Source organism: Poecile atricapillus, chromosome Z, assembly GCF_030490865.1.
Source record: "Poecile atricapillus isolate bPoeAtr1 chromosome Z, bPoeAtr1.hap1, whole genome shotgun sequence".
Classification (NCBI taxonomy): domain Eukaryota; kingdom Metazoa; phylum Chordata; class Aves; order Passeriformes; family Paridae; genus Poecile; species Poecile atricapillus.
The window spans coordinates 113,445,964-113,590,142 of record NC_081289.1 but is presented as its reverse complement, the minus strand read 5'-3'; positions in this window follow the sequence as shown (position 1 = coordinate 113,590,142).

Here is a 144,179-nt window from a genome sequence, read left to right as displayed (position 1 = left end):
AAAAAAAAGAAAACCTCATGGTTCAATGGAAGTCCTAAGCCAGGTAGTTATAATCACTGAAGACTGTAGGTTATGAGCACACATGTATGTTTATATATATATAGGTAGGGGAAATTTATTCTATATTGTTCTGCTGAGTATGAGCCTGTAAGAGAGAAAACTCTCCTGTTGTGATGAATATTTGTGTGTGGCCTAGCATCAGCTGAGCAAAGACATAAGAGGTGTGTGGAGAGGAACAACTGGGACTGAAAGAGAGAACTGAGGAAGGAGCATCTGGGGACCCTCAAACAACCCAATAATTTCAAGGGATATAACTTCACAGCATGTATTAAAATTAAATCAAGCGAATGAGTTGACTGTTGAAGAGGGAAGCTTTAATGCTCATAAAATACAATGAACTCATTTAAATTGTCAGGGGATATGTAAGCGGACTGACTTCAAACCAAACAACCGTTTGTCTCCTTGTTTGGTAATTACTAAGTTTTAGTATTATTAATGTTTGTTAAATCTTAGGGTGGGCAGAGCCAACATCTGCTTCCATGGCTGTGTTCATTGAAGTTGGTTCAGGAACAGAAAGTCACTGGGATCTATTGAGATATTCTAATCATCTGCAAAATTTTAAAAGTAACAAAAATGAGTTTAGGCATAAAATGAAGGGAGAGATCCAAGGGAGCAGCTAGATTCTTGAAGTTCTCACTCATTTTCCCTAGACCAAATTTTGAACTTTCTCAGTTCAGAGGATGCTTTTCTACTGTGAATTCAAGTTTATCTAAAACATACTGAAAAACAAGTTGCATTACATCACATTTCAGTCAGGTGTTTGCTGAAGCTGTGTATTGCTCAACTTTGCAGAAAAGGACTTGGTTATCCTGGGGGACAACAAGCTGAGCATGAAACAACAACATGCCTTTACTGCAAAGAAAGCTTATGATATCCTGGGCTGTGCTAGATGGACTGCTGCCAGAAGGTGGAGGGAGGTCATCCTTTCCCTCTCCTCAGGGCTAGGGAGGCCACACCTGGAGCACTGTGGCCACTTCTGGACTCCCTAGTACAAAAGAGTCATGGACATACTGGAGAGTCCAGCAAAGGGCCACAAAGGTGATGAAGGGAGTGGAGCATCTCTCCTGTAAGGGGAGGCTGAAAGAGCTGGCACTGTTCAGCCTGAAGAAGGCAGGCTCAGGGGTATCTTATCCTTAAAAAGAAGATGCAGACAGGCACCTTGTTTTTCAGTGTTATCCAGAGGCAGGACCAGAGGCAGTAGGTGTGACCTGAAACACAGGAGGTTCTGTCCAAACATCAGGAAACAAAATTTTGCTGATCCCTGATACAGGTGGCCTGGAGAAGTTGTCCAGAGTTTGCATCCTTGGGATGTTCAAAAGCTGTCTGGGTATGGTCCTGGGTAACCGGCTCTGGGTGGCTGCATGGGAGACTGCACCAGTTGACCTTTAGACACCCCTTCCAGCCTCATTCAGTCTGTAATTCTGACACATGTGAGAGATTCCTGGGAGGCTATTTATTCCTTGCACAATAGAAAATCTAGTTCAGCTGCCTCAAATCATTTAGTATCTTCATAAGAAAGATCAGTTGGACTGTGACTGATACTTTGTCTTTTCGATGGACTTCTGAACACGGAGTACTTTATTTTGCATTCTCCAATATGATTTTATTCTTAGACAGTTTATAAAGGGTGGGTAAATGCTTACTAGGGGGGAAAAAGAAGTATAAGCTTTGCAGTAACAAGTGATATCAAATCTTATAAGCATGTCAAGATGAGGTGTAATGCACAGTTTCTAATAGTGGTTAGCCACCTAATTGACTGACTTTAAAACTATTTTAATTGACTGATTTTAAACTATTTTACGGATTGGTTTTAAAACTATTGATTATTTATTACGACTTCTATTAATCATTCATTTTTACTAACCACGTAATATCTTCCCATTTTTTGGTTTTAAACTGAAATGTGATACAAAATCATACCTCCAATGAAAAAAACAAGGTAAATGAAGAATATTAGAGTCTTGCTAATGTATGAAAATATTGAGTTTTAATTACTCTTTGTTTGTGTCTTGTCACTCTTGCTATGCCAGGATGTGTAGGCCTGATTAATTTTGACTCACACAAATATTTATTAGGTATACAAGCACATTTCAGTCTTTGAATTTATAAAATTTAAATTTTCCCCGTAAATTTTTCAAGAACCGCATTTTATAAGGGCATTAAGGAGTTCTTCCCAGCAATAAAAACTTGGCTAAGAATTTAGGGCATGATCCTTTTCTTTAAATGCTGAGAGAGATATTTCTTGAAGTTAGGGGAAAAAAAAAAGCTTTAAAAAGCTTTGCTATTTAATCAAGTATGTTTGATTCCTGTTCCAAGAGGAGCTGTTTATAAGCACACTAAAAGCACAAACTGATGCTGGGCCTGATTTAATGGGAAGCTGCTGTACAATCCTTTTGTTAACTTTATAAAAAAATTTGTTAAGAAGGACATCTAGTGGGTCATCTGGTTCAGCAGCCACAGTGTAGCTATTTGTGTTGAATTCCTACTGGGTTGAAGGGAGGAAGGGTTGAAGGACAAAAGGCACAGAGGTGAGGCTGAACTGCTTGTCCAGCATACCTCTTCTCCCTCTCCAGCTCTGCTGTTATGGACATAAAGGTTTGCCTGCAAACTTCTCAGTCCTGAAGCTCTTCTCTGTTCAGAGTGTTTTGGATGACATTGGTTGAGTCTCAGAAGTAGAGACATAGACTCAGTAGCAGTTTGCTTTCCATTTGATGCTATTCAGGTAGCAATAGTACAAAGTGAAAAATCTTTAACTCATTCTGCTTTCCTACTAAAATAAACAGAATTATAGAAATATCTTCAGTTGGCCAGACTAAGGCTTGGATGAATGTTTGGAGAAGGTCTTTCTGCTGTTGTCAAGAGCTGTCCTCCCATGGTGGGAGTTTGACTGTGTGAGGTTGTCATCCCATGTCCTGGCTGCTCGGGTCTGTTCTGGAATGCAGGAAAGGTCTATTCCATCCTGAGTGTCTCCCACTGGCTCCCCTTCAGGGCTTGATTTTCAGGCCTTGTAGGAAGGAGACCTTTTCCATGTGGATGAAGTGCACCATGGACTGTTTGTAATGATATATGTGGGAAGAGTTCTCTCCCTTGCAGCTCCTACTGCTCATAGTGGTGGTTTCATGTCTTTCTCTGCCAGCACGTTGCTAGAATCCTCACCAGGCTTTGTAGGCATGTGGGATATTTCTTTCCTACTTCTTAGCACTCATGTGGAAGATGAGTGTGCACTCCACAGCCAGTGAGCTGTTCTGCCACTGAAGGCTAAATAAATAGCTCTATATCATGTTTCCTTTGACAGTAAATTCTGCAGTATATAAGCATGTTGCTCAGGAGTCATAGTTTAGGTCATAGAAACCCCTCATTGGGTACTCGCTAGTGGGGCTGTGTGAGGAGAAGAAAAGCTCTTGACTCTCTGTAAGCGCTATTCAGCAATAACAAAAACATCCCTGTGTTATCAACACTGCTGCCAGCACAAATCCAAAACACAGTCCAATACCAGCCACTGTGAAAAAAAATTAACTCTACCCTAGCCAATACCAGCACACCATTGTCGTTTGAGATCCTGGACTTAGAAAAATGTCTGGACTCTTTCACTTTCCTTTTCATTACAATTTCCAGGAACTTAAGACTCCAAGTCCACTATTTTGCCAAGTCAAGAAGGAAGACTAATGTTGTTTTCATTAATAGTTCTTCCAACGTCATGCTTGCTGAAGAGAATATCCATGTAACAGACAGCTTTAATGCATGATACTTTTAATCCAATACTAGTCTTTGACCAGAAAGGAGTTATGGAATAATTTCCCCATGATGTACTTATCCCTCTGTAAATCTCAATTTGCAAAGAAATCTTGAAGTGTGGAATTCTCTTAGTGGACTTTATTTGAGCTAAACTTTAGAGATTTGGTTCTTTAGCTTATGGGAGAATACAGCCTGCAGGGTCAGAGAGAGACACAATTAACTATATTGATGAAAAATGGTAGTGAAGAGAGGTGGCTTCCTGAAAAGGATGACTCTGACAGTGTAACAGTAAAACAAAACCCCACTGCTTCCATGCTCTTACTAGGTTATGGTTCAGCTGCTTTGGCCTTAGCATCAGTCTACATGGAGCTCCCTGTCAGTTACCACGTCACATCTCATTCACTTCTGCACTGTGTCATTGCTCTCATGGAGAGAACAGGCAACTCAGAGAATTTCCTTTGCTGTTACCTGATATACCATTATTCACCTCTTATCATTTTAGCGAAGTAGTTACACTGCTGTCAGAGGTAATGGAGAGCATGCCGCTAAGAAAATTGGCTGTAATTTATTTATCAATTGTTTCTGCATACCACAAAAAGAGACCATCTACTTTACGGCTGGGTCTAAGGTACCTGAGAGCCCTTGAAGTTCATGGTTTTCCGGTATTCTAAGTTCTACTTATGGCTTTTCCTGTATATGACACACAACACCACCCCTGTGGTCTTCAAGGCTGATTTCTTCTTTGCTTTCTTTAGTCACAAATCATTCTGAGGCGTCCCTTAAGTGCATTTGTATTGTTAAGTGCACCGGCCTGATTTGGTGTTAATTCAATTTGAGTGCCCTTAATATCTTGCGGGAGTGAGGCAATGCATGAGAGCTGTACCTTGTAAAAACAGGTTCCAGGTCTGCCTGAGAGCAAAGCACCTTTCCCACAGCAATTTACCAAAGTTGCTGATAAAATTTTCATAAGGAAACCTTTTTAGTCTGACCCTATTGTGTTGTTCCACCATTAAGAGTTGGGGAACTGAGACTGTATTCTGGTGACAGTTTATCACTATCTCCATTATTTTAGTGTATAGACAGCCTACTGATGGGTCACAGCCTGCATCCTGTCCTCTTACAGTGTGGAAATGGCTTTCAGAGCTGGAGCCCAGAGGCCCAAGTATGCCAGCTGCTGCATTCGTATGTCAATACAACTGAAGTGAACTCTAAATAAACCAGTCACCCCCTAACCTTCAAATGATGGGAGATGGGACATTTTAGTGCATTTAGGGCCAAGCAGAAAGCAAAAAAGCAGAAATAGGAACAGTTAGCCCTAAGGAATGTGTGGAAGAAACTTTTTCATTGAAGAAATTTCTAACAATTGAGATATTTAAAGACAAAAAGCCAGTTTTAAAGTAATTGGGGAAAGCAAAGGCTACATTCCTATATGAGGACTAATTCTGATCTCAAATAAGTTATTGTACATCCTGAAGAACTTCAACATTGCCTGAAAAAGTTTATCTTATAAAGGTGAGCTCCTGTCCAGTACCAAGAAAAGTGTCCACCTGCATGGCAGAATGTGTCCCTACATTGCTTTCCCCCCACAAACCCTGGAGAGCAGGGAGCTGCAGCAAGGGAGTCTGAATGAAGGGTTCAGCTGCTGCGTATGTGATTTTCCAGAACCTGTATGTTCTCTCATGCTGTATGAACACATTTTTTTTTGCTGCATTTTCAGAAAGCATAACCAAAGTTATGATACCTAGTATTTTGTAGGAAAAACAAGAACAATAAAATAATGAAATAAACAAGGAAAAGAAGATGATAGAGAGGACAGTCAGAGAAATGGTAGAATTGGGAGAGGAAAAAAGGAGAAGGAAAGAGGAAGAAGAAGAAAGATAATCATAAAGATAATGTAAGAGGCAGGCAGGTGGGGAGGCGGGGAGGCAGGAAGGCAGGAAGGCAGGCAGGCAGGAAGGAAGGCAGGCAGGCAGGAAGGAAGGCAGGCAGGAAGGAAGGAAGGCAGGAAGGAAGGCAGGAAGGAAGGCAGGAAGGCAGGCAGGCAGGCAGGCAGGAAGGAAGGCAGGAAGGCAGGCAGGAAGGCAGGCAGGAAGGCAGGCAGGCAGGAAGGCAGGCAGGAAGGCAGGAAGGAAGGCAGGAAGGCAGGCAGGCAGGCAGGCAGGAAGGAAGGCAGGCAGGAAGGAAGGAAGGCAGGAAGGAAGGCAGGAAGGCAGGCAGGAAGGCAGGCAGGAAGGCAGGCAGGCAGGCAGGCAGGCAGGCAGGAAGGCAGGCAGGCAGGAAGAAAGGCAGGAAGGAAATTACCTCAGAGTTTTATGTAACAGAGGCTGAAATGGAAGTCTGGAATTTAGCCAGTGTGGCATGGCTGTTCAGCATAGGTACAAAATAATGAGGCTAGAGGGCTTGATCATAAGGAGCAGCTTCTGTAACCTAGTATACAATGATAATTCTGTTTCACTCTAAATTGCCTTTGAGAACCTTGTCCTCCTTACCAGCATGACTTATTCTCCCTTGATGGTGGGTAAAAACTTTGATCCTATGTCCCATGGAAGACAATGGGAGCATTGCCTTTGGCATCATTGAGTACTGGATCACACCCCAGGTGAAAAAACAATAGCTTTGCTTCTAGTTGGACCAATTGGATGAATAAATCAGAGCCTTTTGCTTTGTAATCAGGACTGGTTCTGTGTATTTCTTGCAGAGGAATTTTAGAGTCCAAGTATGTGTGGCCAAGGCAATCTGATTAATTATTGGATAATGCTTGAGGCAAGCACAGAGTTACAGTTATCTAGTTAGTCATCTATCCAGTTAACCAACTAGATAACTGTATTGTAGAGGAATTTATAATACCTTTGAGCATCAGCCTCTTGATCTTCAGGGGTATTCAAAGAAGAGAGAGATAAGGCAATACTTTTTATGTGTTATTAAGAGAAAGAGACAGCAAGTACTTAGACGGATGTTTCTCTAACATACAGTATTATGCTCTAATGCTTGTAGTCTACTTCCAATTACTTCTGAACAACTGTGGAAGTTTTCAGCACAAATAGCTGGGTGCATTTCACATTGAGCACTTGCTCTTCACCAAATTGCAGCACTTGAAGTGCACCATTGTGTTATGTTTTGCAGACTACCCTGTCACATACAAATGAAGCAGAAGTGGCAAAGGGCAGAGTAAGCATCATGACAGGCCCTGTGTGTCTGTGTCCTGTTCTCCTTTGTCTTCCTGCACCCCTGAGATCAGTAGCAAACCTGACACTGCAGGATGCTGTGGAAGTGCTGGGTTACCTGAGGAAAGTGCCTACAAACTTGATTCAGCCTCAGCTTTCTTTGTTCTATGATTTATGCTGGCCCTTCAAGGTACCCAGTCTCTCCATAGCTTTTCCTGATTTCTGCATAATGCTTTATTTTTGAGTGTGGAGTGAATATAGTTTGACATATCTTTCCTATTCAGAACACTGGGAAAATGGTTCCACTTTTTTTTTTTTTTTTTTTTTTTTTTTTCCCCAAGCTGAGCTGAATATGGAGAGTTAGTGATTTCAGAGAGGAGCCCTCGAGGATGTTCTGGATGACCTCCTGTGAGACACATTTCTTTGATCAGATATGGCTAGGGAGAGAAAGCCATGAAGATAAAGTGGCAGGTCCTGTGCCACAACACAGTAGGCCAAAAGCATGTGGTCCTTTAAGATGCATAGGTAAATTCCACAGCAGCTGTAGCAACACACTGGGTTAGGAGGTCCTTTCTGATGGATCAGCAGCAGATCAAAAAGGGAATAGAAGAAGGAGTTTCACTATCTTGCTCTCACACTACAAAGCAATTCTAGGGACACAGATGGTTATAGTTATTGCAATAAGTTCTGGGATTTTTAAGAATTCATGGGTGAATGTTGCAAGGAATTTTAGGGGTGGAAAGTCTGTATTAGAAGGATTTGTGCTATCCTTCAAGTAAGAGAGAGAGAAGTCTATGTGAGAGATGGGACACAGCACCATTCTCTGGAGTCTTCCAGCATTGCTTTGCTTCCATCTAAGGATAAATAAATGCCTCTGTGTATGGTGTTTTTAGAGAAAGCTCCAGTTCAATCAGGCAAATAGTCTTTGACTTCCTAATCTAGTGAGAAATGGAAATGCTCTTCTCTTTCCCTTCCTCTTCATTAGTTTATGTACATCAGCTCCCATCATGTTTACTCGTGAAGAAGTGGTTTCAGTAGGACTGCTATCTTTGTAGCTTTTTCTATAAACACTCAAGCCCCATTGTATAACTTAGATGGAAGCAAATAAGCATTCAAATGAAACAGAAAACCTCAGGAGATCTTGCTGCCAGGACATAAGTTGTGTAGTCAGGAGAAAAATAGCCAAAAATAAGAAGCTATGGGCCATGCTTCATGTTAAGAGAGACACAGGTGTTTCCCCTGACTATTTTGAAGAAAGGCCTCAGCCAAGCTCTCTCCACATGGCTTCAAGTGGGAATGCATCTTATTGCTCAAGATGCTAAAAAAATTGAGTGATTTACACTCTTCTAAACCTACTATGCACTTCCACTGTTAATCATACATAATCCACAACAATGGCACTCTCTTTGTGCACCACGTTGGAAGTGTCTGTGTATCATATATTCAAATTAAATTGTGTGCTTGAGGGAGCTCATGATCCCCAGCATACTTCTGTGGCAGCATGGTTTGCAGACTCCGTGTGCTACTTGTGAACAATCTATTGTGTATGTGATGGCAAGCTTGAATCTCTGCCTGGGATTATCTGAAAACTCTGGAACTTGCCAGCAGGAAAATTTACAGCTAAACAATTATATTGTTGAAACTCTGACAAATCCACCCCAGTTTATGACTTTGAAAATCGGGCTAGGTGTATGCAACTGAATATATTATACACTGTAACACAGCCTCCTGGGGGCTGCATTATAGAGTCTGTTTACTTTGACTGACACATTTCATTTTCCTTTTCTTCCAGACATTATTGCTGCAAATGATATCTCTGCTCAATATGGATTTTCTCCTCAAAAAACTGGTTAGGTATTTGGATAAACAACTTCTGAACAAGTTATTTTATTATTATGTTGATGGTTTTTGGAAGCAATCCAGCAATAACACAATACCCACCCAACACAATGTAAAAAGCAGCAAGTAGATCTGCATTATATTGGTTTATCAGACTACATGGAGGTGGGATTTCCGGAACTTCTCTCCAATAGAAAGTAGTTAAAAAAATTGCAAAGCTTCCAAAAGGAGTGTAGATATTCTTTTTTTCTACCCATCACTTTTCTATAAACAGAAACATCCCCCAAAATAAACTGGTAACTTCTTGCCAAGGGCAAAATAAATTTCATTCAAGCACAGAATAACATTCATTTTACTTAAGCAGGCAGAGATGTTATTGCAAAGTAAAACTATTCAGAAAAAGGAAAACTTGTTCTTAATCACAGTTTTTCCAGATAGAATCAGCACTGGGTCATGCAGAATGGCAGCCCTTTTTTCTTCATGCTGTACTGGTAACAGAAATTGGAAAGTCACTACAATTTTCCAGTTTCTTCAGAAATTTCAACATCTTTGATGCTAAATGCCGGAAGAGATGGCAGTGACCGGTGACCGTGTTATGCACAGGTACATTAGCCTGAAGAGTGGTGCTTTTTATCCCTGTTCTTCCAGAGAAGAAGTAAAAGAGCAAAATTTCTTTTTGAGATTGTTGCGACTGACAAATAAATCATCCTTCATCATACTCAGGAAGGACCAAAGAGCACCTTTTAGATGAAGAGATGGCTGAGAGACGGCATTTTTATCAATGTGGGCCTGAGTTGTAAAACACAAAGCATACCTTTTAAGTATAATTTTATGAACAGAAAAAGTAAATTTTGGTCTGTTGCATGAATCTTTTATCTACCTTATTCCTGCCATTTGTATTTCCTGCCATTTGGGAATATCCCAAATGGTCTCTGCTTCTCTTTGTTGTTTCATAATTCCTTTTGTACGGCAGCCAATGCTAACATTTCTTTCTGAGTGCGAAAGTTGCTTATGGTTTTGATGTACACGTACTGTACAGTCCTTGCCAAGTGCTTGGGGTGGACAATGTGCTTTCCGAGTTCATTAAGAAGAAAATTTGACCTTGTTCACCTTGAAGAGAGATAATTTCTGTGCTGAGTTCTTGCAGGACGTGAGAAATATAGAAAAGCTGCTGAAGCAGAGGGCCAATGAACTCCGACAATAAACTTATTTCTGTAGTGCCTTTACAGCTACCAGTAATGGCCCTTGCTGTGCAGCACATGGGGAAAATAGAATGCTGGACAGTGGTGTGGGCTCCACCTAGACACTGAAAAACCTGCTGTGATTTGTTTCAGAAGATATTCAGAATAGATCTCAGAGAAGCCTCAGTGCCATCTGCTTCCTATGCTCTGGTATAGCTCTTGCTCTGTTATGGAAAGTAGGGATGACTTGGGCTCATTTATTTTTCCCTTATCACTCTAGTTTGCAGGCTGCGTGCAGGCTCTCTCTGGCTGAATACCAGCAGTATGCTCTGATCTGAGACAATGTAGCCACAGGGCTGGGGACACTGCTCCTTGGAATAAGGGATGTTCCCAATTCTGCATTGTTACACTCCCATGGAATTTTTCCCATCATCAGGGAATCCCAAGAAATTAAGTTAGGGCAACACTGGTGCAAATGCAGAACATACAAAAGCTCACATTCCTTTATTTCACTGAATTTAAGCTATTTATTTATGTGTTATAGTGTAAATGGGACTAGAGGTTTAGGCAATAGCTAGCATCTTGTAAATAAAAATGTATAATAATTGTGTTATGCAATCACCCTGTATTCATCCTCATTAGAGGTCATCAAAACATGGAAGGAGAGAACAAAGGGCAAGTCACTCATCGATCTTTTCTTGCAGTGTCTTCAACTTATACTTTCTGCAGCATGATAATTTTCAAGGCTTTCTCTGCATTCACAGCTGTCCCTACCCTTGACCAGTTTGTGCTAAATCTGGCTGACACTTTGCTGAGGACTGAAAAGATTCTAAGCACTTCCTATGGCAGAAGTGGCTTCTATTTTTAGCTTAAAGATTGAGCAAATTGAAGCACAGGCTTTTCAGTAAAGAAGTGTTTCACCCAGGAATGTTTTACTCTCTCAGCAAGTGCTCTGCACTCCAACACTGAAAGTAGCCCAGATAATTTACTTCATTCTGGAAAGAAAGGTAAAGTTGTAGGGGAACTGAGTAAACTTGTCCATTTGAGAAAATCATACTGTTTGCTGATTGACCCTGATAACAATTTTTTTAGGGTTTTTCCTGAAATTTTCATTTTGGGAAGAAGTGGGGCTATACATCTGAAAAAAAAAAAACAAACATGTACTCCCAGTTATTCTCAATTTGCAACCACTTCAGATTCTCTGCGCTGTTTTTTTTCTGCAACTTCAGTCAGTAGAACAATGGAAGATGGAAGTAGAAACTTGCATTTATACATTAATATACATACACAATTATAATTGTTTGTGCCTCCACCTTCTAGAATCCACAGAATCTCAAGCTTCATGACTGAGTGGAATTAAAAGGGGCCCAGTCACCCCTGCCTGGCAGTTTTGTATCTTGTATATGTAATTTATGGGAACAGCTAGCAGCAAACACAGTTAGTGTAGGGATCTGCTGAGAGTGTGCATGAATAGTGTCTTACTTTCAATGGAGTCCTGAACAAGAGGCTATGGAGAATCTACCAAGACCTAGACAGTATTTAAAACCTGCCACTCACACCAGAAAGCTGGTGCTCACTTTGAGATCCCATGTCAGCTCCTTAAATCAAACCCTTCAGACTCAGGAATGAAGTAAATAAATTATAAGCTTTATTGATTGTGTCTGCTGTGTGAATGTTCTTTATCATTGACTAAACCGTTCAAACCATTGTCCCAACATGGATCAGGCTCCCCGTAAAACCCGAAATGGCCTGCTCAAGAGGGAGCAGAAATGTTTTCTTTCATTGATCCAAGATTCTGTCACAGAGAGGTTTGATCTCTACAATTTTACAACATCCATATGGTCAGGAATGAATTAGTTGGCTCCTTTGACTGGGATATGTGATCAGAGTCTTAGACTGGACAGAAGCCACCCTGATACAGCCTTTTCTTTTTTTTCTTTTTCTTTTTTTTTTTTTTGTTTTCTTTTGTTTTCTTTTCTTTTTCTTTTTATAAGTGTTACTGAATTCCTCAAGATTTTTGTAGCAGTGGCCCCAGTTTGTCCCTTACTCAGTCTCCTGGTCTGTTATCCCATCTGAATGACTCATTTGACTTCAACTAAATTACTGGTATAAACGCATTTTAGACTTCTCTCCTAGATAATGGAGACAGTGCTGGTGATTGCTGGTTAGGGGTGATTTTGGGGGAAGGGATTGTTTTTGCTCCTGCTTTGAAACAAGGAGGGGTGGTAAATCACAAGCATATTTCTTGGGATGGAGATAATAAATCACTCTTCCCAGGTGAAATCTTTTATTTATGCCTTGGGATTCCATTTCATTGAGGAAAGGTATGTTCTTTCGACTTCAGCCAGACTGCACTTTAGCAAGTGATTCAAATCAAGCTGACACTTATTAGTGAGCATGCTGAACACTTTGCTCCCAGGCACTTCACTGTGCTGCCACCATTCTCCATTCTTCACAGATGTTTGTTCTCCTTAGGTTTCATCTGGAAGCAAAATCACTGCTTGCTCTTCATGTCAGTGGGAAGTCAGCTGCAAAGAGCAGCTTGATCTTAGAGAAAATGGATCACTCCCACCACTTAAAAAAAAAAAAAAAAGGGGAGATGAAATAATACACTCACAGATCAGCTATAATACACTCCCAAATCAGATTGAGCTCATTCTTCTGGTCTGAAAGTGACCGAGCAAACTTTCTATTATCATTTATTATGTGTTGAGCCCTGTCACCACACTCAGTGTTAGAACATATTCAGTAACAGACAGTACCAGTAACATCATACAGACGGAAAATTATTTAATTTCAAAGCAACACCTTTTACTGCAAGCTTGAGTTCATTGGGAAAAAAACCAAAAAAGCCAACCCCAAATCTTGAGCAGTAAAAAAATTGTGCAAATAAGTAGTTCTAGATGGTTTTCTTTCTCCAGTAATACTCTTAAATTAACCCCTGCACACAGCGTGCTTTTGTTTCCTTTGCAGTGCATGCATTTATTTACCACCCTGAGAAAACATGGTTCAGAGGCAAGAGCCTATGACGAAGTCCTGCTGCCAGGAAAAAGGAAAGAAATTGTACTCACACAGCCTCTTGGTTCATTTGTGTCTAGAAAGAAGTGTAACACCTCACCAGATCACAGGTAAGTGTGATGTACCTGTGACAGAATTAAAAAGAGGCAGCAGTAAACTTCAGAGGATACCTGGATCACCTGCCCAGGTTGACATTTCTGGTGGTGGAAGGTATCTCTGTCCCAAGGTTACACATCACCAGGGTAGGGTGGCTACTGTCAGGCCTGACAACCTGCATATGCCCAAGTGGCCCTGTCCAACTTGGAAGCTCCAAGCCCCAACTTCTCAACAAGGGAACTCCAAGCCCTTGTGCCAAAGGCAGGAGTGTGCACTCATCCAAGCTGATATGGCAGGGACATTTTGCACTGGCCATCTCTTCTTGCTTGCTTTCTCAGAATTACTGGCAGAAAAATGAAGGCTATCTATTATAAAGACATGACTATTTTCTAAATTCACTTTACTTCGTGGCCATCACTGGGCCCTTTCCACACCGAGTAGAGGGGACATCTTGGTGCTTCTTTAATGAGATCTTTGGCACTGCTGTTGAAAATGGAATGCCTATATTAAGAAAACAATCAGTAGCAGCATGGGTCAGTGTGTGCTGGAATTTGACCACTCAAGTCATGTTTATACAAAGAGTTACGATGCAAAAATTCATGATCTGCAAAGGTGACACTGCCTTTAAGCAGTTGGGCATGGCTCATAAACAATGGCGGAAAAAATCCCCTTTTAAAAAAGGTGTTCTTTCAATTTATCTTAATTTAGCATTATAATAATATATAATATTATCTTTATAATATATAATATAATAATATAATATATAAATAATATAGTGTTATAATAATATAATGATAGATTATATTATAATTATAATTAATATTATATATTATCAAACCTGCAAAGGTAAAGATAGTGTTTCTTTCTTTCCTTGAACATGTTACAGTATTGCAACATATCCAATTCTGTCTAATATGCCAAGTACTTTAGGACATGAATAAATATACAAAGTTTGAACACAAGTGTAGCTACTAAACCTTTCAAAATAAACTCCCTAACTTCTAGGAAGACACAAAACAGCAAGGCTATGTTGCAACAGGGAAAGAGAAGGTTCCTGTGGGATGGTGCCTGTCACAAGCTCTTTCCCCAGAAAAGTCACAGGTGAGCTATCTGGCTGCATATGCAAGGATGTGAAACATGGGTCCATAAGAATCTTGCTAATTACTAGGAAGCTGAACAATAGCTGAACATTGTGGAGATAGTTGCAAAATGATGCGAGTATCTGCTAGAAAAGGAAGAATGTGACTGACCAGTCATGGACTTCTGCAATGTGCTTCTTCACGTAGCCTTAGGAGTCAAGAACATTTAGGAATGACAGATGATTCCCTGCATGGGTTAATATGAGTAAGAATGGCTGTATTGCAGAAAGTAAAAGGATCCAGGTTTGAGGTTTTGTAGTAAATTGCCCTACTACTTACATGGAAGGACCTGCTTTTTTTATATCACAGCATGATGATCTTCAGTGGCCCTCTACTGCTTTCCAAATTCTCTTACAACACATAGACTCATTTACCTGTGTCTCTTTATTCTAATCTTCTTTGCTATCTTCAGACTGATAATATTCAGTTGAAATTAGTGAAGATAAAGCACCAGAACAGGTTGTGTACAAAGCAGTGGAAAGTACTGTGAGCAAGAATCTATCAGCTAGAAAAGAAAGTGCGTGTTGCTATGATTACACTACTAAAAGGTCTGTTCCTTTGGATAGTGATATTTGTGGTTTTGTTCATATGTTACCATGAATAGCAATATGTCTATATGATTGTGTTGATAGCAGTATTATTTGAGCAGGGATTTTTACTACCAAATATAAATATAACATGCATTCAATTTTTTTTTAATTACGTGTAACATTCAGTAAAGTGATACATTATTAAGAAAGGTCATTGATTATTCCCAGGATATGGCAGCAAAATATATAGTGCGTACTAAAATTCCAACTAGTTTTAGAGCAGCGTAGTGTGGAATAATGTAAAACAAAACAAAAAAGAGGAGACAAAGCTAACAATAAATCTATGAATAGAAAAATGAGTGAAGATGATGATGCCTTTTTATCTGACAACAGCTAGACTAGAATCAGAATTAGAAGCGCAATCAGATTTTATGAGTTTGTACTTGGTTTTTGTAAGATAAGAACATGTTTGTAGCCTGCAAGATTTTTTTAACATTTTCATGACTTGATGAGAAAATTGATCACTAAGACAGTGGACCTAAAAAAATTATTAAGTGCCAGCTCCAAGGAAAAAATCTTTGCTTCTCACCTGATCACAATGTCTTGGAGACACCGTATTTGAGATGCTGCCAATATAATAGAAATTATCTGTCGGCTCCAAAAAGACGTCTCTTAATACCTCCCTATCCTTCATGTCATGTTAAGGTCCTGATTCTATAACCCAAGTTTCAACAGGAGGTTGCACCCATGCAGCAGCATGTGTGACCACTATCTTGAATTTGACGGGGTGAATAATTTTCTATGGTGAAACAGCAATTAAGGCATGCACAATCTCAAAATATTTTATAATTTCTTAAATAGCTTTGATGGCTCTAAAATGCTTTTAAAATACTCCAAATATTTTCCTAGCAAATAAACACTGAAAACACTCAAAAATCCCTATCTAGATTAATAAACATTTAATGAAAAGAAAAAGAAACATTATCTTACTTTTCCTTTTTTACTTGCACTTTTATTTCATTTAACAGGTTGAATTTATTTTTTTTTTTTGTAAAAATATGGCATGTTTCATTGATTAGATTTTTCCTGTTCTTGAGCTGACAGGATCCTTGCCACAGCTTACAGCATTTCCTTACATGGGCAATGAGTATTTGGAAATGTACCTTTTGCTCTTTAACATGACCAAGCAGCTGGAAGCAAGGTGTTAAAGCAGTTCCATGTGATCAGCAGGTTGTCTGCAGAGCGTGTGGATAACACCTGCCAACATGCACTGCAAAAAAACGCACTGCAAAAAGCAGCAGAAGGCCATGACATAAGTTACAAAGTAGTCCACAAAAAAGCCAGATCTATGAAGATTATAAGGAATGTAGAAAGTAAATTGTCCATTTAACCTTTTCCTTTAATTTTTTTTTTTTTTTTTTTTTTGTCAATGGAGATGAAGAACGAGACAGTGTTGAAACAATTTTGCATGGTAGAAGTTCTGATGGCAGTGCTTTATTGGTAACTTCCTTTTTAGTCATTGCTGTTATTTGTTCTTGTTGGTTTTCTTTCTTTTTCTCAGATATGAAGGCCTGAAGCAATCCTTTCCAAATTCACAGACTATCCTGTGATCCTGGGAGTCCCTGAGAGGCTGCAGAGGGGAGCCAGGTGGCCCTGCCACACTTACCTGCATTCCCGTGCTGGCCAGGTGCTGTGCACAGTGCCATGGGGCACTGCCAGGCTGCAAGACACCCCAAAGTCCCATAGGAAAAATGGGGGACTCCTGGATCTATGCCAGGGGATGGGGGGCACCTGGACCCTGCGAAGAAGTGGAGGGAAAGAGTAAGTCTTAGGGGAGGTTTCAGGGCTATGCACAGGGTTGGAGAATATGGGTATTGTAGGCTTTGTTCCTCCAAGATGATATTTTGGGTGGGCTTGTGGAAGAGGAATTCAAACTTCAACTCTGTAAAACATCAGAGCATGCAGCCTTACATGGAATACTGTCCAGTGTCTGGGCCAATGCAGTGTATCACTGAGATTAAGAGCATAATGAGCTCTATCAAAGCATCAGACGGCACAGGGATAATTACAAGATCCATCATTATTAGGCAAGAAAAACAAATGTGTCTTATAAACCCTAAAGCTCTAGAGCAAAAACCACTCACTAATTGAGCGGGGGGTTAGCTGCAAGCTTCTCTTGGGGTCAGTTTATTCTAGGTTAGTCCATTACACAGTTATTACACCTTGCTCTGAAGCACAAGTATTCAGTGAGGTTAGTGAAGGATGATGGCAGACATCTCTCTACCATAATCTGTGTACTCACTTCATGCACCCACACTGTGCCACTCTATGGGCTCCTATGGTTGCTTTAATGAATTCTGGTCTCACACTGAAAAAATCTTCTCTCCCTAATGCTAATTGGTTTATTCCTCCCTACTCTCTCATCTTCTTCTTAAGAAATGCCTTATCCCTGGAAATCATTCATGTATTTGTGTGAAGCAAATATTTTGCCATCATAATTGATTGGGTTGCATGAAATAGTAGTTACTTTGTGACAAATTAGTAGAGGGACAGTACTTCTGTGTTTCTCTTGAGGCTTACTGTGCTGGGCTCTGGCAATGGCATTCCTTGAGAGTGTTGGAAATCTCTTTTCTTATGTGAAGGAATGAGCAAATGGCTGGTAAATTTATCACTCTCTCTCATTTTGTGAGGCTTGAACTAAAGGGGATCATCTTTATTTAGAGGTGAATATTAATTTAAGACTGTCAGTGGAGTTTGAGGGGTGATGAAGAAACTTTTTAAAAACTGCTGACATACACCTGACTTGGTCTTTCAGTTCAGCCTTTCTCTCATCTTGGGAGAGAGACAGCCTCTAGCCAAAGAGGAACTGAAGACTTTTCTCTTAGTTTTAGGTCAGTGACTAATAGATGAATACAATAGGTTGCAGGAGCAGGACATCTAACCTGTCTCTCAGATTTCAAATCATGTTACAATCAGCTGGCTACTTGACTCTGTCTGTCAATAGCAGTGCTGCCCACAGGTCAGGTCAGCAAACAGGCAAGGGTCCAGACTGCAGTTCCCAGGAACCCTGACTTTGCCTGCAATGCACACTGAGAGGAAATCCTTCCAGTATCCTTGACAAGTCCTCCTCTTTGTACTCCCTGTGCTGCCTTGCCACCCCAGAGGGCTGATATTTCTTTTGTTCTATCTTCACATATAGGAAGCTATGGTTTGTGTGAGTAGGGTGCAGTAAAAGAACAAGAGATTCCCAAAAAGGAGAGAGGTGTTCCTGTGACATGGAAGAGAGGTGTGGCACTTTGTGGTCTAGGTCCCAGGAAGGGAGACTTTCACAGGCCTGCCTGAGTACTGTGGCACTCTGCTAAGCAAGCAGCAGAAATACTGGACATCTGGAATCCCTGGCTGCCCCCAGTGCCAAGCTATCTGACTCTCCACACCTTGCTGGCTTCACCAACCGTCCTTGCTTTCCCTGACTGTGCAGTGACCAGTGTGAACTCTAGAACAGTATGCTACCTTCTCAGCTCTGTGTCAGCAGGTCACACTAGCCTGGCAAAGGATACCATACTCGCTTTTGAAAAGGCTGTTATTTCTGTCAAGAAGCTCTTGAAAAGCATAAAGGCTTCAGAGACAATCTTAGGTTCAACTTACTTCCCTTTCCACTGAGAACCCTTGTTACAACCAGCCTGGAAGTTTTAACTCCTTCCCTTCTTAAAATGACATCTTCATCCAAGAACATGTCCCACCATTTTTCCTTTCTCTGGAATATGGCTCAGAGACACCTTCCTCCTTGTATGGTCTTCCCTGTACAGCCCCAAATCTGCAACAGTTCCCACCCCACTGTGTGTGTAACAAAACACAACAAAGTGGTTTGCCTTTGTAGGTCATGTAAAGTAACAGGACAAGAGGGACCATTGGACATTATGACCTTCCTAGAGACCATTGGGTAGAATAGATAAATGTAAAACCAAGATGAAAATTCACTTTATTGGTGTCCAGCACACACACCCTTTATGTGTTCAAGTGCATGTATATGGCACTGCTGTCACAGAAGTAATCTCTTGGCAAGGTTAATCCCCAGAAAGTGGCTCACAGTTCATGGCACCCCGGGATTGTCTGCTTGAAAAAATAAGACAAAGGAGAACATGCACAAACAGCTTGGGCCTTCTTAAGGTCATCTGAAATTAGGTGTGATTCTCTCACATGCAAATTAATTGCATGTAACTATAAAGATATATAAATAAATATATATAAACTATAGCCTTGAACGTACTATGGGGAACTTCAACTTTTGCCAAGTCTTGACCACTGCAAACACTTGAGAAACAAAGGATACCCTAGCAACAATAGACTGTACTCAGAAAAATTGAGCAAATAAAAAGAAGAGGGAAATGCTAAGCCATATACACAGGCTTCAGACTGTGTCTTTGTGAATTTTTAAAAAAAAACTTTAAATAAAGATACTGATATGACCACTTCTTTAAGGATGTAAAACAAGAATTTCACCCTTTCGGCAGCAAAAGAGTTGTCCATGTGAGTTCAGTCTGTCAGATGCTTAAAATACTGGGTGTCATGGGCTGGGATGGCCACAGTCATCTGATGAGCAGACTGCTGCACTCCTCCTGTCTGATTTCCCCTGCCTGATTTAGCTTGGTGCAGATAAACCTCTCATCTCAAATACTCTTTACTCTTCCTGGAGACATCTTCAAATTTGCCTTCAGTGTTATGTTCCTCCTTCATGAAATCTGTCAACCTTGCCAAGACACTCTTGGGTGAGGATGCCAGGAAAACAAACTCCTAAACCAGGATTGCATTCCCATCCAGAACAGGTGTTACCATCTTTGCCAGGGATAAGTGCATGAATAAGTTTTCTTATCTTTGCACCTCACTGATCTCCAACTCATTGGTGCCCATGAACTTGCAATAAAACTAGTTTGTACAGCTTTTCAAAAATATGTGAAACTGCTGCCACTAACTGCATGAAAAAGAGAGTGCAGGAGTTTCACCTGATCCTGTTGCCTCTTCACAAACATCCCTTAGACAACAGACAGCTTGAGCAAGCTGTGATGATAGTATGGTTCCAGGCAAAATGTTGCTTCCAGAACTAGTTGTTATGAGTGTTCATGGATTTCTAGAGCCCTGATGGCTAGGTCTTTATGCAGAGAACACATATGCTATGAAATGAAAGCTGAGGAAAAAAATGACAATTCACAAGCTGTTCTCTTGCAGCAATTGTAAACTCTACAGAAAGCCAAAGGGAGAAAGACTAGTGTTTAACACAGGACAGAAAGGAGACTTGGCTTTTGTCAGTGTCTTTGACTCACAGCCTGCACATATGCATTTGAAGAGAACATGTCTTACTGTTGAAATGGGCCAGGGACACAGGCTACAGCCTGAAGGATTAGACGTTAGCCCAGTATTTCCAGTGTCGCAGAACAAAAGAATGTAAAGTACAATTGTCATATCACAATCTTTTGTGGTTCTATAGAGAGGAAAAGTTTTCCGTTTATGTTTTTACAGGCAGGACTATAGGATATTGCAATACTACATTTACTTTCAGTGTTTACATACACTGTGAGCTGAGAACAGGCTCCAGTTCTGTGGAGGATTTTATTGCTTGATGACATCTTCATTGTTGTTATTACTCATTACAAACAGAGTTCTGGGAGTGAGGTCATTCAATGGCAAGCCCATCACAAGTATTTCCCAAAAAGTGTGCCTGGAGAAATCTTTTGGATGCAACCAGTTTTTATGAACAAATAATAAATAAAAGAAGCCAATGTCTGTGATTTGCTAAACCTAAGACATAATCCTTTCTGTTTTCTTTTGCATGTTTTACTCCTAAAGTAGTCAAATACACACATTCCAAAATTCTATAAATTTAATTTGAAAATGGAAAACTATTCAGAAGTAGACTTGATCCTGAAAAAAACAAAACTCTGGTTTGAAAATAACTCCTGGTTTACCCTTCTATAAGACTTAGAAAATTAAAGAGAATTTAGGAGATACATCAGACTGAAATGAAATGATGACCACTGAACACAAATGCAATGTCTGTTCTGGAACCAGAATCTGTGACTTCCAATCTAGCCCTTAACTAGCACTGGTGAGCCATACAGGCAAAAGGAACCTTGTGCAAAACTTGCCCCCTGATGATATGGAGTTATTTTTCTCGAGTTCTGTTGGCTATACATATTTCTAAATGTAGTCTTCTTGTGATACTTGCAGTCTCTAGCCTTCTAGGCCTTTGGCCTTTCTAACTTTGGCCTAGACTTGCCCCTACATAAAGAATATTGAACAATTCTTTCCTGTAAATAAGGTTAGAAGTTGATATAGCTTTGAATATCTGTGCTATTTTCAGTAAAGTTTAATAACTTCTGTTAATAAGACAGCTCGAATATATTTTCCTTGATTGTCCAGGGAGGTGTAAATAAGAGAGGGTTTTGTATCAAACTTTGTAGTGTCCCTTTATACATTTACTCATGACACTGACTCCTGTTCTACATCAGCTATATTACACAAAGTTCAACTTTTCTGATTAAAATACTTCAATTTCACACAACTGTAAGACTACTTTTGATTTTGATTACAAAAAAATGCAGCAATGTCATTAAATCATGTTATAATTGGAACTGGGGACATAAATTCTTATCTGCTTTGACACTTTAATTTGCATTATTTGTTTGGTGGCTTTATTTTGTTTATTTTGCTGCATGATATGCTTGACCTTGTTAAAGCATTTTCCTTTTTTTTTTTTTTAGTCTGTATAAACAGGAGCAAGAGTGCCATGACTCTTTTCCACAACCCAGCCAAAAAAAAAAACCAGTGAGATAATGAATCAGGGTACAATTTGTAGCAGATGGGTTGTCTTTATTCTTTCTCACCTATTTTTTTCCATTGGTGAGACAGTAAATAATAGAGACCTACACAAAATAATCTGAAAATATGGATCTTCAAACTCAGTGAAGAAAATCTCCCATTTTAAGCATCATGTCTTCCCAGGGGTATTGTCTGGAGCTGTCTGCTGGCTTGAGAATAGAAAATGACATTGTTTTACAACTGAGTCACAAGCTGAAAGTTAACTCTGATCTTCTAGGAACTCAAGAGCTAGGCCAGTCTTTACTAATACAAATATTTAACTCCAGGCTACTGTAGTTAGCCCATAATTTCTCAACATCTGCATTTTAGTTTTTACATATAGTGAGCAGCACAATCTGTGATTACTTTGCACAGGATGTGTGCATATTTCAGGATCTGCTTTGTAAGTAACAGAGATTTTGGCCCTTACTTGAAAGCGAGAGCACAAAAACCCAGTAACTGCTCATGAGGACTGTGAAACCCTCTGCAATTTTAATAAAGAAACTAGTCTTTTTAGAAAGAACTAATTTGATGTGTTTTCTTACTGAAAGACGGTTTACATCTTGTAAAATAAAGAGAAAATAAAATTTCAGCCTCAGAATGCTCATGTTAGGTTATTTTATGGAGTTACTTTACTTGGCCATATTTTGCCTTTAGCGTCTTTCTGCAGATAAATTTTCTGCACTGTCAGTTTTAACTTGTCTCTTTGGTCTTGTTTTTGTCACCTCCCTACAAACCAAACCCTGCGTTGCTGCCAGGCTCCACTCTTCATTTCAAGAAAGATCTTTTTTGTGTTCCAGAAAAACTCCAGCTCCATTACCCTACCCCTCAAATCTGCATCCAACATTTTTACACGCTCTCCTCGTCTTATTGTATGTTTTCTTCCAGAAAACTTTTGGAAAGACGCTGGGGACACAATTTTTTTTTTTTCCTTTGACATCTCCCTCATTCTTCAGTCCATGAGTGCAGACAATACTGTCATCGTTTAAGTGTTCTGGATGAAACTATGTCTGAATATATTTCCCTGTCTGCTTTGACTGCTTTTTACCTATAGCACAACACAACATTACTAAGATACTAAATTAATGTTTACACATGAATGTTGAAAAGCTAGCCTCTGAGTTTCTGGAAGTCAGAGCAGGTTCTGAAATAGTAACCTACATGTTGGCCTTTGTTCACCCTCCCCAGTTTAAGACATTGGTATAGAAGCATGTAATTAAGGGGCTTCCTCACCTGGGTTAACCCTTCTGTAGACAGTGAAAACATAGCTGAGCCTGGTCAGGTCTGAACTGTCCTTTGAAAAGATACAATTCTGTTCAGCAATTTAAGATATATCGCTTTTCTGAATTCTCTGAAAGTTAAATGGTTGATAAGAGGGTCCAGATCCCTTGATTTGGTATCAGTACTGCTCAGTGACCAAGATCTGTGAATAAGCAACTAGAAAAGGGTAGAGGAGAAGGTCTAGCACTGACCTGCCATTCTTTTCCAGCCAACATTAATTGAGTTTGTTGAAAGAAAGCCAGTTTGTGAGTAAGTGTGACTGTCATGTAAACCCAAAATAAGAACTGTCACACAACCAAAAATTACTGTATTTTTTACATTTAAATAAGTTTGTCATTCCATAGAGCCTGCAGTTAACACCAAATACTGTGTCAGCAAGGTAAAATTCACTTTCACTGCTTTGTGTCTTTGACAATATCACAGGAATTCTGCTTGGACAGATACATGGCAATGAACTCATCCAATGGCAAACAAAACACACATTTATGCCAAGGGAATTTTTGCTGGTGAAGACATTAGAAAACTAGCACTGCAATGCAAATAAATAGGACAGATCAGTTCTATGAAAAAAACACAAGATGCTTAACCTACCTGTTGGTAACCTTTAAAAAAACAAGCCTGATTCTTTTGCTTAAGTAACACGGTATTCATCCTGAGCCTTATTTACTCTGCTCTCTAGCATGCACCTTCTGGGTGTTAAGCTCCACAAGTATCTAATACCCTGAAAATTTGAAACACAAATTCTAGAGACTGAATGTATGTAGGCGATTCTCAGTGATTCCCCATATTTTAGTATTAATTAAATCTGCAAAGTCATGGTCTTGTTTTTGTGATGAGTTTACACATTTTAAAATGGATGTTTTTAGGACAAGCTGGAAAGTATCTTAGCCACTTGCTGTTAAAGAATGTTTTCCTTCTCATGGTCTTCACTTTGCATTTTAAACCTCTTGTACAACTTTACTGTCTGCTATTAAATAGTTGCCAAGTTACACCATAAAGGAGGGTGTATTTCAGTGCTGGATAAAATGATGCTTTAACACTAATATCTTAAGGAAACACTAAAGGGCCCAGGTAATACATCAGTTGCTTGGGCAAGGTAGTCTTCAGGACAGACTGAAACACTGGAGATGCAGCAAAGTGGTACTTATGAGATAGCAGAAGGTTATCCACTGCCTCAATCTTTCAAGGTACTGAATGGTGTCTTTGTTAAATAAGAAATGAGAACTTTTTGAAAATATCTTTTAAATACTTGATTTCTTTCAGAATGCTCTGGATGCAAATTTCACTGTGCTTTGTTAATCCTTCACTAGTATTTAGATACAGGCTTCTGCTGTTCTAGCACTTATGGGGTGTTAATCTACGCTTGTGTGTGGAGTTTCCTGAGTTCAGTTTAGTTCAGCAAAATGTTCCACCATTGCAAACTCTCTCAGGGCAGGGTGACTTGCATAAATGAGAAATGTTTTCAACCTCTGCACTGCTGAGCTTCTGTGAGGATTCAGGGTAAGTCTGAAATTAGGCAATTCTCACAAGTCTGAAATTCCTGAGAGCATATATATCATTCTTTGACTTGAAATTTAAATCAAGTCAGAAAGTATTTGGTTTACCTTGGTGGACCTGCATGTGACAGATCCCAATTGCCCTGAATAAGGTTCACAGTGCTTTTCATCCACTTTTCTACTTAGCTTAGCTGACTCCTGGAATTGTACACGGTAGAATGAAACTTCAGTGTCACCTGAAACTGCTCTTTGAAACTATTGCTAATCCAGCAGCCAGAGAATGCCAGACTCCTGAATCCTGGACTCTGGAATTCTCTGACTGCTGCTGTTTTCAAATTTATTCAAAATCTCTAACTAAATTCTAACTAAAGGATGTGAAGGTCTGTTCTTGAACCTCATATTAGACATAGAAGCTGGTTTAAGTTTGCTTGGAAGTAAATCAGAATTCAAACTTCATAGATGAACACCACTTCAGAGGTCAGTCTGAAAAAAACAGACTCTTTTTCTTATGTTATTGCCAACAGATTTTTGTTGAACTTTCTAAAAATTATTATTTAATTTCTTTACATCAGGCTCAAGGCCTTATGCATACAGTAGGGCATTCAATCCTTTCACCAGCCTAAATTTTTGCTGCAAGTTGCCTTTCATCTGAGATGGCTTTTGGCAAACAACTTGTCACCTAGAGAAGTCTATGGTAATGCTGATGAATTACCAACTTACTACAGTCTCCACTGGCAGAGGTACTTTTGTCTGAGAAAATTCAAGAGTAGAGCTCAGCTCTTTAGTGTTTACTGAAGCTTCCCAAAAGAAGCAAGTCAGGTAAAAAAGCACTGAAGCTTCACCTGCATTGTAGTTTCACTGCTGCATCTGTGAATAATAAACTTATTAATGCCTGTTAAAGACCAGCAATTTACAGCTCAGGATAGAATGAGGGTTGATGACAGCCAAGACTTACAGTATTATATTATGTGACAATTTTTCATCTGTATGGTAAATCACAAGCTAAATTTTCTCTTTTCCAGGTCAGTTTTGTTTCTTTCTTCCTTAGTAGAAGTTACATTTATGGTTCTGGGTTACATATATTTTACCACACCTTGCAATTCACATTCTCAATTAGGACTGAAGTTCCTGTTTCATAGAAAGCCAGGAACCAGCCCCTTTTTAAAGAGAGAGAAAAGGAGGCTTTCTTTCTGTATACAGACTATATTAGGAATACTTGAAGTGGTAAATTTGATGATTATTTTCAGCAAATATGTTCTTAGAAAATTAGGTCATGTGTTTTTTTGGTGTGCGTTTTTTATGTGTGGGGATGTTTTGGGGTTTTTTTTACCCATTCTTTTGAAGAAAGAGTGGCTTCCAGATCTTACACTAGAAGGCAGTCTACATTTACTGTTGTTCCTGTAGCACTGAATTCTCCACTGGATCATTCCGCTCTGTGTTTGAGTAGCCATACTGTGTAAAACACCTACGGCTACCTCCTGCATTAGTGGCATCAGACAGAGAATACCTTTTTCTCCTAGTAGTTGCAGTTAAAAATTACCCCTAAATATCTGAAGTATGAGAAAGAAGTTCCGTGTTTTATAAAACTTAATAGACTAGTCAACATTGCTGTTTTTTTAAAAAACTTTTTCCCCCTAGTTGATAATATTGCCTACATCTGAGCAATCCAAGCAAACCCCTGAGGAGTCAAGACATGTTCTTCTCTGTACCCTTTTCCTTGCTATGCAAATCCATAAAGAAGGTATTGTTTTCTGCAAGACTACATCTCAAGTGACAAAAAAGTAAGAAGAGAGAACAGATAGAAGGAACTACTGTTATAACTACATGAGTTGCCTGTGGTAACTGTGTCCAAGGAACCAAAGTTTTACCTGCTACCATACATGCAGTACAGCACATTATATTAATGTTTTTGCTTTCTCTTAGGCCAAGTCACTCATGCCAGTTTTGCAGCAATGCCAATGTATCGCTGCTGCACTTAGAAGAGCTAATTGGAAACTGTGTCCCGATGGCTTCTAGAGAACAAATGCAGACGAGAAAAGGTCCCTGTCAGAGTGACTTTGCAACCAAGAACCCTGCTGAACCTGAGGAGTAGCAGTATTTTCTGATGTTATCTGGAGTTCATTCTAAGAGATCACTGAAAGCCTCAATCTTTATTCCAGTCAAAGATGCCTCAAAAGACAGCTTTATTTACAAAAGTCACAGACCAGTGCAACAAGATTTGCATACAGATGAGTATATCAGTCCTGGTGTGCAGTATTTTTTCCTTTTTGCACTGCGAAGTTTTAAAGAATCTTGTGATAAGAAGAAGCAACAGACTGAAGAATTAGAAAGTGTGCTCCTTTGCTTTTCTGAAGAACAGGTATAGACCAAGAAGCAGTATCAGCTTTCTTTGATTGCGTCCATCCATCTGGCAGCAAGAATTTCTGGAAAACAGAAGTTTCAGTACATAAAGTACTAAAAGTATTTAGTTCATAATACTTCACTTTTTATAAAGTACATACTCAGCCTGTATGTTCAGGCCTTGGTTATTTTTCCAGGAGTTCATAGCGCAGCCCTTGTCCTGCTGTTCTCTCATTCTTTATTAAAAACAGTAAATAGGCTTACAACAGTTTTAAGGGTTCCATGTTTTCAGAAAATGCATGGAATTTCTTCAGCAGTGAAAATTAAAACCTTTTTTTAATACAGAAATTTAAAATGCTTGCCTACTTGCAACCTTAAAAGAAGTAATGCTTTATAAGTTGCAAGAAATTCATAAATCTGTAAAGGCTGTAAAATTTTGGCTGACAATTCTGATTCACCCCTTTTTTTCCAGAATTTCACCTGAGAACAGAAATCTATTTTGCATAGTTCATTGGAAAAAAAATAATATTAATAATATTAATATTATTAATAATGTTAATAATATTAATATTGATATTAACACTAATTGACACGGTGCCAGATTTTTCCCCAGCCAGCTCCTGGCACCAGGCCAAGAGTGGGCTGCTCCTGGAAAGCAGGGCAGCTTAGGGATTATGCTCTACGGCAGTGGCTGTCCAGCATCGAGAGCAGGAGCAACAACGAGGGAGAGGTCTTCCATGTGGCTTCCAAAGGGGATTTATTGTCTTGAAGGTTCCAGAGAAGAAAGACAAAAGATATATGGGTGAAGCAACTTATATAAAGGGGAGGTGCAAGGGACGTGTGCAAATAATAAACCAATAGGGGAAAGACTGGGGAAGAACACAAGGCAGGGCTACATAATATATAAACCAATGGGGAACACAAGGGGAGGAGAGTGGGGCACATGGGCCAATGGGGCTTGGGAATTCCAAAGGGGGCAGTCCAGGCTGGGGGTTGGCACGAGGGAGGATTGACAACTTAATGGGAGGGGGAACAGGGAACATTCGGGAATAAGGGGCAGGTATCAGGGTGGATTGGAAACCGGGGTAGGAGGCCACAACTGGGACCAAAGTAATAACAGTGGGAAGGGGGGGGTGTGGGGTGTGTGTGTACAACTTAACAACAAAGAATGTAATTGAATCAAATATAATGAACAATGCACCGCAACAGTTAATGATATTAATATTAACATTAATATTAATATTATTATTAATAATAACAATAAAAATAACAGTAACAATAACAATAATAAAAAAATCTTCACATCTAGGAATCTAGGTCTGAATTTGAGCTAAGAGCCGCAGGGTCAGCTCTGCACTATCCCACTGACATGTCCACAAATCCCAGGGTTGCAGATTTGATCCCTGTATGGGTTGTTCACTTAAGAGCTGGACTTGATAGTCCTAGAGGATTCCCTCTATCTCAGAATATTCTGTGATTTTGTGATTTGCTGCTGCTTCATCTATCTCTAAAGGTATATAAGGCATATTGTCATAAAGTACTTACAGTCTCTTTCTTTTCCCTAGTCTTGTATTCTGTTATGGCTCACACAGACATCACTATCCTTTCCTGAAGGCCAGCAAAATCAGTTGTCCTGGTCAAAAGTGTACACAGTTGTCTCTTAGTGTAGCCTGGTCAGAAAAGCAGTCTGGTTAATTAACATTGATTACAATCCACCATCTGCAAGTAAAAATTGATTGCTAAGGTTCCTAATATGAATGCGCCTTTGTCTTGATTTCAATATTTCTGTGAATTTCCAACGACAGAAACAGGGACAGAGACTGAATCCACTTCTTAAAGGTCCCAGTTATTTGCAATCTCCCCTGAGAAAGACACTGGTGATTCTTCTGGTCCTACATTATCACCCCATGGGAAGGTCATTTGTTAGCACAGCATCTAATTGCTGGAAATTGTCAGTGAGCACATTTGGACCCTGTTCAATGCTCCATTTTTTATTGAGAGAGGAGCAATGGTATTGATTTTGGATAGTCAGGGAGAATGCCAGGGATATTAGTAAGGAGCTCAGAGAACACAACACATAAACTTTTATGACATGATGTCAAACTGGATTGCGCAGGCATAAATGAAAAGGACAACATCTTCTGTAATTACTGCAAACATATACCATATATCTATTAGAAAAAGGGTACATTTCAATGAAAAAGAGACCTTGCAAAAAGTGACATCTCAGAAAATTTGTCTGACCAAAAGGGAAAAGGGATAATATTTTTATGTGTACCTTTTGAGATGACAATGCACAGTGCAGGAGCTGAACTTCTTCTGCCATTGCAGTGTGATTGAAACCTACTCTGTTAGACTGGTGACCCATTCCCACCATGCTTCAAGTTTGGATATGTAAAATTCCATGCAGTCCCAGTTCTAGTTAAGTGGATGACAATGTGAAATGCAGCACATCCACTGGTAACTCTGCTGAGAGAACTTTGTCCTGGTTCTTCACATCAAAAGCCACTTCATCTACATAAGCATGAAACTGCATGCCCCCAAAGAAGAACCAGTAGCCACTTACACTGCAGTAGTGTACAGTTACCATTGTGCTAAAGTTTAAACTAAATAGCAATTTAGCCAGCAAAGCCAAAACCTTGAATAATCTTCAAGCACTTAATTCATAATCACAGGTGAGCTGTTGCATGTTAGCCCATGACTTCACTCACTTCTGATACACGACTTTTCTGTAAAGTGGCTGCATAACAGTTGTAAATAATTTGTGCAAATCAATATTAGAGACATTAATAAGAAGTTTTGTCTCCATTTCTGCTGTCATCCTTGACTTCTCACTCTCTCTTCGTGGTGAGTTGTGAAAGTCTGCATGAGTACTTGTATAGTATAGGATTAACACCCATGAAATACTGTTAGCCCAAATTTAAGAAAACCTAGTACTCTAATGAGCACAAACTCAAACACAGGTGCCCAGGGATGTTGTGGAGTCTGTATCCTTGGAGATATGGCCTGGGCAACCAGCTATAGATGTCCTTGCTAGAGCAGGTTGATTAGACCAGATGACCTCCAGAGACCCCTTCCAACCTCAGTCACTTGGTCAGTTGCAATTCTGTGAGGCAATACGAGGAGTAGAAACATCTTTGAAACTATTGTGCAATTATTTTTCTACTTATGAGTTTGTTTATTTATTTATTTGAATTTTTAGTGCCCTGAATTCACTGAGTGGAAATTTTAAAGGTATCCATGACTGCTGGATTTAATTTTTGTAGTCTTCAGGCAATAGGAAAGGTACAGGAGCTCCCAGAGGAGCTGCCCCACTGATTGTCGAGACCTTCCCCCACCTTTGAAATACAGCTTTAAACTCAGAACATCAGTAGGTGAATGGCAACGAATAAATGATGTCAACAATTTGTGTGGAGGCCAAAGAAACTATGAGGGGGCCCTCAATAGCTTCATCTCTGAATATGCTGCAATGCAGCTGTAAGTAATAAGTTCACTTTCTTTTCAGGCATTGTACACTACATCTGAAATAATTTCTGAACTTAGCACACAGTTTCCTGACCATCGATTATTTTCCTTGGGAATCAGGAACCTTTCAAGCATTGCAGTGAAGAGTTTGATATGAGCAGATTGTGCATCAGGGAGAAGGGTGGTGGTCTGCTGGCCTGATCTCACCAGTTGTAGAGCTTGGGGGAAGACACTATGTAGACATATTAATATAATTTTATTGCTGGCCCTATAATATATTTTGACTCATCTGAACAGTGGCCAATTTTGTACTATTTAATCATGTGTGCAGAGAAGTCATGCAAATATGTAAGTTTTCTCTGTGTGTGTGTGTGTTTAGAAATATCTCACTGGGAATTTGGAACTAGATAAAATCTCTCTTCTTCTACAATCTGGAAGGTCTGCATAAAATGGCAGTGGTTGCCATTTTAGAGGTAAACACAAACAGGAGAAAAGTGTCCCTTCATGCATATGTGAAGGGCTACTTTGTAAAAAAAAAAAGCATTTAAATTATATTTCTTTTCATGATCATGAAATCAGATTGATATTCTAAGCAGTAGCATTTATTTATCTGTATATTTGAATTTTTCATTAAATTCTTAACACATCTTGAAAATTACTACGTAACTGAAATAACAAGAAGCTACCTAAGTGTGATTTGAATTAAATAATTCTATGAAATAAGATTAAAAGTAGTCAGTACTATGAAGCTCAGACAAAGAACAGGTAATGGTTCTTTTGATTCTGAGTTGTGCTGCAGCTTATAGTGGCATCATCCTCTCCCAGCAAAGTTCACTCTTGGACTCTTCAGGCTCATCAGCTAACAGTTTTAGAATAGGAGATTTTTATTTCCTAGCTCCTTTTTTTTTTCCTAAATTGAAAGGCACTTCTTCCCCCATCTGCTGCTCATCTCTGGAGAAGGCAAGTGTAGCCTACAAGCTAAAAGCAACTGGGTTAAGTTAGGGAAAATGCTCACTACTTACAAGACTGTGTTTCCTGTGATCCCTTCCTTTTTTTTTTACCCGTGGCAAAATTTGCCTTTTAGTCCATTTGGTAGCTCGGAAGTCTACTGTAGTATTTTGTTGATGATATGTGGAATGGATGTTTTAAGGGCCTTTCATGGCAAACCTTGTCTTTTTTTGGTGCAGTGGGCCAAGCTTGGTGAGTCAGAAGCTTCCTTCAAGACCTGCAAGCCTATTTTTCCTTCACCCTTTCTTCCAAAAAGACAGCCCTTATTTCCCAGGAAAGCCCCTTGACTATGCACTATTTGGAGGAAATTAAAGGCCTTTGCATACACACAGTCCTAAATGACTGTGGTGTAGGAACTGCAGGGTGCAAAATCTTTGGGGCAAAAAATTTGTGTTTTTCACTTGTGATGCATGCCTGTGAACCAAGTGAACAATACTGGTAAGGAGGATGCAGACAGATATGACTTTTGTTGCTCTGAGGATTGGAGAAAAAGCCCCCAGTGATTAAAGTGAAAAAGTGCAAATTAAACACGGATACATAAAGGTGATCCAAATGTGGCCCAAATGTGTTTCTTTTTTTGCCATCCATCACTGTCTCCCTCACTACATTTGCTGATGGCCTCTCTCTGTACCTCTTCTTCTCCCATTTCTCTGGTGGTTCCCCCAACAGAAATAAAGAGAGAATGGTGCCAGCAATAGGTGGTTTGATATCAGTGCTGAAGGGGTGCAAAGATGAGACAAGCTGCCTGTCATCTGCCAGACTTCCACTAGTATCTTCACCAAGCCACAGCCAGCACACAGTACTTGCTGAGGACCAATAAGGGAAACATGACTTGAAATGAACAAGATGTTAATTATCATGGCTTTGAATTAGCACTTAACATTAGTTACATGGCTGCATATTTGCTGCAAGAATGTGAAAAATATATTTTCAGTCCTAGTCAGTTGCTTGTAACCTGAAAATACTGGTGTCTTGTTTTTTTTTGTTAGGTTTAAAGTAGAATTGCTGATTTTTTTTTTTTATACTTTTTTTTCTGTTATTGCAATAATATCTAGATGGCAGAAGAAGGAATTTCCTACCTTATGCTGGCTTTTAGTACAACTGGTAAATTAATGTAGTGGCTGGAATAACTTACTAATGACGAATGATTGAAAGACTTTGATGATAAACAGAGCTTTTTGGACAAAAATAAAAGGCTCATTTGGAATTTTGACTAGTGAGAGAAAGAAGGACTGAAACTACAAAAGCCAAAAGAAAACATCTTCAAAAGCTGAAGACAAGACATATTGCCCCCTTCCACCACTGCCACAGCAAACTTGAAAAGGAAAGAAGCCATCCTATCTAGGAGAATCAAATGGATAATTTCTCAGAGAAAGGTCTAATCCTTCCTGCCATCTACTTGGAAGAGAACAAAGACCCAAAACCAACCAACCAACCAAAACCCCAACAAAAAAACCTGAGAAATACTTGAGTGAGGTGAAGAGCAGAAATTTAGCAATTCACTCACTTGGTGAAAGCCAAGTGGGATCAGGGATAAAAGCTTGAGCTGTGTGAAATTCCCAGATTTGGTTGCCAAGAATGTGCATTGCTGAGAGACTTCTGGTGCTTTGAATTCAAATTTATTTGATCCCAAAATCCTACAAGCACAAATTGAAGAAATTTCTACTAGAAATCAAAGCATTCACTCTAACCCTGTAAATCTTCAGTCTCTGAATATCTACTAGGATCCAGCTACCCTTTCCCTTACTTTTCCACTGAGCAATGCAATTCAAACTGCAGCCTGTTTTTGCCACTTGACTATCTGCAAAAACTAGAGTGTTTTCTGTGAAAATAAATCATATTTGGCACAATTGCCATTGACACCATCACCAGCTGGATCTTGGGCTTGCCTGAACTCTTTAGGTCCCTAGAATGTTTTACACACTTGGTCTACGCTGAGCTTGCTACAATTTACACAATCTAAAGGAAGATAATAAAACGATTTGTCATGGTTTTAAACAACTAACTAAAAAATTACTTATTTCCTGCTGTGAGATATGGATTAGAGCAAGAGCAAAACAGGCTTAGAATTTAAAAAGGAATAAAGGAAGTTTATTAACAAACTACAAGAATAAGAACACCAGAATAAACTTCCAGAAAACCCTTTTTATCCCCTACTACCCACCATTCCCTTGTTCACATGACAACAGAGACAAAAACTTTGGAACTTTGGTGGTTAAAACAGTCCCAATTCCTGCTACAGTCTTTTCATCAGTCTTTGTAGAGAAACAGAAGTCTCCTTCTGTTAATCTATGGAGTGTCACACAAGAAAACTATTTCTGTTATAGTTTTCTATTTCCCTGATGTCAGCTGCCCAGAAATCCTGTCATCAGAGCTCACTCCTCCCATCTCACATCACTCTGAGGTGTGTATGGGCCAATGAGTTTAGGGATGTCATTTTAAGGATGAGTTATTCAAAGGCAAAAGTCTTCTTCATCTGTCTCTGTGAGCTCTACTGGAAAACAGTTTTCTCATCGCCCCCCAAGGCTTCCAATCTTCGCTTCACTGTATCACAATTACTCTACTTTTTACTCAAAATCCACACTTTGAACACTCCATTCTTCCCTATACACTCTATCATGAATTAAAGGAGTTTTTTCAAGACCTTATTGTCCATCTCCATAGCTTTAACAGCAAAATATTTCAGCTTATAAAGCATCTCCTTATGCTCTACCTTTTCTGAAGCTCCTTTTCTTTACTGTCTCTGATAGTTTATAAAGTCTCTTTACATGTTGATTATTCTCTTTTTCTCTCTCTGGATAAAAGGATTAATCTGCAAGTCTCATCTGGGTAATGAAAAGGTTAAAATCTTGCCCAGGCTTTGTAGCTGGTTCTGTGATCTCTGCTGGAGCAGCAGCTGGAGCTGTCTGTGACAGAAGATTCTTCATGGCTGCTCTGGAGAGTGTGGTCACTGTCTCAACACGCCGCAGGTCCAGAGCTTTTTTTCCTTTCTTTACTCAGCAGTCTCTGGTGAATTCAGTCACAGCAAAAACTGCAGCTGAGCCAGGGACCGGCCTGGCCCAGCCAGAGCCCGGGTCAAGCCCCGCAGGCCCCATCTCCCGGCCGGGAGCCGCTGGGCCCAGCCCAGCCCCTGCCTGGGCCGCATGGTCGGGCAGGGAACGGGAGGCCAGCTGGAGCTCTGTTACCTTTCACAGCCAGGAAAACAAAGAGCACAAAAGTGCCCTGACTTTACATCTTAAGGAGGTGTTTACAAGTTGACTTCACTTTTTAATGGTCAAAACTGCTGTCAATTCTTAGAAATGACTGATAATTGGTCAGGAGGAAAGACTCCCATCAGCCACCAGCAGCTTCAACTTCCCTAGCTCCCAAAGCTATATTAAAGGTAAAGCCACCCCATGACAGGATTTCATGTATTTAATTGCAAAAATAAATTCTGAGGAACAGACTGAGCAAGGAGCAACATTTCAGAACAACTGTGAGAACAACTGTGTGAAGGCAAAGAAGAAAGTTTAACTAAGTTCTGTTGTGTTAGCAAAACCAGACTACCTTGAAGGTCTGAGTTGGTGCTGTACAGCTTTGTATTGACTGTGCTTGAAAGTGGGAGGAGGATGAAACGTGCTCTAGGATCCATTACAAAACCTCCTGAAAGTTTTAAATTCTTATAAGCTAAAGAGTGAAATCTTTACACACAAAAAAATGTGGCTACTAATGTTCCGATCATTTCTAAAATTGACCAGTTCTATGAGTGGAATACTGACTGTGGTCTCAAATTCTTCACTTGTACCCTCTATCAGCTTCCCCATTTTATCATACATCATAGCCTTTTCTATGTAACAGCTCCTGCCTCACTTATTCTATAATGAGTACATTGTGCTATATGCACAGAGATCTTAGGGATTGCTCTAAATCCCTTGTGCACCTCTACAAAGAGTTTTAAGATGACTGTTTTCAGGAGGGAAAGCTTAACAGGAAGAAACTGAGCAGAGGCTTAGCTAGGTCTGTACAGTAGGTCTGCCCCTCTAGCTGGGGTTTCTCCCAGGGCAGGCAACTATCCAAACAGAGCAAATTAGATACTACCTCCAGGGCCAGCTATTCACTCCTTCCCAGCAAATGGCTTGTTGTTATTCCAAACCCAACCCACAAATTAGATAACGAATGTGACACCAAAGAAAGTAAAACCAAGTTCCAATTTGTGTGTCTGAAATATGTGTATTTATTATGTCTCCATGCACAGGGATGATGTTTAAAAATTTTAAACAAATATGAAGATTCTCCAGTTTCAACAGATTTTGCTGCATTTCCATTAGCTGCAAAGACAAGAGCTGCAATTTCATCTTCCCTGGTCAAATCAGGGACACACATGCACCTAGTGCAGTTGGTAGGCAGAGACTCCATGGAACAAACAGTATTGGATAAACAAAGACTGAGATAGCTAACAAACTTTACATTGATGCTGGTCTGGAGGGTGAGCCTACATGCAAAACGTTCTTTTGACAGCCTTTGTACCCTGTAGAAAATTGTAGGTATGCAGACTGATTCACTTCACTATTGTCTTGCCAAAACTACTTCTTCATCTGACATTCTGTGCAAAGTTGGAGTAGGAAAACAAGAATGAATGAAGGAAGAAAAATATCCTACCCACAGTCATTGAACTTGTACCTCCTGCTGCTTCATTGTGAATCAACCTGTTGAAATCTCTGGATGGTGTTTTCTTTTTCCACTAGGGCATTATGGTAGATGGAAGTAAGTCTCCATTGACTTCAAGTCCACTTTTCCCATTTCAGCAGCACTTTACCTGGGAAAGACTGACTAGGACCCAAATTAAGACTCCAGGATTTTTTTGTCAGGTGTTTATGATGCAGCTGTATTAACCTGGATACCTGTACCACCAGTAACTCCCACCTAATGCAGTCAGAAGAAAACAAAAACGAGCTTCAGTCAAGGCAATTATTTTAAACAATCACATGCATTCACCACATTGGACAGGCTGCTGAATTTTGGCTCATGAAAGCAACAGAGAAGGGTGTGATATTTGCACCTGACTTTCTCTTTGCCATTTCCTGCTCAAGTCCTGCTTTGATCTCTGTCTCAGAATATAATTATGAAGTCTGAATCAAAACCAAGCTCTCATTTCTGCTGCCCCAACTTGTCCTCCTCTCTAGCTCTTAAGGAAGACACTGTGATTTGCAAATGCTTGCTTTTTATTTTTAGTCCAATAAAATGGACCACCTACAAATTCTGGTTACTTTCTTCTTTTTATTACCTGTTTTTTATAATGTAGCCAACTTACCCCAAAAGTACCAGTAAGTGCATATAAAACATAATTAATCCTCTGAAAGGAATGTACCTTCTTTGCCTGAAACTATTTTACCAAGCCCTTAGGTGGTATACACTGGCAGAGCTCCACTGAAATCAGCACAGCTATCTTCATTTACAACAGTCATATGTTTGGTGCAATCTTTTTTCTCACAGTGATAAGTGCATTCTGAGCAGGATCTTCAGCATTAAAAGAATTGGTTCTTGATTACAAGTGGGGGCCACTTAGCATGGTTCTGTTAGCTGAAATGAAACTGCCCTGATTTACAGGTTACACACACACACACACACACACACACACACACACACACACACACACACGCATGCATGCACACCAGCAAACGATGTCTCAGAAGAGAGAGTAAACCTGAAAAATTACCAATCAAACCCCAAAGGAGCTGTTTATAGATGCAGTTCTTGGCAAAATTATGATGTTGTTCATAACTGTAAAATTTTGTTCAATCAGGATCAAGAATAATAAGGAATTTTATGTTAATCAGGACATGTATATTTGTACATATGCACACACACAGACCTATATGCACAAATACCAGCTCTCATACTGATTCTTCTTCTAAGCTTTTCGCTAGCCTAGGTGCATTGTAAAAGAAAGACAAGCAAGGACAGAATCATATTCTACCTCTAACTTTAGATCTTTGATTTTTCAAAAAGAATTGCATTGTTTGCCCCAGACAAACTTTTGCTGACAGAGTGTAGAGTTTCATCTGTTATTAACCAAAGCATTCTAATGTAGTCAATTTCATGTTACCATCACAGTCAGCACACATCAATTGCTTGTGCCTGTATAGTAACAGTTGTAGTCTTGTGGGAATGGTAAGATTGTAAAACAAGAACATTAGATGCATGCATAAAAATGATAAGCCAACAGTTTACAGCTTTTACATTAGTGTCCTCCTTACGTTTATTTTTTTATTAGAAAGAGATGAGCTAAAAGTCAAATACCCAGCAAATGCCTGCCATTGCTGACCTTTGAGCCAGAACAAATTAAATTTAGCTAATCCTCAGTCCTTCCTATTGCAGAGAAAGGCAAGGTCTGGGAGGAATAAACCACTTATTTTTCTTCTGTAGTTTTAGAAAAACTCTACAGATGCTGGAAGACGAGGCATAAATCTAGTGTCAAGCAGTCCCCCACAATCATTGTCTTCAGCAGAGTTGCACAATTTTTACAATAACACAAGGGATGAAGATCTTGAACCTGTCCTATTTATGTACAGATTATATTTTCAATATCACCAGGATAAACTTTCTATTCTTAAACATTGCCTGAACCAGGTCTATCCTGTTATCCTTACTTTCTGTTGCTGTAGCTCCACTGGCCTTTTAAAGACAGAACTCTTCATTAAACAGTGAAGCACAGAGTTAAAGGAAAAGCATTTCCATCTCGCTTCTCTGAAGTGGCTGACTTTGAAGTTTTGTAGTGCAAAAGATACAGTTCAGACTGGAGTCAAATACTCACCACAGGAACTACTGTTCTTACAATAGCAGAGGGTGTGTTACAATGGAGATTTGCTGAATATACAGACTTTTTGAACACAGTCAATATATGGTGTTCTGTTAACAAGTTGATCTCTTCCTGGAGTCATCCTTTAGATCCTTTATTACAGGAACTAGTGCAAAAGAGTTTGACTGAAACAGGGTAATTCCTTTGACAGATGTGATAACAATAACTATATTTTCCTTTTTGATGCAAGGTTTTTGGTTTCACTTCACATATCTGTATTAAGGGATTTTTTGATGGGCATTTTATTTTTTTATATATACTACTAGATCTTAAGTGGGGATCATTTCATAACCAGTAGTATTTCAACCTGACAGAAACAGCAGAGAAAAGCTGAGAAATAATAAGGCAGGCTTCTGCAGGCATATCAAAAAGTTTCTTAAGTACTTAATAACTGTTAGAAAAAGGATGCAAACCACACTGGAAGATGCCTAATTTTTACGCTCTGAACTGTCAGTTAAATTTTCCTAATGAGGGGTGATACAGAGAAGTTCTGGCCATGTTTCCACAGATATTTCCTTAAGGAAATGTCTCTAATCACTGAAGCTGTAGGGAATATTTTAATAATAATATTTTAATAAGACAGACTCCCCCTCTAGCATAATCTATCAGTAAATGATAGTGTGATGTTAGTATTATTTCTCACAACAAAGATAATTTGGAATTTCTGTAGAAAAGCAAATTCACATTCCTAACCTTCCTCTAATCCTTTTGTCCCTCCTCAAAGAGCCCATGTCCACTTTTCCATTGTCCATTTTTCCTCTCAAGTCCACTCCAAGTAAAAAATATTTGGGAAAATGGCCCTCTATTTTTTTTCCTACAGTTTTAGTAATTCTTAACAATTATAGCAGTATATTGACTTTAGTATATATAATTTATACCCCATTTCACTGTTAGTTGGATAATTTCTATCTGTCAAGGAAAGAGTCTGAAATTGCCAAACCCACTTAGTTTTACAATGCACGTATTCATGCACTCACACACACACTCATTTCTCCATACATAAATGTACACATATACAGAGATATTTCTTTTTTCAATTCACAGTTCCATACTGAAATTCAGAATATTTGAAGAGTCAAGACAGGACAGAATTATTCAATCACTGGTAGGCTAAGACACAAAATGGCTGGCCCAAACTCATTCAGTGCACTTCAATTTCTTTTTGACTAGCCTGTATCACTTCAGTTTTCTTCATTTGGAAGCAAGCACCTTCCTCTAATTTTATTCTACTAGAAGAGGTAGGTTCTTTTGGAAAACTGGAAAACAGCCACCAAATGAACAAGCAAACTGTAGCTATAAAGAGAAATTTGATCAATGACAACCACTCCTTAGGAAAACACACAGTTGCCACCCATTAGTACAACACAGGAAAACTGACTGTATGAAAATAACACCCTTACAATGCTGCAAGAATAACAAAAAATGGAAATAATGCATACTTACCATTGTAGCATCAGGAGTCAAAGAAACAAAAAAAAAAATAGAAAAAAAGGATGTAAACAAATTTAAGAGCTGCCACTCACAACAGATTTTTTTTTTTTCTTGTTCATTCATGCCTCAGCTGTCAGAGGCTATTTCTGCTTCTCCAAGATTTCCTCCTAGCACATGAGGAGTCAGTCACATATGTCTACCCAGTAAAGAAATATATTTTGGGTGCAGAAATCTCGAGTACAATTGAGAAAAATACACTCATATGATATTACTGTGGATCATTCAAACTTTTGTAGCGTTTTAGGAAACTACGTATCTAAACCTTAAACATTTATACCCTCCAAGTTCAGTCATGATCTTTCTCTTTGTGAAGGACTATATATATATCTCTCACAACAGTGGCTCTGAAAGTATGGGACCCAATCCTATATCCTTTCAGTTCTTCTAGTTCCTATTGAGTGGAAAGTGAAACAGGAATCTTTCTCTGTGATGATGATGCTGGGAATTATGCTGATGACAATTTAGTATCTATTTTCATTCTTTGTATGTCTCCAAGGAAAGCAGAAATCATGTGTTTTCCCTCTGCTGCACTGCTAAGTTTCTTGAAAACAATTTGTTGTGGAGTTCTACATGTCTTTTTCCTGGGAAGTATGTTTTGTTAGATAAGAGTTTTAGACAAGAGTGTGTCATTAAATTTCACCTCACTTCTCATAAGTACTTTCATATGTATCCATTTTGGTTTGTGCTGATAGAAAGAAGAGCCAAAATTCATCAAGCAGTTTGACAGAATCAAAGTGCTGTACTATTTTTAAATTTATATTTGTTTTCAATATACAGTTCCCTGTATATTAACTCTGTATGTACACAAAGACATGGTTAAGGATATATAATGGTTTGCTAAAATACAGTATTACATGACAACAAAGAACATCACCTGGCTTAATAGACAGGCACCTGCTGGTAACATTTTGATATAGATAGACATATGCTTCCTCCTTTGGCAATATAAAAGAATGAAATACAAATTAGGAATGGTCTTTAGCTGACAGCAATTGCCAAAAATACTATTATTATCCTATCCTAGCCCATCATTTTGAAATGGATAGATTAGGAAAAAATCACAGGACAATATTAGTCTAAATGCTGATGTCCTGACGCACAATTGCTCTGCAAATGAGATTAAGGGATTCTGTGCTCTGGCTTGTAAACACTTAATTTCTGATTAGATGACTGGAAGAAACTGTTATGTTCAGAACAGTTAACTGGAAGAAACTGTCAGAGTGTTGATGTTTTCCAGGGACTGTGGCTCCACAATGCCCGTTAATTCTATTTAGTTTTGTGAGAAAACAAATGGGTTGTGTATACTTCTCTGGGGAATTATGAGGTTTCCTTGCTATTTTGCAACTTTTCTTACAAAATTCACTGACATATAAATTACACTGGCATATAAAAGGCATAAACAGGACTTGATTTCATATGGTGACAAAGGTGTCCAGTAGCTCTGAAAGTGAAGCTTGCTGACTTCTCCAGCTTGTAAATCAGAAGACATCTAGAAGAAAGGAGGTGTCTGTTTAAAAAATCCTGTTTAAAAAAATCCTATTTAAAATCCTGCATCAGTTTCTGAGAAAAGCTATTGAAACATCTATCATCACACTAAAGGCACCTTTTTGCCTGAACACAGATTTATAAAGCACTGAAATGGTATTCATCAAATAAGCTGCCAGAAAAAGAAGAAAGTAACTTATCAAAACTAATGGAGACCCCAAGTACAATCCAATTCTGAGCTGCATATAAGGGCCTGAAGTTACAATACAGGAGATCTGAATAACAAAGATTCAACTTTTTCTGTGGGCTGTAGATATCTTTGCTACCCAAAATCTGGATGTTCATTACAAGCCAGCATACCTTTTCTGCCCTGCCTTCTGTAGCAATTTAAAAATAATCAGGCTTCAAGTTTATTGCTTTCTGTTGTCAGGGTTATATAGCAAATGTGATATGGTCTTATCTCCTAGAACATAAGATACATGCCAGGTTATGGAATTGGAGTGCTTCTGCGTGGAATTGCTTCTGTAAGAACACTTACACTTGGGGGTATTGCAGTAATTATCCATTCCCAGCTACCCCACCAGGGAACAGCTAAACCAGGAGGTGAGGAGAAGAAGCCATGTTCTATATCTCCCTTCCACTAGAAGGAGGCAAACATAGAGAAGCACTGCTTCTTTCCTGGAGCACCCTTTGGCTACCAGCCACACTCTTACTAAAGTGAGCTACAACGTATAAAGACTCCACTCACTGGATCACACAGTTTTTTCTACTAATCCAGTATGCCTTAAAAAAAGAAAAAAAAAAAAGCCAACCCTTACGTACTTACTTGCTTCCTATAGTGATTCCAATAGTTACAGCTGCTGCAAAGTGTGTGCTGTCTATTACAATTATCTTGACCTCAAGAAAGCTAAGAAAATAGCAAAGGATTTTGTTCCCCACGGAGACTGTATGATACTTGGGATGTTTCTCATTAAAGAAAAGGTACACGTTTTAAAACATGTCAGCAGCTGCAAAGATCTGCACCTTAAAAAAGTTATATTTAGAAAGTGATGGATTTGCTTGTAAAGGAATCACTTAGGGAGAGGCTCAGTGTAGCTTTGAGCTAAACCAGAGGATGAATTAGTTTTGTAACAACAAGACCTACAAGAGGGTTTAGTATTAAATATTAACCATTTATCCATTAAAATCCTGAATGGAAATCTGTGTTTGATGGATTGATTGAAGTAAATAATCATTCATGTGGCCATGCACAAGATTTTAATTTGTATTTCAGTCTGGAAAAACACCTTGCTGCTGATGTTAGTTAGTCTGACACAACACTGCTGAACACACAGGTGGGCATCACCCTATGCTCAAAGTAAAACACCTAGCCCTTGGAGGACTGGAGGAGAGGAACCCCTTTCTCACCATGGATGACAGTTTTTTGGTGAATTCTTCACCTTTTTGAAAGCTGGAATGACCAGAGCATGCAAACACCCTTTTTACTTTCTAGAAATAAACAATGGATAATTAGTCAAGAAAACATTATGGGATGTTTCCTATGTAACGATTTGTGAAGCCATTGCTTTGTCATAGCATTTCTAAGGGTTATTAAAAACATCTTTCAAAAATCAACTTTCTTTAAAAAGAGGCTGATGTGACAACATTGTTAGCAACTACTAGCTCCTGTAGAGGACTTCGAAGGCCAAAGGGAATTAAGTCTTTGTAAATAAAAAGACCTTGAGAGACCAAATCTTAGAGTATTTTAATGGAAACTGGGTGTCTAGGTCACACAATTTACATCAGAAGAGCCCAGCTTCTGGTCATTTGGTGCCTGCAAACTATTCCAAGTCCCTTCCTCCCTAAATCCTATTAACTCTACAGTTTTCAGGATCTCTTCCAGATAAATCAGTTTTGAGCTGATCAGCATTCCTCTATTAATAGTTTCCAGACCCATGCTGTAAGAGTACAAAAAAATCTGAGCAACTCAAGCCAGAAAACTTGTAATGAGTTTTGTTTTGTAAGATATGGCAAAATGGCAATAGCATTAAACTGAGTAGCAGGAAAGTTGGTCTGACAAGCAAGAATAGTCTTCTACCTTTAAATTGTTTTACTTGGTGTAAATTGAGATGTCCCCACTGATTCACTTGGATATGTGCTCACCAAAGCCAGTCCTCTTGTTACCAGGACGTCTGGCTGCTTTTTGCCCATTTATTCTAGCACAAGCAGCTGACTTCTATTGATGCACCTCAATGTGCCAGTGTTGTGAAACCCTTTGTTATATATCACACTTTCTCAGTTACATCCACCAGAAAAAACCTCTGTGGTGGTTCCCAATAATGTTCTTTCCCTTTTGTTTCTCCAAAGGGCCACATAGACTACAGATGAGTTTCATCTCTTCTGGTGGGCCAGCAGTAATGGAAATAATGTTGAATCACTGTGTGGGTAACACATGGGTAACTAATAGGCTAAAATAACCACAGTTGTGTTGTCTCGTATAATGAGATGGATGAAATATTTTCTTGAGTTGGTATTTATTTCACATTTTTTCCAAAGAATGTATTTGTTAAGGTAAAGACTGAGATAATCCTTAAAGTATTTCAAGCTTCAGTTTACCAAAATGCTCATCCATCATAAAAGCCTACCACTGTTGTCAAATGAGGAGTCTTAACTTCTGCTCATCGTCCAAACTCACAGCTGGTACCAGCTCCCACTGAAGAGTGGAGAGTGACTGAGGTGGCAGGCAGTACACAGTGAGAGTGTGACACTTGCAGGGAAAAATGTTGTCGTGGTTTTGAACCAGTAATTAACAAAAAGGGGAAAAAAGAATTATTTATTTCTTGCTGTGATATATGGATTAAAATAAGAGTAAACCAGGTATAAAACTTAAAAGGAATAAAGAAAAGTTTATTGACAAACTACAAGAATAAGAACACCAGAATAAACTTTTAGAAAAAACCTTTTCATTTCTCACTGCTCACTATTCTTTCGTTCACATGACAACAGAGACAAAAACTTTATAATTTTGATGGTTTAAACAGTTCTAATTTTCTTATAGTCTTTTCCTCAGTTTCTGTAGAGAAACAGAAGTTCCTTTCTGTTAATTTATGGAGTTTGTCACAAGAAAACTATTTTTGTTATAGTTTCTCGTTTCTCTGATATCAGCTGCTCAGAGCTACTGTTATTAAAGCCCACCCTTCCCATTCCACATCACTCTGAAATGTGTTATGGGTCATGAGTTTAAAGATAGCATTTTTAAGGATAAGTTAGTCAAAGGCAAAAAAGTATTCTTCATCTGCTTCTGTGAGCTTCACTAAGAAACAGTTTTCTCATTGCCTCTCAAGGCTTCAAATCTCTCAGCACTTCACTATACCACAATTACTTCACTTTTTACTCAAATTTACACTTTGAATACCTTATTCCTCTCCATACTCTATTATGAATTAAAGGGGTTTTTTTCAGGACTTCATTGTCCATCTCCATAGTTTTAACAGAAAGATATTTCAGCTTAATTAAAGCATCTCCTTAATTCTCTACCTTTCTTGAAGTCTCTTTTCTTTCTTGCCACTAGTAGTTTATAAAGTCTCTTTTCATGTTGATTACTCTCCTTTTCTCTCTCTGGATGAAAAGATTAATCCGCAAGTTTCATCTAGATAAGAAAAAGTTAAAATCTTGCCTAAGCTTTTGTAGATGGTTCGGTGATCTCTGCTGAACAGGAGTTGGAGCCGTCTGCGATGGAAAGTTCCTCATAGTTGCTCTGGAAAGCATAGTCACTGTCTCTGCTTGCAGCAGGCTTAGAGCTTTTCTTCTTCTTTACTCGGCAGTTTTCTGGTAAATTCTATCACAGCAAAACCTGCAGCTAAGCCAGGAACCGGCTTGGCCCGGCTTAGCCCGGGGCAAGCCCCCGCCGGCCCCATCTCCCGGCCGGGAGAACGGCAGGCCCAGCCCGGCCCCCCACCCAGGCCGCATGGCCTGGGCAGGGAACGAGAAGATTGGAGCTCCGCCACCCTTCACAGCCAGGAAACAAAGAACAACTACAGACTTCTGGGTGTACACTTTAAGGTGGGGTTCACAAGTTGATTCTACTTTTCAATGGCTAAAACTGCTGTCAATTCTCAGCAATGACCGATAATTGGTCAGGAGAAAAGACTCCCAGGAGACCCCAGCAACTTTAACTTTCTTAAAGGTAAACTAACCCCATGACAAATGTAAAAAGGAAGGAGACCATTTCCATACCCCTTTCTCAACAACAAAATGGTAGATTGATTTGTCCCATTTGAAACTGATCTCTCTCTAGTTCAGTTACTTCTCTCACATTTCTTTGCTTGGAGCAATGTCGTGAGCCAGGTGACAGAAGTTTACTCAGACTATATGGGACTGTACTTGGTATGAACCGTAGAATCCTAAGCTCACAGAACATCAGCTAGAAGGAACCTTAAGGTTCCAACCTTTCTTGGCAAAAGCACAGTCCAGACAAGATGGGCCGGGACCCTGTCCATCTAAAACTTAAAAGTTTCCAATGTTGGGGCTATGGAGGTTAAGCCAATGGCTGATTGCTCCCATTAGGAAAAATTTTCCCCTTGTATCTAATTGCAATATCCCAAGGAGAAACTTGAACCTATTGCCCCTCATCTTTTCTATGTAACTCCTTGTAAAAAGCAAGTCTTCATCTTTATAGCCACCCTTCAAATACTGAAGCATGGTAATAAGGGCTCCCCTAAGTCTTTCCTCACATGACAGGCTTTCCTGTCCTCTGATCATCTTTGTGGTCATTCTCTGGACTCTGTCTAGCCTTTCCACTTCTTTTCTGTATAGCAGAGATTAAAACAGAACAAAATATTCAGGTGTGGCCTGACAAGTATGAGCTCTTCATCTCTGCTGGTGATGCCCTTGTTGATACAGCCCAGGATTTCAGTCTTTCTTTGCTGCAGCAGCACACTGCTCAATCATATCAAGTTCAGTGTCCACAAGGACCCCTAGGTCCCTTTCCATGGAGTTGCTCCCCAGCCAGATAAGATCCTGGCCTGTACTGCAGTCCTGTATTATGTTTTCCCAGATGCCTAATTTCACAGCTTGACCTTGTTGAATTTCATGTGGTTCACTCCTCCAGCCTATCCAGGTCTTCCTGCAGAGTGGCTGTCCATTTCACAGCATCCACCCCTCCGCTTACTTTAATATCCTCAGCAAACTTCACCATGGTAGATTTGATCACATCTTTCACATAGTTTATGAAGATATGAAACAGTGTTGGGCCCAAATCAATCCCTGGGGAACCCCAGCTGTGCCAGGTTGTTGATTGGAAAACAAGCCATTTATCGTCCTGCTCTGAGTACCTCCTTTCAGCCAGTTCCTCACCTCATGGACCATTTGTCCAGACCACAGTGGATCAGTTTCTGTAGCCAAAGGCTGTGGGAAACCATATTAAAAACCATGGAGAAATAGGAGCAGACAATGTCCACAGCTGGTCCTCCTTACTTAGTCATAGAAAGCACTCAGTCTTATCAAACATGATTTGCCCTTGATGAATCCATGCTGGCTTCCCCCAGTTATGTGATTCATTTGACTTGCGATGGGTCCCAGGAGGATTCATTGTGTAACTTTTCCAGGGCATAAGGTAAGACTGATAGGTATGTAATTTCCTGGGTCATCCTTTAAGACCTCCTTTCAGATGGTGGTGGCATTAGCTTTATTCCAGTCTTACAGCCTCCACATCATCTCAAATATCATGGAAAGCAGCCTCATAATGACACTAGCCAGCTCTCCAATAACTCTTGCATGGATATGGTCAGGCCCTGTGAATTTATAGCTTCTGTAAAAGTTCATGTCCCAGCACTCCTTAACTGATGGTGAGTCTGTGTTTTTATCAACCTGGGTTTTTGTTCCCAAGATTTTGGGCCCAACTGTGCTGGTGATGACATTGTTAAAAGAGCAGTTGAGAACTTCTGCCTTTTCAGTGTTCTTGGTGATGAATTTCCCTCACATTTAAGAGAGGGACAATATTTTCTTTCTGTTTCTGCTTGCTGTTTACATACCTTGTGTACCCAATGAGCCCTTTCTTATAGTTTTTGACATCTCTGCACAATTTTTAAGTGTAGATTTTGATTCTCTAACTTCATTTCTACATGTCTTGACAATGTCTCTGTAGTTCTCTTAGTACTTGTCCTCTTTTCCATCTCTGGTAGGCTTCTCCTTTGGTTTTGAACAGATTCAAAATCTCACAGTTTAGCAAAGGGTATCTCCTGTTCCAGCTACTTCCCTTAGCTTTAAAGAAGAAACAATGTATTCGCAAGTAGATTGTATAGGAGGCAATATCAGAACTACTGCTATTTGAACATACAGCTCTGAGGGCTTATCTAACCCTGAAGCATGGATTTTATTAGCATGGATTTCATGACTGAGTCTTCATCATTTAATGAACAGTGCCAGAAAACTGTTCAATGCAGTTAAATAATGTTTCACTACTTCAACATGGTCCCTGGTTCATGGCAAATATTGCTCTCTCTGGTGGTTACCAGGAAGGCTTTAGGAGCTTCCAAAAGCTGATTCACTTGTCTTGGAGGTTGGGAGAATTCAATACTATAGATGTGATTTAGCCTATGGATGTAACTTAGCACTGTTATTCATGTATAATTATCTACATGCCTAATCTGAATAAATTTCACTATATGCTCCATCCATTCCAAGGTTTGTTGTTGCCTTTGGTGTTACTAGTATTGCACATCTTCAGAGTGATGCTCAAGACAAACCTACTACCTTTCTCCTTGAAGTCACAGGTTTGTCTGTTTGCTTTTGTTCAGCCTCTGCTGACTTGAACACTAAGCATAAACTAAAGGGGAATTGCTCAAAATCTTTGCAGTTTGCTCAAAGCACCCTGACTTGGAAGCATGGTCTGCCCTCTTGGGTCTGAACTTCCATTTCCTAGAGGAGTGTAGAAGCTAGGGCCTGGCGGCTCGGATGATATCAGGATGTAACAGAAAAATAGTCACCCCCCCTCCTCTGCAGTGTATGGTAACGACCCCCATAATTAGCCAATAGCACCTAGCTGTGATGAAAGCAGATGGAGTAACACAGTGAACCTAGGTTATAAAGTGTCAAATTCTTCAGCAATAAACGCCATTTCTGCCATCCATCACATTGATGTGAGTGTGCAGTATGGACCGAGTGGCCTGAGTGTGGCCACCGTGCTGCTCTTGAACTAGGGTGTCTGCCTTGCTAGGCAACAATTTGGTGCCGAAACCTGGGAATTCAAAATCGAAAAGCGGGATTCAAATCCAGAGAGCGAGGATTGCCTGGAAAATGGGAGCAGCGGTCAGGACGGCTGGACCAGTCCTGGTGTGAGAGACATTCCTGGGCCCAGAAGGAAGATGGAAGCGCTGATAAAGGTCGGATTGCAATTATATAAACAATGTAGTAGAGATTGTAAACCTAGTTCTTTTACTCTTGCTATTGCAAGACTTTTGTATATTAGGGTCATAAATCAGCTAGTAAAGATTATCCACCCTAAGGTGTGGGACAGATGTACTAAAACCCTTACCGAAGAGACCTGGAGGGTGGCAAAAAACAGTCTGTTGGCTACCCCAAAATTTGGGGTCAGAGCGGCCACCCAGACATTACAGCCCCCAGACGAGAGCGGCTCGGCTGAGCCAAAAGGGGCCCAAGAGGGCAATACGTCCCCTCAATCCCCGAATCCTGATCTGCTCTCAGAGAGATAACAGAGAGCACAAGTTTTTTGGAGAAAGTTAACAGAGGAAGCCAGGGGTCCTGTGGGAAAAGCCCGGGGGGAACCACTGCCCCATGTACCCCAAGATGGCGCTGAGCAAAAAGACATAGAGCAGGAAAGGAATGTCATTAGTGAGAACAAAGAACAAGCACTGGCATTGATGGATGAACATAGTTGGGGGGATGGGAGAGATAAGGAATGTGAGGAAGAAGGAGAAACTGAAGCAAAAGAGATAAGATGCAGGGGAGGTGTTCAGAGGGAGAGAGAAAGGAATGTAAGAGAGGGGGACAGGAGTGAAAGGAGGAGTGAAGGGCGGAGTGAAAGGCGGGGAGAACCAGGAGGGAGGGAACAGCCCGCCTACAGGGGTTGTAGGCAGGGCTGGAGCCCAACAAAAAGGCACGGGAAACCGGAAATGGTCAGCCAGTCGAGTTCCAACTCTGACAGAGATACTAGTGAAGGTGAACGGTTGGAGACTGACTCCTTAGAGGAGGAAACAACAAAGATAAACAAGAATATCCCCCTCCACATTAAAAAAGAACTGAGAGAAGATACCCCTCTCACAGACTGGGGAGAAATAAAAGCAGCATGTGCCACCTGGGTCCCCCCAGTTGCGCTAGCATTCCCAGTCTGGGTGTCTGAGGAGAGACAGAGAGTTCACTCACCAATAAATCCTAAACTGCAAGGCTCCAGTCTGCAACAGCTGATAAACACAGATGGGACAATGATTACCCTATGCCTATCAGTTTATAACTTCAGTGTTTCTAACGATTTTTGTGTGCAAGCTGTGATTGTTCCCAGGGTCCTGTACCACCTGGATGAAGAGTTAAGCCTGCAAGCGGAGAGACTCACCCGACTTCAGAAAAGAGAACTGGTGACAGGTGTGACCATAGCGATGCTGCTTAGCCTGGGAGCAACTGGTGGTGCCACAGGTGTCTCTGCCATCGTGACCCAACAACAGAGACTGTCTCAGCTACAAATGACAATTGATAAAGACTTGCAGATAATTGAAAAACCATGTATTTTAAATAAGCTTGTGTCTTTTCTCAAGAGCCAACTAGAAAGGGTCAACATCCTGTTTGTAGAAAAACAGCAGATGCTCTAAAAATACACTTGGTCACCGCATGTGCCTTATGTTTACTAATGAAAAACTGCGGTGTCTATTTTATGTCTTAAGCCTTTTAGTTAAGTATAGTGTACCCTATATTTTACTCAAGTTTATAATATCTACTTTTAAAACTTTTTATAATATAGATAAGTTAGATAAAATGTTTAGAGATAGATATATAGAAAATAACGTTAGAACTTTCAAGACTAATACACCTTATATTCTAGCAAATTTAGTTAGGCATAAAGAGGGGGGAAATGTAGAAGCAGGGCCTGGCGGCTCGGATGATATCAGGATGTAACGGAAAGATAGTAACCCCCCTCCTCTGCAGTGTACGGTAACGACCCCCATAATTAGCCAATAGCACCTAGCTGTGATGAAAGCAGATGGGAGTAACACAGTGAACCTAGGTTAAAAAGTGTCAAATTCTTCAGCAATAAACGCCATTTCTGCCATCCATCACATTGATGCCTGTGTGCAGTTTGGATCGAGTGGCCTGAGCGTGGCCACCATGCTGCTCTTGAACTAGGGTGTCTGCCTTGCTAGGCAACAGAGGAGTTCCTCTAGGTCCACCCAGCATTCCCACTTCCACCCCACTCCTGGTGTTTTCCATCCAATGAAGCTGATGCAATGGAAGGACTGCAAATTTTCAGCACTTCTCCAATCCACTCACATTCTACTTCTGCTTTGCTACTGAAACAAAAAGGGACGGTGTCAAGGAAGATAAAGCAAATGCACAAAGAAGACATCTGTGTTGGCAATAAAATAAAAAAGTAGTCTTTAATCACCAGTTCTGTCTAAAGTATGTGTCAGGTGAAGTATATTTGTCTAACATAAAACCAACTACACTAATATTTTGACAAAAGAAAAGAAATGACTGTTGGGTGATGGTTCTGTGGTCCAAATTTCTAATCTATACCTTCAAAATGGTGTTTTACATCATAGAACACTTATTTAAGTAAACAAAAATATGTCTGTAAGGCAATTTGCTCTTTATTTCTGCTGTCACATATATAGCAAACAATGTCAAAGAACTTCACAGGGGGGTTACTTGTCCATTTAGTTAGACTTTCCTCTAAATGAAGGTATCTTAGTCTTAAGCATCTAAAGAATGAGGATTAGTGACACTGAGCATATTGATGTAATGCAAACTAGTATAGTAAAGTCTAAGCTTAACTAAATAACATAAAAAGGAAGTTTCAATAGCAGGTGTCTATTTTTAGTAGGGCTGCTAAAGAATTCTTTCACTACCATAAGTAGTATGTAAAAGCTTTATTTGGAGAAGCTAGATCTGTCCAGTCACAGACAGAGACTATTGTTTTTGTATGCTTTGCTCTCATGACAATATTTATACAGAAAACAATTATAGTATCAACCTACACATCTGACCTCCAACCAAATTGTGTCTGCCGTGCCAGACAAAGACATATATTCAACACTCCTAGTAGAGGGCAAGGGCTTAAGTGACTTATTCCTTGAAATTAATAGGATAACTTGGGTGCATTTTAACAAACAGCAACGTTGAGAGTGATACTGTGGATGGAAGATTGGTGGAGATGGATGTTAACATCATCAGAGATCTCTGCTTACAGGTAAATATTTCTGAAGATGAAATTAGATCAAGAAAAAAACCTGACCTTTTCCATAATTTTCTAAACAAAAAACATTAACAAATCAAAATCAAAACTCATAAAGTTTAAAGCTAGAAAGTGCTGAGCTTCATAAAGCCCAGTGTTGACCCATGAGATTCCATGGCAAAATTTTCATCCACCTCTGCAGGACAGTATCAAGGTTGAAATGCTTACTGACCTTCATCTCTTTAGATTTCAATAAATTATTCTGCACCTTGGAGAATGTTAAAACCACTTAGCTGAATTTTCTAGACCAGAAGAATTTTTCTCAAAAATGTGAATACGTATGAAACATTACAGGGCAGTAACACACTGGAATACATGAGGCAGTGGAACATGTTGCCTAGAGAAGTGTATGTGCCATCTCCAGGAGCATTCAAGGCCACAAGTGTTAAGTTAGGGAAGACAGTTATGTTTTAACAGCACCCCACTAACATGCCAGAGTAATTTTACGTTCTCCATTATTCTTAAAGACTCTCACAGGGAAAGTTCTGAACATCTGGGGACTTCCTGTTTGTGTTTCTTTTCTGTTTCTAGAAGACGACATTTGCATGTTTTCCCCTGCACATTTTGAGTACTATAGTTTCCTGTTACAGAATCATAGAATGGTTTGGGTTGGAAGGTGACTTAAAGTTCTAACCCTCCCTGCCATGGGGAGGGACACTTTTCATTGGACCAGATTTCTCAACCTGACATCCAACTTGGCCTTGAACACTGCTGGCAATGGAGTAGCCACAGCTTCTAGAGGTAAATGGTTCAAGTGCCTCACCACCTTCACAACTAAGAAATTATTCCTCATATCTTATTAAAACCTACCCTGTTTCAGTTTAAAGCTATTCTCCCTTATCCTAGCTCTGTATGCCCTTGTCAAAAGGTCCAGCTTTCTTGTAGAGCCCCTTCAGGTACTGGAAGGCTGCTCTAAGGTCTCCCTGGAGCCTTCTTTCCTCCAGGCTGAACATCCCCAGCTCTCTCTGTCTCTCTTCACAGAAGAGGTGCTTCAACCCTCTGACCATCTTCATGGCCCTCCACTGGCCTTGCTCCACACATTCACTACAGTCAGGTTAGATTTCTTCCCAAAACAATTCAGAAGTTTCCTTTTGACAGCAAAACTTTCTACCAACAAGCCAAATTTCCCTCCTTCCCCTGCTTAATTCCAAGGACCTTAATGCTGAATGCAAAATAAGCCATATCAGGTCCATGTGAAACACCAGACTAGAAGCCTTTTAGGTGCTTGGGTGGTGAACGGCTTGGTGTAACCCACTTGGCCCATGGATCGGTTTTTCTGTTTTTCCCTGAAATATTAACTCTTTTAGGAATAACAATCTTCATATAGTTCCTCCAAAGCAAAGGCTCAGAAGGGCATAAAATTAAATATTAGTGGGGAGAAAACATCAAAAGTGTGATGCCGCGGTGGCGGAAAGCCCGGAGCACCGCGACTTCTCCAGAAGCAGCCTTGAGAAAGGCTGGCCCGAAGCGCATGTGTGAGGCTAGTTATAGAGTACTGTGGGGTTTGAACCCTCAGATCAGTAGTCAAAACATACTAGAGGAATTTGTCAGCCTCACCACAGCCTCTGTACTTGAAAAGTGGGGGAAGGTTGTCTGAGGAAATCCTTCAAGTATCAATAAATATAAGGCCATAAACCATCCTGGCATCAATCTGAAGCATGACAAATACCAGGACCCTCTGGATAAGAATGCTGTTTCTAAAAAAACTTCATAGAAGAAATTTTAAAATAAAGAATGTTAATAAGAGAGCTACAGAAGAGAGGGATCTCAGCTGTAACACTGGTCTGTGTGTTTTGCAAGTCAATGTTATGAGCTTGATCAAAAAATTTACCATTATATGCAATATTATGCACTTGATATTACATTTTATTTCAAAGGCTTTAGGTTTTGAACTGTAATTTCTAAAAAAGAGCTCAGTCATGTATGAAAGACAGCCTTCTTTTTAAAAACTAATGATAAATCTTTATTATCAATATCATTCTTATTGAGATTAATGATAATTTTACCAGAAGCATAAAACTAACGTGTTCATTCTACAGTTTCAAACTTCCTTTTGCTCTTTTCTGGATCATAAATCTCATTTGTTCCCTCCTTGTGTGCTGAAGTCACTGAAAATGATGCAAAGTACTTTTACCAGTCCAAAACTTGCACACTGGAAGACAAGAATATAAGACAGACAGGTTTCAATTTAAGTGAAGTTAAGTAGTAGTTATGATTATAATTTGAGGCCTGTTTCTCACTTTACATTAAATGCAATAAAATATTTTTTATTTACCATTGGATTAATAATTTGCTCTATCTAGATGTAAAAGAAATCCACAGACAGTTGTCAATTTAGGTGCCACTTTTCACATAGTATTTAGAAACACAGAATCATTTAGGTTATTAGAGACCTTCAGGATCATCAGATCCAATCTTTGTCCCATCACCACCTTGTCAACTATACCCTAGAACTAAGTATCACATCCAGTTGCTTCTTGAACACTTCCAGGGACAGGGACTTCACCACCTACCTGGGCAGCCCATTCAATGCTTAATCACCTGTTCAGTGAAGAAATTTATCCTGTTGTCTAACCTGAACCTCCCCTGGTAAAGACTGAAGCCACTTCCCCTTGCCCTGTTGCCAGCTGTCCAGGAGAAGAGGCTGACACCCACCCTGCTACAGCCTCCTTTCAGGCAGTTGTAGAGGGAGATGAGGTCACCCCGAGCCTCCTTTTTTCCAGGCTAAGCAGCCCCAGCTCCCTCATCCATTCTGCATATGACCTATTCTCTAGATCCTTCACCAGTTTCATTGCCCTATTAGATACAAGCGTTAGGCATGTGTGCTACATAGCTACACAAACACACACAGAGAAGCACACTTCCAAACACCTAGCATGTATCCTTAAGAAACTCAAAGATTGCGTGGTTGTATTTGGCTACTACTTAATGTGAAAAATGCATGTAAACTATGATGAAAAGCAGAGAAATACTGCAGTTACACTCAAGCAGTGCAAATCTGTAATGCTTGAAATTTGTCATTATTCATTGAGGTGGATCTGATAACTGGATGAAACAATATTTTCTTTTCTTTCCTCAGTCCCTTTGATTAAGAGTATGAGGAAAAAATTAAAGACTCCATTATTATTCCTGAAAGTCAAATCCAGAAGCTATGAAAACTTATATACTTAATTATATACTCACATCGAAAGGTACATAATTTGTGCTTTTATATCCTGACTTGGGACAATGACACACACAATGTCTGTGCTGCTGTGAATAGTTAGGCTATGCAGTTAGGCTATCTGTTTGGATTGAAAACTGCTGGTTTACCTTGTTTTCATTTTTACCTTTCTCCTTTTTTTCTTTTTCTGAATGTACATGAAGAATTCTTTCTTTTAAAAAATATTATTATTCAAGTGCATGCTGAAATTGAATCATGCTATTCTTATATAATTTTTCATTGGATTGTTCCAAGATGTAAAGAAATCCAATTAAATTTCCCTTGCAGGCACAGGGCCTCATTCAGGATGCTTTTATAAAGCTGGCTTGTTGGATTGTATGGCATGTCTATGAATTGAGAACCACTGGGGCCCTGTCCCATTCCTTCTCCTGTGTGACATGATGGAGAGAAAGAAAGTATGCTAACAGTGTTTCAAAGAGCTGTATTAGCAGAAAACATAAAGTCTTTCCCATCATTTCTGCTGCCATGTTTTAGAATATGCATGTGAGAGTGTATTTGCAGAACAGTTTTTAGCCCTATATGGTTCACACTTACCCTCTGCATCTGATAGTCGACTTCTTTGTCCTAAGGACATAAAATTCGATGTTTTATTCAAATGCTGAAGATGATGTACATATTCTCTGTTGAAGGCAAGGTTAGCAGAAGCAATTTTTAGAGTGGTGTTCTAGTTTCCCAAGCTGCACAAATGTATTGCACTCTTTTCCTACCTCAAGGAAGCAGACTACAAAATTTCTGGAGTTAGATTACAGAGCAGTGGGACTGCTGCACTATTTGTCTGTGTGACTTGCTTCTGATTTAAACATCATTGAATGATCCCAATGGTCAGCAGGCTTCCTCTGGTGGACTTCAACAGGAAGGGCAAGGCTTACCTATCCATAGACACACATCATGGCAATATACAGAGCCACCTTGATTCACTGTCAGACTGCCTCTGGTGGTGGTAACAACTGTGTATCTTGCATGTGAAGGACACTCCAGGTTGAACAATAAGACTGCCTTGGCTTGATCAATCTGCTTTTTCTCATTGCTGAGAAAGAAGGGGCAAACTCCTTCTTTAGGCTCCAGGCACTTCCCATAGAGGAGATTGCTTGTTGTAAGGAGAAGTGTTTATTTTTACCCAGCAACTACAGCTGCCTCCTTTCACCTCCTCAGACTTCTATATCCTGAAGCTGGAAACAAGCTATAAGATGTGGAATGCAAAGATGATAAAGATCAACCACTATATCTTCCTGTTAATGTGGAATTGATTTCTGTGCTATATTTCCTGATGTTTCTTCAATCTACTTTAAATGTTCCCAAGTGTTCTTTTCCCTTGAGAAATTACTGTACTGTCTAATGTTATGATGATGATGGGAGAAGTGTAGTCCAGATCTAGCTCAAGAACTGAGACACAGATGTATGCAAATAGTCTTACTGCCTGTGATTTTCTTCTGATAGCCAATCTAAATTTTTCTTCTTTTTATTTCTTCTCATTATCGCTCTGGTTATAACCTGTAACTAAGCTAAATAATTAATTGATATTTTCATTTACTTCATTGGGAGCCATTTACACATATCAGAGGACAAATTTTAGCCCTTAATAAAGAAATGAACTATTGTCTCAACAAGCAGATACTGAAAATGCTGGCTTATACCTGGTGACACAAGAGTATTGAGACCAAACTCTTTACATAGATAATTTGTGCCAAAAGTAACCAGTAAGGTTGAGTAAGAAAAAACCAGTAAGATTGTTTATAAACTCAGTTCAAAAAAATAGTGTAAATTAAGTCAGGGTACTCACCTTAAAGCCATATTCATACACTATTTTTATGCTTCTTTAGCACAACATGAGTTTAATGTCATTTGTAGAATGGTTACTGTGGATGTGGTTTTTCATTTTCTAGAAGCATGATACCCAGATATCCTCTTGACCATCTGCTATATTATTTTCTAACACAGAAGTCTATCCCTACTAAGTCAGGACTCTGCTGAAAAACTTCATTTGGAGAATTTTTTTTACAGTAGATTCATCTTAAAAGGATACTCATTGGAATCCTTTTTGGTATTGCCTATATCAAATAATTCACTGTTATTCAACAAATCATGAGAAGCATTGCTAACAGATAGGGAGTTTACGGGATCAGTGACAAAGCTAGAAAAATAGATAAGACAATACAGTGTTGAACGGAGTAATGCATGTTGACTGGTAACAAGAAAAAGGAGAGAATGTTTGTCACTTTTTAAATGGAAAATCTCAGGCAGTCATGTAACCAGAAGTTATTTCAGACTCAAATAGTCTGTAGTCTGTTTTAGCCACTATTCTGTCAGAAAAATGCAAATAGAAACAATCTGGACTCAGTACATGAGAACAGAAAGTGTCCTTGAAGATGGTATAGTCATTAAACTGGTCAAATGTCACTGAGAAAGCTGTGTTTATATTTAGTGTACATTTCCATGGGCAGAGGAAAATACTTCCTTGGAAGGAATATAACCAATGACAAACATGACTCATAGCAGACTTTAATAATGTCTGAGATGAAGGGCTTGCTTTTTTTTCATTCTTTAAGGATGAATTTAATGCAATCCTGGGCTGCTCACTGAGTCACTGGGCAATGTGTGGTAGGGAGGACTGTTAGGGACAGAGGGGGAAGCAGTGCATCTCCATCAGCTGAATATGGTTCAGGGGACTTTGCCTTCTTCAGGCCCTGCATACACTGTTGCTGACTCAGTTTCACCTTAGACTTGCTTTCAAAGAAAAGTTCAAACCAAGGGTTTAGGCACAAAACATAAGAGGTAATCCTTAGCCTTACCCAGAGTTTTACTGGGACAGTGTGTAACCTTGTGAAGGACATGGCTTGCCCCTGCTCTTCAGCTTTTGTGGCTTTAAGCACCTGACACTGTAAGAATCCCTTCTGAGTCTGGTGCTAGAGGGCATCAGAGTCTACTCCTGGGAACACAGGGCCATCAGGAATTAGAGTGATGAGCCAAGAAACAACCTAGATAAGAGTGTATGTGTCACAGAAGCTACCACTCTGCTTTGTTTACTTCAGTTCTTTTTGCTGGGTAAAATGATACCAAGATAAAGCAACACAGGATTAAGTCTTCCACTTTAATTTGCCAGCAGCATAGCACAGTAGCTTTTGAAATCTGGGATTTAAATCTTCAGTTTTTCCCACTGTCTAACACCAGGGTTGCACCTCCCTTAGGAGTTAATAAATTTTCCTTTTTAACTTTCCAGGTCCGATAGGCAAACCACGTCTCTTGTAGCTTGGATAACCACCAGAGGTCAGCAAACCACATTCCAGGGACTACCGAAATGGTAAGATAAATTACTGGGTTTGGAGCCACGTGCTTTGTTTTGAGTATTCAGAGTGCTATGGTGTGTCCCAGACAGAGTTTGAGTATGTGATGGCATTGCCAGTGGCAGAAGAGCTAGTTCTGCATCACTCAGCCCTGCTGCAAGGGTAGAAACACTGTGTTTTAGCCTGCTTTGCACAGGGTCCCACAGGCCACATCCTTTGAAAAAGGCTGATTTCCACAGAAGTAGTCCAAACCAGGAATATTCAAAATTAGCAATAACACTCCATTTTTCTGCAATTCCAGGGGAAGGGGGCTTTCCAAGCTTGCTGAACTGCATCCTGGCCCATGATGAAATAGTGTCTGAGGGGAACTTGAGAGCCTGCCATGTTGAATATGCTGGAAAGAAGTGGGAAAGATAAGGAATTTCTTCCACTTCCCCCATTCCCAGAGTGAGAATCTTGGAAGAAAGAATTGCATGGGGTTAGATGTGTGAACTGTCTCATTGCTGGTTCCTGGCTCAGATTTTGCCCAGTTTTTCTATGCCAATTGGCCCTATGGAAAGGTCTGATTAAAGGTGCACCTATGTCCTGGGCATATAAATATTCTTTTCCATTGCTAGAAACTGGTCTGGGAGTCAGCTGTAAGTGTATCTTAAAAAACATACATGAGTGAATTGAACAGAATAAACATCTAGCTGAATGGATGCCTTTTTGACTCTGGAGAAAGATTTAGAGGTTATATGTAGCAGTTAAAAGATACAGGAGGCTGGAAAAGAAGAAAGAAGGAGGGGGGAAGCAGGGCTGGGAGAATTTCTCTGAAATGTGTTCTGCATAATCTAAAAGAAAAATGTGTGTAATTTGGACCCCAAATGCAGGCCAAAGCGACAGCATCTAATAGGGGAAACTTGATTTAGAGGTCAGTTTATAAACTAAACAAATTTACTGAGTTTCATAAATGAATCTCATGGCAAGGTCCCAAATTTTTTTAAAAGTTGGATAAAAAATATTGTATGTTAAGGAGGGAAATCAAGATGGTTTTTAAGCTGATGTCTTTAGAAATATATGTGTATAGACTTTTTTATAGCTCTTGGCATATAAAATAAGTCATTATTCTAAATAGAAAAATATTGATGATGTCATAGGAGCCATTGCCGGACACATCAAGCTGATCTGATGAACTGGGAAATCAATAGATATTTTCCAAACGAGATGGCATTTCTTTTAATTGGTTGTGTGAACACAATATACTGCAGAGGGCAAACATTTAAAGTTAATTTTCATTTGGCTTGGATTTGTCTGTGTGTTGTATTATTATTTCTTTACATAGACTTTTTTAGTTTATTTTGTTTTAAGGCTTGTTTATTCTATTAGTTTACGTATAAATTCCTTATCAGAATAGATGAAATAGCACCTATGTATTGTAGACACTCAAATAGTGTAGCTTTGGGAGCTATTTGAATAGCTACCAAGATTAGAAAGTATTGAAGATTTTACCCAATAGTTCCTACACTCCTTTAGACTGATTGAAATTTTTTAAGTCAAATAAGCCTTTTAATTTCACCCTCATAACACATACATAAACAGTTGTCCTTGTGTCCCATAGCAAGTGAACATCAGAATTTGAAACAGAAATCCCAGCTGCTTAGACTTTAAACTAATTGCCAGGCTGTACAAATGTCACACATTGTAGATCAATACGCTAACATACAATTCAAATGTTATTAAGTAATATTGCATACCCTCCAGAGCTCCTCAGAATCAGAATTTTTCAAGGGCATATGATAATGAAACCCTTGAAGAAAAACACTGTTGATTGGCAAAGGATGCTGGGCAGGGACCTCATTTGTATGACGTATTTTAGCTTTATGGTTTTGCATGTCAGATTGTAAGTAAAAGAATCTGACAAACATTTGTTAATTCTTCAGGCACCTAACATTTTTTTCTGTTGTTGGTCTCTCATCAACTTCACATTTCTCCTCCTGAAAGTGGAGGGTGGGGGAGAAACAGAGCTGGTATTAATCTACAAGGGTAAGGTACATGCAAATATATCGTATATTATGCTTCTTGATTTTTTTTGTTTAATTTTTAAATAAACTTTTATATGGATTTTGTTAATACAAAATTCCTTCTGTTAAAGGAGGGTGTTCAATTTATTTCTTCAGCTGTAATGGCAGACAGATTTTGCTGTTTCTGCTGAAGTGCTGCTAATTCATGCAGGTACTTCAGACTTCATATCTTACAGAACCTATTTGCTGATTATATTGCTAGGGAAAATGGCAGTTAGAGTTATTTGGGATGGTTTTGTTATGAAGTTTTCTAATGCTGTCAAATGTGAGCATTGTGATTTCACTGGGCTCATTCTGCTCTGGTGCTAAATGCTAATTTTATATTTACTTGCTATGTATTTCATACATTTGGCCCCAAATTTTGCTGCCTACCCTCCTGCTGTTTTAAGTCTTCTGAAATAATTTAATTCACAATTTGATTATGGCTTACCCTCTCCTTATAGAAAATATTAGTCGATTAAAAAAACTCAGTCATTCCACTTACATCTCTCCCCTATTTGCTACTACAGCATGTGAGGTACTATTACTTATTTACACTGCAGTAGTGGAAGACACTTTGAGGACATTGTTTTGTTTGTGTCCAGGAATGACACACTTCATCATTTAATTGCATGAAAGCCATAAAAAATGTACATCTCTTAAAACACGTGAAATCTCCACAGAAATCAAAACCAGAATTTTGCAATACTTTGAGACCAGCCAGTTATACTTTCTATTAGTTATTTTTTGCTGATCAGTTTCATGTTCCAAAATATCCATTCTTTACTGATAACGTCTGGAGGTGTTTCCAACATTGAATTAATTTTCTTAATATGAAAATAATATACCTACAATTTACATTTGTAAAATGCCTTTGACTATAGTATCTAAGTGCTGATTATGTACCATTCACTAGGGATAATGATTTTTTCTTCAGTTCCTAAGGAGATGAGACCAAAAGCAAGATACACATTTTCATCTTCTACTAGAGAAATTTAGGAGAGCCACTTTCAGGGCTCTCGGTGCAACTTTCAGGGAGCTCAGTTCTGTCTGGATAAAGTCTTTTTGCTGCTGTAAGGACATTAAAAAGTCAATGGTTACAGCCATGGAAAAAATGATCAAAACTGCATTCTAATTTTGCAACGCTAAAATTATACAAATGCACCTTTGCACTCATAAAACCCAGACAATTTATAGTGAAAACATTTTCTGAGCTAACTGATAATATTTCAGATACAAACACCTTGGAGAGCAGATGTGATCCTTGCACTTACACATTTCATAGAAATAATTTCCTGGTTATAACTTGAAATTCTGGATCCATATTTCATAACAAAGAAGGGATGTTGTCCTCACCCTGGCAAATACTTGACCACCTTGATGAGTTCAGATGTTCATGTCCCTGTTGTGCAGAATCTGACAGAAAATGCCAAGTTTCTTACTCTTGATATCTTGCAAATCTTTTTTTTCTTCACAAACCATGAAGTTAGGAGTTCTTCTGAACTTCTGAAAAGAGCTGCATTCCTTGCTTATCTCTTGTTTATTTTTAATGCACCTTGGCTGCATTTTTCTGGGCATGTTGTTTTGTATGTAAAACAGAGATTTAGGATAGAGGACTATGATATCTTGCATCTTTAGCACCACTCCTTGGAAAGAAACCCATTCTCTTAACTATTCTGAAAATGCAGCAGGAGCTGTAATTCTTGAGTTACTCTAAGTAAAACTACAGGGTTTTTTTACACTAGGGAACAGATGAGGAAGGTTATGTGGTATGAGAAAAAGGCAAAAATGTCTTGTAGTCAATAATCTCATGGGTGAACAAGTACAGTAACTTCATAAATAGCAGTACTTGTCAATGTCAACAAAAGTTGTTCAGCTTAGTTGAAAATCACAAGGTTAGAGAGATGACTCAGACTTAAACAGACTTTTTTCTCCATTGATTTTATGGACTTTGCATTTCTGATGTGATTTCCTAGGTATGGGAATGATGGGTGAACAGTGAGCTGTGAGGGACTATGAAGATCTTGTTGCAACTCAAAGAATTAGGCAGTAACCAGAGCACCAGTTTATGAATTACAGCTCTGTTGCTTTCTCCAGGGAAAAGTGATTTTAGCCACATGCTCCACTGATATACATCTCTGTCTCCACTCTGCCAGCCAAGAGAGGTATTTCCATCCATACCCCTGCTAAACCCATTCAACTTTAATGTCTCAAAGCTCTGTGGAAGACATTGGGGTTGCTTGTTGCTTTCCTTTAATTCTTCATAAATCTAATTTTCTGCCTAATCAGATGACTAACTAAACAAAAATCTCACTACACAAGTTATTTGACATCACTATTCCTTCTCTTTACATTGGTGATAAAAACACTAACAGTGGAACTACAGTCTAAAGAAAATAATAAATACATCTCTCAAATTCCACGGGGAATGACTATTCATCCAAGAGTCAGGGATTTCTTAACTCTGTCAACAAACTATCCATCAAAATACTTGCAAATTACAGGAAATTGAGGACTTCAATTGACTGTAGAATGACTGTGTCACTTCCTTTTGTGATAAAAACTTGGGAATCACTTTTAAAACACTTTGGCTGTACTATAACTTCATATGTTGAACAACGAGGGTAGAAATCCCATTCAAAGATGAATTGCAGGACCATGCAACAGGTCATCATCAGCATGCTCCTCCAACCTCCTGCTCAGGAGTTATACTTCCTCAAGTAGAAGTGTTCTTAAATTCATGTAGTCCTGCTGCCTGAAGCCCTGGACCCCAGCTGTGCCAGGAATCAAACAGCAATCTTTCATGTGCAACAGGCTGTACGTGTGAGGACTTTCATATAATATTGATGAGGTTAAAAGGTCTTCTTGACTGATTTTGAAATTTTAAAATGGAGAAGTAGGATTTAAAAATCTTGCTACTGTTTCAGAGTCCTTCCTTCCTTCCTTCCTTCCTTCCTTCCTTCCTTCCTTCCTTCCTTCCTTCCTTCCTTCCTTCCTTCCTTCCTTCCTTCCTTCCTTCCTTCCTTCCTTCCTTCCTTCCTTCCTTCCTTCCTTCCTTCCTTCCTTCCTTCCTTCCTTCCTTCCTTCCTTCCTTCCTTCCTTCCTTCCTTCCTTCCTTCCTTCCTTCCTTCCTTCCTTCCTTCCTTCCTTCCTTCCTTCCTTCCTTCCTTCCTTCCTTCCTTCCTTCCTTCCTTCCTTCCTTCCTTCCTTCCTTCCTTCCTTCCTTCCCTCCTTCCCTCCTTCCCTCCTTCCCTCCTTCCCTCCTTCCCTCCCTCCCTCCCTCCCTCCCTCCCTCCCTCCCTCCCTCCCTCCCTCCCTCCCTCCCTCCCTCCCTCCCTCCCTCCCTCCTGCCCACCTGCCTGCATTCTCTTCCTGTTTCCCTCCTTGTTTCTTTCCTTCCTTGTTTCCTTCCTTGTTTCCCTTCTTCCTTGTTTCCTTTTTTCTCTCTTTTTCTCTTTCTTCTCACGTGTTTAATATGTATTCAAGAGTACCCTATCAAAAGAATTATTAATTAGACAATCATTTAGATATTGGATCTCATTTCATTTTTTCTCAAATATTTATGAGACATGCATATTTATGAAAATGCTCATTTTGTAATCTGTAAACCTACTTTATGAGTTTGCAGACAGAATTCAGTCTTCCCAGGTTTTTGAAAATCCTATTGCGAAATACGATTTCTGACCTAAATCTGTTAAATATTGACTCCAGACTTGTCAGACAGAAATGTTATTCCAGTAATAAAACAACTCTATTAAAGATCATTGATATTATAAGTGAGATAACTTCACAATAAATGTATCAGTGTTTATTTTAAAGAAACAGATTTCCTGGCACATTGTCAGCTAAACATTTTACACTGAGAACTGCTTGGAAAAAAAAGAGACATGTTAAAATTAACCTATAACTGGGCTTGTGATTTTGTTTTTAAATCTTTTCAACTAAAAGTGTGTAAATGGAACTGCTTTCAATAAAGCACAATAATTTATTCTAGAAATTAGCAAGCCCACGTTCTACCTATAAAATCATTCTCTGTGATGTGCAACTAGCCTTCATTTCAGTGGCCTTGATTTATAGTTAGAGTTTGCTTTATTTTCCAGAGGAAGAGACTGGGAAGCAGCAGGACAGAGCTATTAAAGCTGTTGTGCACAGCAATTTTTCAGGGGTTTATTAATTCTTGCAGAGAATAAGCCAATGAACTGAGCATTATTCAATGTGAGAACAACTTTTTGTAAAATAAGGATTTCTTGATGAATAGATGTAGACTAAAAACCAAAACATGGATTTTTTTTTATATGAAGTTAACCAATTCTGTTTGTCACATTTTCAGTCGCAAGACTTATCAAAATGAGTTTTCACATTTGGCCATCTTGTAATTTCATATGTGTCAGTAGCTTTGGCCCCAGGTTTTCTTTGATGCTTACATTGATGCCTGGTTTTTGTACAGAAGAAATACCCAGATTGCTACAGACAAGAAAGACAATCATAATAACTTGAGTGGAAAGCACAAGTTCCCTCTAAAACAGAAATGCTTATATTTTTAGATAAATTAAGATGAACTCTATCTTTTTGGTTTATAATGTATGAAAGTGAATTCTAATTAGAACATTTCTAATTAAAAAGTATTCAGTCAGTAAATCTATTAAAAACAAAATTTTGTGTCAGCTGCTCCCAAACTGCAGCATTTGCGCCAAAAATAATTTGGGCTTTTTTGGTCTCTCTGTTTCTTATGTGCCTTGTTTCTGAATGTATCAGCTGCTCTTGGGTCAAAGGTTTTGAGGACTTCAGAGAAGAGTGGATCCAGGCAGTCTTAGGTTTTGTTTTAGCACAAATATATTCAAATCACATCGTCCATCAAATGTGAGCACTTCTCTTCACCAGAAGTGAGGTGTCAGTTTCACCTTTTTTGAATGCTGAGAGAACAGAAGGGACAAATACCTATGGACGGTTTGAACAGACTTGTAATGCTATAGGCCATGCTAGCAGACCACTCAAATTGCAAAGGTCATGCAAAAGGTTAAGTCTTCTTCTAAGTTACAATTAAAACTACCAAAGATGATAGGTTTGTCAGAACAAGACTCTTAATTAATGTGGTTCAGCTGTATCAGAGTAAAAACACCATATCATCATGCACTTATTTTATTAGAAACTTCCTATGCTAATGTGTAAAAGATGGGTGAATAAATGGCTTCTCCAGGAACTGAAGATCTCTTTTAATGCTAAAAGATGTCTTTGTGCTAAAAGACATTCAGAGACTATGCACTACAAGAGAGACCTGAAGTGGTGTCAGCTCTCACTGCTGAGGACAGTATTTTGTGGCACTCTCAGATTAAGCACCACATTGCAATGAGAGACAGAGATGGCTGTGAACAGCAGTGATCCATCCTACTTGAACCAATCAATCAGGCATACAGTTAGCTATCCTACACTTAATGTACCACATAGTCACACCCCACCTTTGTGGGTACTGCAGAAGCAGGTGAAGATACCTGAAACCACTGGAATTTTTCCTGTGTTGATAATGAAAAATCACTGCAAATGGTAGGCTGAGTAAATAATTTATGTGAACAGCCTTTCTTCTCCAGCACTGGTTATGCAAAGTGCTCAGCAGGCTGGATTTTACAAGTCTCCTAAACGTTGTGCTTTAGCCTGTATGTAACTATGTGATGCTATCTGAAGAGTTCAAGGCATACACTAGCCAGAATTGCAGCCAATGGAACAGTTCTGAGAAGGAAAAAGACATGAAATGAGCTCTGAGAGAGAGACAGACAGACAAAAGAGAAGATAATTTCCTGATTTATAGTAATCCAAATTGTTTGGCAATTCAAGAGTATGGGACAGAAACATTCTTATGTGAGTGATACTGGAATATCAGTTGCAAAGGCTTTTGTAACTAGGTAAAATCATCCCCCCAAATCATCACATTTAGACATTTTGAGTTTTCTGGCATTGTTTCAAATCGTATGTGTATGAATCCTTCAGAGTTGTCAGCAAAACTCCCAGATGTCTTAAAGTTTCCTTGAGGAGTCTTCATATTGATTTGAAGAGAAGACAGGTGCAAGCGTTAAAATGAGTCTTTCTGTCCTTTGCCTTCTCTCACCCACATGAAGTTTCCTCTCTGAAGCACATAGTATTTTAGCAAGAAGCATGGCTGTGTCATATCTGTCTAGTATCATCTTTAGTATCATGGTAACACCTTACCTTATCTTACAGCCAAGTCCTACACTGCAGATTTGATCAAGGAATGTTAAAGTTCATTGGTATTTTCCTTTTGTTGGGCCAAAAGAAGACTGAAATTGGTGAGAAAGAGAGAACCAGAGGTAAATGGAGACTGACTTACAATGCATATTTATAATGAAGGCACGAACTAGTAATATTGGTTTCGAAAAGATGGGTTGTATTCTTCCTTCACAATACACAGAAAGACCTGGAATTGGTGAATTTTCCTATCCCAGCTTCAGTCTGCCCAGATATTAGATGCATAATTAATAGAAGCATAAGTATAAATGTATATCCTTAGCTCTCCATGATGTTTTAGTTTAAACTCTCTGCCCCTACTTTTTCCAGCCCACCTTCAAGCCATCCATGGCAGTGGAGTGCTCCCCCCAGGAGCTGCTCTGCAGAAAATCACATATGCAAGCATTTTGTTGTGGCAAGCTGAGAGCGAGCCTATCTGTGCAGGTCTGTGTGTCTGTGTGATTTTGTGCCTTTGTTGCGGTATAAGGCCTGGGGGGGACTGAGAAACATTTTCTGACAGAGCAGTGATGCCAGTGCTGGGCCTTCTCAGACCCAGTGAACAGCCAATTGAGGGTGCAAACAAGGGAGCTGAAACTCAGGTGCAGCACATCCCATGCCCTGCAGGCCAGACCCCTGCTCTGCAGGAGGGTGAGTGAGCAATTCAGAGATGCTCAGGATTGTGCACCCACGCTCTCAACAGCCTCAAAGCGCACACTCCAGAGAAAACCTGAAGTCTCGTAACCGGGTGTTAATTATATCTGAGTGGATTCGAGAGAAAAGGCAAACCATATACTGTATCAGCAGAGAAATGGTTTCACTGTGAGGAAACTAATGATGCTTTTATCAGGAACAATATAAAGATTGCTTTTTTACTAGTGTGTGTCCCACAGGATTTGGACTATGAGATATTTCTGTATCTGGCTTTAGGTTCCTCTGAGCTTTTACATAATCAAATCAATATAGCTATGATTCACCCTCTGGCAACAACTGCTCCTTGCAAGTTGCTGCTGCTTCTTTAGTGACTGAAGAGGAAATAAATAAATAAATAAATAGAAAGAAACTTATTACAAATCCGTAAACATTGATTCGTTTGGTCTTAGATTTTACTTTTTTTAATTGCCAGGGAAAAAAAAAAGAAAGAAGAAAAGGGTGAGGAGGCAAGAGGACATATGAATTTGTACTCAATGGGGCAGACAGATTTCTAGCCTGATACTTTGAAAATAAAAGAGTGGATTGATAGGATTTCATGAACCTACACAAAGTATTGTCCAGATACAGACTGAAATGTGGTTGAAGGGCAGATGGGGCAAAACAGGGCCAGAGGCTGTAAAAGCCAAGGCAGGCTAAGAGTCCACTGGAGTTATCCATCTCCAGTTTCCAGGAAAACAAAGGAAAGGAAGAAACCCCAATATTTAAAATGTAAAGATAAAAATAAACCAAACAACCCTACAAAAAGCCAACCCCCCCCCCCCCAAAAAAAATCCAAAACCAAAACCAACCCACAAAACCCTCCCAAAACAAAAAAACAAAAACAAAGAGCCCCAGAAAAGATCTCTTTCCCAGATGTGTTTCCTTCTGTGGTTCCACCTTGCCATTCATGATCCCAGTCCCTGACCCCTAACTAATTCTCTTCTGGAATTTTTTCCTCCCATGCCTCCTCTCTTCTCTGGAGTCACAATGTTATTGTCACATATATTTTCCCCTTATAGTTGCTGGTGTAGCAGAGCACTCTGGCACAGTCATCATCACACACTAGTGGAATTTACTTGTCTTGGGATAATCTTGTTTTTCCCTTGGCTGACATCTCTGTTGCACCAGAACAAAGGAAGTACTAAACAAAAGGATCATTGCCTTTTTTACAAAATAAATCCCATCTTTAAAACAAACCTAATTTCTTCCTTTTTTAAGATTGTGTGCTGTCAGGTAGGACTTTGGAGGAGGGTATCCAATGAGGACGACACTGTGAGAGCAAGAAACTCCTTGACTGGTGTGGCAGCCATGGTTGTGAATGTGCCAACTAACATCCCAGCATGCTGTTAATACTGAGCTAAATTCCTGCTAATGATGCTCTCCTCAGTGACAGACATGTCAGCTGATGTTTGTAAAGTGTCTCGGAGCTTTGGACAGATGATGTCACTGGTATTAACTTTAGGGGTTTTCAATTTGCTTTTGACAAAAAAAGGAAATATCCACCTTTTCATACATCCTTCTCCTCCTCTCCACCCCTGTTGTGTAAGTATTTTCTTGCGTTTTTCCATTCTTTTTAAAAAAAAAAAAAAAAAAAAAAGAAAGGATATGTCCCTTACTAAGACCTGGTGTAGAATTTGATATTTTCCAAGTACAGATCATGACAGAGGGAATACAGGAGGCTTTTCCTGTTACAGACTCGTTCACTCCTAACATAAATTTTGTTTATTTCTGCAGATCTAGCAGCAAGCTTAACATGGATTCACATGTTCCCAGAGGTGGTTATTCCTTCACCCTAGAAAGGCACACTTGTAAAAGCATGGGTACCCTGGGAGAACCTACAGCCTAAATACAATGGAACTGGCCAAGAAACCTCAAAATTTATTTGCAAATCATTTTTTGAGACTCCATGCAAAAAATACTCAGTGAATATATTTTTCTATACTTTGACTGGATCACGAAAATGTTTTATTATTCATTGAATAATTTAAGTGAAACCGAGCTCTTTCAGCCATTACTGATCAAATAATAGTGATATACATCTTGTGCTAGAGGAATGGATTGTCTGTAGCTGTAGATACTATGCTGTTTAAATTTTAAATCTTGTTGTTTTTTTCCAGGTGTCTGATGATAATGGGCTACTGCTTATGGTTAAGCAGCACCCTTCTCTTGTGTACTACAAGGATGATCTCTCCCTGTTAAAGTTGCAGACATCACAGGACTTTGAATTACTGGAAAAATAAAAACAACTTCAGTCTTGAATGTTGGGGAGCCTTTAACTTTTCAATTCTTGTAGAGACAGTGATAATGCTCTTGTGTAAAGTCACATCTCCCTTGTGCCCTGACATGGTCTTCTCAGACTCATTTTGGTGAAGTTAATTAAGGGTTTTATCCTGATCACCAATAACATAGACCAAGGGGCAACAACACTGTTTTTTTCTGTTTTTCCTGCTGTAGCTAGTACCTTTATTCTACCAATGTGGACTTTCTTTTCTCAGTCCAGATAAATATCGTTCATGTACGTATCGAATGATTTGACCAAATAAGAAAATTATGTGCAACATGAGCTTGGTGTCTGCACTTCTAGGAATGAATGGGACAGTACACAGGCATAGTCCCTACTGGTGTAAACTGCCATCCCTACCAATGGACCAGTGTCCATACAAGACTGCTCCTTCTTGCATGAGGTTCTGACTACTTCAAAAGTAGGCACTCACGCGCACGCGCACGCGCACGCGCGCACACACACACACACACACACAAAAAAAAAATAAAATTAAGAAATACACACTAAAAGCCTAATAATACTTACTTGAGGGTTTTAAACTCCTGAGGGGTAGATAGGTACAAGGTAGTAAACCAGCAGAAGGAAAAAAAACCAACCAACAAACAAACAAACAAACAAACAAACCCACCCCAAAACAACAAAATAAAATCCCAAACTAATAAAAAATCCTATAGGAAGGAAACAACACTTCCGTACTCACTTACTCCCGTTACCCTCCCCCACACCCTATCCACTTCTTAAGAAAGAAAAAATTAAAAACTGGGGTAATTGTTGTGCTTGCTGTGGTGACTTGCCTGGAAATGAGCCTATGAGTTGAAGGCATATGGTGCTTATGTTGGAATTGTTTTCTAAACAGACTTTTGCCTGTGTGTCTTTTTCACCTCTTTCAAACATCTTGTGCCAAAAGCAGTAAAAACACTGCTGCATTAAACATAAATCAGGCCCCTGTGCCTGCAAAGGACCTCTGTTGTTGGAGGGGGTTGTTGGACTAGGGATGAAAGGAGACCTACCACCGCATTGATCTGAGTTGATTGTGGGGAGCATACTCAGCTAGGATGCTCCTAGCTAGTTAAGACAATGTGGAACATTCAAGCGATTAATGAACACATGCTTCAAGTAGAAAGGCTGAACAGGGGATTTTAGTGGATGCACGTTTCTTGCACTAAATGTAGTCTAAAATAATACACTTTTATGCATTTGTTTTGATAGAGTATTTTACCTGTTTAGAGTATTTTACCTTTCCCATTACAAATCATATATTGACTACTTCTAAAACAGTGTGAAAACATTTGTTATATGTTTTTACTAAATGGAATGGCTGTGCAAGTTAACATAAATTTACCGTAAGTTTAGTTTGGGACAAGCTGTGCTACATCACACCTGCAAGCAATTTTCAGAAGTCCAAATTTAAGAATTTGTTCTCTGTGTTGCTAATTTGCAAGTAGGTTGTTAGAATTTTAACCCCTCCATGCTAAAAAGGCATGGTTCTTACCTCTGTTGATCTCTTCAGACCCGCAAATTATAAGGTGGATCTATCTGCTTCCTACTTGCAACAGAAATTGTCAGTGTAGAAGACTGCTGGAAATTGTTTTTGCAGTTTATGCACTTACATATGTAGTGCATGACCAATTACATATACTAATGGCTATGCATGACCTTTACACAGAGGAAGCAATGAACAAACATCTGGGGTTTTTATGTGGTCTGTAGTTGGAAGTTAGCTTAAAGTGAAAATGTTTGGCCTTGTAGTCTTCAAGATATTTTATACAATTTGTTAATGATTAGATCCTAATCTGGATATTCAGCCAGCTAAATTCCACCCATGACAGAAATGAGGGACATTACTTATCAAATCACACTGTCAATGGGTGATGTCAATGGGTGGCTTAACTTCTACAGGGCATCACACAGACTGAACACTGTTTATAAAGTACTTGAGATTTATTTCTGCTTTTGGAGAGCAGGAGAAACCCCTTGATAAACTACACCTAAGGGAAAGAGAATGGGTAAGGTACTGATGCTGCACTTGTGTCTTGTGGAAAACCCCATCACTCAGTTCTGTGGAAAACTGCTCAGCGACCTTTGCTGAGATTATGCTCAGTCATCTGTTGAGGCATATTTCCTTTGAGAACAGACTCTCAGTTGCAGTACTGTCATCTCTAGCACTGCCAGCGTCCCCTTGAGCAGGGGGAATAATCCCATCCTCCTCAATGCCAGGGATGGAAAGTGCATGACGTGGGTGTGCATACTCCCTCAGGTGAATGACAGCAGCATGCAGGATAGATAGATTTCATGTGCAGAATTATACAGAAAAGGCAATATGGCTACTTAGAAATCAGTGCTGTATTGGGGCCAAAAAGGAATGGGGCTCTAGTGCAGGTCTCTTCAGCAGATCCTAGAAGACCCATCACTTTCAGAAACTCACAAGCCCTGTTCTTCCATAAGGCACAAAGCCCAGGTGGAAACTCTGACCAGAAATGTATAAAATTTCCTTTCTTCAAAGTGCTTTTATTCTCTTGGCACAGGGACAAATTGTGCCTTGAGGGCCAGATCTGCAAGTGGATCCATATGGAGAAATCTTTATGTGTTGGGAACATCATTCAAGTCAATGGGATGCTGTGAGGGCACAGAAGCTTGCCAGGTCCAAGTTGCAATTTGAAAAGTGTTTTGTATTCCTTCAAGGTAAAGGCATACTATAAACCTCAGCAATAATTTTTTTTAATAAGAAAACTATTATGCTTGTGCTTTTATTAGCAAAATTCAAGAGAAGACCAAAACCAACCTAGCTTCTATACAATATTTATTTTTTTTTTACCCAACAGGTGGAAGAAATTTTATCTTGTACTTTGAGCTACAGGGAAGAAATAATCTGGTGAATAGCTTATCCATAACACAGGTATCAGCAAGAGTATAAGTCCCAAGAGATCTAACAAAATTGGAAGCATTCTGGGCATGCAAGCTGTGCTATGTCTGTTCAAGGGACAAGATGACAAATTCTTTTTACAAAAAACCACCAAACCCTATATAGTGTTACTTAGCGAACTTGAAAGTATATTTAGGGAGTTCTGGTTAGAGCAATGCAGAACCATAACAATACTATTGTATATATTACTTCTGTGTTTTCAATGTGCTGTTGTTGGCTACAACCTGACCTGATGGAATGAGCATAAATCTGGGAACCAGAAACTTCTTTGATTTTATTTTCTGTTCTATTTATTTGCTGTATTACCTTGAGTAAGTGACTAAACCTATTTGACAGAGGCTTTATTTGTAGTTTCTTGTTTGATATGTGTAAAGGGTTTGCAGGTCAGTTGCATAAACCTCAGAGGCTCAAGAGTGAAGGTGTTCCTCACCTTCACAGAGCAGCACTGAGACAGTCTCCACTCCAAGGCAAGGAAGTTTCTCTAGCCTGCTAAATAGACAACACAATTCACATTCAAATTAGATCACCCTTTGCAATCCTGTCCAATATTATAAAATTCATCTAGATTTTACATCAACTAGTTTGGGTCCTTCTGTTATAATTGCAGTATAAAAGGGAATTTCTTGGCTTTGCTTTTCATTCAAGCATCACAGGGACCTTCTATCTAGTGGGATGCTAAAAAGGTTAATAAGTCCAATAAAGGCTAGATATCATTTTGTTAGATGTCTGTCTCCAAAAGAAGCCCATGTTTTCTTTTGCAAGCCCATATTTCCCTGTGAAATGCTTGCTCCCATTACATATTTATTGCAAAACAGATGCTGGTTGCTGACATCAGTGAAAGCAGGACTGGGCCGAAGAGTTGCCTATTTTCACTACATGTTCTAAGTTCATCCCTCACTGGAACAGAAAGGCACCAGATGGGTGGTAGTGGTCTGGATGGAATGTGTACCCCACAGTATTTTTTTTTTTTCTTTGTTGCCTGCTCTTGATCTTTCAAGAAATATGCTAAAATGACTACAATCCAAGTAGGCATATTGTATATAAAATAAATGACAGCTCCTAACGCCACCAACAAAATAAAATCCTTTGTTTATTTAAGATTTTTAAAAATACATTTGGGAGTAAAAGTTACAGAGTTATAAATGAGCTCCCCGACCACCACCAAAAAAGAAATAATTATAATAAAAATAATGGCACCATATTCCCTGATAAACCTGTGCCAGAAAAACTCTTGGGGATCAAGTTTTTGTCAGTCCCCAGCTTTTACCAATTTAAATTCTTGGCAACATATTAAAACAAATTGTAGAAGGTATTTGAGACTGCAATCCCTCAGGTACTAAATCTAGTGTTTCCTGGCACTAGATGAATGTTACTGGAGTTAAAACCTAGCACCATAGCACCAGATCTCCATAGCTGTTCATATTTATACTTAACAGACAAATATGTCATGCTTTCAGTATCCCTTTACACTGCCAATTTTTTCTCACATTTTTTTCTCTGATAAAGACAAAGGTGAGAAAGTTGCATGCAGTGACTGACATCATGCCATTTTTAATTGCTTTTCAAATGTCTAGGACACACCTTTTCCATCCTGAACATGTTGTGTTACACTTCTAATTACCTACTTGGTAACAAAAACAGGAGGAAGAGCATATTAACTGCCAGCTATATGCACATCCTAAACACACCAGAACAGGTTTCCCACTCTGCATAGGTAGAAACAGAATGTTCTCGGAAACTTTTCTTGAACCTTCTGATCAATCCACACTGGCTTCTGTCATGGTATACACTAAGGCTGTACTGTGGCTGAGTTAGTGTGGTGAGTTTTAGTGCTGGCTAAAATCACTAGCGTATTTACTCATTTTTCCATGTGAGATATGGATTAGGAGACGGGCAAAACAGTGCTGGCAAGATGTCAGCAGCTGTGGCCTGGCCCAGCCTGGGGCCGGGACCCCACAGCCTCCATCCCCTGCCCGGGAGCCGCTGGGGCCCGGCCCAGCCTCCTCCAGGCCGCACAGGCTGCGGGGGAGCGGGGCCGGCCTCACCAGAGCTCGGATACCTTCAGAGGCTGGAAGCAAAGAGAGAGAGATTCTTGGGCTTGGGTTTGTAAAAGATTGTATTCACAGAGGCAGATTTAATTTTCAGTGGTGCAAAATGTTGTCCGCTCTCAGAACTGGCCAGCTATTGGCCTGTCTCAGGCATAGAGGAAGCTCCCAGCAGCTTCTCTCAAAGAAATCACTTTCGTGTGTGGTTCTTACTTTTTTCCCTAAATGTCGATTAACGTCAACCGCAGTTAGTCAGCTGTTCTCCTCCTGATGCCAGACACCAAGTGAAGTTTTCTCCCTGACAACGCCATTCATATTTTCTCCTTTCCCTATGCTATCCTCTGCCACCCAGGACAAGGGATTTAAAAATCTAAGTCTAAATTCAGGGGCACTCCCAAGGCTGAGGCCTCCCTATGGAGAGACTAAGGCTTTCTACTCTGCACTGCAGGGATCTCACTGAGAATACAGTCACATCTGAAGATTATCTTGAAGACTAAGTAGCTAGCCCAACCTGTGCCATGGAAATGACTCCTAGTATTACAGCTGATTTTAGGGAAGATCCATAATGTCCTCTCTAAAGACCTTATTCTTTTTTTGAAACTTACATCTTTACCTTGGTGGAACCAGCACCTACCATTCACAGTCTTTTGTACTGTCTGATCAGAATACACTATTAATTCTTTTCACACTACTTCATAGAAGCCACCTTTCTTAATTCTCTTTTTTTCTCCCCATACATTTCTGAATCTTCAAGGACATAAAGACAGGAGTGCTTCCACTGTAAATCAAGCAAGTGAAATAGTCAATTCCTGATATTCAGTCACTGCTTTCACCTTCTGACCTTTCCATTTAAAATTGAACTACCACAACTGGCAAAAAATTAACAAAAAAATACCTGGTTATTGGTGAAACCAGATACTCCACATATTCATGCTGTGCTTGCAGAAGTACTGATTCAGCTCCGTTTACTTTTCTACCCAAAAAACCCAAATCAACAAGCACGGGAGCAGATAAAATATCTAAAGTAATTTCTACAATAAATGTATGAAGTCAACCGTTTATATGCTTGCTTCCATTCATGCATCCTGATCTCTTTTTCAAAACCATGGAACTGTCCAGAATATTAATCTACACAGTGAGTGACCCAGAGAGCATCCTAGGTCCCTTCTGTAAAAAAAAACAAAAAACAGTTCTCTCTACTGCTTACATTTCCAGGACTCAGTAAGAGCATTGATTTGATGAAACCTCCAACAGAGAGAAAAACAGAAACACAGACTTCTGAGAGATTCCACCTTTTCTTTCAAAGGGATTCTTTTTGAGCTACAGACGGTCTTTCTCCTTGGCTCTGAAGACAAAATTTGGCCCTTTCCAATCTGTTCAGCTTCTGTCAGTTTTGCTGTCTGCTTCACTATCTGCCCTTGTAGTATGAAAGACAGAAGGGGACTGTGTGAATCTGGCCAGGAAGGAATAATGAGGGAAGAAAGGCTGGGTAAGAGTGGATGGTTCTGTATTTACTATATGATACTCAGCTTTATATTGATTTCACCTATTTGGTGGACTAAACATGAACTTAATAATGAGATCCTTCTTAAGCCGTGTGCTTCCCCATTAATTGACTCTCGCATATTGATTAAGATGTTGACGTATCCCAGCATTGTTCAGTGGTAATGCAGCTGAGAATGGGCCTTCTCTCCCTGCATTCTCAGCACTCTCTGTACTGCTGTCACCACACTCCCTTTAATGGATAAAGCTGTCATCCTAAAGCTAGAATGTCTTGCAGGCACAAAGACGAAATTAACTGTTCAATAATTTATGGGACACGGAAAAAACTTTACCCAACAACTTCAATTGATTGCTGTAAGTGTTTTGACTGCACTTGCCTGCTTTGCATAAAGTCAGCTACTTTGCAGAGCCTGATTACCATTTACAGTAGTTTCTTGGCCCTCTTCACATTACAAGATTTTGAAGAACTTTGGCTTGTTTCAAGGGAATTTCCTATGTTATGTAGACCTGACACTTTTTCTTTTCAGTGTAGATTCATGAGAAAAATCAAGACCTTCAATGAAATGTAGTTGGTGAGCTTAGTAAGCGGTGTTTAAACTCAAATGATTCAGACTGGTTTAAGGCTGTCTGGTTTTCCAACTCAAGTATCAAAAATACAGGCAATCAATGCACTGTCACAGGTAGGGAAACCTTTTGCTCTTCATATAAGTTCAAACCTAAAGTTTTCAAAATATCTTGTTATTTCAGAACCCCTGAAGTGAGCTGATGAACACAGTCCAGCATCTGGAGATAAGAGTTCATACCACAAAAGCAGACCACAATAATTTTAGCAAGAAGGCCTATGCAGCAAATGATGTCTCTTCTCAGAATGATATATGTTGTCTTTTTGCTGGAGAAGCTGACAGTGTATCATCTATTAATCAATGGCAACATGAACTTAATTCTCCAGCAATTCTAGTTCCTTTCATTATTGCCAGAGTCTTTAAAACCCAAGTGCTCTTCCCCGTCTGGCTGCCTATTTGTAAAATATTTTTTTTTCTATATTTGACATCTTTAATTGCACTTTTTTTTCTTTTTCCAGTGAATTTGGTGTTCAAGAAATACAACACATGTTGTAATGGTTGATTAAAGCCAACCATTTAAAAAAAGATGGTTGACAACCTTCTGAGATAATTTTCCTAGCATATTTCCATTCTGTCTTATGATATGCCTTGCTGTATTCACAGTGACATGTGATGTTTCCATGGTGGATTATAAATTCACCATTAGGAAAACACATTTTTGTTTTGGAAGGAATGAAACATGACAATCAATCCAAAGGATATCTGTTCATTAGGACCTTGATAAAGGAAGCAGAGTCTGCCATCTTCTAAAAGTGACAGAGAATGATAAGCATATACTTAGCCAGAGAGGTTCAATTTTAGGCAGCCATAGAACTGTCAAATTTTCCTGCTTCAAGCCCAAGTGGCTAAAACATTCTTAATTAATCAAGGTGAAATTACATTGATCTTCCTATTTATCCAAAGTGCAGCTTTCTAGTGAAACTTTAAAATCAGCTAGGTTGTGCTGAACTTACCATAATGACTGTGTGGAAGGATTGTGTCTGTAGCATTAATTTGGGCTGGTAAAATCAGATATTAGCATATCAAAGCCTGACACTTCTAATGGGTATTGGACCTGAAGCAGTAGGAAAATGTCTTTTAGATGTTGCAAGTTCTTGACTTGCTGCTCTCATAAAAGAACAGCTGGCCACAACCTGCAGTGAAGTGACATTTTGGAAGACTGGAGAAAATTTAGATTTGCTATAGGAAAAGAAGAATCAGTTTTTAGATTCTTTTATTAGTCAGCATCCAAAAGGTTAACACATGGTTATCTAGGGTCACATCTAGAAGAAAAGGGTACATAGTATATGCAATGTGAAGGGGAAATCAAAACAGAATGAAGCAAATAATGAAACCATATCCAGTTGTGTTTATTTGCTTTTCTCATTTCAAGGTGTTAATCCAGTGTTACTGAGAACATTCCTAGAATACTTCCCAGATGGAGACACAAATATACCAGTATTTCCTGCCTCTATGTATTTCCATTTGTTCTCCTTTGAGAAGTTCTTTTTAAACAGAACCTCCAAGTGGCAAGATGTGTTGATTTCCAGTTTATTGTAGCGCTCAGTAGTTCAGCTCCAGCCGTCAGAATTTTCAGTAGTCTCTGCTGTTTGCTGCAGAGCCTGTTCAAAGTCCAAGCCTCTGGAAGGATCCCCAGGAGGACTACAGCTGGGCCTGTTTGGATATCAAAGTCCAAATTAAAAATTTATGCCAGTGTTTGAAAAATATCTGACCAAAATCTTGGTATGGATTAAATCTCCCTTGCCATGCAAGCTTATCCAACTGGGGCTTGAGGATTTATTTTTAAAGTAAAGAGAGGACCAAATAGCTGCATAAACTGATCTGGGTCAGCTGTTTGTTAGCTGAATTATCACTGGTAATGAAACCTTCTAGACATCACAGGGAGGCTAAAAGAGTTCTGGCTTTTCTCCTTCCTTCCTTCCTTCCTTCCTTCCTTCCTTCCTTCCTTCCTTCCTTCCTTCCTTCCTTCCTTCCTTCCTTCCTTCCTTCCTTCCTTCCTTCCTTCCTTCCTTCCTTCCTTCCTTCCTTCCTTCCTTCCTTCCTTCCTTCCTTCCTTCCTTCCTTCCTTCCTTCCTTCCTTCCTTCCTTCCTTCCTTCCTTCCTTCCTTCCTCCCTCCCTCCCTCCCTCCCTCCCTCCCTCCCTCCCTCCCTCCCTCCCCGCCCTCCTGCCTTCCTGCCCGCCCTCCTCCCAGCCCGCCCTCCTGCCTTCCTGCCTTCCAGCCTCCCTTCTTTCCTATTTTTTAATTTCTTAATTGGTTTCTCTTTTTCTTTTCCATTTTCTCCTTTCTTTCCCCACTTCTTCCCTTCCAACATCTCTTCCTGCCTTCCCTGTACTTCTCTGTTTCATTTTAAATTAGAACTCACACCAAGCCAATTGTTCACAACTTAGCATATAAGGATACCCATTTACAGTGGGGTAGCAAACTTTTGTACCTCCCACAACTAATATGCTAGCTAAGGACATCAACAACGCATCAGCAAAAATATGTTGCTGGAACAATTTTTTTGGTCCTGCACTTCAGAGATGAACTGAAAATGGACACCTTTGCTTGCTCAGATACCTTTTTGTAATGACTCCTCAGTTCAGGGCTACAGGCAATGCTTAGCTAAACTGGTTGAGAAGTCTAAAATGGCTGTAGAAGTACAGACACTGTGCTTGCTGATAATTAACTTGCTTGCATCTTCTTCAAATACATTGTTTAGTGTCACTCATGTATCTGGCTGACAGTTTTTTCATTAAAAGGCTTTAAGTTAAGGCAGGGGACGCACATTTGTCTGTCTGTCAGACCTTACGATGTTGATTTTTTTTGCCCTTCAGGAAGCAGAGCTCTGAATTAATACAATTATTTCACAGGGTCTTGGGTAAAGAATAAAACATCTAAATTATCCCAGCTTGGTCTACATGGCAATAGAGGATCAGCTGAGTTAGTCTGGTTTGCATCTTTTCTTTAGAAGAAATTCCAGAAGTTTTTGGAAAGCAGATCCTTCACCCCAAAAGCTCATAAGAAAACAGAATTCCCCAGACGTGGTTCTGCTCCATAAATCGTCTTTGTACTCTTCACATGAATGCTTTTTATTTGTTTTGATTATACCTCCCACTAAATATGTTTGCCACTCCCTGGTTCTTATGGTGAAAAAGAGAGTGATTGATTTCTATCCACCTCCTCCTCTGTGTCACCATGATTTTACAGATAAAAGAAGGAAGGGATTCAAGCCTGCCTGAGAATAGTATTTGCAGGCCAAGTGTGGGGTTCAGACTAGACAAGCAGATACATCTGCCCTGAAGCTATGTCTAGAAACACGAAGCACTCTTTCTGACAGAATAAGAAAAGCATCCAGGCCAAGAAACTTGCTGCCCCTTCTGTGTAGTCTTTGCCAAGGCCATGGAAGCTTTGCTGCTCCTGCAAGACAACTCCTGCAGGGTGCATGAGAGCCAGGAAGTGCCAACACACCGGGGGTCTGCAGGGCTTTCTGGTCTCTAGAAAGGCCCCTTGGAGCATTTCACCCAGGGCTACGGAAGTTACTACAGAGAGGAGGAAAAGCCAGAAACAAGAAACAAAGAACAAGCAAAGAACAAGCAGCAACTCAAAGTCTGAGGCCCCTCAACTTCTTCACAAGAGCACGGAGTCTCCAACTTGAGTCCTTAGCAGAGTGGACCAGAGAACAGGAGCACTATCACCCGCTCCCTCCTGTGACTGCAAACCAAACCTCCTGTGACCTGCCACTGCTGAATACCCCTGCACAGCCTCCAGCCACGCTTACAAATGTTGTCAGGAGGCCAGTAGTAAACAAGAGCATCAATGTAGCTCCCTGTACGGCATGTATGTGCACTGCTATGCATTGAGTCTGATGTCACTCAGAACGCTCTTGCCATGGCAGGTGAACCCCAACATGCTCGGGTGGTTGACCTATTAGCGGAGGGTGAGAAGAGCAAAACAAGGGGTGGACTGGCATCTTGCCAAGAGCAAGTGGTTTGCTGTCAGCCTTGTGGTTCGTGGGGAAGTTTTTCAATTATTATTAATTTTTTACATAAGACAGGATGTGCTGTGCGTCTCCTCTTCCTGACCAGGCTCTCTAATGAGCACACAGACAGAGACATCCAGCACGCAGGCTGGTGGCCCAAACCTGTGTGACAGAGGGTTCACAGCCCTCGGTTTGTGTGCTGTGCTCCTGCAGGCACGTAAGGATGGCACCCCTGGGAAATGCTCTTTGTCTCTCACATGTCTCTGAGGGCCAGACCAGAACACAACCAGTGTTTATGTTCCTTGCAGTCTGTCCCTGGGCCTCTGGGTATGCTGAGCCTGGTTGGATGCAGAGGGTTTGAAGCTGGCCCATGCAGGCTGGGGTTGTCTGCCCTCTATGCCCTCCAGCGGACCTGTCCCCAGCCCCAGCCAGCCACCATGAGTGACAGACATGGTGGAAAGCCATCTCTCAGCTCTCTTGCAGAGCTCTGATGAACTGAAAAGTGTGGGGGCTTTCCTTGTATTTCATGACTGTGTTTTGGCTTTCTTGAGCCAGCTCCCAGTGAGAAGTGATGGACTGCATTTAAATGTTTTATCTTGTTTTTTTGTCTTCCCAGGAGGGCAGACAGACTCTGGAGAGTAGTTAAAGACTGAGCAGGCTTTCAGAACTTTCTGGTAACTAGTAGTCTCTCCCTCTGAAGCCAATGCAACTTGCTTGCACTTTACAACATAAAGAGGTTTCTTCATGTGACAATAAAGTATTTTGTCACTCTGTAGCATATATCCCTCCTCTCTTCCCCTCCCTTGGGGAAGAGGTTTGTTCCTGGAATTTCCTTCCTTTTTTGTTCACTCTTTTTCACACAGCAGTGTGCTTGAGGGGCCCATGCCTGGTGAATGTCTGAGTAAATTGTTAGTTTCTATAGGGAGAGGTGGGGTTCAAGGACACAAGCCTAGTAGGGTCATTGCATAAATAATTTTTATGAGTTTATAAGAACACAGAGCAAGACAGATGACAAAGATATTAAAAGGGGATGAACTGGGGAATTTGTTCCAGAGTAGCCTACAGGCATCAACAAGAGGTCCCAAAGTCATGAACTCCCATGAACTACTTCTTTCTTAGGATTGTCTTGTGTGACATTGGTAGGACCAGGAGTGCAGTGTCTTTTCTAAGGAGGTTTAACTTAGCAGGAGAATGATGGCCACTGTGGACAAGACAAGTGTGGTCATCTCTCTGCCCCCCACAAGTGGATTGTTTGGTCCCTACATTGCAAAGACTCCATCTTGTGATCAGAAGATCATGGCTGCAGCCCTGCAGTGTGGCTGGTGTAGATATGTGAGTTTGCCTACATGCCCAGCAGAGCCCAGAAGTGAACACAGCCATTTCTCTTCTCTGTCTTTTCTACAGAGTTCCACAGTTATTTCTGACTTCCTTATTTATGCCTTCTTGCCCAAGCCCAGTGGAAGTCAGTTCCAAAATTCCCATTGTCAGCTCAGGCTGTTTACCACTAGTTCCGTAGCTTACCTCTCCTCATAGCTCTGTAGCCACGGCCCTGCAGTCTGCCACAGAGTCATGAGGTGAGTCTATATATCCTAACTGTATAGGAGTGGACACGAGGGGAGAACAAATTCTTTCCTGCTTAAAAGAGGGCAGGTGGCTAAAACTGGGCACTAGCAAGAATGAGCTTATGAGGAAAAGAATGTAGAATATTTCTTACTGAAATAACTTCTGGCAATGAATAGGTGAAAAGTAGGTTGAGTTTTCATTGGGGGAAGTTCTATTCTTGTTGGATTTCTTCATGATATCTCTGCTCGCCTTTCAGCATATCTTGGGGTTAGAGAATGCAGACAGCTTTTAGTTATAAGACTTGAGATATCTCTCAATATTTTTATTATTCCTTCTGGTCTTATTCAGTCACTTCTAATTTTGCCTTTCGTGTGTACTATTTTGTGGTTCTTTACAAGAAAACCTAAGATAGATAATCTATCCTCCACTGGAAGCCTGTCATCTTTCCCCACTTCAGTCTATTTGGATGGAAGCCAGAGTGGGTTACATCAGTAATCGAAGATCCTAAATTGGGCAATTGATCAAAAACATGCTGGGACATCCATGTATTGCAACCTTCTCAGACCTACCATTTCATTCTCTTCAGGCCTGTCTCACAGTTCTTGAGAGAGACAAGTACAGCTCAGGAAAGGTATTGGGAAGGAGGGTAAGACAATCTTTTCTCGAGTTTCTTAGCTTCTTGTCTTAGCAATTTCCAAAAATGTATGTTCATTCTGCTTCTTCAGGTTTCCCATCGGTTATTTTTTTTTAGGAAGTAGTAGATACTGTTCCTAAGCCAGGGGTATACTATGGAAAGATTAATCTATTCTTGTGAGAGAGGATACATATTCTGAATCACTTATTTTGGGATGCAGAAAAAAAATGAAAGAGTTGAATAAGAGAAAGAAAGTGTGGATGAAAGAGTAGGTTGTAGTAGTGCCCTAGGCAACCCAGTAGAGATCTAAACACAAGGGCAGACCACAGGAGAAATATAATTTGGGAAAATATGGTAGGACCCAGACTTGCAGCAATTTTTTTCCTCATCCACTTACCCCACTGCTCTCCACCCATCCAGCAGCTATAGCTTCTCTTTCGCCATGTGAACAGTGGCATTCTTTTCTGGCATTGGAGCATGGCAAGCAGGAGCTCTTAGTCCTGTGTTTACTTGAGGGTCTTGGGTAGAAGCATCTGGCAATTTATTCTTGGTCTGATTGTTGCTTCCTGAGAGAACTAAAAGGACTTTGCAGACAAAAGGGACCAATATTTTTATAGCTACACACATCAGAGGAGAGAAGAATTATGTACCAGAGCTCAATGTACAAGACCACTTTTTGTAGTCACCCTACACCAGATGATTGTGTCTATTACTGATAAGATAGAGAATTTGCAAATATATGCATCCTGAGGTTTGACAAGCCAATAGGCTTGGCAGATGTGTGCACATCCTCACCTGTGAATCTTAGCTCAGCTCGTAAGTGTGACTGTGGAGGTACAGCAGAGGCCAGATTCTGATCTCATTTACACCCATGCCAATTCACAGCAACTCCACTGATGCCAAAATGTGGGCCTAAAAGTCTGCCTGTGGCCTGAGCTGGAGTTTCATTTATGCCCAGCATGAGAAAAAGTTGCATTTAGACTGTTTCCTACAGGGGGCTCTGCGTGAAAAACCAGAATAATTAGACAATTGTGAACCAAAGCATAGGCAAAGTCCTCAATTTTTTGAGCACTGGGATGATGTAGTAAATTTCTAACTATTCCTTTCTTGGTGGTTGGTTTTGTTTTGTTAACTCCAAAATATTCATAGTAAGGTTTTGCTGTGTCTGATGGTAGATGGAATGCTGTATTCAACATTTTCTCACGATGCTTTTGATCTGTATATGTGGAATACACAGGACCATCATCAGAGGTGATAAGTCAGGTGGTATCCAGATCTCTTCTAAACATAAAGGAGAGTTTCTGTTTTTGCAACAAAGTGCCCAATATCTAAGTTAGACTTTCATTTAGGTCCTCAAGGTGTTAACTGCTCCAGCATTTACTCACTTGGATCTTAGCAAAGTGGGTCAAAGAGACTTAATATAATGATATATTACACAGCTGTTGGTATCTTCCAGAATCTTCTGATTTGATCCCTTCAGTCTGGACTGAGATTGCAGATCTGCACAAGAGTTGCCTATGTGTAGACAGGAGCTCCAGCTTTGGACTATATTGAAGAAGGGACTGGACAAAGAAAAATGGAGAATGGAAGAAATGGGAGGAGTGTGGAGAAAAGTTTGAAAGCAAGATGAAGACAAGGAGTAAGAAGACTTTTCAGGGTCAGACAAAATCTGATAAACTTTGACAAAATCCTCAAGATACTTGGAGGTGTTTTCTAAACCTTCCAACCTTGCAACATTCTCCCATCATAGTCTGGAGGTGAAGTGATTTATGAATATACATACACAGTTCTCTGTGATGATCTTGATAAGGCAAATATATCACCCAGCAGGAAGCTACACTACACACTAGTCTCCTTCCTGGGAGAGAAATTCACTGTTGTGGGCCCCAGCTATCCCTTTCTGACATACACAGGGCGTGCAGTTTAGTTCTTCATTAAAAAATGTCCCATCGAGATGTTTAAACACAGATCTCCCTGTAAGGGTGAATGCTTTGAATTGCCCTCCATCCAATTCCTCTCCATTTAATTGGTATAAAACAGCTTCCCCTTGGCTACTTCCTCCCTTGAAATTACATAAGTAGCCTCACTGGAAAGGCAGAGGTAAATATTTCACACTGCACACCATGGATTAGGAGCACAGCTCCCATTAACCGGAGCTGGAATCACTTGGATGTTTTTCCCCTCACACTGTGTTAGAAATGTACCCTACAGGATGGAGAGACTGGGCTCCCAAGTGCCACCTTATGAAGAAGGTGCGGAACACTTTCATTTAATACTGCATGTGTTTCCATTAGTATAGTCAATTGCTCTCTGTCCTCAGTTTTAAGACTCCCTGTTTGTCTCTATTACAGCTCTGTTTCCACATGCCTGCCAATCCTCCCTAGTCCTTCCATCTGAGCCTGCAAAGTTTTGATGATAATCATAACCACAGCATCTTGGCTTTCATTTGATTTAAAATTTGTGATTGCAATTATGGACTGAGCATTTCTGTGGGCTTACTGCTGCATAGGAAGGCTTTTGTGCCCAAGGTGTTGTCAGTTTGGTGTGGCAACTTTAGAGATGCCAATATAGCAGAGGCCTGAGTATCCTATAAACTGCAAATCTTGGCTGCTAATTTCAGAGTACCACAGCAACTCTCCATACTGGCACGAGTCCTTCATGGCAGAAAATTTATGTATCTGTGTAAATACTAAGCAAAAAAACAGAAGACATTCATCACATATGTAAAAATAGATCTGTGGTTAGTATAGTGTACACGGTGGTCTCTTACTACTCTGGTATACGGTGTCTGTGCTGCTTGCATGGCTGTGATGTATCTACTTGTGAGATACCAGCATTCCTCCTTTACAGTTATGTTGAATGATGCCACTACACTTTGTCTTTACTACGCTCCTCCTTGCCTAGAAAATTTATGACGAAAATGACCTGTTCCAAGTAGTCTGTGCAGGTGAGGTTGTGTCATGGCAGCTAGTAAGAAACTTAAATTTACACTTGTGAAAAAATGGAAGTTATTTGAAAAATCTAATTCCAAATTTTAACTGTCAAAAAAAGTAAAATTTAATTTTTATGTAACATTATTAAAATAAAAATACACATTGAAGAGTTGTACTCTAAAAATGTAAAATTCTACAATGGCTTAAATAGCCTTAGTACTTTGCTTTACATTTTGAGCTCATACAGAAATCATAGATTATACTAAATGTTTGTATGAAGGTATGAAGGGAAAAAAAAATAATCAAAATTAGAGAAAACATCAGAAAAATATTTTACTTAAACAGTGTGATGTTTTTCAGCTTTATCAAACAGCAACAGTGAGTTGATTTTTTTTTCTCACAAAATTGTACTGAAAAAAGTGTGCTCTTCAAAGATGTTTTGATTTTTTAAATTAAATTCCTTAACAGAAATGTCTATTAGTTATTTTCACCAGCTTGATCCTGGTATGAAATTCTATATATGAACCACTTTCAACACAAAAGTCTTTGCTACCTCCTTGCTGATCTGTCTTTTGTTTTGAGTTCTTTGCTAATAAGTAATGAAAATGTTACAGCCTTACAGCTTGTTTTGTGGTTGCAATTACGTAATCATTATTAATGAAGCAACAATGTCAAAACTGTGTGAAACCGAACTCACATTTAAGTACTTACAATAAACAGATATAAAACAACAGATGTCTCAGTTTTTGTTCTCCAATGATTTCATCCCTTGTTAAAAATAAATGTCTGGTTTAAAAAAGAAAAGGGCTTTTCTCAACTCTAACAAATTAATTGAATCCAGAGCCTGGTAATACAACTAAAGAGCTCTCTTTTTCTTTTTTTTTTCCTTTCCAAAATTTGTTTGTGAGGGTATTGTTATTCAGTAAGTGATAAATTCACTTCAAAGCAATCCAGAAATCTAGTAAGTCAATGGTATAATTGTCATCTGTCCCAGCTGAAGTGTTAGCCCCTGATAGCAATCAGAGATGTAGCCAAAATGCTAGGCTTGCCTCATGACTTGAACACCCTGAAAAGGTTTTATGACAGAGATGGTTTCTGTCCCCGGGTTTGGTTCAGACAGTTGATACTGGTTAGTCACAAATGGTTCAGGTTTCAGACAGAATTTGTCAGTAGGTGCAGGGAGGTCTCTAGATCTGGGGAACCTCAGAAAACCAACATTCCGTTTTATGTAAACATCAAAAGTCCAGATGCTTATTTGAATCATCCACATCTGTTGAGTCTGCAAAACTGGCTGGATATTTAGCTGGGATAGGTTTCCCTGGAAGATTTCATAGATTTCATAGCTGAACTTGTGGCCAGAAATACCAGAGCTTCTTTTGGTATTTAAGTACTTTTTATTCCAGTGCTAAATAGGAATGTGCTGTATTTTATGAGTGGGTACGATATGCAAAAATTTAAAAACTTTGCAAAACCCAGATCTAGTGAACAGGCACTGTGAACAAAATACTTATTAGGAAATGAAGTCTCTAGTAGCAATTTTTGAAGAAAAGCAAAAGTATATTAGAATTTGGATAGCTTTTTATTTATCTGAAGAATAAAACTCAATCTACTCTTTCCCACCTTAAAATCTTTGATAAATTAATCTTTGCAGAAAAAAAAACAAATCTAGAAAAAACACATTATTTTTAAGTTTTTATTCTTGAAAAGTATAGTTCAAATTTAAGATTTGGAGAATACTTTTTTTCACCAGTCCCTCTGGCCCTGAAACAAGTGCAAAACAACTGTCTTTGCACTTTATTGCAAATCTTGCACAATTTTAAACACACAAACTGAGGTTCTTGCAAATTGCATTCTGAAAATATAGCCCATTTATGCTTACAGCACTATAAGCAATGACAAGATGTTTAGAACAATCTGTTTTCTCAAATTAGATTAACATCATGGAGAAGCACAATCTGCTCATTGACACTGAAGGTACAAAAAAAACCCCAGTGTTTTGTGTCCTCCTTCAGGACACTGCTTCGGCTATAGGCATTCACTGTCTATGTCATCTTGAATGATGTGGTGCACTTTTAGAGCTTCTGTTCTTTAGAAGAGACATCAGGCTCCAAACAGCTCTGCTGATAATCAAGCAGTAAAAATACAGGCAGCAGTTGTGGGTCCTTGTCAGCATTGTTCTCTCTGGTCGCACAACACAGTGCATTCAATCCACTTTTAAAGGTGATGGGTGAAAAACTACCTACTACATTTGTCTGCACTAAACTAGCAGTGTAAGTTTAATGAGCCTTAAGTCACTACCAAAAACAGTGACAGAAATCTTCACCAGTACAAAAGATTTGCTAAGAGCTAACACAAGATTTTTGTGCCTAGTGCTCTTGAACCTGTACTGGAGAAATACAAACTTTCCTACCATATGTGAAAGTAACAATAAGATTCCTCTTTTATGCAGACATTATTACAATCATATCAAGTTTCTGCATAGTATAAGTACTTCCACATTCTCCCAGAAACTACCAATTAAACTTTCTTCTAAATTTATTTATTGCACACTTTCCTCTGCAAAGCACAATTTTTATTATCTGAGAGAGCAAACCCAAACCCCAGGAAACTGAAACTGAGAGTGACCTATGATTTTAACCTTCAATCATCATGCACATACGTGACAGCTTTGTTTTGCTGGGTTTTGCACATTATAATTGTATTTACAAAGAAATTCCTTGAAAGCATGTGTTGTGTTGAATGGCTGTATGCAAACAACTTTGGAACTAGAGAACTTTGATCTTTGACTTGCAGACTACAGGGCAAAGGTTAAAATCATGAGCTTTGTTGTCCTGTTGGCAGCAGTTCCTTCTGAAGCTTCCTGCTTCCAGTGAAAGCGATATACAGTTCTATACACAAATCTCAGTCTTTGGTTGTGTTTGTAAAGGAAAAAAAATTAATCCTGTAACTTTTAGTATTTGATCATCCTTCTTAGACAATATGAGCAAGAATCTTACTGTTCTTGAATATATATATATATATATATATATATATATATGTAGAAGTGAAAATGGAGCTATTCTCAAAAGACTTATTTGCATGCATAGGTAATGTGCAGAGAGAGAAACTCACCAGCTATTTGCAGATTTACATAAGGCAATTTGGTTGTTGTGCAGGCAACTACTTATCTGTGCAAGATGAAAGCCCTGTATAATAATCCAGGTTAGAAAAAACTGATCTTAAGAGATTTTATTAAATACTTAGACATTGTCATTCCAATGGGTTGTAGACATTTCATAACAACTCTGCTGAAATGAGACAAAAAATAAAAAGGCTCTCGTAGCGGTAATAGGAATCCACTGTGTGAGACTTTGCACTGCCACAAACAATATTTATATTGCCTTTTACATAAAGAATAATTGAGTGTGCCAAAAGAATTTACTGAAATCTTATAATATCAGGAATTTTGAGTGCCCTGGCAAAGTGAAAACTTCACAGTTACTCAGACCATAAGGCTGGGATATTTTCTTACCCCCAAGCAAAGCCATGAACAGCATCTACTCCTTAAGACGGTGTGGCAGACCTTGCAGACTAAGACACAGAGCAACAATCAGTGGTGTGAGATTCTTTGCAATTAATTGGCAGAAATCTTGTTTACATGCCACTAAAGTATTACAGCGGTTTCATACAATGGGTAATAAATGAACAGGACAAAACAAATGAGTGGAGCAGTCTTGTCCTGCTCCACCCAAACCCCTGGTATTAATTATCTAGTCTCTTGCAGCATGTCAGTCCCATTAACTTCAGCTTTGGATTCTTGTGTGCAAGTCTTTTAGAGCCGAGCAAACATACTGGTGACATAAGCAACAGCCAAACAAATAACTAGAGTGTAATTTTCTGAAAAGTTGTGAGTAATCAAAGCTTCCTTACAATCTCTAATTTACTCCATCTCTTTAAATCTGACACCTTCTCAGTCACACAGACTGTTCCACACCGTTCTTTTCCTTCAGCACAGAATGTTACAAACACTAAATGCCAAAATATGGCATGACCTGTATCTCATTACAACTATTTTCTAGCAAGTTTTGGCTACTGTTTTACTGCTGAATTTAATCTAGATGCATACATGGCAAATACAACATTCTTCACTGGTTCTGGATTTGCTGTGTATTTTCCAGCATGTATTTTCTCAATGTGATGGCTGGGTGCCTCTCACAGGAGCCTCAGGTTGTAGAAAACCCTTGTTTACACAAAGCTCAAATGGAAAAAATCCAAGCTGCCTTCTAAACACTTTAAAATAGCACTTTCTAATGCTTCCTATGGGTGATGTTGACACATTTACAATGTTGATTTAAAGGGTAGAGGGAACACAGTTCTTCCTGACACCCTAAATGTGAAGTTAGTGGCCCACCCTGCCACTGGAGCCACACTGAAATGGCTGCCAGCAGATCTCAAGTGCCAGGTACATAAAAGTGCGCAAACAGGCAGACAGTGAACTCTGCATTTATGAGGAAAACCTTTTAAGTCACCTCTCTTTTCTGTCCCTCTAGGATGGAATCACAGTCAATATGAAACGCTGATCCTGCAGTTCCTGAGATACTTGGTTCAACAGTTCCTGAACTTTCTGTGAACCATTTTACCCCAGGTTTGCTGAACCAAAACACAATCTAAAGATTTCCTTCATTTCTTTACCCCATCCTTCATTCACTGTTTTTTTGGCTGGAACTAATCTGACTGTAAAGCTTTGTCAGTCTTCAGAAGTTCTAATTTCTCAATCACCTGGTCTGACATGATCCTGATTTTCTTCAATATTTTGTCTTCTACCCCAGGGAAATTTATGTCTGGTCCTGGCATTTGTCTCCCATCTTCCTTTGTGAACACAGTGGGGAAGAATTAATTTAATTTCTTTCTTTCTCTCCCTCTCTTTCTCTCTCCCTCTCCCTTCCACAGTGAAGTCTTCTTCTGTCAATAAATTACTCCTGCCAGATTTTGGAGGCCAACTATCTCTTCTTTCTTTCATCCCTGTATTTTTATGGGTGTGTTGTTTGTTTCCTTTTTGTGTGGGTTTTTTCTGTGTGTTGTTTTATTTTGTTTCTGTGTATGTTTTGTTTTGGTTCATTGGTTAGTTTTTAAAGTGTTATTAATCTTTATATAAATAGCAAGATATTTTCCATTTTTCTGATTTAATTTTTTAATTTTGTTTTCCTTCCTCCATTATTTCCATTCCTTTCTACTCCTTCCAGTCCTTTCTATAGTCCACCCTGGACTTGATCTTTTAAATTTTTCACATGCCCTTTCTTCATCTTTGATTAGTTTTTCATTTCCTTGTTCTTTATTAGGTGTTGGCAACTTAGTACTGTAGGTAGCATTTTTGTTTTTTTCTCTCCTCTCATCCCTAGTCCATGCTGAACCACAGCCCAGAATGATGTCAGGAGAGCATTTAGACACCTTTCCAAGATTTGATACTGACCACTCAGCTCATTAAAGGTCTTACAATATATTTTGCAAGAATGGGTGCATTAACCCCTGCATTCTGGACCAATTCCAAATGCAATGATTACTTACTGCCTACCCAGACTCCCCTTACAGTTTCAGTGGGATAGATTAATCTTTACTTGACCTGTAGCACAGCATTATTATCAGTATGTACCACTTTTTACACCAAAGGTGGCAGAAGGGAGGCTATTTTTCTGTTACCAAAGCTTCTTTTTTAATTTCACAGGGCAAACAATTTTGAAAGGAAGCACTGCTTTTCCTTCTTATTCCATTTTTCCTTCCAGTAATTTGTAGACAGAATTCTTGCATAGTCAGTGTTCAGCCTGCAGGCAGTACTACCTTCCTCCTTTTCTTCTTCACCCCCACATATGCTGCTTAAAAGTGACACACACCATCCCTCTTTTCTTCTCTTTTACACTCTTATCCAGGTCAGGTGATGTTCAGGTCAGGTGATGTCAGTGTTTACATCCACTACAGCAAAATCAGCTTCAGACAGCAATTCTTGCAGTGGCCTCCAGTTACATGTATTTAAAAGGAATTGCAATTTTCATAGAAAGCACTAAACTTCAAAGATTCATCCCAAGCAAGTGCTTGCAGAGGTGAGGAAAGAGTAGAAGAATGAAGCACACTGGGTGGTAAAGCTTGTGTTGTCAGTTTATACAGTATAAATGGAAGCATCAAGCAGTTTCCTCAGAATGGGTGTTTAAAAAAGGCTTTGTGAGTGACAAGAACCAGAGGGAAAACACTTCTAGGAGTGCTGAAAGCATCCCTAGAGGCTGAGAGTGAACTAATAAGGAAGAAGTTATTTAGGTTCAACTCCCATGACTGGTTTGTGACCTTTATGCACTTCTTTATTGTTCTAAAGTAAATGGACAAAAGTGTTCCTTTCTGAGTTGCTATTGTTACTAACAGCCACATTCTGCCCACATGGCTCCCACCATGATCTGACTGGACTGTAATAATTGACTGACCCCAGATGAAGAAGTCTTCTATTATAAATTCCTTGACTTCCTTTTCACTTGATTCCACAGTGTAGCATTTTAACTTCTGAGATATTGAAAAAGAACAAACTTCTCTTCATATTATTTCCCCTCCTCTTTTCCTTTTTCTAACCTTCCTGAACATAAGACCTGCTTGCCTGTCCCAGCATTATCTAAAGAATACAAGGCCTTTACCTGACTATTATTCATGGACATTCATTTTTCATCAGTGTTTTCTCGCCTGAACTTTTATTATCTATTTCTCTATTTTCCAGCTGCTTGCATATTTTCCTTCCCTTCCTACACCTTCCCTTCTCTTCCCGCACCTTCCCTTCCTGCACTGGTGCTTCCCACACCTTCCCACACCTTCCCTTCCCTTTCACCAGGACTGAAGGTCTGTTTTACAGTATCTTATTTTCTGTTTGGAGTAATTGTTTACATAATCCATGGTGTGATCAGGTGTTTCTTTAATGCATTCTGAATTGCATGGCTTATTTTACATAGTGAAGGATCATGCTATGTTATGTCTCATCACGTTGTTAGTGAACATAACACAGTACTGGAAATGAAACATGACAGTTAAATGGCAAAAACCAAGTACTTATTTTTAAATTAAGAATACACTATCAACTTAATTAACATCTCTCAGCACTTTCCAGGTTTTATTTACAAACATGCTGGGCCAAATTCTTTGCTTGGTTGTAACCATGCAAACATCCATGGTATATGTCTGAGAGTTATTTTTCTGCTGTGTTTGCACTTCATTTTTATAGTCAATGTCAGCTATATTCCTTTCCGAGGTGTAATGACAGAAGATGAAATGTGATTAAGATGGGGATTGAGCAAGAAGCATATTGAAGGCATCACTGTGAGGTATATGACTGCAAGCAATGAACACAGAAAATGTAGTTGAAAACAAGGCTGAAAGACTCAACCCAGTCTCGTGAGTTAGGGGATTTATGAATGAAAATGGTATGTCTGAAAAAAAAGGAGGAAGAAATTGATATAATAAAGGGACTCTTCCCTGGCAGCCGTTCTCATGCATGCAGCCTTTATGCAGTGGCAGTGACTTCTCTGGCTGACCTTGGCTATGCTTTTATGATTATTTTGAAGAAGGAGGACCTCTGAGCCAATGCTCACCAGGCTCAGAAGTACCTTTTTTAAAGAGGCCACACTATTACAGGATAAATCTTACTGAAAGGCAAGGGGACATAGACTGTGCTGTCATTGAGGTGTGTCTGAGAAAAGTTAACCTTGTTAACCTGAAAATCAGGGCCATCATCTGGCCCTCGTGAGATTGCATATCTGTGTATGTGTATGTGTATGTGTGGTAGTGGGTGTTGCTATTTATCTTCATCTACCAGGATCTGTGAGTCTTGTCCTGTCTTGTCAATTTCTTTTCTGAAGGTTCACACTGCCCTGCCTCTGAACAAACCAAATCCTGGGAGACAGCCCTTCACTGTTGTTCTTTGTCAAATATAGAGTCCTCTGGGAAAAGGATGCAATAAACCCACAGAAAATCTTGAAGATGGAGTATTGGTACATGCTTCATATCATGAGACGTATGTATTTATAACAACTTGAAACCATAGTGAAAGGGTGTTAGAACTCTTTACACCGTACTCACCTCCCCTACCTCTTCTTAAAAGCACATTAAAAATGCAGCCATTCTTTCAGAAGGGCTCTGTCAAGGGGGTGGCTTTTTTGAAACTTATGCTTTCTATAGTTTATAACATATGAATAAAGGATTTTAGCGTAAGTGATTTCCTGGAGAGAAACTGTTAAAAGAGACAGAGGGAAAGGTTCTGATAAATGCAAAATTGCTATGTACACTACATTTTAACATCCCCTAAGAAAATGTAAAACACAGCCCTTCAAAAGGAAGGGCAGTTAAACAGTAAGGCAAGTAAAAATGCTTTCAGAAAAGTTTGATCTTAGCCATTGTTTTAGTTAATTAAAGAAAATGAAGTAATTACTTTTTAAAAAGGAGCATGCATAAGCACATTACCAGCTGAAGTACACATGGTATGAGTACTTATAACTGTTTTTCAAGAAAGTAGGCAGGATTTAACTGAGTGTTTTTTCTTTTAAAACGTTTCAGGTCTGTTTTTATGATAGATTCAAAATTCTCAGAGGCTATCTTGTTGTATGACAGGAGTTTACAGCATTAGTTTCACCAGACAAGGACTGGTGGAGTAAAATTAGTCATGTATGTAAATTATAATCATGCTGAATATTTGTATGTGCTCATTTAGCCATTTTAACAGTGTGTGATGTTATCCTCTCTGCAGGACTAATAAGCATTAGCCATAATGAGGTCAGTCAGTCAGTCAGGCATTATCATGGGATTTAATTGGGACACTGGTCTCTGCTGAAGTGAAAATTAATAACTTTTGTCAATGTTCTGGCGAAATGTTCTGTCTTATTAAACTATGAGGGTCAATTAGAAAGCATTATGTAATAAAGTCCCCAGCAGCAGAACTCAAATTGAGTTATACTACAGTCATTATTCCAGGACGATTGCATTTGAAAATGGAAAACCAGCATGCCATATGGAGGGCGCAGGTTATATTTACAAGCATTGCATGTTAAAGCTTCGGCAAGAAGGAAACAATTAAATGTAATACTGAAATAAATCAAAGCACTGAAAGTGCCATGTTGTGCCAGGCGCTTAATATAGCCAGCATACCCCTAGATGCGGCTAGGCAAAATGGCACCTGTTTATAAGCCTTGTTTGGGTTCTGTCAGACAACGTCCTCCCTCTGGATTGCTCTGATGATTCAAAGTCTGGGGCACACCTGGAAGGCTCAGCCAGGCACGTTGACTCATATAAATAACAGTTTATTGTATGGCTATTAAGACCAGAGATTGCTTTTATTAAAGTGCAGTTATCATGATACATCAAATTAAAGAACTTTTAAAGCATGTTTAACGGCCTCTGATATTCCCTGTTCAGTCATGTTTTACAGTGCTTTAAATGGGGGAAATACAAAGACTCTGTCAGCTCTAGTGTCTAAAGTCAATGCCAGCAAAGGTGTAGAGAGGCCAAGAGGGAGGCAAGTAGGTTTTGTAGGGACAGTGACAACATCAGAGGAATGCACATTTGGTCACTTTACTATTTCTAAGGATTCCTTCTTACCAAAAAATTAGTAGTATCTCATTATTTTCCCCCAGAATTCACATTCCAAACACAGTTGGAAATAAATAGGACCACATAGTCATGGAATTGTTAATGTTGGAAAATACCTCTGAGATCATTGACTTCACCTGGTAACCTAGCACTGCCATGTTCATGACTAAACCATTTCCCCAAGTGCCATATGCCTTTTGAACACTTCCAGGGATAGCGATTCCATCACTTTCCTTGGTAGCCTATTCCAATGCCCAGCCACCCTGTCAGCGAAGAAATTTTCCCTCTAGATAACCTAAACCTGACCAGGTGCAAGCTAAGGTGTTGGAGTACTCACACATTGAAATGGAGAAGGGTTGTTCGTCCTTTGCTGTCACACAAATGACGCACTCCCCATTAGGTCATACCAGAGCTGTGCCTTGCTTGGGGTGACAGTGGGCCTGTGGGCCCCAGATGCCTTCTGCAGGGGGAGGACACATGCTAGAGCTGGAGAGCACACCACCTATGCAGGTGTATGGCAGGGCTATCTGCATGGTGCAGCTCCAAGACTCAGCAGAGCTCTGAAAATCCACTCAGAATCAGCCCTGCCAACCCAGAGGGCTCATGGCCTCCTCCTCTCCTGCCAAACCAGAGCAAGCTGGGATCTCCAAAAATGGGTCTTCCAGGAGTTGAGGACCTCCCACTTGCTCTCTCACTGCAGGAAACTGCAAGCCTCCCTGCAGAGAGACGTTGTGCTGGAGAGCCATCCCCAATCTGTGGGGACATGTTCCAATTATTATTCACAGATGTGAGCATGATTTTCTAAAGTACTCATTGTTTGGCCTAGCACAGCTGCCAGAGACAGCCACAGCATATCTTGCCCTGGATTTTACAGAGCAGTGGAAGAATTGTTCAAGGGCTGTATGTTTCTGGGAGCTATAGTCCTGAGGGTGAGCTCTGATCCCAGATTCTGGTGCTTCAGAAACGGTAATACCATCCTCACTGGGAAGATGTTTTTTGGTTTTTTTTCCATCTGCAAATTTCTAGTCCCACAGGATTTTACCTGATTATTGCTGACAGTGTGGGCTAGGTTAATTTTTACTGTGGGGTTTGAATAAGCTGAAATTAAGTTCTGTTTAATTTAGAACTGTTCAATTACAGCCAAGCATATGATTTCCAACTTAGCTGTAAACTGACAAGCAGAATCAGGCATGATTTTTCCCTTTCTCATTCCAATTTGATGACAGCATGGCTTACGTTGACTGTTTTGGTGTTGCTTCTGATTTACACTGGTGTGAGAAGAGATACTGGCTTGTTAGCAACCTGTCCCTCATGGAGTGAGAACATTTTGCAGCTTAGCTCAGAGCAGCTGAGAATGTCAGTACATTTGATAAGCATTTATGAACAGAGCCTCAGTGCTACCCTCAGGAGATCTATGGTGGAAAAAGGTCATCAGCTAGACCATTAAAGAAGCACTACTAAGTTTAGATACTTTATTTTTCATTGCCCAGCTTCACATCCTAGAGTGTGAAAAAAATTGGGCATCTCTTCAGCTCTCCTCCTGATGATGGTCAAGGCTGCTGAAAACCCCTCTGTCGCAGTCCCAGTGTGTTGGTGAATGTCCCTGACAGACAGGTTGTCTCCTGAAGGGGACTTGTTCTGGCAAGACTGGTCCCAGCATGTAGAGCTGGCCATATGCAGTTCTGTGCCTGAACCACAAGACTGTGCTTTCTTCCCTTCAGATACCATAGGATAGCCTGTCAGCTTTTCTGTCTCTTTAGCCCTTTGTAAATCACCTTATCTCTGATTTTCTTTCCTGGACAGGAATAACATATGCAGAAAGTTTCTGTTTCTGGCAGGCATATTTGCATGTTTTATGTTAGACTCACATCTGCGCATATGCGCACACAAACATGCATACACACACATCCATATATATCTCTACACCCACAGATACATCTGCCTTTGTGCTCACTTGTGGAGCACCACCCAGATGCAGTGGTTCCAGTTCGCCTTTTGAAAGCAAATTAGTGTTTATTATTGTAAGCATTTTCAACATAGGGAATACTTTAAGGACAACAGCCCTGCTAATTACTTTCAAATGGTGAATATCAACATTTTCACAGTGGTGCAGCATAGGCTAGGATGCATGGATGCAAATGCCCTCAGCCTCAACATAGATTAGTGCACATTCATTCACAGACAAACAGACATACATCTGGCTTCACCTCCCCACTGAAAAACCCACAGACATGTCCCAGCTCCTATATGATTTTCAAGTGCACAGGACATCAGAACTTTTATCTTCCCTCTGTGTTTTCCCCACCCATTTTTAATTTTTTTTTAATTATTTTTTATTTCCATGAGAATAATGTCAGGCGCTTTTGTTGTTTTTGGAAAGATTAAGTAGTTGGAAAAGTGCTGATTCTCTCTAGTCATTTTACACCTACAGCGTTTAGGAGACCTTAACACAAAACAGTGCCAGGTCTCAGTGCTGGGCTGCCTGCTTCATTCTTTGGCAAAATGATAATATTTTGGCAGAAGTGCCCTATGTTAACAAAGAAAAGTTTGATTAATCAGCAGGAGGGAAGACTTGGGAGAAAAGGCAGTGGGAAACAGAGACAGTAAGAGACAGACATATTCTAAAAAGCCTAATCAGTTTTAAAACAGCTTTAAAAAGGAATAAAAATTTTTAAATCTCTTTGATGATATTCAAAGAGCCTTTTTTAATATATGAGAAGGCACATTCTAAATTCTTAACACTGCTAGTGTCACCAGTCCTTTTTTCCACTAAACCATTTTAATTCCATAATTTAGAAGGTCTTGAAAAGTAGCAGGATCAAACTGCAGTGTAATTGGATACACTGTGCACTTCCAGTGTGAATTTGGGTCCCTGGTAAGCACAGGAGATTTCTTTCTTTCTTCTAAGATCACATAGAGTGTACTCATTTGAAAGGAGAGAGATGCAGCAGCAAAGTCAGCTTTTTATAAGGTGGATTAGCTAAGTGAGCTGCTGGAAAACACTTGGCCATTTATTTGGCACTGACGGCTTCTTTGTGATTGGAGGGAACACTATCGACAGGGAAATCAATGTGGGTTTACTAAAGAACTGAGTGATCAGGGAGCAAAGAAGCCATCAGACAGGAGTGGTAGCTGTCTGCACTTCCTTCAGAAACAAAAAGGTCCAGACATTTTAGTTCCTTTTACTTCTCTTCCCTGCTTTTCACAACCAGTATAAAATGTGTCTTTATGCTCAATTATTAGCTCTGCTGATCTGAGCACTGTAATAAGTGCAACTTTGGATGTGGTCTGTTTCTGAGAAACTAGGTACGATTGCAAGCCTGGGGTCCTACAGGGAAAGACAGAAGGCAACAAAGACAGAGTGGGAGAAGAGAAACATCTGAACATCTGCTGGAAAATCCTAACTGGCTTGTTCAGCTGAGTTCAGCAAGAGCAACAGCAGAGGAGTTGGCAGGTGTCGCCACACTGTAGATGGGAATCATTGCAGATGATCTCAAGATATAAATAAGAATGTTCTGGACATTCCCCGTATCTCCTTCCCTCCAGACTATTTTTGCTTCCCAGTGACAGCAACTTTATTGTGTTAGCTAGTTATCTAACTTTTAGATAGTTAGCTCTGGGGAGGTATTAAAATAGCTAGGGACAGGCTGTGTATGTAAGCAAATAGCTACATGTAGCAAAAGTGCCCTGTCATGGTGTACTGTTTTCTTTAAAATTACTCTGGGGGAAAAAAGTAACAGAAACTACCAGTCTTCCCTTCAGGAGTGCAAATACTCACCTCACAGACAAACTTGTTTAGGATCAGGGGAAGGAGAAGAGTTAATAACTGCATCCGTTTTTCTCCAGAATTTGTACAATATAAAAATACTAGCTTTATCTTCACTAAGTGTTCCTCTCTCTCTCTCTCTCCCCCTCCTTCTCTCTCTCTCACTCTCTCTCTCTCTTTCCTCTCTCCTCTCTTTGATTCATTCTGATTGTACATATTTGTTCATCTCTGTCTCAGGCACTAAGTGTCCCTGTCATTATAATATAAAAGGATTTCACACATATATACCTAATTTTGAAGAGAATCTTTTAACTTATCCATTCATTTTCCCTAAATGTACACTGTTCTTGGCAGAAACTTTCAAATCTAGTAAGTCAGCAGCACTAGTCAGGGCTTTTCACCATTTGCTCAGCAGTTCGCAGGTATGTTGGCTTCACAGACTTTCCCACTGTACCATGTCTGTTCCACAGCCTAGCCGACAGGCTCTGGACAGCAGGACAGCTAGATCCAATAAATCTGAGACCTGTCTAGGTGCTTCATTTATCAAGAGGCCTAATTTACCCAGGCCCTTTAGACTAATTGCAGATTTGTAAAAAATGCTGATAATGTAGAACAGTGCATTGTGAATGTCCCTTGCCATATTTCTGCTAATGTGTTTCATCTGGAGTACATAAAGAGACAGGGATGCTGATTTTAGACACAGCACTTTGGGGCTAATCCAGTTAAATGATTATCCCTAAAAATCTGCAGTGATGTCATTTTCCCTATAGAACTATGCCAGTTGCCTTGTTTGCTTTATTGTGAGAAGTATGTGATCCTGGGCTTTAGAAATTCCCTCTGTATTTTTGTTCTGTTGCACTGTAACTCTCTCATCCCACTCTCCCAGCTACCCATCCCTTCTTGTGTATAATAACCATGTTGACAGAAGCTCTGGCTTGGACTGTTGGCTTTTGTGTGTACACAGATAAGGAAGAGGTACACCCCTTTATTTGATATATGCAGATATATTCAGGTATCCACTTTGTTTTTCTCAAAGTACAGTTTCTTGTTTTCATTCCCCTAATTTCTCTGTTTCCTCCAGAGACCACTATTCCACTGTGTTTTGGTCACTTTTGCTACCAACAGTTTGCTTGTATTTGGCCCCTTCTTCCGCACTTTGCTCCAAGATTCATTGCCACAACTTTTTTCTAAGCTTCTCATCTTCTTATCCATCTTCTGTAATGCCAAAATATTGCTCCACAGATTTGCAGCAAACTCAGCTTCTATATTCTTTCTCAGGTATCCTCTCCCTTTCCTTTGGTCCTGTAATTCCTTTGTGCTTTTGTCTGTGTTCCAGGGAACTCCACTGGGCATGCTCTGACTCTCTCTCTTTGTGAGAAGAATCTAAATTTTGTTTTGCAAAATCTCTGTTATGTAAACGATACAGTGCACCCATTGATCCAGGGGCCAGCTGACTCATAATGCAAAACACCAACAAATAACACTATAGTAACAATTATCATCACTATTATTATTATAACTTTAAAAGACTGTTCTTATAAAGCATCCACACAATTTTTACTGATAGATGAGGGCAGTGGCTAGGCAGTTCCAAGTATGGTTCACTACTCCATTGATATGTTAAAGCTGATTTTTGCAGTGTGGATTTTGAGGGGAATAAGGCTGGAATAAGGCAGCCTCAGGAATTTGGCACTATAAATATTACAAAGCTGTTAGAGACAAACTCATAATATTCATTTATCTGACACCTGATCCTTCATAAGCCTTTCATGCAGGTAGAAGAAAGTAATAAGGATGTCTCCTCAGGTATGCCAGCAAGGCTGTATGTGACCTATCTGTGTTCAGCAAGCAGAGGCAACCAATTCCCACTGCTATGGTATTAACAAGGAGCCTGCTTTAAAAGTTTTCTCTTGGTTTTTTTTTCTGATACCTTTCAAGTATAACCTAAGAGTGCAATGAAATTAGTATATGATGAGATAAACCGTGTCCAAGCAAGGCAGGTGGATTGTCAGAGTAGAACACAGAGGCACCTTTTAGGCCAGATAATGAAAGGGGCTGTTTGCTCTCAGGAGGGGAAGGTCCTCTCTCAGAGAAGTCCCTAACATTTGAAGACTGTCAGCTAAGGACCAGTCATGGCTCTCTGCAAAGATCCTAGGTAAGTTTTCCTCTTACTATGTCTTTTCTAGTACTTTAAAGTATCCTTAAATATTCTTACGCAATCATGCTGCAGAATGGAATAAACCAGCAGGATTCTTAACTAGGGACAGTGAAAGAAGCAAAGTCAGAGGCATAATTTCCATAAATAAACATTAAGCTCACCCAAAAATCCTTCTAGCCAAAAGTTCAGCACTGCAGTCATTAAATTGATGCATCAACATGCACCCTATGTAGCATGATCCCGAGATGGGTGTCAGGCCATATATATGCACATGCACACAGTGAGAAGCTCAAATGTCTCATTACTGTTACAGAGGTGAATAGGAATTATATTAGAAATGTCTTCTGCCCCTCTCCAAAAACTACCCTTGTAGCTGTGTAATCTGGATAATCTCAACTTCTAGACTCTTGCAGGCAACTTCTAGACTTTAGAAGAGCATTCATGGGGGAGATAGAAACTAATGAAAGGCTGGCTGACATTTTGATCATACTCATGCATTTATCAAGATTATCCCAAAGGCATATGTCACAGGAAGAGAGTAGTTTTTCCATATTAAAAATGGCATTAACCTTCTATCCTATCTTGCTCCCTTTGCTATTCCCAAACTCTGTAAATATTTCAGATGTCTTCTGCCCCACTCCCCTACCACTTGGCTGTTAAAAATGGCAAGACGATGAAAACCTGGAATTTAATCCACATCTTTTTTCTGTCTCTAGGGTAATTAAGTCTCATAATTTTTTTGTGCTTGGAGTCAAAGGCAGCTGATTGTTAAACACCCACTTCAAATTGGTCTTCTGTCTCCCAAAGATGCACCAGAGCTCAAATAATCCTCATACAAGACCCTCAGAAAGTTGCATCAGTCAGTGTTTGCCCCATTCAATTTTTCATGCTGCTTTGCCATTTACAAATGTATTGTGGGAAAAAAATTAATAAATAAATACGCCTCTCTCTTTTGAGGAAAGGTTGGGGCTTTAGGGAAAAAGCATTTTTTTACAAGTCTGGGGTGATGTCAATCCACACTGATAGCCGGGAAATGTTCACTACTCTTCATTTTTACCCATTTGTCCACCCTCCATCTGTGGGAATGCTGCATTAAATAGTTATGTTGGGGTCTGTTGTTCTGTACAAAAATATTTCATCAAGAGATGAGAGAAATCACTGAGCAACTGCCTAAGAGTTTTGGTAGTAAATGATATAGTAGCTGTCATGGAAAGTCAATAGGAATCTTATTGTAGCTCTCAACAACAACGCATACAAATTAATAAGTCCTTATCTGGCAAATACTTTAATTTTTAACCTACCAAGAGGAGGATATTCACCCTGACCAGATATTTTGACACACTATCCTGCCTTATATAACCTTTCCCAGTCAGCAGTCAGGTCCTGGACCAGAATCATGTAGGGCCAAGTCAGGCTACTAAGACAAGTTTTAACACAACCACTCAAAGAACTGTCACTTACTACATGAGAACAATGGCTCTCATCAGAACAAAGACATGAGAGTATTTTGTGCACACAAAAGTACCAGTAAACCAAAAGCAGACTAAAACTGTGGCTTAGAATGATTCTACTTGAAAGTAAAATGAGTCCATGTGTTGAGAAAGTAGGTAACGGAAAAGAAAAATTATGATTTGAAGCTTCAGAAGTAGTTTTCTTATGAACCTTTCAGGCTGTATATAAGTAGAAGAAAATCATAGCCGCAACAAGAATTTTTTTTTCTTATATTGATTTTTGTTACATTTCTGGTGACTTACTTCTGGTAGCCAGAAGCAATTTATAAATACAGTAACACCAGCAGACTCCAGAGCACTGGTAGAGAAGTACCAGAGATTATACACAATACAAGAATAATTCCGTGCAATTGCTCCACCTTACCTATATGGGTGAAATTCAGTACTAGACCCTTAATTTCAGTGAATTAGGGCATTTTATATTGACTGAGGAATTTGCTTAAAGTATTTTCAGCAGTAGATTTCATTTAATTTTTTTCTTTCAGAAAGTCCCATTACCTTACACAGGAGTTTACAGCTTGTGTAGAAAAGAGCCCAGCAAAATCAATAAATTAAGTTTTTAATAATAAGTAAAATACCTTTTCTCCAGTATTTGTTGATATCATTCATTTATTTGTCCTTGCAAGACAGCATGTGAAATACCAGAAAAATATATGGAAATTTTTTTTTCCTTTCAGAACTAAGAACATGGAGTTGCCCTTTAAGACTGGTCGTTAAAGCTGAATCCCTTAAATTATAAGTCTAAATAATATATAAGAAGATTAACCTCTGGACAAAAAAGAAGTGAAAACTCCAGAGACTGAAGCTCAGGAGAACAAGGAACTCTGTCCACACATCTTGGTAAGCAGGTTATAGAAACTGAGGATGCATCCTGCTTAGCTTCTGCTAGTGGAACTTACCAGAGAAAATGAAAGAACCTTTTCTTTTAGAGGGCTGGTATGTGTGTTTTGGCAACTTTTTCTTTCTCTCTTCTTACTGAGACGGCTCTCTGTTATACCTGTCTCAGAAGACTGTTAATCAGTGTCAACCCAGTGTGGTAATTCCCATGCATACACTGGTTGAACTTGGCACCAGTTGAAGTGGGGAAGTCCCAAGACAGACTTGTGTCACTGTTGAGGACACAGGGACCAGGTGAGCTGCAAGACTTTGCATGCCTGAGTCCAGACTGCAAGGGGAAGGCAGTTGCTGGGATGTGAGGGTGGAGCATGAACCACAACCAAAAGTTCAATGGAAGAGCTATCTATTATTCATGCAACTGTTGCTGTGTTGAGGTTTTGGTACCTTCTCAAACCCTAGAATTTTATGTGTTCTGTTCATAGCTCTGGGATGAACAATGGCCAAATATTGCCAGTTTAAAAATCCAACAAAATTTTTCACCAATTCAAGACATTTTGGGAGAAGGGCTCAAGATAACTATGCTTCTGGCCATGCAGGAGATGCAAGACAGTTTAAATAAACTCTGTGACTACTCACAATATCTGGCTAAAGGATTGAAGCTAGATATGCATACAGGTGGAGAAAAAAACCCTTCTGTCCTGATTCAGTGACTTTGTTTTCATCCTTAATTAAAAGACTGAAAGAGGTATACTGAAAAAATCGGATTTAATTCCTTTCCTGCTCTTTCAGTTTTTCATCTGGGTTTACTCCTGGTATGGTCTGTTTAGAACTTCAAAAGGGAGCACTGTATTTTGAACTTCTAGATGTCATTTGTATTCAAGGATGGTAGCTGATGGCATCTCACCTCCTGAGCTAGAAATTTTCAGATAGTTAAATGTCCTACTGTCATGTTTTATCCTTACCAGGAAATGCATGAAAAGCTGGAAATTTTGTTAAGGACAGATACAGACTCAGCTTACAACTCCTGGAAGATTTTCTCTCCCACAGCTCTTCCTGTTACAACAGCCCTTTATCCTTGATAAGGTACAGGGGCCTTGCAGCTCGAAGGTTCTTAGACATGTAGAGAAGTCTCTTTGGTTTGAGCTCGAGGACTCTTAAAACCTACCACCAACTGGTCATTAATGCCTTAGACTTTGGACCCAGCCTTTACATCTTTGCTTATATGTGTCCTCTTGACAAAATTCCATGGGACAACTCATATGAGTAAGTGTCTGAACAGCTCACTTTCTTTGTGTTGCTTGTTAGTGCTTGTGTGCTTTGATATTCAATGTGTCTAAATCACCACACAGCATTTTATTTTTATTTTCATAAAATACTTGAATTAAATTACACTGATATGAAGTATGCCTCTGGCCCCATGCAGATGTTTCCAAAAAAGCCTAATAACAAACAGATCATAGGGCAGAAGATCGCATATTCTTACAGTCGTTTCCAAGCCTAACTGCTTTTCAGAGTTCTGATTACAAGAAAAGCCATGCTGCCGATGTTGCTTTAACTGTGATGTTAAAATGAAAGCTCATTGTTGCATCCCAGGAGGATTCAGGAACATTGACTTTGCTGCCCATCTGAAATGGTATAATGTTCTCTGTTTCTATCATGTGGGTATCAGTTCCAAGTTGGAAACCAGCCTTCTCTCATAATTCAAGCTGGGGCTATACTGATGCAAACCTTCTCAGATATTATAAGCCAGTATGAGCTCAAAAAAAGAATTCACTGCTCAAGGCCAAATAGCTTCAAAGCTAACAATCCTCCAGAGTCAGTGTGAAAGTGCTGAAACTGTCAATGTCAACTTACACCATGCATAGTGAGTGTAAAACTTCAATAATGACATCATGGAGAAAAGGACAAAGGGCAGGCACTACACAGAAAAGTGCCAGTGCTCTTCAAATCTTTGAAACCTTCAAGGATTTATCTGGACTAACACTTCTACACATAGTCATTGGGGTCTTAGGCTATACTGATTAAGGATTTAGCTTATTCAAAGGCTCTCACTGATAGCAAGGATGACAAGGTTTCAGCAGTTATATTGGATTCCATTAACTTTCACTTAAAAAAAACCATACCCCAAAACCCTCAGGATCCAGGTCTTTTTTTTCAGCCTCTGATTTTCTTTCTTTGAGTCAAGCTTTATTTTTTCCCCTTGACACACACACATGCACACATGCACACATGCACACACACACACACACACACACACACACACACATGCATTAATATATATTAATGTCTGGGTTTGATTCACAAACAGGTTTTGCAGCACTTGTGCTCTCAGTTCTCAGAATGCAGATCCCAGAAGAATTGAATCAATCCTTCAGGAATTCCCTGAAGCACCACATAACATGTTCACTCATTTCAGCTGCACTTAGGGCAACAGATACACTTTTAAAAGGGGAAAAACATATCGGAGGAGGAGGGAGGAGGGTTCTAGTTTAAAAAAGAAATCACCTAATCAAGAGAGAAATTAAAAAGTGAGACTCAGTGGTTTTGGTGGCTGGGAAAAGTACCTATCCTAATGCTTTAAGTGCAAACTGCAGAAATAAGTGTAATGGAGGACAGACATGCTTTCTTTCTAACTAGGTTTTCAGAGTCAGCCTCAGATGAAGAGCAAAGAGATGGAAGACTTGAAGAAGGAACAGTTTCCTCTGTCCTCCCTCTCTTATTTTTAAGAAGAGTAAAAGAATCCATGTAGTACTGTGCAGACATGCAATAACAGTTGAAGCCCCAAACTAAATATCTTCCTTGAAAGGAAACAAGGATCATCTGTCGTTTATCACATGGCAAAAAGAATATGAAGAAAGATTATTTAACTATTATTTAATAATTTAATTACTCTCCTATTATTCAAGAGCTTGTGACAGGGTACTGGATACAGTACTCTGCATCCTCTTAACCAAACACCTGAGCCCCAGCTCATTCCTCACTCTTGCATTTGTCATTTCTATCTTCTTCTTGTTCTGCTATAGGTATCACCAGTTTTGTGTCACCTCAGCTGCCCCAGCACCCCTGGCACATTTCAGTTGCTTAACACAGGACTTTCTGTGGTGCTGTATAGTCCATGTTGGAATCTATGCAACCCATGACATCTTTAGGGAGCTGGTAGATGTGACACAGGGCCTATGGAGACCTGGGACCCTCTAAACCTGCAGGTGCAAGCCAGACAGTGGCTGAAATGGCACTAGACATCCCCATTTGGCAACAGAAGTGTACCACATGTACTTCAATATTGCTTCCCTGAGAAGTTGTACGAGCTGTTGCACAATATTGCCTGCTGCACGACAGATCCTGATCCCACCCTGAAGTCGTGAGGGATGGCTAACTGCTTCTGAAATATTAGCTCAGGGACAATCGTGTACACTCTTACATGATTAACTAGGATATTTTCTAGGATTACCTACATCATCATGGAAAGAGAGTGTACTCATTCCAGAGTCTGAGCCATTTAATGATGCAGTTGACAATACAGCACAAAATTTTTTTTTAATCCATCAAAGGCATCTATGTTTGCTCTGTTATTACAGTCCAAGTAATTTTCTGTGCATCAATTCCACTCATGCTAGTCAAAAAAGGCTTTTCAGAAAAGCAAACCATCTGAGAGTTGTTTCTTTGTACACAGAGAAATATGAGGTGGGAGACAGTGGAGGGAGCTTCAAGTTATTGCAGCCTTACGTAAGTCTGGAATGGAAAATAGTAAAGCAGGATTGGTGGGTTACTCAGCTCCAGCTAGTAAGTTATACTTAGAGGCAAGGTTTGTTTTTTTAATATAATTATCCTACTTTGAAGACCCGAGGCAGTAACACTCTGTGGGAAACATCTGCAGGCCCACTCTAGCACAGAGCGGCTCTCTGATACTCTGGGCAGCAGCAGCCTGGAGATACTCTGTGTGGTTTGCAGGTTCGCCTGGAAATGGAACCAACTCACAACCACAGTTACCAACAGTGGCCAAAATTAAATATGGAGTTTCTGCAGACAGATTCGGATCATGGGACGAATTCTGCAGTAATTGGGCTGTGGGCTTCCTGACTCGTGTACCACCAGCATTGTCATCTTAGCCCCTCACAGAATGAACAAATTTGCCACTTCAGGAGATGTAGAGTCTCCTAGTCTAGGTGCACCAAAAACGATGTCTTGGGGCTTATGACTTTAAACATTATCCTGAGGGTTTATTTTTACTTTTCTTCTTGTTGTTGTTGACTTAAAGCCAACTGTTTATTTTTCTTGCTGCCCTTAAGAAAGAAATTAGCATGAAAGTATTGAAGGGGTGAAGGGTTATCGCAACCATGGGAGCAGACAAGAACAAGGGGGAGGTGAGAATACTCTACCTCTTTTAAGAGCTGCTCTCTTCTGTGCTAATGCACTTGTTTTGCTGAAGGGACTGAACCACAATGCTGAATTTAAACTTTAATGAGAAAGGTTCCACATGTATTCTGTGATCTCCTCAAACAAATTTCCTTTTGGGGTCGCTATAGTGATTGTGTACACAGGCATTCACAGAGCTGAGTTAGCTGCTTCTGGACTGTTATTTTGCTCACTCTGACTTTACATCCACATTAGGTCACTGACTTCCTTCGATCTCTCTCTGACTTGTATAGTGAGATTAGAATGTGGCTGTTCTGGAGGGGGCTGCTTTCTCATTTTTCAAAAAGGCTTATATAGAATGAGGAACCCCCATCAAAATCAGAACACTGGTCTTGTAAGTTAAAACGGTAATAGTTAAGTTTCATTATGAGAGAAGAATTTAGATGCTTGGGTTTCTTTTCCTGGGGAAATTCTTTCATTTCCTTGACAAAGTTCTTACTCTGTGGTGGTTATGAGCCTACTTTGGTGGATCTTTTCTTACCAGAGCTTGTCACTTACACAGTTCTGCTGTTGAAAGACTTGCTGAAATCCTCTGCTAGACCTCTGCAAAGAGCAAAATTCTCCTCTGGGCAAAGAGGAAGCACAATGTGGGACTGCATTTGAATGCCACTGGAGGAATACATACTTCTTAGTGACTTGCAAATCTGTACCCATTCTTCCATAAAAGGCCTCAAGCATATTGCTTCTGCCTAGGTAGCATTCCATAATTCCATCCAGCTGGAAGAAAAGGAGACCAGAAAAAAGTCAAACTGAGGGCATCTGCTTCACTGATAATACCTTACCATTAATCCACTAAAACAGCTCAGGCACATCAGGATTTTAAGAAACTCCTGCCCCAGCTAATGCTTTGTTCTTATGCAAAGTTTTAAAATGAATGCTGCTCAATATAATTCAGGCTTCAGCCTGAATTCCCCATCATTGTCTGCAGTGATCTAAATATCTGGTGTAGGAACAGCCCAAATTTTGAAGGTGAACTTTCACTAGCATTGCCTTCTCTTCTTACCACAGCCCAAGTGACACTACAAGAAATATACTTCATATGTGGTGCAGGAAGGGTAGATGGACACTTAATCTCTAAGGACCAGCATGGAAGTCAGCCACTTTCTCAAAGACTTAATGTAAGACAGTAAGTGCAGATAAAATACTCTGTCTCCTTGTGGTCTCAGAAAAGGCCCATGCCATAGCAGGCACCTGAGAGAGGGCAGGTACTTCTTTCCTTCAGTCCTATATCCAGTGATTGCTGATTTATTTTTCTGTGACTGATGTCCATCACTGCCTCATCCATCTGGCTGGATCTTCTGTTACTTTTCCAGTCATTTATGAGCAATATACTTTCTCAAACACCTCACAGACACACTCATCTGGAAGCATTACATCAGGGATTTTTGAGTGACAAAGACCTCGCTAGGATTTTGGAAAGAGTAAACTATGGAAAGCATTGAGGAGTACCACAGTTCAAACACAGTAGTTTATAATTTAGTTCACTCCCTTGTCAGTGGAATGATGCTGAAATTTACAACCTGTCCCCACTGCCCTAATATGATTCCTCTGAAAAAGGCCAATCAGTCTTCACAACAGCATGGCAATCTCCATTGAGAAGGCAAAATAAGGCCAACTAGATAGTGTCTATGAGAAACAGATTTGGAAGAGATTAAGATACGGTGCACAATGCCAGAGAGGATAGCAAAGAGATGAGAGCGGCTGTATACCATTCTATATTCACTTGAGATTTCAAATCTTTGCAGTAGTTTTGCAAAGCAAAGCACTCTCCCCTCAGAATGCAGTAGGACACAGGAGTATATTCACAAGACCAGTCTTATGACTCTAAGTAATCACAGTGTTGAGCGTTGTGTAATGTCATCACTGAAAAGGCTGGTTGTACTAATAGGAAGTGATGGCTGATCCCATTTAGAGAAACATTTCTAAGAAGCAACAAGCGGTATAATATCAGGAGGACTTTTAGATTTCCACATCTCTTCTCCTGGGGGCGCCTGCAGATAAAGAAGAAGTGGGCAGGAAAAGTAAATGTTTACTTTCTTTTTTTTTTTTTTAAATCACTAAGTACAGTGCTGCAAATGCAGTTGCATTTGTTCTATAAATCACATAATGACTCAATAAAAGCAAGAAAGACGTGTAGCAACAAGGGAGGATGAAAGAGTGAAAAATTCTGTAGGCCAATTATGGGAACTTTGTGTTTCTCCTTTAATATGCAGGCCATCCACAGCCTGCACATGGTTATGGTCTGTACTTAGCTCTCCTGAGATAAGTTCAGAGCAGCTCAGCTAAAAGAATGATTTCTTCAAATTTGTCCCCTTAGCTGAACTAAGTACACAGTTCTATTTGTAAAAGGTGATTAGCTTGCAGATCTTGCCACATCATTTACAGATGTTTTGCTGGAGGCCAAATACTGCTTGATTTGCATAACTGTTTCCACCATTGTTAGCTTTGGCTTTTCCATGACACTGAATTATGACATTATTAGAATATCTTTGGTCCATAAGCTACTATGAAGAGCCAGTAAAATATGTTCTGTATTATATATGTTATCTCATATGCAACAAAAATCAATGCACAAAAATGAATTGCCCAGAGTCACAAGAAAAAATTTCATCTGTCAAGACCTGCCAGTTCCTAAAAATCATGTTTATACTATTCTTTTCTTGATTTCCCATTTCAAAGTCTAGTCAAGATGTGCACTGGTGGAAAAATCTTGTGGCTTCTCCTTTCCTGAATGTCCTTCACAACCCACTGTGTTGCTGTTGGGAGAGCATGTCTCTACAAGCTGTACTTAACTATCTGCTGCATGCAAATCATCATCAGCATGTGACCCACCCAGAAACAGCTGCAGCATGCATAGGATCTTGGAAACGGGAATTGCTCTTACTGATCAGCTTTGTTCAAGAGTCTATGTTCACTGAGAGCAGTATCTTTGGATACAGATGAATTCTGTGTTGTTGGAGCTGAAAGGCAAGCCTGCCCTTGTCTGGATGGTATGGATGAAGTACTCAAGTTGCAGTCATCAACTTTCTGAAGTTCCTTCCAGTGCAATGTCTGCATCAAGTGGTATCAGTCCCTGATAACAGAAACCTGAAACAGAAAATTCTTTCCCCAAGCCTGGACTAATCCTCCATGTCCTTTCAATGCCGTGCCTGCCATTTTGCTTCCCCCAGCAGAGACTCTATACAGAACAACAGTTCATAACGGCTGCTGCACCTATTTACTATTCAAACTGAATGTGCTCTCACCCTCACATCCACCCCATAAGGCACATATACCTCTGGCATGCAAGGAAATGCTTTGCCCAAGGAATTGCAGTGGAGGTGTAGTATTTAATACTGAAGTGTCAAACTTGCCATCTAAATCAGACACATGACCTACTGACTCCAGTGCTCTAAGTTACCCTTTGAAACAGATTTCTTCCCTCTTGAATTAGGTGGGGAAGTCATCTACGAAGTCATCTCCATATGGAATCCAACAAAATAGCCTGCAAAGCAAACAGCCCTACAAAACAACCAAGCATAAAGGAGGTACTACCACTGGGTTATTGCTTTGAGGGCTGGGAACAGGCAGTACCTGGGCATGTTGGTGGCCCGCTTGTGTAGACAACAAGAACTTTATCAAGACCTATGATAACCACTCTGACAGATACTATCTCATAAACCTACTTGCAGTAGTTTTAAAGATAATCACCCCCTCCAGCTGCAGGGATGCGTGCCCATACATCAGGTGCTCTGATCCATGTCTGGTGTAGTAATTGCAACCACCAAGCTGTGAACTGCATCAGCCGAAGCATTGGCACACCCCCTGTTTTGTCCATTTTGCTGACCCTTCAGCAAGACTATCTCCAGTGGCAGGGATGCCACAGACAGGGCAGTACCACAGTTAGCAGACAGAATCTGATTTGCCGTGGAGGTCTGTCAGGATCCTATGGGTACAAAGAGCAGAAATTTTTTTTCAGGAAAGATATTTGCATAATGTACATCAAAAGAGGAATACAGAGATATGCTTTTCCCCCATACAGTGGGAATAATAGATAGAGGCTCACCTGCTTCTTGTGCGGGCCACCTTCTGAAGCACCTGCTGATATAGTCTCATTCTATTTTTTGTCTGAAACTCTTGTCACACAAATGAGGTTTATTTCATTCCTCACTCATGCCCTTCATGAAAGACAGCAGCAGTCTCCATGTGCTGTAATTGGACTGACTGGCTGGCTGATTCCTGTTCTCCCCTTGTGCAGCCCTGAAAACCTGGGAGAGAAAAGGTGGAACAACCAGCCACTCAAAAAAACCCCAGACTATTTAAAAGGTTAAGGAATAGAGCATGAAACTTCTGTCTGTTACAGACGACTGGACATTGCAATTTGGATGTCTTGTTCCTAATTCTTCCATACTATGATTGTCACAAGGATAACAGAAGATGGAAAAGACAAACCATTGCATTGGGAACTTTTGAAGAGGATTTTTATGAGTTAAGTGTTATACTTTCTTTTTTTCTAAAAAATGACAGTGCTGGAGAAAGCAAGGTACAGTATGCTTATCTTAAACTTTCTAAATGTTGTGCACATTCTGTGTGTGTACACATACACCTAAGTCAAGAAGTCTTTCTATTATTATCCTGGATGTTGCTTGCAGTGAAAAGAGAATGCTTACACTACCTCAGTGTCAGTAAGTCTGAACTGATAATAATGTTCTTATTGGGTTATAATGACAGTTACAGATAATATGCAGTTAATCTTGCAGGTCATCTTCTCCTCACCTCAGCACACTTCTTTTATTTACATTTGCTTCACCCCCTCCCAGATCATAAACAAAGGAGCTGTTGATTTTGGTCACCAGTACCAAAGCATTTCAGTATTCTAGTAATTCCATCTATTATATCCTTTACTGAAGTGTCCTCCTTTTTCTTCCCTATTCTTTTTACTAAACCAGCCTGTGCCAGACCTTTATCATTATTATTTAATATCAGAATAGATATTCTCCCTCCTCATTCTGGTCATCTGTGCTTCTTCTCTGTGGGTTCCTCAGCAGAAGGCAAATATCGAGGAAATCCTCTAAACTGGGAGCAGAGACTCAGTTCTCATTCATTTGGAGAAATGCTGCCTCTGTGCTCTTGAGCATATATGTCCTTGTGCTTCTCTCTTTCAGACATGACTACGCTTGCATCTTAATTGTGTTTTTGCAAGGGCTAACCAGAGTCTCAGCAGTCCAGATAACTTGAGGAAGATAAGTATGTTCTTCTGCCAAAAAATGTGTCAGTCAGTCACAAAATCAAAAACTCCACCATCTAAATCTGATGCTTTCATTGTATGATTGGTGCAACATAAAGAAGGATGGAAAGGGAAAGTTAGGATTCACTAAAAGGCTGCCTTCGTCATTCTGCCAGTCTGTAAAACAGGACTGTCCATATTTGTATCAGAGGGTACGGAGTCAGAAAGAGTAATATTTTAATTTCTTCCCTTTGTTTAGAATTCCAGATAACCAATAAAAAATATTCAAAATGTCTGATAATAAGGTTGTTTTTAAAGGTTACAGAACATTTGCAAACAATATAACTCATAGAAGGCTGTATCTTCTGGTCTGAGTTTCACTCAACCTCCATTCCAGATCGTCTCATGCTGTCCATTTTTGCTTAGTGCTACCCTTAGAAACTTTGCCTTTCCCAGAAATAAGCTTTGTGCTAAAGAATAAATAAATAAATAAAAAATAAATAATTTCCTGCATTTAGTGGTCACTCATTCAACCTCTAAGGTGTTGGTGAGACTGAGAATCTTGTGAAAGATGGAAGGTAGTCACTGTGTTGAACAATGGGCTTAACTCTCTCTGAGTCATGTGGTACAGCAGTTAAAGATATTATGGAACAACCATTGTACCTAATGCTTTGATTTTGTCAGCATCTCATGGTGGCTGTAAGCTACACTGGCAATTATAGAATTAATCTTGTTTTCCCTCTTAGTCCTTCTGCTTTTGCCTACTCATAGGTGTAACATATTATAAAAAATGAAAAACTTTGTTACCATGTTTTTACTGGCTCTGGAAAGTTGATCTTTCAGGACTGGTAAGTGACATATTGAATTTGGCCCTTATGGTAATTGTTTAAATGTTCTAGAAGCTTTAACATGTCATCTGTTAAACTTATTGGTGATGCAGCTGTTCAACGTGCAGTATGGGTAACATTTACATGATTTACTGGGTGACGTACAGTTTTTGATTCAATAGTAATGTATTTGATTCAATAGGTGATGCATCTAATTCAACTGGGAGTCCATGTAATTCAAAGGTGATGCATTTGATTCACTAGCTGATGTACCTGATTTAGAAGGTGATGGATCTAGTTCACTGAAAATGATTCCAATTCCCCCATGCAAGGTATTTACTTCAGTGTGTGATGAATGAGCTTTAATAATAATACATGTTTCTCCGATAGTGGATGTATTGGCTTCAATTTATATCCCAGGCTTCCCAGATCTGGAGTGGGGTGGAGTGACACCTTGCAGCCACCATTCAGGCGAGGATCACCAGCAGTGTGAAACATTAGCCACTAAAATAATGGGAGCAAATTATGTGATAAAAGCTGTACTTCCCAGATGAAATATATTTGCCAGATGTGATGTGGGGATACAAATGCCCTGTCACTGCTGTTATTGCTACCACAGTACATGACAAAAATCCCCAAATCCATTTACCTTTAGTGTCATTGCTGGGATTACATACTGAGTACTTATTTCCCCAGAGTTATGTGAGCTCTCAAATAGCAGCATCTGAACTAACAGCTCCACTTACCTCATTTTTGTGTGTGCTTTTTTGTTAGAGGTTGGCAAATATTTAGCTCTGGTGAAAATGGGGAAAAGGGTGTTGGCAAAGAGCAGTATCACATGGGGTAAGGCATGTGGGAACTTGGGCCTGCACATCATGCTGCTAACCACGATTTCTTCACTGGAATCATATCCTGGTAAAACTTAGGGAAGCCTCTGCTTCACAAGCATTGGTTCATTGTTTTACAGCTCATTATTGCCTACACTAGGAACATATTTCTGAAGAGGTCAGTCTCATCATCCTGTCCCCCTTGGCCCCCAACTCCAAAATCAGAATTTTTGGTTGATGGTTGATACATTTGGCACATGCAGGTTACATTTTCAGCTGCAAATATGGAACCTTTGCTTGCATTCCTACAAAAAAAATTCAACCAAACTAAACAAAAAAAATCAAAACAAAACCAAACTAAAAAAAACCCACAAAACCCCCAAACAAATAAACAAACAAATCCCAAACAAGCAAACAAATAAACAAACACCCCCCATAAAACTAACTAACAACAACAACAACAAACCCCCAAACCACTGAAAAAGCTCTTGTTGGACTTGTGTCTCTTATCTGTGCAGTGTCCAGCTCCAGAGTTGCAGATATTGTTTGTTTTTCATATTGCAGTAGCTCACAGAATCCCATCTCAGAAGGCCTGGGCTCAGTCATGAAAGAAGGCAATCTATAAGCTTGGATGCAGGTTTGGTTGATGTGCACCCATGCACATGTGCAAACCTGAAAGATTTTCTGTGGGATCTCAGACCTCTGGAAAGCCAGTTCATAGCCTAAAGAAACTCTTTCACTTTCCAACCCAACTTTGTGGCTGCATCTTATAACATTTCCCTACCCTTATCCCCAGTGAAGAGCTACTCCTCCTGCAGGGCAAAAACAACAACTACGGTCTATCCAATATACATGTTTCCATTCTGTGCTCCACTTGAAAGTGTTCCCAGAGTAAATGCCTCATTCTTTGTGCCCTTTTTACAGCTCTTTGAGGCATATTCATTTTCTTGAGTGGATGCAACTTTTCTTCTTGTACCTATGGCTTATATGTCTGCCTTTTAAAGTCTACTAGGCAAATAAATGTGTAAGTCAGAGTCTCCAAATTCTAAAAATAATGTGCTAAATAGTAAAATAAGTATCTAATTTTGAAATAAATAAATAAATAAAAATTCTTTCATACTTGATTGCTCCAGGCTGTGTCTAGAGATGCACTGAACTTGCTGCAGTCTTAAGCAGTCAGTTTCTTTCTATCCACTGAGTTTTCAGGATTGAGATTCATGCACCTCCATTTGGTATCATATGTTCAGAGAGAATACATTAACACATTGGTATCTGATCTGGGGGAATAGGGCTGTTTTCCCTCCTTTCATTCCTCTCTACATATTTCTTTCCCTTGCTTTCCTCCCTTCTCTCTAGTCATGACAGAGACTGAAATGCAGATACCAACTGTATGAAATTTAAAAAGAGCCAGTCCTGGAACCTGCAGGGCAATCCTGGATGTACAGACAAACTGGGGATTGAGAGGCTGGAGACCAGCACCACAGAAATGGTCCTGGTCAATGGAAAGCTGAAAATGAGCCAGCAGTGCCCTGGCAGCCAGGAGGGACAACCCTGTCCTGGGGGGCATCAGGCACAGCATCACCAGCGGGGCAAGGGAGGGGATTGTCCTGCTCTGCTCTGAGCTGGGGCAGCCTCACCTCCAGTGTTGTGGGCAGCTCTGGATGCCATAATGTAAAATAGACATTAACCATAAGAGAGCACCCAAACAAGGGAAGCTGTATGAGGAGCAGCTGACGTCATTTGATCTGCTTATCCTTGAGAAGTGGAGACTGAGGGAAGACCTCATGCAGTTATGGCTTCCTCACAATTGAAATGGAGGGGCATACACTGATCTCAGTGACCAGTAATAGAACCTGAAGGAACAACATGAAGCTGTGTCAGGGGAGGTTTATGCTGGATATTATGAAAATCTTCTTCACCAATAGGACGGTTGGGCACTGGAACACCTTCTCAGGAAATGGTCACAGCCTCAGCCTGAGAGAGTTCAAGAAGAGTTTGGACAGTGCTCTCAGGCACATGGTGTGATTGTTGGAGTTGTCCTGTGAAGGGCCAGGAGCTGATGGTTCATTATAACTCAGAATATTTTAAGATTTTATGATGCGATGAAATCTGTCTTTTCCATTATGAGATATGCAGTGACATCCATCTAGTACACCTTAATGCCCAGTCAGTAAAATATGTATTCTCTGCTCAGAGAGTAAATGTATTAACTGCTCTTTTCTGTTTTAATGAATAAAATGATGAGAAATAAGTCTGGAAAATTAAATGGTTTAGAATGACAATGTCAGCTCTTATACAGAGTTCAAACTTTGGCTACTGCTTTGAAGACTACAAATCTGCAATGAAAAACACTGCTGAAATACTAGGTAAGAACATCTCTTAAGTTCTTGCATTTGACACAAAATACATTGACACCCCTTGTTCAATGTAATACTTAAATTCCTACTAACAAGAAAGTAAGAAAACTTCAGTCTCAAGTGTCTGGCGCTTTGAAAATACCTGGATGTTCTGGAGCATTTAGAAGAAAAAGCCTGCAAATATTGCTTCAGTTAGAGTGTATGTATATTACAGATGAGTGTGTCTGTATAGGCAGGTCAAAACCCACTATTCAATTTTCATGTCATCAGGTACCTATTCTGACCTCTGTGTTTCCTTTCCTGTCAAAAAGGATATACATTCCATATTTCAGCTTTGGGCACTATGAAAATCTCCATTAAAATTAAAGGAAAACAAGCAACAGTTCTTATCTTGAAATTTTCTCCAAGTTTTTATTTGGTTTTATTTCTTTCTCTATTTTTAAGCTTTCTTTTTTTTTAAGCTTTATGTTATATCAAAGCATTTAGCAAAGAACTCTGAGGACAAAATTGGCTACATTGCAAGGAATATTCTGCCTGTATGCTCCTCCACAGACTGTAAGTGTTCAGGTGGGCTCAAAGGCCCAGGTTTCTGCAGTTAATGCCATTTTATTTATAGGTCTCCAAATACCTTTTCTTTTCTTTTCTTTTCTTTTCTTTTCTTTTCTTTTCTTTTCTTTTCTTTTCTTTTCTTTTCTTTTCTTTTCTTTTCTTTTCTTTTCTTTTCTTTTCTTTTCTTTTCTTTTCTTTTCTTTTCTTTTCTTTTCTTTTCTTTTCTTTTCTTTTCTTTTCTTTTCTTTTCTTTTCTTTTCATTATTTTTTATTATTACTATTTTTATCTTTTTTGGTAACAATTGAAATCTGGGTAAGAAATAGAAGAAAAGGCATTTTGCCTTGGGGCCAGGAATGACTAGATTTACAGTTAATTGTTTTGAATACTTTTAAAAAACTTATTCCAGAGTTTTAAAAGCTGATTCCACCAGAGGCAGATAACCAAATTAATTTGTCAAAGGCTTGATCTGTGCCTCCCAGAGTATTTGCATCTTATAGGGCTTGGAAGGTGATATGCATTTTCTGTTCTCGGCACTGTTGTTAGTTGAATGCTGCCATTTTTACAACTACAAACAGAGGAACTGCAGCCGTTGCCTCTTGGGATACTGAGTAAAGCATGCTCCTGTGATGGCCCCCAGAGACCCATGCACAGCATAGCTTATTGAAACCGATGGGGTAGGGAGATATGCTTCATCAACAAACTCATTTGTCTAAATACAAGAATGAAAACAGCACTTACCACTCGTGCATAATCTTAAATCCAGGGTTGTTTGGAATAGGGGAGAAGAATGCTGTGCTTGCCATGGTGTAATACACAAACACATAAAAACCCCTTTCTTCATTCATCCTTGATTTTTGAGTACATTTACCTCCTAAAAGATCTATAGAAAACAGCCAGACTGCTCATATGAACAAGCTGAGAGCTAAAGCAGAGCACTTAAATTACTATGAACTCCTTCTGTCTTTTGCCATGTAGCTACCATGTAGCAGAACTGTGCAGAGCCCTCACAATGATATGTAGAAGTTGCCCACAGACCTTCTCTTTTTTAAAATCTGGAACAGAAATCCATTGTCTTTTGTGTTTCTGAGTCTTTCACTTAAGACTATGACAACTTTCACAGGCATCAGAGGCTAAACTCTGTGAGGTGTTGAGATTATCATCCCTACATGGGTGTGGAAAATCAAGACATATGGCATGGTAGTTTTGACAGGAGCCAGAGGTAGAACCTGCAAATAAATTTTGCTCTCCCGCCCGTATTTGGGTCTTCAGCATCTATTCTTCTGCCACTAAGTGAGAGCAGGTCCATGAGGTATTAGTTAAGATCAATGAAGAGCAACAGGTAAATCCTTCCTCTCTCATGTGGTACATTCTGGTTAGGGAACAAAAAACATTTAGACCCATGGAAACTCTCCCTCACACTTTTTCCTCTAAGGCAAGGAAGAATTTTCATCTCTGGAACAAGATGATTATGGTCGCTCTTATTTTTGGGCACGTGTTTAGCAGAGCTGCTACTTCTCTGGGTTTGGCTAAGGCTCATAACTCTGTTACTGCTGGTAAAGCCTGGTTGTGTTAAATGCTGGACTAAAACAGGTAGGAAGATGCAGCCTAAATCAACCTGAAACCACATGCTTGAACATGATCCTAAATTAAAGATTGAGAAAAAGTCTTATTTTCCTAGATTGCTTTTTTATTTTCTCTGGTCCCACGCCTGATAACATAAACCTTCATACCTGCACTGAGATTTATCATTAGTGGGGCTTATTGGAAATTCTGTGCTTTCACTGTTTGAGTTAGAGGATTAGAATTTCTTGGGACACAGGCTCAATCAGGTCGTAGAAGAAGGATTTTGACCAGACGTAAGTCAGAATAGTGTGAAACATCTCCCAGGTAAGGGGAGGCTGAATGGATGGCTCCATCCACAAGAACTGCAGGACTTTGTCTTGCAGGATGTCTTTCTCTGCAGCTATCCTGCCTTCTTGGGGAGGGATAGTAAGGATATGGATACTTAAAAGGACCTGGTAGCCTGTTAGACTTAACACATATCCCTATCAGGTACAACAATTGCACAACAATAGGCCAAATTATATTTATCTCTGTCAGACAAATAGCCCTTGTCCCAGTTACACAGATTGTAGTCATATCGGAAGTAAACACGTTTTCACTCTTCTGCTCACATCACTCCTCTACAAACTGTCATCTTCTTTAAACTTTGCTGAGAAATTTGAATGGCAAAATAGCATATTTTCAATATGAAAATTATCAACAGTGGTCTAGGTCTCAGGATAGCAAAGGTGCCATAAAACTAGCTCAACAAGCCAGCTGAGAATTTCTCTAGAGAATTTTCCCAGCTCTTGGCATAGGGGACATCTCAGGGATATGGCCAGGAGGCAGGGTGGAAAGGGGTGTGAATTGTGGCATAATCCTTGGGGCTATTGTTTGTTAAAACAGCCCCAAGGTTTCTCTTAATTGTGTTGTGGGCTGAACTGGCTCCGAACCAGCTGCTGGGGTGTGAGAACTACAAATATGGCAGAGGTACTTTTCTCTCCTCCTCTTGCCAGCTGCAGGAAGCATAGTTTGGCCTGGGTGCATGAGTGAGCCTCCCATCTCATTCTTGCAGTGGAGCTTTTGTGCTGTGTCCTGTTAGCGGATTTTAGCTCAGCCCTGGGACAGCTACCCGCCAAACAAGCCAAATATCTCATTTCCTTAACTGACACCCCTTGATAAATGAACACACATATACATACACACATACACACAAAGTTCTTATGAGGGTGTTCACATATGCACTTTCCAAGCAAAATGGAAATAAACAGTTGGAGAAATATGACAGCTTAATATTTTATAATTGGTGTACATATTCTAGGGATGTATTAATTAAGTATGAAAAACAAATGGGTTATTTTATCACACACAAAGAGAAAAATCACACCAGACCTAGAGTTTTCAACACTATTCTCCCTGATATTGTTTAATGTCATCATCTTGGAGAGCTATTTATGACATCAATTTTGAGAAATTAATTTTTTCACAGGGTTTGCATTTTGCAAAAGAATATATCTAGACTAACACTAGGATTTTGTATAGAGATACTTGTGTGAGATATTTAAATTGCTTGTCTCTACAAGAGTATGTCCACTCCTCATGCTTTTAACCTGTGTGGGACTTACAACTTAAAAACAAATCCACTTAGCAGAAAGCCTACCAGTGTGTTTTGCTGCATACGCAGACACCTGTCAGCCAGAATTTCAACTACACCATAGGATGGAATGTCACAGCCAGAAAGCCCAGTTTCACTATCTACACACCTCAACAATCAGAAAGGAGTGACTGCCCTCTAAGATCCTCTCTGTCCTGTATCAGTTGCCATCTTGCTGTGAGAAATCATTTGTATCTAGCAGTATAACCCAAAAGGGAAATTTGACATATGCATAGTTGGGGCACCAGACACCATATATAGACAGCACTAAGCACACCAGTTTGAAAATAAGAGTGTCATGAGCCATTACAACTAAGGACCATGTCAGAGAGCAGAACTTCAAATTACCTGACTTAAAAGAGGTAAATACAGAATGATAGTATAATTATAGAAATGTTGAGGTTTGAAAGGCCTCTAAAATAATTGAGTCCAGCCATTGACCTAGCACTGCCAAGTCCACCACTAAACCATATCCCTAAGTTTCACAGCTGTGGGTCTTTTAAATACCTTCAGGGATGGTGATTCAACCACTTTGCTGGGCAGCTTCTGCCACTGTTTGGCAACCCCTTTTGTAAAGAAATTTTTCCTAATATCTACTCTAAAAGTCCTGTGGCACAAGCTGAGACCTTTTCCTCTTCTCCTACAAGTGAGGAGTACACAAGTAACTTACCTTGTTACTTGTGATATCGATCCCCACCTTGCAACAGCCTCCTTTCAGGTAGTTGTAGGGAGAACAAAGATTACCTTTTACTTTCTGTCCTTTAATTTGTGTTACTTTTTCTACAGATTTTACTGAAAGAACTTCACTATGAGGAAAATAAGAAAAATACACAGGAACTAGTTTCGATTTGCTAATTTTTCTGACCACTTAAGGCAATTTTGTCTGAACACAGCCTAAGACAAACCTGCCTAAAGTTTGTCTCACTACAAGCTCCCCGTAAACTCCTGCCTACCTCCACTGTGACCCAGCAGAGGCCCTGCTGTTTATACTACACCCTAATACAGAGGTGGAGAGAGATTATGAAGCAGGGAATCTGTCCAGGAACAAAATTGCATATTTTTTTTTTCCATCTTCTAGACATAAATAAAAAGTCAAGCCCATTTGACAATGGGAAATGGGATTCAAAGCAAAAATAGAAGCCCATATTTTGTCAGATATCCATGTTTTTTTTCTGGTGAGAAGTTTTCACTAGAGTTATAACCCCTTTTGGTGGGGTTACATCGCCATTTGATCTAAACCCCTGAAGTAAGACTACATCTGCTACTAAGCTGTGTTGTAAATGTCTTTAATTTTTATATTTCATCTGAAGGGAGTTGTTAAAGTAGGTTTACAGGGTGCTGGATCTTTGAATAAAAGACATCAGGACTGAAGCAAAGCTCTGCATGACACTTAATTTTCACTCTAATAAGCCCTCCTAAAACATTACAAGATTTTGGCTTTCCCTGAACTTGCTTTCCCTTCCTGAATGATTAGTTTTGGGGTTTTTTTGTTTTGTTTTGGTTTTTTTTCTCCTTTTTTTAAGGACACATTTGAGGAGAATGGTTTTATTTTTTGCCCAGATGACACCACTTCTCTTTTCACCCTAATCCAGATGTTCTCTTCTCTCTGAGCAAATCTCTCTGAAGTTGTTTTTCAAAGCCATTGGTTTTATTTAGTTTTTGTTGGTTTTCTTTTCTTTCCTTTTTTTTTTTTTTTTTTTATGCTTCTTCTGGACTCTCTGGGGCCTTTAGTTTGACTTTTGTCCTTAAGGATGGGAAGGAATCCTCCAATACATCTGTGCTCATATTTTTAAGATTCCTTTGGATGTGTTTTCCAATACATGAAAAAGTTCTTTCCTGGCTGAGCGTAAGTAAATGTGGGACCTTTCTTTATCACTTGGAGAGGTCATTGTAGAGCAAAAATGAAGTATTATCTTTCCTAGTCCAAAGTACTTTAATTGTCTCTTTTTGCCCTATATAACAAATGAGAGAAAATGTGGAGTCCAGGCTTTTGGCATGACCACTCAGATATGAGACTATTACCACACAGCCATCAAACCTGGCTGGTTTGGTTTGCATTTGAGGGTCTTGTTTTCATTTTGGAGAACAAAACAAATGATTATGGATTGTGGTCATACAACAGATCAATACAAAAAAGCAAAGAAAATTCTGCCTTACTAAAGAAAAGAAAAAGAAGGAATAATATCAATATTAGGAACCCAACAAATAGAACATGGAAAACCAAATGCTCTATCTGCAATGCAATATACATCTGAAGAGCAAACAATGTTGTCAAAATGCAGGGAGATTCTGCAGAATTTACAATAAAGGGAATTATATGTTTGCATCCCTTTGGAAAAGTGGGTTTGAAAAGAATTCAAGTATGTAAGAACACTATGGGTTGTGTTCAACAGGCAGACCTGAACCCAGAATTTAGTGTTGTAATTGAAGATAGGGCTCCTGGATTACGTGACGCATAGCAAATACTAGCTAGATGTGATGAGAAATATTCTTCTCTGTTTTAAACCAAGAAACCATAACAAGGTTCCTATAGGAATATCATTATTACTATTATTATTGCAACAAAAAGGTATTGAAACCAAGCACTCAAAAGTCAGTAAATTTCATAAACAGATCTTTTCCTGCAAGATTTATACAGCCATATTGTGTGTCTATTTTTGATTTGCAATTTCATTCTGAAGCATATATTTTAATGGATTATATCTGTCATTAGTGCACACCATAAATACAATAGTAATCGTCAGATTCATAGCTAGCACTCATGCAGAGCTGTACATAATCACAATTCTCTACAAACATACTTGCCTCATGCTCAGAGTTCAAGTGGTAATTCCTGAATAAAGAACAGAGAGATCAGACTTGTGTAACACTCAGAACCATCTGTGCTCCTGGGGCTCCAGAGTGCAGACAAATGCCTGACTAGCTGCTCCAAAGTACTTCTTGTCTGGACTATTTTCCTATGCCAGTATATTTATGCTTTCATTAAAATCAGCAAGAATAGCTGAAACCTAATGTGTGCACCAGTCCCTAAAAATGCAGGGGCTTACTGCCCATTTCTCAGTAAATAGTCTGTAGAGATACAACATTAATTTTATTTCTAGCATAGATATAATCTACTTAGATTCAAGCTATTCTCTTTCATGCTGTCCTTTTAATATGTTTGGATATACACCCTTCCCCTGCTTCAGAAAACTTCTGAAAACCCACCTTTCTGTGTGGCATGCCAGGTGCTGGATTACTCCCACTCTGTGGGTGTTCTCCCTTAAATTATTTTGTTTGTAATGCGTCGTGCCTTCAGGGCCTTATCTCACATTCCTTGCACACCCAACATTCACTGAAGTTGTTGGAGGTACAAAAGGCAGGCCTATAGATTGTGCTGGAATCTACTGAGCTTTCTCCTAATCCTCCTGTGTGGGCTCTTCTGTCTTTTCCAAGTGAGGTGCAGCTCCTCTTCCTGAGTTCAGCACCCTCTTTCCTCTCACTCCCTCCCCTCACTTGCCCTCTATTTTTTTTGGGTGGTATCTGTCTAAGTAAGATGTTGCATGTGCTGCTATCATGGACACATCTGCTTCTGGAATACAGTAGACATTAGTTTTTGTTTCTCCAGCTACCTATACACTGCTATCCCAGATTCTGAAAAACTCTTATTCCATCCACTTACCACCCTCTGAAAAAAAAATCACTGCTTCAATGTTTGTGGTACATGTAATATATTATAGTCTTAGTGATTCTTTCATATCTATCCTTATTAAAAACAGACTTAGGAAAGTTAATTAGGGGTAATTTGCATTCAAGCTATTCATTATTTACTTAGCTTTGAACTGCAAACTTTAGGAATGCCATTTGTACATTAAAATTCCCAATCTTTGCCCACTTTCCCTTTGATATCATAGTGGTTAAAGAAAGCTGTGCTTAGCTGCTGACTAACTATTCTCTGCACACTTCAGAGATTGCTGGAGGCCATTACTTCAGCATTAGAAAATAGTTAATATTGAATGCCATGAAGTTAAATTTGTGTTCATTTACTTATTATGTTGGAAATCAGATGTTCATCCTGTGCAAATTTCCCAGCACTACCCTCAGCCAAGTTTTGCAAACTCTGAAAAATAATGGAGTAACCAGTAATGAGAAGGTGAGGAGGTTTGAAAGAGGGTAAAAAAGAGGAATTAAACACATCTGTGAAAAAGAAATTGTTGCTTTCCCTCTGCCCCTGACAAGCCTTCTTTAATTTTCACAGTTCCCACCCCTTGTTAGCTGTTTTTAATAGCGTGAGGGAAAAGTATCTTCTTTTTATTGTTAACCAGTAATCTGAACAGTTACACATAGGTAGTTCCCCAGAAGCTCTTGCTGTGTACTGCAAACAGATACTGTAAGTTGAAAAAAGAGGTAATGACATTTGTCTTGAAAAGAGGAAAAAAGGATCCATTTCTTAGTCACTCAGTGGGGATTGCTCCTCTAGTACCTCTAGTAACTTGGCTATGCCTGTCTAAGATGCAGGAATGATCCCTTCACAGCAAGAGCCACATAGGCTAGAAATGTAACCTCTACAGAGGGCTGCAAGGCTGGCCAGACGCTGCTGTGCTGTGTGGGCTGGGACAAATAATCTAGAACAAGTTTGGACAGTTAGCGCTTACTCAGGGATTGCTATTTGACAATGCCTCTGTTTGATTTTTCTTTTTCTAATGCAACCTAAAAATGATTAGATCTTCCAACACTCCCTCCCCCTTCCCTCCATCTCCTGAACTAATGAGCAAATAAGGAAAGAAAATTAAAGAATAAAAAATGTAAGCAGTGATAGGGTGAGATCAATAAACTGTGGATTGCTAGCACTGAGTAAGCTTGACTAATCTTCTGCATATTGCATGTTGAGTTAACTTGCAAGAGAAATATGTTCCCTCTTATTGTCCTGTGTCTCACTGTGGGAAAGGAAGCAGGGACTGCAAATTAAAATGCCCTTGATTTAGGTTCTGTAGGGAGTGCCCAGGAGTTCTTCCTATATTGTCACATGCTAGGAATTGAACTCTCTATACCCTTACAATGTAATGAGAATATCTGATTACTGTGACTTCTTTTGTGCTATTCCCCCCCTGCCTCCAACAAAGCGTTCACTAAAGATGTTCCTCTGAGCAGCATCAGCACAGAACTCCACTGTTGCAGACTCACTGCTACAGGGCAGAGGGTGAAAGGTGCCTGAATAGTAAGCCAAGTAATACCATACAACATGCTGGCATAAGACCTCTGGGGAATTCCTGAGCTGCCATATACTGCTCTGAGGATTATTCACAGGGTACATAAGGGGCTAAGAGGAGCTCAGACAGAAGTGGATGACTATTGAAAGAGAACTATGTTTATCAAGAGATTTGCATTACATGAGTTTTACACAAATAATGAGAAGTCTCTGAGTCACCAGTCCAGAGAAAATACTACTCTTAGGATGGCTTCTTTTCTTCTACCATCAAAAATTTTACTTGGGCTAATGCTGGTGATCGTCAGTTTCCCCAAATCATGGAACAAAGGAAGAAGGTTGGAAGTTTCTTCAGTCCCAGGGGAATCTGTAAGAGAAGTTAGAGCAAAAATTAAAAGAAAAATGCTTGACAGGTTATTAATTTTAAGAGCAGGCAGAAAATTTATGTTGAGTGTAACCACCAGAGTGACGATGGATCTAAGTTTGTGATGCACCAAGCCCATGGGTGAAAGCAGAAAAGTGACAGAAGAAAACTCTCAGGAATAGACTATTTACTATAAATAGTAAATAGTTCACATTCTAGCATATACAGAGATAGAAATACCCTCTTTTTCTGAAGTACAGGTATGACAGTCAAGAAAGTGAGAAATACTACAGACTTCAGTGAAATTACAAATGGGAACCCATGTTTACAACCCCACCTGCAAGGATCAAATTAGTAAATTGGGTTTTCGCATCTACAGCTGAATAAACTGTAGACCTCACACTATATATATGGTGCTGATAGTCAGTTATGAAATAGGCTGCAATTTTTCCTGCTTTCTGAAAGGACAAATGTATGCTTGAAGAAAGAAAACTAATTCAAACTCTACATGTAAGACAATTTTCTGCAAATGGTGTCTACTTACACTTTATTGCTAAGCTCTCTCACTTCAAAAAACCACCAGTTTGTCACAAAGGGGAACTGTAAAGGGCAGCTGAAGAAATTAAAAACTCTGTGTGCTGGATTTACTTACGTTTGCATAAGAATAGGCTACATTTTAATCTCCTGAGCTTGCAGAAGAAATACTCATGAGGGTCAAAAGAGAGTAATTTAATTACCTCAGAGATTCACAAGAAATTAGGCTTCAGTGATGCCTAGGATTGGTTAAATTAATAGGGAATATGCTTCAGTCAGAATATTTGACAGTTATACAGAGAATTTCTGGTGCCAGTGCATTTCTGATGGTTTCAGTAGGGTCAAGATTTAGCTCATGTTAGTGGGGAACCCAAGATGATTATTGAATATGTTGATTCAGGCTGCTGTTAGTGTTCTAGAAGAGGACACCATACTGAGGTCAGTTCCATCTGCCATTGTATATGGAGCTACAACTTTCAGCCAGTCAAATGGAAATGATATAAAATGCTGAATACAGTAACATTTGATTGGGGATTGGGATTTTTTTCTTTAATTTTATTTGGTTGGTTGGTTTTTTGGTTTTTTTTGTTTGGTTTTTTTGTGTTTTTTGGTTTTTGTTGTTTGGTTTGAAGGGATGTTTTTTGTCTTTTTGGGTTTTTATTATTATTATTGAAAAAATTGCTTAAAACCAGTTTTTAATGTCCTGGGAAATATAATGTTCAAAAGGAAGACCACGGTAACAGATAAAAAGAAAAGGCCATATGAAAGCCTGAGTAATACACAAATTCTGATCTCTGAATACAGAACATACCCAGTGCTATGAAACAAGTTTTCTATGGATTTACACCAACATTATGTGACCCAAAGTGGAACCATTTGTTTTATCATAAGCCTAAAACCAGATCACTTTGCTTTGACACCTAGTTTTGGCTGCAACTGTGCAAGCATGTACCCACACAGATACACTCACATTCTCTTCAACAGCTTTTCAGCCATGCCACAGAGCAGTATGGTCTCTCTTGGATAAGCTGTGTTAAATTAAAATTAAACATCACCAAGCTTTGTGCTCAGTCTCCCCCTGTGAATGTTCTGCTGTGGGTGTACAGGGGGTTAATATCACAAATGTTCCACAGGAGGTTAGTGGGATTCAGTTTCAGCTAACATTTATTTTGCCAGCTCCTGTTCACTTTCATCTCTGCTTATGAACACTATTATCTTGTTTGTAATAATATATATAGATCACTGCAGCTGCGCTCTGCAAAATTCATCCATTTTTTGAACTTTGCAAAAAAAAATTAAAAAAAATTGCTTCAAGTGTTTTAATATTACTGATCCACCTTCCCAGCCTTGTCTCTCATTTAAATTGTAAGCAAAACTTTCATTAAGAGTGTAGTATCATGTTTCTGATGTAACCTCACAGCCAATGTAGTTTTTGTCTTTTCACACAAGAATAATTGCCAGCTTTTTTTTTTATTATTTTTTAGTCAGTTACTTCAGCTCCTCTGCTTTGTCTGTTCCTATTGTTAATTTTCTGTAGCAGGCATTACCCTTGACACATGTATGACATGTGCAGCAGGTCATCACACTGTGCCTGAACTGTTCTGTCACTTGCTCGGTAGATTGCCAGCAATAATATTGGTATCTATACTCTTACATAGTACTTTCTTATCTTGCAAACATACAGCTTCCTGTCCTGGAATCAGTGGTGCTAATAATTGACAAACACTGGAAGGGCTATCAGGGTATTTGACATGCTGTTTCACAAACTTACAGGAGCATGCTAAGTGGCATGGTTTCCCATAGACATGATGTAAACTCAGTCATATTTGTACTTTAAAATCCAAACAGCCTAAAGAAAGAAAACGGGTCTTTTTAAACAACCTGTACAGTATAGATACATTGAAAAGAAAATGGAAGACTGTAAAAATGCAGGGCCAAATTTGAATTTACACCAAAATTTTTGAGCAGAAAAGCCTCTTCTCATATATTTTCTATGGTCTGATCCTATGGCTTCTCCCTAGAAAAGCACACAAAGCAAACTCTTAGCCTCTAAGTTCTTAATGTTTACCTATCTCCCTATTGCTATAGTACAGCTTACAATGGAACTATTATGCCAGAAATTGAATGGTGTGGTACAATAATTGACTTCTTTACCAGTTTCACAGTCTTCCTCCTCTTCAAGAAACAGAACTCATTGAATGACTAGGTCATAACTCTATTCTGCTTTTCTCATTTTGAGACAGAAAAAGGCAGACTAACTTTCAAAGCCCCTACCCTGGGCTTTCAAAAAGGCAGAGCATGAAAGGAAGAATAGAAAAGGAAACAAAAAGGAAATGAAATGGAGATTTAAGTGGTTAGGCCTTGTGCTCAGCAGTCTTCAAGATCAAACTCACTCCTCTCCATGCAGCAGCTGGTATCAATGATCTTGCATTGTTCAAACAAGTTCCAGCGTTTAGGGAGGTGGGATGCTGCCTTCTACTGCAGTTCTACAGAGGCCTCTGGTTGCAACTGAAGTGTGCCTTCCAGAAACAGCTTTTCATTACTATTACTTCAACAGAGCCAGGTATCACCTATTCTCGATGTTTAAAAAAAGGTTGTAATGGGGAGGAGAGAGTAAACTCTCTTAGGCCTCTGCTGCTACCACTCTCCCTTTATATTTCATTTAGAGCACAACGTGAACAAAGAAGGAGTGTTAGACATGTACACTGTAATGAAAATCCATGGCTTGACCATGCATTCATAATTATTTTATAAATAAATGGCTTCTGGAGAGCCACATCTGTCTCTTCCAACAGAGTGTATGTCTTTCATTAATGTATTACAGGCTGAATGAAGTCAGCCTGAGTGCTTTGCTTGCATCTTCCTCTTCCTCTCCATCATTGTTCACAGATAGGTTTTTGTGGTTCAGAGAAAGCTGCATGCCCCACACGTCTCTGCAGGACTGATGGCTCGTCAATAACATTAGCCAGCATTATGGGCTGCATTGGTGTAGAACAGAATCAATATGGCCAAGTAAAAAGTCTAATCAGTTGACATGACCATCTTCAGCAGAGCTTATGTTACAAGAAATGAGTTTTCTTAAGGAATCAGCATCAGCACTGGTTATTCCCCCACACCAAGAACACTTGACAAAGATTTATTGTTTCTTGTTTTGTTAGCACTGCCACTTAAGCTGGTAATAGTGAAATAATAATTCAGATGAATATTCAAAAAAATAATAAAGACTGATTCTGAAAACACTGCTCACATTTTCCTTAGACACTAAAAAGAGTCTCTCTAGGGTATTTTGCAATGTGGAAGGGAAGCTGTCTTACTAGGAAATAAGATTAGTTTAAGGACTTGTATACAGGGATTTATGCCCTTTGTCTGACTGTGTTGCATTTGGTTTTCTCACTATCTTTTTTTTTTTTTTTTTTTTTTTTTTTTTAAGGGACAGAGGCAGCTCTCACTTTTACTTGTACAAATTGCAGTCACTTAACTGAAAATAGGATTTTTCCAGGTTTCTATCAGCGTAAGTGAAAACAGACTTTGGCAGTCATGCCTATGGCAATGTACATATCTTAAAACAAGTTTCTCACTGATGCATAGCTTCATCTATGTGGTAATTATGGAGCTGTTTTACAATCAACTCCCTTTCTCTTCTCGCTCACCCCTCTGCATGCAGATTCACCCATAACACGAGACCAACAGGGGTGCAGCCATAAGATATTTCACTTTTATGAACTCTGCTGATCATCTGTTCTCATTTGTCCAGTCATCTGAGGGAAACCCTGTTCAATCATGTGAAGGTAAAGCATTAGTGAAATCATTAGTGCAGCATGGTCAGGTTAATAGGCCCATGCCTCAGCCATTTTTTTGGAGGCAACCTCCCACCTACATCAGAGATACTTCGGCAGTGTTATTTCCTAACAGGTAAAAGAAAGTAATTGCATTTTGGAGGCAAATAGCTTGTTTGTGAATGGGTAAATGGACATGTTCGCTGCTCCCATCCCACTCTGTTAGAATGAAATAGCTAGGAAATTCTCATTTAAAAAAAAAATCAAAAAAATCTTGAAACAGGTTAAGTGCCTGTTCAAATTAAATACATAATCAGAGGATCTTAAAGGACCAATGTCACAGAGGCCTTTGCAGACTCAACATGAGGACAGGAACAGAAAATGTGCTTAAGGCTTTTCTCAAAGTCTGACAAGTCTGTGTTACTTACATGCCTCAGTTTGGTGTGACAAATCTGGTTTCCTCCAGGGCAGTGGTACACTTTTACTCTCAGAGTTACCACTCCACTCAGTACTCTCACTAGCAGTGAGCAGCCACCCCTCCAAATTTTGTTTCATTTTATCCCTTTGAGACACATACAGAGATGTACATACTCTCTACTGATTTCATCACAGGGGGCACATTGTTCTTGGTTTTTTAATGTTAAAATAGTAACTATGGCTTTCAGTAAAAATGGAGGCCTACAGCAGTGAGCACAGACAAGACAAGTTCTTCATCCCCAGGAGTCAGTGTCAAGTGCACATCAATATTGAAGTAGTTTCTCAGTTGCAGAATTCACCTCCAAGTTTCCAGTAATGTTGATTATCAAAAATAAGACCCAACAAAAAAAGAGATGTAGGAAAAATTAGTCCAGGATCCATGTGTTTTGTGATTGTCTTTTTTTGTTGCTGCATGAAGAAAATGAAGAGGCTTTTAAACTAATTTAGATTCTGAACATAAAGTTGGTTAGGTTTTTCTCTCTCTTTTCCTTTTTTTTTTTTTGGTGGAACTCCTGCTGCAGAATATTACTACCGTAACCTTAATTTAAATGGTTTATTAAAGTAAAAAAAAATCTTTTTTTAAGATTTCACCATTTATAGTGATTCATGGGAATATTCTACTCTCAGAGCCCCAGGATCTTGGTATATAACATCCTCATTTGTGTTAATGGAAACTTTACCTCTTTGAATTCATGAGGAATGAAAAGTTTCACCAGGCACACAGGCTCTGTATAAATAAGCAGCACACAGCAAACATACTCTCTTAAAAGGATTATCACTTTGACAGCTATTCAGTTGGGGTAGCTTTTTCTGTCCCCTGGAATTCCCAGCTTGCCCTCTTAACTACACAGAAGGTAAATCTGTATAATACTTCACAGCTGCCTTTACTGGGACCTGACACTGAGCTTACTGGATGTGCTTTCCTGGTACAAAGCACCTCGTCAAGTTTCCTGCTCTGGATGCAGTGAACGCAGCTGATGAGCTGTCTTATTAAAAGTTATGAGAAAAGGATGTTCACTCCATTACTTTCTGAACTACTGGATACACACAGTGAAGCTGCTGAGCCAGTAAGTCCCTCAGAGTCATTCCTTCACACAGAGGCTGCATTCTAACATTTAATATCACATTGCTCCCTTGGTGGCCACCATCAGATTTTAATTTTATGTTTTGTCTTGTTTTGTTTGCGCTGTCATTTTTTGTTCTGATAGCCTTATCATGATGTTCCCTCATCACAGCAGACCAAACTTGAGCCTTGCTGTCCTGCTGCCACTAAGCACACTGACTAACCTCCCAAGGGTTTTAAACTGGGACTCTGCCATCCTTCTGCCTGTAGGGATGGGATCAGGGCCAGGATCCTGACATCCCTGCACCCCACCTAGTTCAAAAGGAAAGGGCAGGACAGTGCCATGCTTGCTGGGGAGCTGGTCCCTGAGAACCAGAGGGAGGATAACACACAAGGGGCTGCACACATGAGGGTTCATGAGGTGGTCAAGAAGATATATACCAGAAGTGGGTATATTGCAAGGAAAGTTGAAGTGTCAGTCTACTGCATTCCTGCCCAGATTCCTGTTGAGGCTGAGCTTGGGAGATGGGGAACAGGAACAGAGCTACAGCAAAGAGCAGTCTGGGCCATAAGCAAGGTTCAGAGAGGTCTAAGTTGCTGCAGCCAAAGAGGGTTGAAAAAAAAAACGACTTTCCTTTGGAAGAAGGTGCTAGAACAGTTGATGCAGTCATGGTTCAATGGGCCAGCTTCAGAAATGTCATGAATGGAGCATACAGTAATCAGTAAAAGAATGAGCTGCTTTCTCAAGTAGTTCAGGTAAAAGCTAAAAACAATTTTTTCCTCCACCACCTGCTTTGGAAAACTGCTGGCACTTGGACTGGAAGAACACAGTGAAAAGATGCAGTAAAAATTGACAAATCTTGGTATGGGAAGCTGAAAATACATTGCAATTCCAATGGAACTATAAATGAAAAACCCCTAAATTAAATAAATCTTGAACAATTATAGATTAAGATATGTTTGGCTTAAATGACTTAGCAAATACAGGCCTTGATTCTTGAAATAGTTGCTGAGACTATGTGGCTTGCATAGAGACTCAAGAGTGACCAAATTTCCTGCTGCTGTAATGCCATGTAGCAGTGATGAGGGAAGGTGGACCTGTGTTTTGCTGGTTTTCAGGTTGTTGGTTAAAACTCCTTCATGGGATCTGCCCTCCGTGCAAAACTGTGGCCATATAGATTCAGTAACAGCTAGCAGTGTCAATAATGGACTCAATAATGAGTGGAAAAGAAACCCAACCCAATAACAACAAAACCTCTGGGGGAGCATTAGCAGCAATTGCTGTCAGCCAATGTTGGGAAACTGCCTGTCTTCCCACAGGCTGCAGAAGTATGCTGGGCTAGGTGAGCTGGCAGCTGGGAAACCTTGAAAGGGTCAGGTGTGGTGGATGGCAATGTGCTACTCCACCAGAGCTCAGCAGAGCTGGATTTGGGGCTTAGATCTACCCAGAAAGCTGGGATTTGGAGGGAAGTGATGGTAGAAAAGGCAGGTGTCTGTCCTTCCACTGCTGCCTGCTTGCCGCAGCACATGGCTGTGGGTCTTGGGTGTGAGTGCAGTGTGCTGTCCTCTGCTTTAGGATGATAAGTAGGGATCAAAGCATTTTAAATAGCTAGCCATGATAGCCTAAGGAGCTATCAATTCCTTCTTGAGAAACGTGGGAACTACTTGAATGACTTTGATGTAGCTGGCCCCAGATGTCCATTGTGCTGAACTGATGGTGCCCAGAGCTTCCCAGGCTTTCTGGAACTGTAGATGGTGTAAGACTTCTCTACAACTGAGAAAGTAGCTTCACCACACCACCCCTCAGAAGAGGAGGGCTGAGCCTTAACACAGAAACAAAACAAAACAAAAAACAAACAAGAAAACCCAAAAAACCCCAAACAAACAAAACAAAATAAAACAAAAGCCAAAACAACCAAACCAACCAACCAAACAAACAAAACCCACCAAAAAAACCCCAAAAACAAAACAAAAATCCCAGGAAAATAATTTTAATTGCCAAAGTCATTTGGGACATGGTTTCCATCAGGAAAATATCTCTGTGAGAATAAACTCAAAGTCTATTTTCTCTGAGGTGAAAGTCAGGTATTGGAGAGTAGCATAAAGGAGGGTTGTTTCCCTCCCTGCAGCCATTCCCAGGGTCAATAACATTCTTTCTTGTCCTGTCTCTTACTAGTCACACCTACCATCTTGGGGTTTATAGCTTTTGACTAAATTTGGTTGAAATAAGTGTGTGCATTCATATTAATGGGGAGGAGAAATGCACCCAGGCAGAACCAGATGCATGCAGATAGTGTAACACTCATTTCCTTATGAAACTAGGTTGGAAATAAAATAGCAGTCTACTTTTTCAGGTGTTCCTGTTCTCAGTTTCTCCTACTTTTGAAAGTTATGGTAGAAATTTTCATGTTATGCTTTTGTTGGGTAATTTTTCTAAAAGGTCTCCTGATTTAAAATTTAACATGTGAATATGATCTTTTTTTCTCCTCCAATAACTTTTTTTCTAGAAGGTCTGAAGCTGATTATGTTGGGATTGTGATTACTTAGTGGCTAGACTAAAGCTGTTTCACAAGTCAGCACTGATGTGTTTCTTTGAATTAAGATGAGAAGTTTTCCCATTTTATGTTTTACAGAAAGAGCCATTCTAAAATACAAGACTTCAATGTGTAGAAAAATTCCTCCACTTGTCTTAACATGATATATGATTGTATTTTGCAAGCTCTTTAGGCATGCATTATTTTTGTTTTATTAGACATAGCTGACCCTTTGATCTCAGTGAATTAACATTTTTACTGATCTACAGTCTGTGAGTCTAACTCTTGTGCTTGTTGACACTGTTTTTTGTGACCTGGCATTTTTTAATCATGCAAATTCTTGTTATAGCTTATTAATTTCTAATATGTTCATAGAATTGATTCCCTGACATCTTCTTTGTCACTTAACAGCTTTCTCTGACTTTTCTGTAAGACTTAGCTCTTGGAGCTTGCAATAGCGTAACAAAAGGTTTGGCTGTATTTTGGCAATTTACTGTCTTTTAGAAATGTCTACTTTGGGGTCTTAGAGATGGCAAGAAGAAAAGAAAAAATAAAATAAAAAACCCCCAACTATTGTAAAAGTTTTCCTGTGCTGTGGCCAGCTTAAGGAAAACATCAAATTTTCAGAATAGAATTAAGTGGATTTGTGGAGAAACTTGAAACACTGTGCACTTCCTGGCCTGAATTCTTGTAAGCCAATATGTAATGCATGTATACCATAATGAAAATCTCCAGTTGCAGTTTACATTTCATTCATGTAGCATTTTCACTGGAATCAGTGGACATCGACTGCTGTAGCACATCAAGGGTTTGACCATTGTTATTTTGATCTTAATTACAGGACCAGGGCTGGGATCTAGAGTACAGTTTCCTACCAGCTCCAGGCATGTCAAACTGATTAGAGCCTTTCTTCACCAGGCTGGATTGAACACACCCAGGCCAAAACAGAGCTCATTGAGTGTAAAGTTATGTGAATAGATGCCGGAGGCCATGGGAACAGGATGGAAAATTTTACACAGCAACTGCAATGTTTTATATCTTCCAAAATAACAGGGATGCTAAAAGATATTTTTTTATACATTCTTTTTAAATCTAAATCTAAAATTTTGTCCTTTCTCAAATCAGGGAAGATCTATCAGACAACCTGCACTATCAAATATCTGGTTTGATACTGCTTGGCACCTTTCTGAAATCATAGGAAAAGGTATGTTGTTGATATTATTTATCCCCAATGACAGAGTATATTCCAATGCAAGACAGCTCCTGTGAAACACTTAAGAGAGGATTTCTAGAGGAGCACAGTCTTTGTGGAAATCCTTTCCCTTAGATATCTTAATCCTAAAATTTCACAAAACTATGGCACAGAAAAATTCTGCAATAATTTTGATACAGAGGAATAAAGCATATTGGACAAATTAAATCAAATGCTCTAACCAAGAAAACTTTCCATGATCTTAAAATGTATTATTAAAAAGGGTGAAGATAGGAAGGAGAGGGAGATGCATAAAAATACCACCTTGGAAACAAGGAGAAAAAGATCTCATATAGCAAGGATACTTTTACTGACCCAAGAAAGGGCTGATAAGGAGCAGAAATTACTGTCAGATATGGTAAAAGTGTAGATATTTCTTTTAGACATGAGAAAATTAGTTGGCAAGATGAACGCATTTAGTGTGCACTGTGGTATAGATGGGAATACTAAAGGGCCTTGAACTTATCCTCATAAGAGTCTGGTTACTTAGTTAAAAACCACTGGGTATAGATAAAATAAGATGGAAAGGAAGTCCAACCCCTGCTTTTGCAGATAACCATATTTTAAATCTCCTCATAAACTGATTCTCTATCATCTAGCCAGTTCTCATTTTGGCCTCTTTTGTTGATATTGAAGCGCTGGTCCAGAATATCTGTGCTCCAGCACTTAAACTTGTTTCCATTTTCTGACATAAAATTATATATAACCATTTGTTCTGGTTAGCATACATAGTTCTTCCTTTTCTCTAGTGTTTACACCCCACTCCATTGTCACACGTTTTTACAGCACAATCATTCCTCTCTTTCAGCTCTCAATTTATTTGCTTATGGAAAACAAGTTCTCTTAAGTTACTATTATAAAAGTGCCTATTTTATGCTCTTCATGTAGACTTTCTTCGAATTTTTCTTTTTTGTCCATGGGCAACTGAATTATATGCAGTGCTCTAACTGAGTTTGGGAAATTAGTCCTGGTGCTATCCAGACTGTTGTCATGAGGTTACTTTACCTTTAAGAAAGTTAAAGTTTCTGGGGACTGCCGGGAGTCTTTTCTCCTGACCAATTATCGGTCATTGCTGAGAATTGACAGCAGTTTCAGCCATTGAAAAGTAGAATCAACTTGTGAACCCCACCTTAAAGTGTAAAACCAGAACTCTGTTGTTTCTCTTTGTTTTTGTGGCTGTGAAAGGTAGCAGAGCTTCGGCCTCTCGCTCTGCCTGGCCACGCGGCCGGGCTGGGCCTGCCGTTCTCCCGGCCGGGAGATGGGGCCTGCGGGGGCTTGCTCCGAGCTGAGCCGGGCCGGGCCGGTTCCTGGCTTGGCTGCAGGTTTTGCCGTGATGGAATTTACCAGAAAACTGTCGAGTAAAGAAGGAGAAGAGCTCTAAGCCTGCTGCAAGCAGAGACGGTGACCATGCTCTCCAGAGCAGCTATGAGGAACTTTTCATCGCAAACAGCTCCAGCTCCTGTTCAGCAGAGATCACCGAACCATCTACAAAAGCTTGGGCAAGATTTTAACTCTTTCTTATCCAGATGAGACTTGCGGATTAATCTTTTTATCCAGAGAGAGAAAAGGAGAGTGATCAACATGAAAAGAGACTTTATAAACTACTAGTGGCAAGAAAGAAAAGAAACTTCAAGAAAGGTAGAGAATTAAGAAGATGCTTTAATTAAGCTGAAATATCTTTCTGTTAAAACTATGGAGATGGACAATAAAGTCCTGAAAAGAACTCCTTTAATTCATGATAGAGTATGGGGAGGAATAGAGTGTTCAAAGTGTAAATTTGAGAAAAAGTAGAGTAATTATGGTATAGTGAAGTGCTGGGAGATTTGAAGCTTTGAGAGGCAATGAGAAAACTGTTTTCTAGTGAAGCTCACAAAAACAGATGAAGAATACTTTTTGCCTTTGAATAACTTATCCTTAAAATGCTATCCCCAAACTAATGACCTATAACACATTTCAGAGTGATGTGGAATAGGAGGGGTGGGCTCTGATAACAGCAGCTCTGAGCAGCTGATATCAGAGAAACAGGAAACTATAACAAAAATAGTTTTCTTGTGACAAACTCCATAAATTAACAGAAAGGAACTTCTGTTTCTCTACAGAGACTGATAAAAGGCTATAGAAGGAATTAAGAATTGTTTAAACCATCAAAAATTCTAAAGTTCTTGTCTCTGTCATGTGAACAAAGGAATGATGGGCAGTGAGAAATGAAAAGGTTTTTTCTAAAAGTTTATTCTGGTGTTCTTATTCTTGTAGTTTGTCAATAAACTTTTTTTATTCCTTTTAAGTTTTATGCCTGGTTTGCTCTTGTTTTAATCCATATCTCACAGCAAGAAATAAATAATTCTTTTTTCCCCCTTTTTGTTAATTACTGGTTCAAAACCACGACAACTGTCATGAAAAAGACTTATCTGATAAATACTGGAATCACATCACATTTGATCAAGTAAGCCTCTGCACTTCATCAGAAAGAATCTTCATGTTGTTGCTTGGTCTCACTTTATTTATCCAGTGAAAGTGGATTTTACTATTTGCTTTAATTTTTCAAAGCTTGAGTCAGTTTGACATCTGGCAGGTTCCTAAGACTTCTAAAACGTGCATTTTGGGCTTGCCAATTTTGGTCTTCTTCATAAATTTCTTTTAGGCTTTTTTTTCTTATTACTAGCATTCATTTTGATACATACTGGTAGGTGATATTTTCTCTAGCTACTGCTACAGTGTTTAGGAATGGAGCTGAAAATGGGGAATCTCAATCGTACATCAGTAGGAACTACACTGCTCTCAAGAACTTGCCTTGAGAAAGTAATCCCAAGAAGTGCAGGTACCTCCAAATGGGGCATTCAATGAGTTCCATGTGGCAAAATGCTCAGATTCCTTAAACCTCTTGGGAAGCTGGCATTCAGGACTAGTGCTCCATCGGGGTGCATTACCAGTTCAATGGCATTACACTCTCAGGATATTTTGCTGCACTCTGTGTTGGTTGTTTGGGAGGATCAGCAGAGAACTGCTGACAGAATAGAAAACTAGCTGAAGCACTAGAACAACATAAAGGCTATAATAGGATTTTCTTTATTTTTTTTACTAATTACTGGAAGTTGCCACCTGAAAGCAGGGCGTGCTGGGATCCTGTGGAAACCCCAGCAAATATGCAGCACCTCACCTTGGCTCTGCCATGACAGGCAGGACTGCAAGCAGCAAGGCTTATTTTGTCTGACTGTCATTTTGTGTTCTTTACAGAGAGGTTTCAGCTAAAGGTCATGGGAGAGCCACTGTATATTTTTTCTTCAAATAAAATCAATTGAAGGACCTAGAACACAATAAGTTATGTTCAGGGCTGCACTTCCATGTATTCCCATTGGAGACCTATCAATGTGAACTAGCACTGTTGGGAAATATCTCCAGCTACCCCAGTCAATCAATATCTGTTCATTATACTGTCTCTGATGAATATGGGTAAGGATTGTATAAGCATGAGTCAGGTGACTTAAAAATAGCTGCACCTCACATTAGATCAATAGAAGGAGGGATTTTTTTCCCAGTATCACTTCAGGCAAACTTACGTACCTTTTATCCTCTCTCCTTAGCACCCTTTGCTCATTGTTGGTATATCAACACCAGTGCAGGAGTGGCTTTATTAAATTTATAGCACTTAATCTACTGTCACAGTGTCAACTTGCAGGGAGAGAACAAGCAGACAGCAAGTTTCAAGTGGCTCAGTGTCCTTCAAAGGGCTCTTACCCAAGCGGTTAGTTCAGAGCTGTACCAAAAGCAGTCTTTTGGGTGCCTGGTAATATCTCCTCTCTGAGTATGAAAACCCTATGCTAGGAAAAAAAATGGTTCAGGAAAATTCATGCCAATTAGAAATGTGTTATGACAGATTAAAATATTATAATTATGCTTGGCTTCCATGCAGAACCACATTAACACATCTATGACATTTAATAACATGGGAGGATAACCACATGCCTCAACAAAGGTTGACTTTCCCCAAAAGTTGCTCAACTTTTTTCTCCCTTCTTTCCTCTTTCTCCTACCTACTGAAATAGGGAGCTGCATGTTCTTGCAGTATTCTGGCGGGGGGGGGGGGGGGGGGGGGGAGGAGGGGAAGATAGGGAAAGTAAGGAAGAAAATAAGGAAAGAAAGAAAGTAAGAGGAGAAGGAGAAGGAGGAGGAGGAGGAGGAGGAGGAAGGAAATGAAGGGAAGGTGCGGGAAGGTGCGGGAAGGGAAGGTGCAGGAAGGGAAGGGAAGGCGCGGGAAGGGAAGGGAAGGCGCGGGAAGGGAAGGGAAGGCGCGGGAAGGGAAGGCGCGGGAAGGCGCGGGAAGGCGCGGGAAGGCGCGGGAAGGGAAGGGAAGGGAAGGGAAGGCGCGGGAAGGGAAGGGAAGGCGCGGGAAGGGAAGGGAAGGCGCGGGAAGGGAAGGGAAGGCGCGGGAAGGGAAGGCGCGGGAAGGGAAGGGAAGGCGCGGGAAGGGAAGGCGCGGGAAGGGAAGGGAAGGGAAGGGAAGGGAAGGGAAGGGAAGGGAAGGGAAGGGAAGGGAAGGGAAGGGAAGGGAAGGGAAGGGAAGGGAAGGGAAGGGAAGGGAAAGTGGCATATAATTTACAGAAACGAAGCGGACAACTGCAAGTCAGTAATAGATTAAAGGCATTCCGCTTGTTATTGAACTGTTTATGTCAGGCTGATTAAAAGCAGGCAGACGAAATAAACACTCTCAAGACTTTATTTAGTGGACCTGTGGCAGACATCTTGTATCCTCATAGCTCATGACTTTCAACACTTAAACTAAATTTAAGCTGTGAAGCAGTTGGATCAGAAAGTGAAGTCCTGTTCTTAGGGCTAGACGTTCTGCAGAAAAATGGCTCTTGGCTGTGCTGGGAGGACTGAAAAAGAAAACACCTTAAGAAAATACTAAAATCAAAGAGTTTGTATTACTCACCAATAACTTCTTCAGACTTACAGTTCACAGTGCTTAGCAAATTCTGGCTAAGAATTATTTAGCTTTCCAAATAATTTTAAGCCATTACTTGTCTTTCACATCCCTTTCTTTCTCCAGTCCCACATCCAGCTGGTGAATCCACTTGCCTCCATTTTGCTCATCAAGAAATGTGAGACAATCAGAAAAGTCTTATTGACTCTAGTCAAACACTGAGCAGGCTCTTGAATATTAGCTGCAGTCCAGCTAATGCTTTCAAGAGAGGCTCATTTGCAAGCAGGTATCCATTCCCATTGCATCAAACAGGACCATCCATGCTTGAATTTCAGCACATACCTGCATGCTTTGAGGCACCACCACCCCAGTGCTCAGCAATTCATGTCACTTAACAAGCTGAGTTTTATTTTGGTCTTCCCTTGTAGAATGAATGAATAAGAATCTTATTGCAACACATTGTCTTGGACATGCTTGTATCATAGCCTTTTTGTCTCTATAAGCACAGAGCAATGGACAAATCTATCCTATTATGAGACTACTTTTTTTCATTTATTGATAACAAGTGCACCATAAGAGCTCAGGCTAAACCAAAAGCATTTATTCCAGAAGAATCTTACTCATATTTTCCCAGGTGTCACAGATGCCCCTAAGAAGAAAAAGAGGATTTAACAAAATGAACTATTCGGCCCTGAAAATGTTTTTTTTCAAAATATCTCCCCACACTGAACCCTCTTCTAGTCAGCATGGAGCACAAAGCCAATCCCAAGGACTCAAAGTTTAATATTTTGGTGGTAAACTTTTATGTTGCAGTCCTAGATTACAGATAAAGTTTAGTGGAGATATTCATTTGGCCAATGTCCTTACCATTTCAAAGCATGAGGAAATTCTTACCCAAACACTGAGATTGGTGATTTGTGTATCTCTGCTTTGAAAAGCAAAAAGAGGATTGAGCTAGGACCTCAAAATAGAGTTTGGCAAGACCTTTTACTTCTGTTTCTTCATCTGTCAGACATACTTAAGTGTGAGCAATGTCCGTCCATACCAAAGGTTTCTTGCAGGCAGGTGACTAAACTTGTGAGGCAGTAGGTTTCTGGATACCACACTAAGTGTGACATTTCTAAGGAAATGTGTACATGCTAGAGGGCAAAACAATTATCTCCCTCCCAAAAAGCTTTAACCTATTCAATTTCTGGGAAGCATTCAAAACTTTTAAATGTAGTGGGCAACTTTCAAACTATAAAAGGCCATGCTCAAACTTTGCAGATGAGTGTCTTTCCATGGCCATATGCTTTTCCATGGAAATGTGCAATGCTTGAATCAGTAAAAAATAAAGAAATTAAAGACAAAGAGACGAAAAGATCAGTGACTGATAAATCTTTAATATAAAAATTGTACAAGAATTTTGATACAAATTACAAGAGGTATTTGGACAAAGTATGAGTAAAACTCCATTTATATCCCCAAAACCTTATGCATTTTATGCAAAAGACATATTGTAGGACTGTTACAGTACAGAAAATACAAGAAAAGAAATGTCAAATTAAAACTGGACTTTTAATTCCCTCAGATTACTAATGGAAAAAACTTGTTTAGACTACATACAATATTTATGAAGCTACTAATGTCACGATTATTAGATCAACATGATGCAAATTTTCATATCCCCTTGTACAGCTATGTTCCATAGTGCATGCTTTGGTTCTGCAGGCAGGACAGCAGAGCATTCATGTTTTGCTCAGATTGAGATCAAAGAGTGAAAATGAAAAGCCTCCTCTATTCCCAACAGAGAAAGACCTTTGTAAAAATGTCCATCATGCCTTGACTCCACTCTTTCCTGTGCCTGGCTGGGGCACCCCAGGAACACGTCTTGACAAAGTCCACTGGAACAAGCCCAGCTTGGCCAGCCATCAGCAAGCTCTCCATTCTCAACACAGCAGCCCCCTTGCTGCTGCTGGTGCATCGCTGGTTGGCACAGGGAGTTGCAGCCAGACTGTGTGAGCCCTCCCATGCCTACTGAAAAAGGGGTTTCCAGGCTTTATGCCTCTGTGATTGAACACACTGCCAAGACCCCTAAGAACTTCCAAATACATGAAGGTTCAAATCCAGTTTATCTCAGTTTACATCTCCATGTGAACCCGCAGTCAGGTTCCCATCTTTCTAGTTCAGGAGAACTGAAACACAGCAGACAGCTATATAGGAAATCACTGTGTTTGACCTTCTATGTTAAAAGCTGTTAAAATGTCAACAGTGACAGCGAGCAAGAGCCTTCAGTCTAACAATGAAACTTCAAACTGCTTCAGCCATCCCTACAATGAGTTATTTTTATAGGTACAAGCAGATTGCAGTGAACTGTTTGTGGTAAGCAAAAGCATGGGGAATTTCAGCCAGGGTAAATTTCATTTGTATTCAGGTTCAGATCAACTTATTTGCACACCTGTTGCACATCCATTGCACTGAAACACATCATTCTTATAAACTGGAGAACAGGCAGGAGGCACAAATGCTGCCCATCTAAAATAAGCCATGTTCTGGGAAAGGAGTCCCATATGATATAAGAACCAAAGTTTGCACAAGAAAAAGCAGCATGCTGAATTTTGTATTTTTAAATAGCTAAATGAAACACACACACATAACAGTGGCCATTTTATTAATCTTGCCACTTTACAAACAGTAATCATTTTCACAGATGGAATGCTTAAAACTTTCCAAAATGAAGAACACTAGGAGGATGTGTTACTTTTCTGAGAGAATTTTAATGAGACACTCTCTTGGGATGAAAGGAGAAGGGGTGGTAAAGGAAATGGGAAAATTAAAGACAATGGCTGAAGATTGTACAAGTGTTTGTTAAAAAATACTTAAAAAAATTCAAATGTAAAAGTATAATTGAAAAATAATGAATAAATCTGCCTTTGTACAGCTTAGGTGTCCCTATTTATTCTGTAGGTCATCAGATAAACTAAGAAGAATATCCTTAGAATCACAGTTCATGTGGCTAATTGAGGGGGGGGGCGGAATGCATTCTGCCCCATCAATACAGGAGGTGGTGGGGGGATGGGGATGTGAAAACATCTTGATCTGGATGTGACGACTGCATAATGCTCCCATACTCAGGCATGGACACATGGCATCACAACTGCCACTGGTGCCCCAGAGCTGCTGTTCATAGCCTCCTGCATTTCATGGCAGAAGTGGACAGGTTGTGATTAACTATTGATGAGTTTGCCATCCTAACTGTGCATTATCCTCTGATCACTCTCAACCTTTTGTTTGACAATGGATGCCTTATAAAATCTTTATGCATCACTTAGCTAGTCTTGCTCTCGCTTTCTTCTCTAGAAATATAATTGCCCTGGATGCTTTTCTTAATTTTCCTAAAATATTTTGTCTCCAAAGGTTTGAAGGGAGCAATGTAAAAGATCTGTAGAACACCA